Source organism: Moschus berezovskii, chromosome 15 (assembly GCF_049115385.1).
Source record: "Moschus berezovskii isolate FMDL1 chromosome 15, NW_MosBer_1.0, whole genome shotgun sequence".
Classification (NCBI taxonomy): Eukaryota; Metazoa; Chordata; class Mammalia; order Artiodactyla; family Moschidae; genus Moschus; species Moschus berezovskii.
The window spans coordinates 56,931,846-57,076,024 of NC_142474.1; the positions used below are offsets into that span (position 1 = coordinate 56,931,846).

A 144,179-nucleotide genomic window follows, 5' to 3' on the forward strand; every position below is an offset into this window, starting at 1 on the left:
TGAGTGTGACTGTTTATAGCCTCCCAGCCATGCAAGGACAGAAAGCCTAATATTCTAAAATACAGGAATCTGTTGAAGAAGTTAAAATCATTAGAGTAGTACTAAAAAAGATTTCATTGTTGAATCAATGCTTGCTGCAGTTTCCTCTATCTATTGTATCCTTGGAAATATATTAATCACATATAGAGAATATAAGTAGTAGCCTTTGATTTAACCACATCAGATCTTAAGTTAATAAATTCCTTTCTTGCAGCTCACTACACCGGTGCCTTATAGGAATGTAACTTTGTTATGTGTCTAGCACCTGACTCTAGGAAAGTCACCTTAAAAGAATATAAGCCTTTTACTTGCTAACTAACCTATTGTTAGGAGAGAGGGCCATAACTGTTAGCAGGCCCCCTGGCCAGAAGAGGATGTAAACCACCTAAAACTTTTATCACGAGACACACAAAAATAAGCCCTGATCCTAATAAGGGTCAAGACTGCTGACCCCACGCGATTTTGGCGTGACTCTATACCTCCCTTTCTCTGTTTCTTATGCACATAACTTAGGGTATAAAAGCAACACTGGAAAATAAAGTTTTGGGCCTTGCTCACTGAAGCTTGGTCTCCCCGTGTCGTTCTTTCTCTTTTTCCATCCTTTTCTCTATTCTCCTTTTTCTGGTTGAGATCCTTGGAGCGCTGGGCCCTCTGAGTTTACTTATCTGCCTGGGCTTCTAAGACCCACTCGAGGGGGTGCCCTGGTGGGGTGCCTCCAGTGATTCGAGAGGGCGCCTGCGGCCTACGTAAACAGAGCAAGCCCCGTGCTGGGGTTTTATTGGTTTCCAGCGTAAACCAAGGAATCATCAGCCCCTGTCTCTCTCTCTTTCTCTCTCTCTGACGCCGACGCCGTTCATCCCGAGGATACCCTGGGCCATATCGAGGCTGGTCCCCGATACCTTCCCTTGCCTCTTCTAATTTCTGGGGGCTCAACTGTCCCCTGGCTTGTGGCAGCATCGCTCGTCGCTCCTTGCACCATCACGTGGCCTTTACTCCCCACACTCCTCCCTGTGTCTGTGTCTCTTCTCTCGTTATAAGGACACCAGTCATTAAGGGCCCACTCTGCTACCTCAATAACTCAACTACATCAGTAAAGATGCGATTTCTAAATAAGGTCAATATTCACAGGTCTCAAGGGTTAGGTTTCTGTATATCTTTTCCTGGGAAACAACTCAGCCTGTAACAGTGCCCTCTCTTGTTCCAAAGGCTCTGCCTTCCTGCCACAGACTAAGCACTAGGTTACTTCCAGTCTTGCTCCCAACTGTCTTCAGGGATTCCACACTAAGAATGCAGAACTCAAGAACAATGTTAAGTGGGCACCTCTGTGGGATCAGATGATCATCTTTCTTCTCAAAGATGAAGAAAAAGCACCCACTCCTGGCCATCTCCCAGTCCCCTCCCCTGGGTCTTCTGCTTCCCCCTTGCCTTGGGTCCCTAGCTGGTTAGTCCAGCCTACTTTGGAAGCAGGTTTCCAGGGCAGTATAGGGCAACTTTTTTTTTTTGAGGAAAAGCTGCTGAGATGGAGCAATTAGTTAGATGTGGACACCTTGCAATGAATACAAAGTAACTTTTTTAAAGACTAGGATAAAAGTCTTAAAAATACTCTAGTGATCAAGCAATTATGCACGTTTCAAACTGCCTCATGTATAGTCATCCTTGTATTTCCTCACACAAACTCCAAGCAGGAGCTGAACTAGCCTTGAGAAGATGACGAGGAGACTGGGCAAACTTTACCACTAAATGGTATTACCTGGGCAGGTGGAAGAGGGGAGCCACTCTCTTCTTAGGAGTCCTGCGATTCATCATTTGGAGAGAGGCTGGGGGCACAAGTGAAGACCCAACACAACAAAAGTCAAAGCTGTGCCCAATTATTTTAGACATGACACAGTTGTGTTTACCTATTGGAACTGAGGCTTACAGTATTTTGATTATGCTCTTTTGGGGATCACTGAGATGTCTGCTCTAATGTTATGTTGGTCTTAGATGTCTGTGTGTATGTAAAGTGAAGTCACTCAGTCGTGTTCGACTCTTTGCGACCCCATGGACTGTAGCCTACCAGGCTTCTCTGTCTTGGGATTCTCCAGGCAAGAATACTGGAGTGGGTTACCATTTCCTTCTCCAGGGGACCTTCCCGACCCAGGGATCGAACCCGGGTCTCCCGCAATGGAGGCAGATGCTTTAACCTCTGAGCCACCAGGGAAGCCCATGTGTGTATGTAAACTGAACCTAAACTGAACCAAAAGGAAATCAGTGAAACCCAACCTACTCAATCCACATATTTCCAATGACCACCCACCTGCCTCTGGGCGTGTTTTTGACAGACAGGTTCTTTACGAAACCCCCTACTCCCCACAGTGCTCACTGCAAGGACCAGGCACTTCAAATTAGAAGGTGAAAGCAGAGGAAAACACTGGCAAGAAATAAAAACTGCAGATGCTTCAGTACTTCATTCGTTTTTTCTTATTATCTGATGAGACTGAAATTATTTGGAAAGAATGAGTATTTCGAAGTTTTGGAACATAAAGCTAAACAGACCAAAATGGAATTCTGCTGTTTGGCCTCCACCTCTGCAGGCTCTGGTTTACACTGGAGAAATCAGTCAGCTTGAGGGGGGCAAAGGTCAGAGATGATCCTCTCTGAGCTACAGGGGAGACTCATATGCATCCCACCCACTTCCTATTTCACCCTGCAAAGTAGCACAACAGGGAGGCTTGGCAAATGGGCAAGGTAGACCCCCTGTGCCCTCCATGGTGAGGCTCCCTCATGCACCCAGCCCCACACACAGATCAGAAATTCTTGCTAACAGGCATGCAGGAGCCACAATGCCTCTCCTCAGTTTGGTTACTCAGGAAAGGTGGGTTACCTAAGAGATGAGGTAGTCATGGGGCAGGTGCAAGCTCTGCTGACAGCCAGCTCAGGTCCTGAGCCAGGGTTGCTGGCTGCTGGGCCTATGTTCTACCCACACAAAATGCCCTCTTGGTTGGCCAAAAGTCAGACACCATGCCAGCAGGTTCAGACCCTGACCTTAAAGTTGGTAACCCCAAGTTATGAGGGTGTGTGTTTTTACATGCCCAGATGTACTACAGAGAAAAGGCAAAGCACTGCTCTCCCTGCTCAGCCAGGGAACAAGATTGGCTCATATGGTGACAATCACTCAGCCGTTGCCTTCTGGCAGGAGAGCCAGCAATTAGGTGCATGGCAGCCAATGAGGTCTGACTCATCTGCAAGGCCATACCCTGCAGCCACCTGGCTCAAAAACCCTGCTGTGTGCATAGGAGGGAATGCTGGAGTCATATAGATGTCAAATACCAAGAACAGTCTGGGTGAGTGGCCAGATCAAAATGGCCTGTCCTTGCCTCTTCAGTGACTATGTTTGGTACACTAACTCGAGATAAAGACCTCTGGCAAAAAAAATTCTATTAGAGTTCTACCCCCATCCTTAACAAGGGCCCCACTGTATCTCAGGGTTTTAGAATTTCTTCACTCAAAGCTAATTGCAGTCATTTCTCAGGCAGGGAGAAGGATGCCAAAGGAAACAGGACTGGAATCTGGGCAGCAGAATTTCATAGGAATTATACTAATGGAGAATCCATATTTTCAGCAACTGGCCTTATCAAAAGGGTGGCCCTTGGGACACTCTTAACTAACTCTTCTCTGTTCTTTCCTTACTATTTCCTAGTTCTTCAGGGGTTCCGGGAAAGAGACTTAAAAACCTTGTCAAAAGATGGACTGGTGAAAACCCATTGTCTTTTCACACAGTTTTGTATGCTGTCATTTTCTTCATCATCTTCTCTCTGTTTTGAGAGTGCATGTGATCCAAGGAGATTTTGCAACTTATTATCTTGTGCCTTTGTTTATTTAGATTTTTGGAAGGAAGTGGTAATTTTCCTGAGACCCAGAATAATTAAAAAAAAAACAACAAACAAACAAAAAAACTTGACATGTGCTTTTTATCAGTTTGATTTCATTGGGAAAGTTCATTTCTAATTTCTTTTCAATCAATTATGTTCTAATCCTTTGGCAAGATTTTCATAATTTAAGAGTTAAGGGATCTGTCCAAAAGCAAACTGGTTACATATTAATAGTCTAGTTCACAACTGGAACTTTGGTATACTCTGTGATCTTACAATGTATGGTATTTTAAAAAAAGTTCTGTCCACTTTCCATATTATTTTGATTTTTCAAATAGGAATCTATTTACAAAGTTGCTACATTAGTATGCAAGTTTTGCATGGTCCCAGGATACAAGGCCAACAGACAAATATGCATTGTATTTCTGTATACTAGTATGTATGCAAAGTAACTGCAATTTAAACAGGAAAAAACGTGATTTATGACACCATAAAACTGTTTAAAAATAGATATGTATACTGAAACCAGTAAACATTGTCGAGAAAATTAAAGAAGACTCAGATAAATGAAGAGACATATTATATTCATAGATGAAAAATCTTAAAATTATAGATTATACACAATCCTAATAAAATTTTCAGCAAGGTTTTTGGGGTAGAAATTGATAAACTGATTCAAATTCACATCAAAATGCAAAGGACCTAGAATGGCCAAAACAAATTTTAAAAAGAACAAGTTGGAGGACTAAAACTACCTGATTCCAACACTTATATAGCTACAGTAACTAAGACAGTGGTACTAGCATAAGGAATGACATGCAGATTAATTTAACAGAACTATGTCCAAAAGTAGACCCTAATGGTCAACTGATTTTCTGACAAAGAAGTGAAAATAATACAATGAGAAAATTATACCATCTTCACTGAGTGGGACTGTAACAATTGAATGTTTATTTGGAAAACAATGACCCATAATCCTTAACTCACAGCTTAAACAGAAATTTGAAATGGATCACAGACGTAATGACTCTTTGCAACCCCATGGACTATATAGTCCATGGAATTCTCCAGGCCAGAACACTGGAGTGGGTAGCCTTTCCCTTCTCCAGGGGATCATCCCAACCCAGGGATCGAACTCAGGTATCCCGCATTGCGGGCAGATCCTTTACCAGCTGAGCCACAAGGGAAGCCCGAGAATACTGGAGTGGGTAGCCTATCCCTTCGCCAGCGGATCTTCCTGACCCAGGAATCGAACCGGGGTCTCCTGCATTGCAGGCAGATTCTTTACCAACTGAGTTATGAGGGAAGACCTTATAGTAAAGCTAAAACTAGGTTAACACATATCTGTGAAAAGCACTTGCATCTAGAACACAGAAAGAATTCTTTCACCTTGACCTAGTAAGAAAGTAAACAGACACGTCACCAAAAAGATATACAAATGGCCAACTGCACAGGAAAAGATGTCATAAGGGAAACACAAATTAAAACAATAAGATACACCCATCAGAATGGCTAAAATTGAAAAGGCTGACAATACCAAGTACTGGTGAGGATGCGGAGCAAATGGAACTCTCACACATCATCAACAGGCATGTAAAATCGTACCACTCGGAAAATAGTTTAGTGGTTTCTTATAGAGCTAAACATACACTTTCAAGAAATCCCATTCCTAGATATTTACTGATACCTAAGAGAAACAAAGCTAGTGGAGGTGATGGAATTCCAGTTGAGCTATTTCAAGTCTTGAAAGATGATGCTGTGAAAGTGCTGCACTCAATATGCCAGCAGATTTGGAAAACTCAGCAGTGGCCACAGGACTGGAAGAGGTCAGTCTTCATTCCAATCCCCAAGAAAGGCAATGCCAAAGAATGCTCTAACTACCGCACAATTGCACTCATCTCACACGCTAGTAAAGTCATGCTCAAAATTCTCCAAGCCAGGCTTCAGCAGTATGTAAACCGTGAACTCCCAGATGTTCAAGCAGGTTTTAGAAAAGGCAGAGGCACCAGAGATCAAATTGCCAACATCCGCTGGATCATGGAGAAAGCAAAAGAGTTTCAGAAAAACATCTATTTCTACTTCATTGACTATGCCAAAGCCTTTGACTGTGTCGATCACAATAAACTGTGGAACATTCTGAAAGAGATGGGAATCCCAGACCACCTGACCTGCTGCCTCTTGAGAAACCTGTATGCAGGTCAGGAAGCAACAGTTAGAACTGGACATGGAACAACAGACTGGTTCCAAATAGGAAAAGGTGTACGTCAAGGTTGTATATTGTCACCTTGCTTATTTAACTTATATGCAGAGTACATCATGAGGAACGCTGGGCTGGAAGAAGCACAAGCTGGAATCAAGATTGCTGGGAGAAATATCAATAACCTCAGATATGCCGATGACACTACCCTTATGGCAGAAAGTGAAGAGGAACTCAAAAGCCTCTTGATGAAAGTGAAAGAGGAGAGTGAAAAGGTTGGCTTGAAGCTCAACATTCAGAAAACAAGGATCATGGCATCTGGTCCCATCACTTCATGGGAAATAGATGGAAAAACAGTGGAAACAGTGTCAGACTTTGTTTTTTTGGGCTCCAAAATCACTGCAGATGCTGATTGCAGCCATGAAATTAAAAGACGCCTGCTCCTTGAAAGGAAAGTTATGACCAACCTTGATAGTATATTAAAAAGCAGAGACATTACTTTGCCAACAAAGGTCCGTCTAGTCAAGGCTATGGTTTTTCCCGTGGTCATGTATGGATGTGAGAGTTGGACTGTGAAGAAGGCTGATCGCCGAAGAATCGATGCTTTTGAACTGTGGTGTTGGAGAAGACTCGAGAGTCCCTTATACTGCAAGGAGATCCAACCAGTCCATTCTAAAGGAGATCAATCCTGGATGTTCATTGGAGAGACTGATGCTAAAGCTGAAACTGCAATACTTTGGCCACCTCATGCGACGAGTTGACTCACTGGAAAAGACTCTGATGCTGGGAAAGGTTGGGGGCGGGAGAAGGGGACGACGGAGAATGAGATGGCTGGATGGCATCACCGACTCTGTGGACATGAGTTTGAGTGTGCTCCGGGAGTTGGTGATGGACAGGGAGGCCTGGCGTGCTGTGATTCATGGGGTCGCGGAGAGTCGGACACGACTGAGCGACTGAACTGAACTGAACTGAACTGAAGAGAAACAAAAATATATCCACAGAAAGACTTGTATCTAAATATTGTTATTTATTCATAACAGCCCCAAATTGGAAACAATTCAACCCAAATTATCTATCAATAGGTGAATAATGACATAATATGGTAACATAATAAATGACATAAGTGATATATCCATGCTACGAAATATTAAACAATAAAAAATGAACTATGGACACAGGCAACAACATAGCTTTATTTCAAAATATGTGAAGTATGTTCTGTTTTGACTCCATTTATATGAAACTGTAGGAAACACAGATGGATGTGACCAGGGCATGTGGCCTGACTGGGAAGTGGCAAAGGCAACATTTTGGGGTAATGGTAATGCCCTCTGTCTTGCCTTTGGTGGTGGTTATGTGGGTGAATAAATTCACCAAAATTTACCAAACAATATACTTAACATGTGTGCTCTTTGCTGTGTGAAATTTAGCCCTTAATAAAGTTGCCTTAAAAAAATACCAATAGTGAAGTCTCTGCTCAAGCAACATTATCACAGACTTAGTTGCAATCTATGTTTCAAATCACTTAATTTTCTAATCTGAAAAATGAGAACAATTCCGGTCTGGCCCTGTTTTGGGAAATATTACACAGTTGTTCTCATTATTTGTGGATTCCGTGTTTTTCCAAAATCACCTAAGAACTAAATTTTACTTCTAATTCCAAAAACAGTACCTGTGGTGTTTTTTTGTGGTCACTATGGACATGCACATGTGCAGACTAACAAGAAACTTGAGTTGCTCCTAGCTGAGGCCAAAGCAACATTTTTGCTAATTTCAGCTCTGATACTGTAAAAAGATGTCCTTTCCGTGCCACGTTTGTCACATTGTTGTGCTTTTTTGAGATGCTTTTGATGTTGAAAATGGCTCCCAAGCTGAGTGCTGAAGTGCAATCTACTGTTCCTGAGGGCACGAAGGATGGGATGCACCGATCATCCAGAGAAAATGCATGTGTTCATCATTTGAATGCATCAGCTTCATTCGGTCAGGAGACACAGGGCTGTTGACTGTGAGTTCCATGTTAATGAATCGACAATATATATTAAATAAGGTGTCTTTAAACAAACATATATATAATATAAAGTTATTTATTGAGCCAGTGAAGAAAACGTGACTAGAGGCTCACGGAAACCTAACCTGTATTTCCTCTAGGAGCAGTGACTGTGTATCTGCCAGCTCAGTTGGTAACTTCATGAAACAATTACTATGAATAACAAAAATCCACTGTATATATCTTTCTAGTCTGTCTTTCCTTTCTCAGTGAAAAGGCTTTGAGTTTTCACCACCTCAATTACCGCTGTCTGGCTTTTCTCCAAAGTGTAAGTCAATTTTATTGGCTATGTGGTCTGACTGTGTAGGACACGGCAGGTCTCTACTCCATTTGATCTGGAGAGTTCAGCTGTGTGGCGATATTCTTGGCTCTCTTTAATTTTCAAAACTTCCACAGCTTTTTCACAAACTACTGTCACGCTATGCCCACTGATTTCTTCCACCTTTTGTACCTGTTATTTTCTTTAGATACATGGTTCTTTCTTTCCTCAATACTGACAAATACAGAATTTCATTTCTGGAGCCCATCATCCTTCTTGTGAGCGGTGCTGTTTCCAAATCTCTCCCCATGGCATCCGAAGTGTCTGCTTTACCTGTAAGAGCAGAGGCTGAGATGGGCTGCTATCAGTGACAACGCAGGCAAACAGATTTACACTCCTGAATTTAAAAAATTAATGTTGTCAGACAGTTAGTCTCTTATAAACATCTAGCTTTACTTCTATCATAAACTTTTACACAAAAACTCAACTCATGCAATCGCTTCCTGTCAACTTTCCTATACATTAATTTATTATGTTTTTAACAGCTGAAAACTGGAAAATTTTAAAAGCCGAAATTCAATGTTTTCAGTTCTCTTTGGAGACAATTCCACACTCCTCATTCAGAAGCTTCTTATTTGCTATTCTGGATCATTGTTACCCAAATTAGTTCAGTTTTCCTTCTGTTGTTTGGAAAGGGAAAGTAGTTTAACAAAACTAAAGAGAAAGATAATTTTCTTTAAAAAGCCACTTATTTCCTCTAAATAAAAAAAGGCACAGGGAGTTCTCTGTGGCCTACTGTTAGGATTCTGGGCTTTCATTGTTGTGGCTTGGATTCAATCCTTGGTCAGAGCACTAAGATCTTGCAAACTGTGAAGCCTGCTCAAAACAAACAAACAAAATAAACCCCCCTCCCAAAAAAAGGCATCGAAAAAAAAATCTATTGTGAAGATCACAAAACTGTGATCAACCAGAGTGTGCTTAGACCACCATGTGCTTACTGTGTTCTGACTATACAATAAGCCCTATACTTCTATTAATATACCGTGGTAAAGAGGGTAGAAGGATTAGACTGGCCTTATGATGAACCATACTTTTAATGTAAATAAGTATGTGCCCCCTCTGGCCCACCTACCCCTCTCATCCCTGAATATTCTAACAAAACACACACAAACAGCATTCCCCCAGTGGAAGCCCCCCAAAACCTAGAGTAAGTGAGAAGTAACTCGATTCGATTTTTAATTATTCAAAATTGAAAAACAGGGGCATCTACATTCAGCTCACCCATCCACCTTTATAAGACTGTTACTGCACAACATATACAGAAGTGAATCTGAACTCTCACAACACCCTTGGTTCAAACAAGAACATGTTTCTTATACAGGGAGAGGTCTTCAAAGATTAATCTGCAGCTCAGTGTCCAGGTGGTTGTTCACGTGTGACCTCCTTCAGACCCATAGCTGTTTTAAGTTTATGGGACAAACGCATCTACTTGAAATGAGCCATCAAAAATATGAGAATTTCAAGTGCTTTTGGTTATTTTTGAGATTTAAACATTTTCTCTGTTTAGAAAACAGAACAAAACAAAAATACATTCCTCCTGGAAAGTGAAATACTCCCAAAAGTGTGTGACCTAAAGGGAAACACAAGCCTCAGACACAGAAACTTATACACAGAGCAGACTTTGATGTAATCTAAGGCATGTGAAATTTATTCCTGGCTCTTGAAAACCTGCATCAACTATCTCCCACAACCATGTCCTTTAAGAGTTATGTTCCTACTATAATACCATTCTGGGAGAAATATGTATTATTTCTAGCTAGAGTTTAAATCTCAAAATAATAATCCTACCAACTGACTCAATCGTTAGGTGGCATTCACTTGGGTCAAACGGTGTTTGGAAACTCAGGTTGCCCAAGCAGAGGACTCTCCTAAATGGAGTAGCCCGCATGTTTGACATATTGGTTCAGTTCAGTGGCTCAGTCGAGTCTGACTCTTTGCTACCCCATGGACCGCAGCACGCCAGTCTTCCCTGTCCATCACCAACTTCCAGAGCCTACTCAAACTCATGTCCATCATGTCGGTGATGCCACCCAACCATCTCATCGTCTGTTGTCCCCTTTTCCTCCCGCCATCAATCTTTCCCAGCATCAGGGTCTTTTCCAATGAGTTGGTTCTTCGCATCAGGTGGCCAAAGTATTGGAGTTTCAGCTTCAGCATTAGTCCTTCCAATGAATGTTCAGGACTGATTTCCTTTAGGATAGACTGGTTGGATCTCCTTGCTGTCCAAGGGACTCTCAGAGTCTTCTCCAACACCACAGTTCAAAAGCATCAATTCTTTGGCACTCAGCTTTCTTTATAGTCCAACTCTCACATCCGTATGTGACTACTGGAAAAACCATAACCTTGACTAAACAAACCTTTGTAACGTCTCTACTTTTTAATACACTGTCTAGGTTGGTCATAGCTTTTCTTCCAAGGAGCAAACGTCTTTTTATTTCATGGCTGCAGTCACCATCAGCAGTGATTTTGGAGCTCAAAAAAAATAAAGTCTGTCACTATTTCCATTGTTTCCCCATCTATTTGCCATGAAGTGATGGGACCGGATGCCATGATCTTAGTTTTCTGAATGCTGAGTTTTAAGCCAACTTTTTCACTCTCCCCTTTCACTTTCATCAAGAGGCTTTTTAGTTCTTCATCACTTTCTGCCATAAGGGCAGTATCATCTGTGTATTTGAGGTTATTGATATTTCTCTTGGCAATCTTGATTCCAGCTTGTGCTTCATCCAGCCTGGCATTTTGCATGATGTACTCTGCATATAAGTTAAATAAGCAAGGTGACAATACACAGCCTTGACATATTCCTTTTCCTATTTGGAACCAGTCTGTTGTTCCATGTCCAGTTCTGACTGTTGCTTCTTGACCTGCACACAGATTTCTCAGGAGGCAGGTCAGGTGGCCTGGTATTCCTATCTCTTTAATTTCCCACAGCTTTCTGTGATCCACACAATCAAGGGTTTGGCATAGTCAGTAAAGCAAAAGTAGATGTTTTTCTGGAACTCTCTTGCTTTTCCCATGATCCAGCAGATGTTGGCAATTTGATCTTTGGTTCCTCTGCCTTTTCTAAATCCAGCTTGAACATCTGGAAGTTCATGGTTCACGTACTGTTGAAGCCTGGCTTCAGAATTTTGAGCATTACTTTGCTAGCATGTGAGATGAGTGCAATTGTGTGGTAGTTTGAACATACTTTGGAGTTGCCTTTCTTGGGGTCTGCAACAAAAGCTGACCTTTTCCAGTCCTGTCGCCACTGATGAGTTTTCCAGATTTGTTGGCATATTGAGTGCAGCACTTTTACAGCACTGAACAATTCAGAAAATTTATTAAGTTCCTTGAATTCACAATTTTTAAACTCTCTCCATCCACCCAACATTCACTGAACACCAGTAGGGTAGCACTGGGCTTGGCACCTGGAAATTGAACCACCCTAAAATATACAAGCTAGCAGCCTGTATATTTGTGGATAAATATATGATATTATATCATATGATATAATATATTGTGGATAAACAAACCCACTACAGTAAGTTTTCTGCCACAGCAATGCTCAAAATACAGCAATAGACTGGAGGAAGGAGCAATAACTGCCCCCAGGGACAATGAGTGGGTATCACAGAGAAGAAAAACTGGAGTTGCTTGTTTTTACCTTTCATCATTATATCTTCAAAACATGACAATACAGACACAAGCACCAGTCTCCGTGTATCCATGACCTGGCTTAAACGATTAGGAACTCAGCCCCTTCTGGTTCACTGAAACCCCCATATGCTGCCACCCAACCCTTTGTTTTGCTCTGGAAGTCAATCCTCAACATTTTTATCTGTGTTTGAAGACTGACCTGGAAAGGATCTTTGATGAATAACACTAACCTCCCCATCTATTTTTTTGCTTGCGACCCTGCCAGAGTCATATACCCTAATTCTTGCTGGTGACACCAAAACCTGGGCTGGGTTCAGGGCAAATACCTAAGACATTATGGCACCTCTGAGTTGGGTGCAGGACAAGATGGAGCTGATCCAATGAAACCCCATCCTGCCTTATCTGGAATGCTGACTGCATTCTTCTAGCTCTTGGTGCTCTTAAAACTGCTATTTCTTTAGAAGCTTAATGAGCACCTACTGTTTGTATATAATGTGGTTACAGTCCACATTGGACTTCCCTCACAGCTCAGGTGGTAAAGAATCTGGCTTGATTCCTGGGTCGGGAAGATCTGCTGGAGAAAGGATAGGCTACCCACACCAGTATTCTTGGGCTTATCTTGTGGCTCAGCTGGTAAAGAATCTGCCCGCAATGCATGAGACCTGGGTTTGATCCCTGGGTTGGGAAGATCCCCTGGAGAAGGGAAAGGCTACCCACTCTAGTATTCTGGCCTGGAAAATTCCACGGACTGTATAGTCCATGGGGTCACAAAGAGTCAGACACAACTGAATGACTTTCACTCACAGTCCACATTCCCATGTGCCCATTGCAACCTCAGACTGTATGGGTCTTGCCCCGGGGGCTAAGCTGCCCCAGAGTTGGGTCCTGTCACCACCTTGATCTTCCCTGGGTGGGGAGCCTGGTGCATCTGAATGTCTGGGCTATCTACCTCCCATCCCTTCAGAGTTTCCTCTCAACATCCATGCAGTTAGTTACCTAACCCAGAGCATGACCCTGGACTGCCTCTTCAGCACAATCTGTCTGTTCCTTTGAGGCCATCCACCACTCCACTGTCCACCTCCATCATCACCGTTCTGTCCAGGCGCCCATAACATCTCGGGTCTCTGTGCTCTTACCTGGGAAGCTCCATTCCTCTCCTTAATGATGAAAGTCACACCTACCATGCTCCTGCACACATGCATTATCTCACAAGAGTCCATGCCACCAAGACATCATCACCTTCATTTTGCTGATGGGGAAACTGAGGATGGGCACCTCAGCCAAAGTCCCAGAACTAGTGAGCAGAAGGACCCAGACTTGAGCGTAACCGCAAGTCCCAGTGATCCCCGATCTAAAATTCTTATTGCGTCTAATAAACAATATCTACAAATTGGAAACTCCACAGGATTCTCCTTGTGGGATGTTTCTGTTTTCCAATTGGGTTTCATGGTTTCTCTAGTTTTACAGTGGTTTTGGTTAAGGTTTCAGTTTCTTTAAGCCATATTTAAACAAACCATATTTTAAAATGATGAAATTTTAGGTATTTCCATTACAGAGCTCCACAATAACGTAAGGATACAAAGAACCATATAGATACGAACTGAAATGCCACATGGGTCAGTGACTTGATTTCTAAGAACAAAATGGAGGTAACAGCAGAATCAAAAGAAGGAACCTAGGTTTTAATATTAATATAGTGAGACTATATCAAGGGTGATGGTCCTAATTTTCTAAATGGCAAGATGTTATATTAATTTTAGAGTTTTGAGTGCACATTTCAGGATCATTTAGTTCAACCTTCCTCATTTTACAGATGAGGAAACTGAAGCACAGAAGTTAGGCAGGTAACCTGAGCTAAATTCATTCTTTTGCCTCTGGCTGTCCACATAAATAACAGAACCTTACTGTGATTAAGAAGTGACATCATATACTCTATAACCCAAGAGACAGAGAAACACAACTCTTTATCTACCTTTTGGTATCTCAATTTTCCACTTAGGTCACGTTAAATTTGATGTTAAACCAACGCAAAGTTGTAGGCTTAACAGTATTCGACTGTGTCAATCAGGAACATGGGCAATTCAGAGCCAAAACTTTGCTTTTCCAGAACCACAAGGGGCAATGTAAACTGTGGGTACCTGTTTGAAGTCAAGGCTATTTAAGGCTATTCAGAAATTTGGCATGTTCTTCTCCTCTTGGTAACAAGGTTTCTCCTCCTATCTTTGGACCTGTCTTTTCCTAGAAAAACAGAAACAGTTTAATAAGAAATGGGTCAACAGTATTTGCATGGGTCACTAAAATCTATCACCTTACGGATGACATACCTTTAACATTCCATCCCGTTCCCATTTGAAGAGGCCACAATTACTGAAACAGAAAAGATGGGACTGACTCAGTGATGAGGTTACAAGTCCATATACATGAAGATAACAGTGCTCCTTGCACTTTTGGGGAGATCCGCCTCATTTAAGCAGAAGCTCAACTAAGGTGAGATTCATATTCCCGTTTACATTCTACTGCTACTGAAAATACACACGCCAGTGATCTGAGCAATGGTTTTGAAGTCTGTCAAAAGCCAGTCTGTCAAAAGGCAAGGAGAGTGAACTTGGTTTCCAGTGAAGGTCACTGGGATGACTCTCAGATTGAGAAAGCCAGCCTATAGCGACAAGAAGCCCATGGCTTGTTCCTTTCTCCTTTTCTGGAACTCAATGGTTGTGGTAAGAGAGGATTACTCTTCTTTTGGGTTTGAACAATGCTTCCCCATTTTCAGTAGTGAGAACAGGGAAGACAGTGATATCTTGACTTTTCCACTGAAAGGTCACTGTTAAGTTTGGGGCCAAAGCGACACAACAGGAAGAAAATCTTTTCCTGGTCCACAGATTTTTCACTCTCTTTAGTCAAAGGGCCTAGAGACTCATTCTCATTGTTTAACATGGTAGTTGAGTCCAACCCTGAGAAGGCAGGGGGATACTATGGGGAAAGCTTATTTTCTAGCAATTTTACACTGGGGAGAGAGAAACAAATGAAATACAGTGAAGTCATGGGACTGTGGCTCCCAGGAGCCTTGGATCTGAGAGGGTCTTGGGCATAGGGCCACCCCATCAGGCTCATCCTTTCTCCCCATCTTCCTTAGACCCCACTCTGAGCATCAGCGGCAAAGGACTTAGCCCGGAGCCTCTCCATAACCTTCCCCAGCTACAGACCTGTTCAATATCTATTGAGAGAACTTTCAGAGCCTACTACCAGATCAATGATAATAATATTACACACAACTCACTGTTAGACAATTATAACACATGGGCCAACTCCAGCCTGCCACAGCTTTCATGAATTTTTTTTGAACATAGCCATGTCTATTTGAGTATTACCTATGACTGGCACAACAACGTGTTTGAGTAGTGGTGAAAGAGACCACAGGGCTGGCAAAGCCTAATATATTTACCATTTGGCCTTTGACAGAAAAAGTGTGCCCATTTCTGCTCTAGATCAAGAATTGACAAGAGAGACCAGAGAAAGCACAAGTTCTTAACAAAGTAACAGTGCCACCTGGGGGCTGAAAAGCATCATATTCTTTCATTTGAGTTGCACTTACTGCTTATCCTTAATGGTCACACTTCTCTGATACTCTGTTGTTTTACACAAGCTCTTGCTGTTACAATATTTTGGAGAGAAGTCAAGTATCAATATATGAATAGGTACTTTAAACAATTCTAATCTCAATTGTTAAAAAAAAAAATGCACAAACCAGCTCTGACAAGGGGATGAACCAGCATGGGATTTGGGTTCCTCCACCCCCACCCTCATTCCAAATCAGCCGTGGAGAAACCTGACATGAGAGTGAAGTTTGGGCTCCAGGAAATAAACAACAACCCAAATGAAATAAGTGAACAACAACAAAAAGTAGTGAGGATATGCTGGTGAAACATTCTCAGGAAGACTAAAAGTGATTGTGAAATTGCCTCAAATTCCAAAGAATCAACATCATACAACCCACACCACCCAGGCTCCATTTAGTCAACAAACATTTCTGATAACCTAGTGTCAGGCACTATATTTAGTATTGGGGGTATAGTCATGAAAAGGGGAGGATCCCTTCCCTCCAGGAGCAGTTGGGGATACCCAGGAGCTGTAAGAAGGCACAGAACAAGGCTGACCCTCTTGGGGTCAAGGACCGTCCGAAGTTTCTAGGGAACATCATCACCCGGGAATTGCAAAAAGGTTCAGGAAGCCTATGGGACCAAGAACCCCATGAATACTCATACCTGCAGTGCTTCTGGGGGAGTCTGTCAAGGGAGATAGCTCTGTTTCCACAGGGACACTTGAAAAACCTCTTCACACCATCATGCCAGTGGTAGTCATGCTGCTCGCTGACGCAGGTCTCCAGAGGCTTGAAGTGGGTGTAGGCGCACTGCACAGACCCAGCACAAAGATCTGCTCAAGAGGCCTGAAGCAGAGAGGAGCCAGCGGCCACAAAGGCGGCCTGTTCCTCAGAACTTCTGTTCTCTTGTCACTACCAGGCAGTGACTAGTGGAGTGACCATCTTTCAGGTGCAGTGATCCCTGTGATTTCTTGACTTTCCCCCTATTAATACCATTTTTTCTCATGTTTGCCCCAACTTCAGGTGTAAAATTCACAGTAATCTTCTGTGACATCAAGACAATAGCTAGGGAGAAGGAAGAAAAGGACTGGAAATTTCTAAGTAGCTTTAGTTGGTCTACCCTGTATTCACTATAGTCCCTGACTATAAGACTACAGGTTATAGGCATGGGGCCTATTTAGGAAGATGATGAGCTGCATTTTCACTTTCCCTTACAAGGTCTCTGAAAAGGATTATAAGCTTATTACTACTCCTATTTCATAAGCAGTAAAACCAAGAAAGATCTTAATTAATTTAATTTTGATCCTTAAAACGGCTGAACAGAACAAGAAATGGTAGGTGAAGATTGAAACAGAGTCAGGACAATGCTGTGTAATTTCTGGTAACCATACTGAGTCTAGATGAACAACTTTTGGCCTTGGCAGCCTCAAAGAGGGCAGGGTACGGTGGTATGCCAATTGTGTTAGGCAAAATAATCCTTTCAAGATATGCATACCCTGTTCCCTGGAACTCACAAGTATGTTATGTTACTGGCAAAGGGGAATTCAGGTTGCACATGGAATGAAGGTTGCTAATCAGTTGATTTTAAGATTGGGAAATTATTCTGGATTGTCCAGGTGGGCCCAAAGGATTCACAAGAGTCCTCAAGAGTGGGAGAGAGGAAAGGAGGTTGGAGCCATGTGCTGAGAGGACCCCACCTCCCACTGCTGGTTCTGATGATGGAGGAAGGGGCTCCGAGTCAAGGTATGTAGGCAAGCTCTAGAAGCTGGAAAAGGCAAGGACACGGATTCTCCCCTAGAGCTCTAGAAAGGAATGCACCCTACTGACGGCTGGATTTTACCCCAGCAAAACCCACATAAAATTCTGATCTATAGAACTGTTAGATAATGTATCTGTGCTGTTCTGAGCCCCCAGTCGGTGGTCATTTGTTAAGCAGCAACAGGAAAGGAATACACCAGATCTGTCCTAATATGGCCATCTTGTCAGAGGAAAAGCTGTCCTCTAAGGTAAAGGCTTTACTGCTTCCCTAGGGTCTGCACTTTCTCAAAGGAGTAGTTGGTTTAGTGCTGCCCCCCAAACATAAAGGAGAATCTAAGGTTTTAAAAATAAAGTCAGAGAATGCTGTACTTGTAAGCTAAGCCTCTTCTTCCTCTAACACATGCTCACAATGCTGATTAGTCAAGGAGGTATATTCAAAAGGAATGGGAATACCAGGAAACATGTACAGAAAGAACTTTTCCGGGAGACATTTATGTTAGGTCCTGAGCAGAAGGGAACAAAAGTGGTTAATCACATCTGATGCCAAGTCAAATTTTTCAATTAAGGCCCCAGGGACTGGGAACTAAGAATTGAGGACATGTTAAAACTTGAGAAGGGTGGCTTCCCTGGTGGCTCAATGGTAAAGAATCTACCTGCAAGAGATGGGTACAATCCCTGGGCCAGGAAGATCCCACATGCCACAGAGCCACTAAGGCCATGTGCCACGACTATTGAGCCTGTGCTCTAGAGCCCACAAGCCGCAATTACTGAATCCCGTGCTCCCTAAAGCCCATGTTCTGCAACAAGAGAAGCCACTATAATGAGAAGCCCAAACTGTAACTAGAGAGCAGTGCTCCCAATGGCTGCAACTACAGAAAAGCCCATGCAGCAACAAAGATCCAGCACAGCTAAAAACAAACCAAAAAAACTTGAGGAGAGATAACACTGGGGTCCTGCCTAATTAAATGACCCTAAATCCAGGCAGGACTCTGGTCACAAAACACGGCCCCAAACCCCACCAAGTTTCCACACCCTGCAAGGTCACAGAGCCCACAGATAGGCCAGAGGGGAAGCCGTCTCCCACACTCACCGTCTTGCATGTCACGACTCGACATTTTACTTCCCGGGTGTTTCTCATCTTTTCTTCCATTTGTTCTTTTTTTACCAGAGGCTCAAAATAGCGTTCCTGCAGCTCAGCCTCGGCCTGGAGTGACATGATACCCAGAAGACCTTCAACCAAATCTGATATAGACTCAGGCAGTTGTTTAAATCAAATCAGACCTGAAGAAATAAGCTAACTGTATGAACGCATGGGTCAGTGAACTGAGCCAAAAGATGGTAAGTAGAAATAAGCCCTTAATGGACAAATAGAAGGCATGAAAGCATATGGTGACGTGTAAGACATTAAGTACAAATTTAAACTACTGACGTGATTAGCAGTGTCATGAGCTCAAGTGTGCCCCAGAAGGGAAACGTTTCCATTGTTCCAACACAGACTAGTTTATGGGAGGTGGTGGATGCCTCCTCAGTGATGGCACCCCATCTGTTTGATTCTATCCTCCAGACCAAGCACTCGGCAGGAACAATCCCTGCTTGTCTGGAACAATGTGTAGAAGGTGTAAGGGCAGAGAGCTATTCATAACAGAATGTGGTCGCAGTCCAGTCAGCACAGCTGAACAAGGCATGAAGTGCCAGGGAGCTTGGCTCTATAGTCTTTCACAGTCTGCTTGAGCTCCTCTCCTAAGTCTCGAGTCCAGTAGAAAAATATTTAATTGTCTCCTTAGTCCTTTATTAACCAAAAGAAAGGTAGATTATTTGGCATGCTGGCACTAAATAAGGGACATTTAAAAAATCTGCTGTAACGCTTCTTTTGTTATCTCAGTGACCACTACCCCTGCTACTGACAGGGACCACAAACGCTACACCTTTTGCAGTGCATGCAACAGTACCTCATACATCAAAGGATAATTCTGAATGTTCTACAGGGCATCCATGTTGATGGAAAACCTATTATAACTTTGGAACCTAATAGCTTTATTTATATACAACCCTACGACTCTTGTGCACGGTTTTAATATACACTGACTGTTCCTAAAGTGCAACCGGACAAGTCCTATGGTTATGGAGGGAAAAATTTGCTTTGATATCTTGTACAACACAGTTAGTTGATATTTTTATACAATATAAAGTTATTATAAAATATGGGACTGAAACACTTTAATACCAAAGTCAATTTAAATAATGTTGAATGATACTCTTCAAAGAAACAAAGGGAAAGCTAAAATCTATTAGCAATATTCCTGTTCTTCAAAATAAATTCAAACAAGCCAACATAAAATTAATGTCTCAGCTGAGGTTACGGGAACAAATTTTGAGTCCCATAACAGAGCACCCGAGTCAGAGGACAGCTCTGTTACCTGTGACCTTCTGGGCTCTTTCTTACCTCTTTTAAGATCCCTGTGTGCCTCGATTTTGCTTTTAGAATTGTCTGAAATTCCTCAGATTCCAGGTAAGCAAGTTGCTCTCTCCTTTTTTTCTTGGCAGGCTCCAATTCATCCTCAGCTACAGCAGAATGAAAAAATGTGAGCTGTCACAGAGGAACTGCAGAGTCAGTGTGCCTCACCAACTCAGCATCCCCCAGCTGTGTTCCCCGCCATAAGACCCTTCAAAATGAATTTACCTCCCCTGGTACCAATAAAGGGAGGCTCTTAGAAGAAGTGAACTGAGAAGTACAAACTAGAATGGAGGGAGGGGATGGCCGGTTTGATCACTAAATTAGAATCTCTTTTTCACCTTAAAATAAGGGCCAATTATGAAAAGAGGTAATAACAACAAAATTCCTATCTACAAATTGAGGTTAAAGTGACAATTGTCAGCTTCAGTTTTAAAAATGAAAATAGGGCAATTTAAAACAAGGTCTGCTCCTTTAAAGCAAAATACATCTTTATACTAATATATAGGTGCAAAGAGACAATGAGTAATCTCAAGATTTTAAATTGTACATAATTTCATTTTAATTCAATGTGATTATAATAAACAATCAGTTCCAGCTGCAGAAATACTACTGAGGTACTCTCCAGAGGAAAAGTGGGAAAAAAAAAATGACCTTTGATCTCAAGTGCTTCCCTGATAGCTCAGTTGGTAAAGAATCTGCCTGCAATGCAGGAGACCTCAATTTGATTCCTGGGTTGGGAAGATCCACTGGAGAAGGGACAGGCTACCCACTCCAGTACTGGGCTTTCCCTTATGGCTCAGCTGGTAAAGACTGCGCTTGCAATGCGGGAGACCTGGGTTTGACCCCTGGGTTGGGAAGATCTACTGGAGAAGGGAAAGGCTACCCACTCCAGTATTCTGGCCTGGAGAATTCCATGGACTGTATAGTCCATGGGGGCGCAAAGAGTCGGACATGACTGACTGACTTTCGCTTTTAGTCTTTTAGTCTTTCAGGATGATTATGTTTTGGAACATTTCCTCTGTAAGTAGTGTCTCTTTCCCACTGGACAGCTTCCCATTTGGAGTACCTTGAGAAAATGTGCTGTTCTTTTCTACACGTTCCTTCACTTCCAGGACATTCTGGGGTTCCTTTAGCTTCTTAATGCTATTTGGGTCTGTTTTTGCAAGAATCTGGCCTTTTGACCTTAATTTGGTTATAGCAGCTAACTAGGAAAACAGAAAAGAGGGAGATAAAAATCTAAACGATAAGATAGGCGTCTGTAGCTCTGTATCCCTTTCCAGTGATTAATCAGTGAATTTTGGCAGTTCTCAAACATACATTAGCAAAATACATCTTCATTTTACTTAGCATTATTAACACAATCATTAAAACTTCAAAGAAGGGAAGACGGGTCTCTTAAGTTAGCAAACCAAATCTCACCTTATTTTTTAACTTCAGATAGTCTGTAAGCTTTTAGATCCATAAAGGAACCACATAAACATTTTAGAAATTTGTTTCAGAACAGAAAAAAGATAGAATTCCAAGTCTGTCACTTACTAGTTTATAACCTGATTTAATTGTTCAGCTTCAGTTTCTACATTTGTAAAATGAAGATGACAGATGACACCCCTATCTTTTAGGGTTGTAGTTGTAAGGATAAAACGAGATAATGCAAGACAAGCATGTAAATACACAGTAAATAGCATGTATGCACAAATCTCAGACACAGAATAATAGTTAACATAGGTGTGTAACTGCTATTACTATTACTAAAGGTGTGGCTTTGCCTTGCAGCTAGCCTTTGCTCTTCATGTGATTCTAGCTGCTAACTAGAATGGAGAAGACAGGTTCAAGTCGGGGGCTCAGTGACTCAGGAAAAGGAGAGGTTCTGACCACCCCCAACGGCCACTTCAATCAGAGCAATTTAGTTTTTAGCTGTCTACAGACTGGGCTTCTACCTAAGATTTCTTCCATGTTATCTCCTGCAGCCTGACAAGAAATAATGTGGAGACAGTGGCTGGTTTTCTTGAATTAAATGAATGGCATTGTTGATACCAATTATCATTCAAAATTCCTTTGACTCTAATTATCATGATCAATAAACAGGTATGAGGTAACTGTCTCGTCTGGTCACGGGTATATTAAGTTTGAAGCACCAGCTGTGTCTCATAGAATACAGATCCAAGTGGTGAAGAACACAGACTCCAGCTACCTTTTTGGCTTCCGCTAAGGCACTCAGCTTTGGTCTTGGTGGTGGTGACTCATCAAAAAAGAGGACATCATCTCCTTCTGAGATGCCTCTTCCAAGCTTGGGCATCTGCGTGGTTGGGGTTCCTTCCATCTTGGGGAATTTAGCCCCCGTTGGTGGAGATCGACAAGGGGGCTGCTGAGAAGAGGATGGCACAGCTGGGCTCCTGATTTCACTGGAGCTTTGCAGAAAGCTTTATAAAGAAAAAGGCAGTCACAAACTATGCACAAAAGCACAAAACACACAGACTGGAAGACCGCAGGCAGGCCACGAGCTGATAAGCAGTCATCAGTAAAATAATTTTCCATCCTTGGTTATTCAGATTAGCGCACAGTAAAAAAGAACAAATCTCACTAATTCTTCAGTTAACTGAATTTTCACTGAATAAATGCTGTTTCACCAATTTACAACTGATTACTAATTTTATCAATTGGCTTTCTAGTAGGGTCAGTATATGGAGCATCTTCAGCCCTGAAGGTGAGCTGTGGACTATATTTTGAGCCCTCTGATTAGCTGAGATGCTTCAGGAACTCACTGAATCTGTGTATTTTGTTTATTCTACTAGGATGAGGTAACACACACAGTACATTTGGAAGTCATAAAAGAAGGGTGCTATTAACATGATTCACACTGATTATTTTATATATGGGCTTTTTTTCTAGTTTTAAGATGATATTTTATTTTTCTAGTATAGTTGTTTGTCAGGAAGCATCTAACAGGAAGCTTCCTGTGTGCTGTTTTGGATCTGTCAGGAATTCTCTGTTCCTTATTAATTCCTGAATATTCAGGAATTAAGAGGAGAGGCAAGCCTCTGCTGGGGGCTAAGGAATCCAGGCATTTCCTTCGTTAGTTTTTCTATATGGTGATAATTACCCTCTTCCTTTTTATGAACCATATGGTAAAAGTGATTATTTACAACTCTCTCAAGTCTGGAATTTTAATCTTTATCTTTGCTGAGAATAACTACAGTATATATGCCCACAACAAGTTGATTAAAACACCTTTGCTCCATCAGAGCTTTGGTCCCCGTGTCTTGCTTTCTCTCTCTTTTTCAGGCTAATTCTTGGAGCGTAGAGGATCTCTGGGTTCACTTTCCTGCCCGGGCTTCTAAGACCCTCTCGAAAAGGCGCTCTGCGCTTTCACACTATCAAGAGGGCGCCTGAGGCCTTCATGAACAGAGCAAGCCCCGTGTGGGGGCTTTATTGGCTTTCTGTGTAAACCAAGGAATATCAGCCTCTTTCTCTCTCTTTTACTTTCTTATCGGTTGACTCCAGACCACCAGGTTCGGGTCCATTAAAGGACCTCGACAGTTGTTTTACAATGTTGTGTTAGTTTTTGCTGTATAATATATCTCCTCCTTGAATCTCCCTCCCACCCCTTCGTATGTGGCTTCGAGGGCTAAGTGAAAACAACAAAGGTCAGAAATCATTTGTCCTAACGTCTCATTGTAGAGATGAAGAAACTGAGGCCCAAGACCCTACTGCCCATCAAGTGACAGGCTGAGGACTAGTACCAGGTAATCCTGAGCCAGTCTTCTTTTCACTACCATATTATCCTCACTCCTATAAGTTTCAGGCTGAGTTTGCCAACTGCCTACCAGATGCTGCCCAAAGATAAATTATGTTTGGCCAGCAAAACTTTAAACCGTAATGCCTTTAAACTGACAGGTACTTTCCACTCCCCACATGGTCCACACGTGTCCATGTATATACATATACATTCATGTCATCTGTAGGCCCCTGATGAATACTGCTATAGATAGCCTACCAGGACCTCAAACTAACCTGCCTGAGGCCAAATCTGTTCCCCTATTTTTCCAAAGCATCTCTTCTTGACTCTTAATAGACTTCTTTCCCCCCATGGAACCACATACCCTGTAAGAGCCCAGGTCTGGGACAGCAATGGTTCAACACTGGAGTAGAATAGGTAGGTGTGAGTTTAAACTTGGCTCCACTATCTACTAGCTCTCTGGTCTTCAGTTACATTAATCACAAGACAAGGATAATAATACTTCACAGATTATGGTAAGGACCAATGTGACGTGTGTACAGTGTTAAAGCATGGTGGTCAGCGTACACTGGTGCCTGTAGACAGTAGCTTTTACTACCATTCAGATAACTTGAGTTCAAGAGTCTTTGATTCATTTACTTTCCATGCCCATTTCCACTTGATTTTGCCTCTCAAGTGACTCTCCATTCTCGGTGTCTCAATTTTATCATTGACCTGAACAAATGCAGAAGCCATGCACTGGCTCAGACTGTAATTAAAAAACCTAACTGGCAAAACTAAGAAACGTGGCAAACTGGCCACAGTCTACTTTCCTTTTTCACAAAACTGTCTTTGTATGTCATTACTTTCTCTTTTCTACAGTGACATTAATTACTACAGCCTGTAGTACTTGGTCTCAGGATTCACTAGCATCAGTCAGAAATACTTACCTTTAAATGCTTTATAACTTTAAAAGTTATGCTAAAATTATTTTTAAGAAAACTTTCAAAGCTGAAAAGGCGGTCAACCACCTCAAATCCAGCGTCACACTTCTGAAATCTACGAGGACAGCTGCAGAATTCATGATATGAGCAATCTACACAGGGACTATCAAACCTGTGCCTCCTACCGTTTCTGCAGTTCTTCTGATTTCTTCTTCCGCATCTCTAACATATGCTGCTTCTGTTGCTTCAAGAGGGCTGATGCTGAGATGGACTGGAAAGCAGGTTTCGGGCTCCCCATGATCCCTAAAACACAAGCCACAGGCTGAGCAAGTTCTGAGAGGGGGCAGGTCTCAGGTGTGGACACCAGAGCAGGTGCAGGCTGACTGTACCTGATGACCTGGCTTTGGCTAAATGATGTTTCAGGTTTCTGGCTCCAGATGTAGGCAAGTCCATCAAGTCCCTGAATTCCTCAGAACAAGACAAGCTCTTCTGGGGTATTCCTGAAATATATATCAGGTTTAGAGGATTCAATTCAGTCTATTTTCTGTCATGTGTCTTATTCTTTTTTTAAACTCTGCTTTCATAATTTTTTCATTTGTAAATGAAGTAGATGGAATATCAAGAGAAAAGAGAATCCTTAATCTCTAACATCAGACCAGTAGGACTGCAAAGGTAAGACAAATACCTTACTTTGAAAAATGATTAAAATACTATTATCTGAAGGGTCATTTCACACACTATTTCTGGATTGTGCACTACGGGAAAGGGTCCATGCTAGACTTTGACCACTGTTATAAACAGAGCCTCAAGGACAGAGTGGAGGTGGCATTCTCTGGTCTGGACCTGTTTTAGTGAAAGACAGGAAGCTGACAATACTGATTCTAGTGCCAGACACTAAGAGTTAGACCCAGATACATCGAGACGTTTTAAAAACCTAAGACACAGCTAAGATTAATATGCTGTTGCTTAAGATGCTGCCGACTAAGCTTGGCTCTTTTAGTTTAGGAGACATCACTTAGTATAATTTAGAGTTAGGAACTGTTTTCAATCCTGAAGACTACAAATTTAACATGGAGAAAGAAACAAAGTTACCTAGTTTTTGTTGAGCTTCCTGAAGAATCAAGTCTGTGCCCTTAACCACCAGGTTAGTCAAAGTGGTTTGAATCTTCTTTTTAGGAGCAACAGCGGCTGCACTGAAAAGGAAAATGAAAACCACTGAAAGTCAATGCTCTATGAGGCAGAAAAGTAGTTGTTACAAAACGTCAATGTTTCTCAAAGCTCCTTTTAAGTAGACTGTAGTTAATACCATGGTCCTACACGTAACTGATGTGTGCATTATGTCACAGACCTAAGACAGGCAACCTACAAACCTGCTTGAAGGCCATTCTGGAAAAGTAAATTGGCAAAAGATATAAAAATATGAAAACACTTTGACTGAGACTAGGACTTATCAAGAAGTCTAGGATTTACGTAAGACCTATGCAAAAATTTAGGATATTAATGGAAGCTTTGTATTGCTAAAAGTTAGAAATACTATGTTTATCCATAGGGAATTATTTAAGTTATCAGAGCCATGAAAAAGAATACTATGAAGCCACTAAAATTAATGCCGTTAAATGAATATTCCACAAAGAAAAATATTTTTTTCTTTCCCATATTTTTATGGGAAAGAAGAACACTGCAAATTATAGGCATACTATGACTTCATTTTATACTCTTAAAAATTTAAACTCTTAAAATTAAAGGGAAATGTCCCCCCAAACCATATATACCAAAACTAACAGTTATCTAGATGGTGGGGTTATAGATGGTTTTTATTGTCTCCTTTTCACTAAACTGTACATATGTTTTTAAAAAATTTTGCTATGTGGATTGCTTTTTGCTAAAATACAGACATTATTTTAAATCTTAAAAATGTTCTTGATGTTACAAAATAGACAGGAGGTGAGAGTCCTCTAGCCCAGTGTCTCTTGGATTGAGGACCAAATCTGTTTTACTCTTGGACCAAATGTAGCTCCCTTGAGCCAAATCCCTGCCTCAAGTATATTTTACAGAGTCAGGTGACAGGCCATCAATCACCTACTCAGGGACTCTAGGGAGAGGCTGAGATCCCCAGGAGTGCCGGCTTCAGCAGTATCCCCCTCCCCTGTGAGGTTTCTCTGCATATTCATTAAGTTCACTGTGGGTTCCCTGAGATCTACAACCTCACACTCACAGTCACGATGGAAATGATTTCAAGGATGTCAACACTATGGTGAACACTTTCAGTGGCCAATCAGTCCTGACAAAGTTGGACTATTCACATTAGAAGCCAAAGAGGAAGTGTGGGCTCCCTGTTAGAGACCAGGATAGCCAGACTCAGTTTCTCCTCCTTCTAAGTGTTTTCTTCTCTTCCCAGGAATGAAGTAATAACCTTGTCCTGGGGTCTCTTCTCCTCTGCTACAGTTTTAGGAAGCTTGTTATAAAAGATGAAACCAGTACAAACCTTCTAGGACTGGGACAAAAATGTACAACCACTGGGTTTACTTTTTGTTTTTTCCTTTTTGGCCATACAGCACAGCATGCAGAATTTCCCCAAACACGGATGCAACCCATGCCTTCTGCAGTGGAAGCATGGAGTCCTAACCACTGAACCACCAGAGAAGTCCTGGGTTTACTCTTAAATGAAGACCCCAGCCCTCAAAGAAGCTCTGAGAATGTCTTACATTGAGGCTGCATATGAGGCTGAAGAAATGCCTCCATAGTAAAAACCATCCTGACACAGCCGTTCTTTCAGGCTGATGCCTTTGCGAGCAAACTTCTTTGGAATGCGGCCTCCAGAGAAGGTGGACTGCAAGTCAGCTCGCCTGGCGCTAAGCCTCTTGTACTGGGCCTGGATGTGATACTGACAGTACTCACAGTCATTCTGTGAAGAGAAAAGAGCAGCTGTATCAACATTAGGGCAACAGGCCGGGGACAATGTTAATGGACACAATTTTCTCCCAGCCTCACAGAGAGCTATTCTGTGGGCAAAACTCTCCCGGCTAACTACTGAGATTATTCTCTATCCACTGCTAAGAAGCAACTTAGAAGTTTATCCTCTAGGTAAGGGGGTGGAGTGGGGGTGATAAATTGGAAGATTGGGATTCATACTCACACACTATTATATATAAAATACATAACTAATAAGAACCTACCTACTCTATAGTACAGGGAACTCTATTCAGTACTCTGTAATGGCCTATATGGGAAAGGAATCTAAAAAGAGCAGGTGTAAGTATACATATAACTAATTCACTTTGTTGTATACCTGAAGCTAACACAACATTATAAATCAACTATACTCAATAGGAATTAAGAAAAAAAAAGTTAAGGGGACTAAACTCTGAACACACTATTCAGGTACAAGAAAAAGTGGTACTTTTCATTGCCTTTGTCCTTTTTCTACAATGGAAATAAAGTCAGTTTCTAGGATGAACCTTGAAAATATTATGCCAAATGAAAGAAGTCAGACACAAAGGTCCCATGTTGTATGATTCCTTTTATGGCATATATCCACAGAGACAGAAAACAGATATAGGTCATCAGGGAAATGGTTACTTAATTGCTAGGGGGTGTTTTTTTAATGGGGTGATGAAAAGATTTTGAAACCTGAAGCTGGTGGTTGCACAATAAAATACACTAAATATTATTGACGTAAATGGTTAACTGTACATAATGTGAATTTTACCTCAACAGAAGCTAAAAAATAAAACAAAATCAGTTTCCTTTCTGTTTCTCTGGTTGACTCTCAAATGCTACCCTTATAGTGAAAGGAGCAAAGAGAAACTATGAAGTATTATTGAACTGGGTGAAACTTAAGAGATGCTGACAATGGAGGTTTAATGGTCCAGCTCTTGTGATCTGACAGGCACACTTCCCCTGAGACCTCTTTCCAACTGTCTCTTTCCTCCCTATTTCCTGCTCACTAGTTCATCTGTTAGGCAGCAATGAGCGAAATAAAAAGAGATGAAACCAGAACCTATTATCCAGTCCTTTCAAAGAGCTCTAAGAAGTACCACTTCACATCCACTTGGATGGCTATAATCAAAGACAGACAGTAACAAAGTGTTAGAGAAACTAGAACCCTCACATCCTGCTAGGGAGACTGTAAAAGCCACTTGGGAAACCAGTTTGGTAGTTCCTCAAAAACCTAAACACAGATCCAGCAATTTCACTCCAGGTATATAGTTGAGGGAACTGAAATGGACACCCACATAAAAACCTGTATATGCATGTTGACAGCAGCATTATCCATAACAGTCAGACATGAAAACCACCTAAGTATCTATCAACCAAAGGATAAACTGAGTGTAGTCTATCCATACAATGGAGTATTATTCAAATACCAAAAGGAATGAAGTGCTGATAAAAGGCTTTGGAGCATGAACATAGCACAGATGAATCTTAAAAACATTATTCTAAGTCCAAAGAAGCTAGATACAAAAGGCTCTACCTTATACAATTCCACTGTATGAAATGTCTAGAACAGGCAAATCTATAGACAGAAAGTAGATGAATAGTTGCCAGGACTGGAGGAGAAGCGGAATGGAGAATTACTGTTAGAGGGTATGGGTTTTTAGAAGGGGACTGAAAATGTTCTGAAATTACCTGGTGGAGATGATTGCACAACCCTGTGAATACATTAAAAATCACTAGACTGTGCACTTTAAAGCTGAATGGTCTGGTATGTGCATTCTATTTCAGTACAATGTTTATTTACTTTTCAAAAAAGAAAGTTCTAATAAAAGGTAGAATACAGTTATGTACTGGCTAAAATAAGGTTGCAGTGTATTTCATCATTAGAGTTTGATCTTCAGCACTAGAAAGAATTGAGGGCAAATTAAAATTCTGTTTTTCTTATACTTCCCAATCAGCTGGTAATAAAAGATCAGTTTCCTAAGAGGTTAAATCCTTCCCCCGCCCTCAGCTTTTTAAACTGGCCATTATTAACCACACATTCTACTTTCTCACTTTGATGCTTCCTATTATGTACGAAACTCAGTTCCAAATAGGTCATTACAGGTAAAGTGCCTAAAATTTATTCGTATGTTTCTTTCTTTAGCAAAAGCCACCCCAACAAAGCTTAAACCTACCAAATTCACAATCTGTGTACATGGTTCTCCGTTCTTTTTCTTTGCTTTACAGGTTCCCAGGTCAAGAGCTTCCCCCATAATTAAGATCTTTTGAGGATGATCAATAGATAAGCATATCTGTATAAAAAGAGGTAGTGGGAATTAAAAGCAAACAAAGGTATGGCCCCTCACCCGCAAGAATGGATATAGTAACGGTTGGCCTGAGTTAGGCTTATCCTTTTCATCAGTGCCCTGGGATTTGAAGCCAGTGCTCTGTAAAACAGTTGTAGAAATGGGAGAGAGAGGACATTTAGTTCTCTGTTCCCTCCTGCGTCTTTACTATCAGAATCCTAATGCTCAGCCTCCAGTGATGGAGCAGGTTCCCAGTTCTCCCAGCATTCTTTGCAGCTAATGATTGTCATGTGACTCCACTCTGGCCAATGAGACTGAAGTAGGAGTCTGCAGGGAAGGTAGCCAGGAAAGCTTCTGCTTTTCTATAAAAGCAGAGTGAAGAGGCTGGCTGACTTCCTGACTTCAATGGATATGTGATGGCTAGGGTTTCAAAGTCATCTTGTGACCAAGAGGGAAATCTGAGAGACTCATGGACACCAGCCCTGGTATTAGAGCATTACTGGAGAAGGCAATGGCAAGCCACTCCAGTACTCTTGCCTAGAAAATCCCATGGATGGAGAAGCCTGGTAGGCTGCAGTCCATGGGGTCGCTACGAGTCAGACATGACTGAACGACTTCACTTTCCCTTTTCACTTTCACACATTGGAAAAGGAAATGGCAACCCACTCCAGTGTTCTTGCCTGGAGAATCCCAGGGACGGGGGAGCCTGATGGGCTTCCGTCTATGGGGTCACACAGAGTCGGACACGACTGAAGTGACTTAGCAGCAGCAACACTGCCTATGTCTGGATTTTTTATTATCCAAGAAAAACAAAAACCTCAGTGTCTACCATTACAAAGAACTGTAGTGAAGCTTTTCTGTTACTTGTGGCCAAACACCTTCCAAACCAATAAATGAAGATTTGTTGCTATTCTCTCGTGAAAGCAATGAATGCAACAACTCTGTCTCTCACTCCTCCTGATATAATAATGTGTCTACAACAGAAGCAGTAGCCCCTTGTTGATTCCTGTGGAGAAACTGTTATTGTTCACACTGTACCTGTTTGCAGTTTACTAGAGAATCAGTAAGTAGGTAGTAACCCAAATTCTAATGCTGCTTAAGACAGTGAAAAGTCACTTTAAAAACAAAAACTCGTAAGTTGCAGCTTTGATTGTACTAGCAAACGGAACAAACCCTCCTCAACTATAAACCCTTCCTTCCCGATGCTATCAAGGATAATAGGAGATGGAAGGGAACCTGAGCCCAAGTACTGAAAAATAAATTCCAGGAAGCTTGGAATGAATTTGAAAAAATATAATGAAAAAAGTTGTCATAAAATACTCTAGCCTAGTCTGAAATTCAGAATACTGGCAGGTAAGAAATGAATGAAAAAAAGCCAGTAAAATGGAGTAAAAATAATACAAAAGCTTATTACCTGGAGGTAGACCAGCATAAAGGTTTTTGATAGAACTCAGCTAAGTTATAAAGACCACAAAAAAACCCCAAACAAACACATGGAAACAGAGTCTTACCTCCTCTGAACCATCCTTGGGCTTCATGGGGTTTGCATTGAGCAGCCCTATGACAGAACCCTGTTCAGTCTTCCAGAGTTCTTTGTGAACCTCTCCAAACAAGAACAGTGACACACATTGCGTCAGGTCACGAAGATCATTCAGTCGCCAGATGCTAAATGTTTTCCCCTGAAGCAAATCATTTATGGTTATCTTTAATAAATCTTGAACAATGGGTTACAATGTCTTCATATACAGTCCAAGTGTTCTACTGTGGAAAATAGCTAAGCATGACCCAGTATGAATAGGTTATCATTAGAATGTCTGTTAATTATAAATTAATCCTTTCTCAAGAATTTGGTATGCCTCTTCTCATTTTAGAAATGAAGGTGAAGAAAGGCAAACCTCAGAAAGAAACAACTTTCTTGTTAACTTGTTAACTTTGTTTCTTCAACTTGTTATTAGCAGACACAAAGTACTATATAAAATATTCAGACAATAAAGACTAGTACTGTAAAGCATAGGGAACTATATTCAATATCCTATAATAAACCATAATGGAAAAGAACATGAAACATATCGACATATGTATAACTGAATCACTTTGCTGTACACCTAAAACACAACATTGTAGATCAACTACACTTCCATAAAAAATTTACTGATATATATTTAATAAACATTATTTATCATTGTTATTTTAATATTAATAAGGAAGTTTCAGTTCAATGCTTCTATATCTTTCCTTAGGAGAAAAACAGCATCATTTAAAGAAAACTGGTTGTATTTAACTCTGAAACTTTGGAAATACTATGACATATCAAGAAACTCAAAATGCTAGCCACATATAATCTGAACAACTTCCATGTTTATAGAATTTTTAAAAAAGCAATTCACACAATACTGAATCAAGCTATTTCAGAGGCAGCCCAGAGTGGGTATGGCTACAGGTTATAGTGAATTACTGCCTAAACTCCAGTATTATAATTATTCCAAGGATTTATACAATGCCATTCTTAGAGAAGTTCAGATAAATTTCACACCTATTATTTCAATGTCATTATAGCCAGTGGTAATGCAATTATGAACTTAATCAAATGAAAACCAGCTTTGTTCACATTTACTGAGACAGACCAGGGATAGAGCAGGACTCAGAATCTGAACCTCAACCCCTGGTGTCAGAGCTCATAAAAAAATTTAAGTTTGGTCAATATCAAAACTGGAGAATGAAATTAGTTTTGAACAAGATAATCTGAAGTATTTTAGAGACAGCCTTTCAGGTAATCAAAAGACAATTCCTTCATTTTACAGATAAGCAAATGGAGGTCCTTAAAGAAAGAGTAAGGGCCACCTAATGCCACAAAGCTCCTGATAAATAAAGAATGAGGCTTAGAATCCAGCTTTTCTGACTTGGCCACAGAATAATTTTTGTTCTTTCTCAGTCAACTGTGATTTAAAAACTTACCAGATGTTTTATAATATTTGGCAAATGAAATGTACCATCCTGTACTGGCACAGGTCAGCAATATCAGGACTTTGGTGACTGACATCTTACATCTAGTAAGACTCTCCAAACGGTCTTTGAGGACGTTCTCCCCTTCCATAAGGGGGATTAATCAGAGTTGTAGAGCATCCACAGGCATCACCAAACAAGTAAAATGAGTAAGAATGATGTGGACAATAAAAGGCTCAAGAAACCTGTCCAACCAGACCTTTACGTAGGGCCTTCCTTACATATCTCCCACTCTGGTACCAACCAGGTGATGGTGTGGCAATCTGAGAACTTACTAGCAATGACTACAAAATGAAACACTGATGGGCTCTGGGTAACAAATCAAGAACATGAGTCTCCACTGCCAATCTGTGATGAAACAGCTGATAAATAAAATAGCTTACACTGTTAGAACTCTGTGGAGTGATTTTCTTCAATATAACCCCAAACGTCACCCAGTCTATTTCTTCCAGCTTCTCACTTGCCATCTTTTCCTTGAGCTGAGACAGTCTGATAAGTTTTCGGCCGATCATTTTCTTGTTCATTTCTGTGGAGGATACTCGAGGCTTTCTGGGTCAAGACACCAGCGATTGGTAGATTATTACTCTAAGAGATAATCTGGCACTGTAGCAAATTGGTTAGAAGAGATATTATGGACATAAATCTCTAAAGCACCTGTTCTTAGGGAGGCTTAGTACAAGGCACATATTTTTTCAGCAGGTGAAAACTTCCCTGGTTGTTCAGTGGTTAAGACTTTGTGCTTCCAATGCAGGAGGCATGAGTTCCACCATTATTGGGGAACTAAGATCCCCATGCTATACAGCACGGCCTCCTCCCCAAAAGATTATTTTAAAGACCAGGTTTGCTTTTCCACGGATATAGAACTGGGACTTATGTAGAAAGTAAAGACCACAAATTATTTAAGTTCTTTTGAATTCTAATATAACATTCTTTTAAAAATAATCTCTTGATTTTAATATAAAATTATGAATTGTTTAGGTAAATTAGGATATTTCAATTCCATCAATTCTGTGAGATTTTCGTAAGTTTTACTATTTCTAATCAGATTTTTTAAAAGCCAACCTTTTCATATAATTAAAAAAACTGACTCGAACTTCAATTAATACACTGTTGTTTCTAATGACTGGTTAAAACTCATAAAATTTGCAAATTGTTTTTCTCTAGTTGAATATTAAAATCTGTTTCATGTTGGATCATATAACATATTTTAGGATGAGAGCAGTCAGGAGAAAACAAGCTTTTTGACTCTTTCAGAAGTTTTCTAGAATAGAAACTCTAAGGGCTAACTCAACAATAAAGAATATTCAGGACGGAAACACTGACATAAGTGGAGAAATTCTTTCCTTGTTTGATTTCCGAGTTAACAGGTTACTACGAAGCTATGATCCTACAGAGTATCTTCAGGTTCTAAGGTTCAGGAAGAACAATCATGAGAAAGACTCAAAAACTCTGCAACCCCCTAAATTTGTAGGCCCCACAGAAGCTCTGGCTGACTAGTTTCAACTTCATCTACCTCCATTCAGTTCAAATGTATAGCAATACCCGCATTAGCAACATCTGTATTATCTCTAGGGTGTTTCCACTGGGAAAGGCCGTATTATCTCAGGAGGGCCATATTTACCTTAAAAAACAAGCCTGAAGTTCCCTCAGTGAGTTTTTACTATATTCCATTCCTCGAATTCTGTCTCAAATGTAATTAAAAAACTGATTTTAAAATATAATATTTACATTAATTATATTAATATTTACATACATAATTAATACACAATTAATTAAAATATTGATCCCCCCAATTTTGAAGAGTATGGAGTTATTACAATAAAATTCTACTGCATGTCAGGAGTCACTTGTTCTCCCCTGCTCAATAACATATAATTTAAAAGCTTAGCAGTTTTAGTTTAGGTTGACAAGGTTCTAGAGGGGCTGCACTTGGCTACTCAGACAGTACTAAAGGCAATCTGGTTTCAGGGTAAGGATGTCGTCTCTGCCCAAGGCTTCAAGAGCAGTAATAACAGGGGTGCAAAGCAATAGACACAGAAGACTCAGAAATCCAGGTTTTTCCCTGAACTGATCCTGGGATGTATTTCTATTTTTTTCAAATTGGAGGATAACTGTTTTACAATGTTGTGTTAGTTTCTGCTGTACAATGTGAATCAGCTTTAAGTGTATATACATCCTTTCTCTCTTGAGCCTCTCTCCCACCTCCCATTTATATTTTACCTGAATATCTTAATTTCTCCACGTAACAATACAAAAAAGCACAGTTATTTCTATTAACATTAAGAAGATACTACTATCCTAGTTAAACTGTATATTCCTTTAGGTATTTAAAAATAGTCTCTACCACTGTTCCTACTAGTTTCTGGTTAAATACAGTACTTATTTATTGATTTCATTTTTAAGAACATATATCTTTTATTCTCTACACAAACAAGAGAAAACTTTCCTATTCATATGTAAATACACTGAGTCAAATTCAGTGCCAAAGGCCTAGTACGGTCAAGTATAAGAGCTATACGTCTCATGGGACTCGGCAGTACAAACACACTAATTCTGGAAGGCTCAGTCCCTAGGAAGGAGAAGAGGCATCTTGTGGGGACTACGAGCAGAGAGAGGGCTGTCACAATTACTGACCTGAGCCTCAGGCCAGAGAAGGCTTCCACGGAGACATCCTGAGCCATCTCCCCAGAGCTCCTGGGTGTCCCTGAACTCTGATCCCTAGTCATCCCACCAGGCTTGTTCCCAGGAGTTGTTCGGAGTGGTTGGGAGGGTACACTTGTCCTCTTCAAAGGTGAGCACTGGGGCTCTAGAAAATATAAAAACCACACTGATAATTAAACATTTTTTAATTAGAATTGTTTCTTTTTTAATCAACACATGTCAAACCTTGAGAGAATAACGGAAACCCACAGGATCATTTCTATACTACCCCCAAACCTCTGCAGTGTAGTCCAGAACTTCCTGTGTATGGAAATGTTTTATACCACTGCTGTCCATGTGGTGGCCACCAGCCACAGGTGGACACTGACCACCTGAAACTGACCAGTGTGTCTAAGGAAATGAATGCCTAATTTGTAATCTAATTAGCCACAAGTGGCTAGTGGCTGCATCAGTTCTACTCTAAAACACTGTTACTCTGTGCAATGCCATTTCTTGAATATTCACCATATACAGAGAGCACTGTGGTAGATTTCATATGGGAGAAACAGCCCTCCCTCTGAAATCAGTAATTAGTGGAGATTTGTGCACAGGTCAAATTCTACCTGAAAGACATCCAAAGTTAGCTTCCCTTTGTTTTCTTGCTTCAATTCATTTCGTTTTACTTGTGTGTATGTGCATCAGTGGGGATGCGGGGGCGGGAGTGTTAGGGGACCTAGGATACTCTAATATGGTTCTTTTCATATTTTACAAGCATTTGACAATGTTCCTGAGGGTCGGAATGCTTGGGTATTCTCCTTAATAATTCTCTCTCAAATAAGATTGGTATTTACTTTCAAAGTGAACTTGGATCACTGCTCCCAAGGCAGGGGCCAGGGTAACCCTAGAACTTTTTAGAATTGCCAGAAACCATGCCCTTATCTCAATGCCTCAGGACACTCCCTAATAAAATACCTTAGTAATATCAGAAGTCCTAAGGGAATAAACACTATTAATAAGTGGATGCATGGAATATATCATCTGTTGTCAAATAAATATGAACACAAAGAGGCTACAGCCATTCTGTATTGTTGTGTCATGTGCCAATGGCAGTCAAAAGGGCCTTTTTGAACGTGTGATCAATAAAATGCTGCTTACTCTAAGCCAAGTTACCGCCAGGTCATTTTCTCTTAGATCTTCCAAAGAGCAATTGCTCTGGGCAAAAAGACAGTACAACAAAACCAATACACAATCCTTTACATTTTATTTTGTGTGTATATATGTATGTGCTGAAATAGAGTACCACTCTATCTTCCTGGCAAAGATGACTTTTCATAAGAATGAAACCTCTGGCTTCAAATAAAACCTGACCATTTTATTAAAGAGATCACTGTGCCTCAGTCTCACAGCCTGAAGATTAAATCTCTAGCTTTCTAGCATAAGAACTCAACCCAGAGGTTATACTTCACTATAATTCAACTACAGGACTTATAGAACCAAAAAAATTTGAATCCACTAAGCATTTAAATACTTATTCTCTACCCAAGTATTTCCTAAGCACTTTGAGATGTACACAAAGATTATGAAATATAGAATGTGGTTCCCATTTCCAGGAAACTTACTTTTCTCAATGGGCAAGTAAGACAGACCAACACACACCCCCATACATAAGAGTACCAAATATATTGTAAACAGAGCCCAGGCAGTAAGAAACTAGGGGCCATGAGTACTACACCTGCAGGTGAGACCTTTGGTGTCCGAGCCACTCGCTTGGGTTTTGGTAGAGTAGGGATGTCAAGCTCCGCAGCAAAGCATAACGACTCCTGAATTTTCTGAACTTTCTTCTCCTTAAGAGGGGGACGTGGAGATTTATCTACTTGATTAAAAGAAATTAGTAAAGAAAATTTAGAAAGGGGTTCAAAAACTGTTTTTACCAGGAGTAGGATGCAAAAGTAATGTTATGATTTCTTTGTAACAGAAATGCATACTATTAGAATTAGTTTGATTACTTGGGGTTTTACGTGAAAGGGCTGGACTTGAAGGCTGTTTAATTGTCGCTAGTTTCAGCTGTTCTTGTAAGGACTTCATTTGCTCTTGCAACTTCCTTAATTCATCTAGGGGAAAAAAATATATTGATTAAAAAGCCAGAACAGAAGAAATATCATACATAATGGAAGTGCTGAAATGATTTTTGATGTCTACCCATAACCTCCAAAACTTGAGACCCAGAACAGAATCACATACTGAGAACTCACAATTAACTTTTACACTTTAAACATTTCCCCTTAGAGAAGTAAACATGGTATTTTTTCCAGTAAACAAATCTCTAATATCAAAGCTGATTATGAATTTGTACTACTGACAGTTAGATACACGTTCATGGTTGACAAGTTCTTAAGAGTCAAGAAATGATTATGGCCCCTAAGCAAGGATGACATGCAAATTTGTGAAGCTTTCCATATTTAAAACACAAATGTACAGCACAGAGAATAAGCCAATATTCAGTAATAACTTTAAATGGAGTATAATCTATAAAAATGTCAAATCATTATGCTATATACCTCAAACTGATAACACTGTAAATGAACTATATTTCACTTAAAAATATATATGTAAATTAAAAAAATACGTATCAGAGAAGATATCAGGAATAAGAAAATGGCGCTCCTCCCTGGAGAAGGAAATGGCAACATACTCCAGTATTCCTGCCTGGGAAATCCCATGGACATAGGAGCCTGGTGGCCTATAGTCCATGGGATCTCAAAAGAGCTGGACATTATAGCGACTAAACAACAACTTCATAAAACCAACTAATATGTATAAACCTTTTCTAGTTGATGTTTATAAGTATTTGAATCTCCTGTTGGGATTAAAATAGAAATAGAAACTCTGCAGCCAAAATCCACCTGGAATCCTAATCATACAGATTTGGATGAGTGACCTGGGACAAGTCACTTATATGCTCCAATGCTCCTGAAACAATGAACTAAAAAACTTGCCATAATGCTTTTTTATGAGATGATAAAAACAGGAAAAAAATCTGTAACACTAAAAAAAAAAGCAAGCAAGCAAGAAAAAGCCACTCCTAGATGGATCTGTTCAGAAAAGGTCTTCTGCTCAAACAGAATATGTAGTGGCTTTGTAGTCTTATCCCTGGCTCCCTTTGCTAAATCTCAAGGTATTATTTTTCTGTAATAAATGTGAGAAATGTTAGAGCCATTTTGCAAAAGCTCAATTATAGCTGGCTGACCTGATATCAGGGACTGCTGTGCCCTCAAATGCTGGCTTTAAATGCTTGCTCCACTAACTTCTACAATTTTTTTTGCAAAGTCATTTATCTCTACTCCTGACTCAGCAGCTATTTTGAAGAAAGCTGTCAGATGGGTAGTCATCATCTGGTCTATCATAAAGAAATTAGAGAAAGCAAGTGGTTAGGGCACCTTGCAACTCCTGATTAGTTTTCCCTTGACTGGGAGCAGGAGCAGGGACAACCCTCTCTTTAGTTGATTGTGATGTAGGAGCTTCTTCCTCATCTGTTAAGTCTCCCATGTCTCCAAAGAGTGTGGCCAAATTCTCCTTTTGGTTTTCAGCCTTTTCCACTTCTCCCTCATCAGTCTCCTCTGTGTAAGATTCACCATCACCATCAGCGTCAAAGAGCTCATCAAATGAGTCAGGTTCACCATCTTCCTGGGTCAAGGGCTGACTCTCTTCTGAATTACAATCCAAGGCCGATTCATTTTCCTCCAGCAATGCAGTCAGCAGAGACAAATCATCTTCCTCCCCTATGGGAAAAAGAAGAAAAAGGAAATAAAGGAAGCCTATATGTGAAAAACAGCCATTGACAAGCAGAGTTAAAACATTCAACATTCATAATGCAGTTAAAATGACTGCAGATTCACCATTTTGCCTGGTACATGTAACTATTGTTCTTGTTTCTAACTTTCTTCTCCCCAAGTGCTTCTTGGAGGGCACTAGGCTAAGAAAGTAGGGGCCAGTATCTGCTTAGTTATCTCAGTGGGCCAGCCACTGGGCTAGATCTCTTTATCTACACTACTTAAGGTAATGAAGTGACTTCCTGCGTATGAAATTCAATCCACAATGGAATAATTGAAAATCATGCTAAGTATACATTTAGTTCCTTGGTGTATACATTACCCCACTTTTTCATTGTTTGGGCAATTTTTAAAAACTACAGAAAGTTACAAAGCATTACATTAAATGTACTCATATCCCATCAACCAGAATTAGCCATAATTAAGTTTTTATTAGAGAAGGAAAAAGCAACCATGCCAGTATTCTTGCCTGGAGAATCTCATGGACAGAGAAGCCTGGTGGGCTACAGTCCGTAGGGTCGCAGAGAGTCAGACATGACTGAAGTAATTTAACACACATACAACCTTTTATCATGTTTGCTTTTGGCTTTTACGTTAGAAGTTTATTACATCAAATCTTATCCCAACTCCTTACCATAGCCACCAGGTCCCAGTGTAATCACTGTCGTAATTTTGATGTATCATTCAAGCCCATTCTTCATACTTTTAACATAAATACATATTCATTAACATATCTGGCAACTATTTACATAGCATTTACATTGCACTGGGTATTATAAGTCATCTAGAGATTATTTAAAGCGTACAGGATGATACGTGTAGCTTGTATGCAAAAAATATATGCCATTTTAATATCATGGAATTGAGCATCTAGATTTTGGTATCTATGCAGGGTCCTGGGATACATGCCCTGTGGATACCAGGGATGACTGTATTAACTGATTTTATCCTCAGAGCAAAATAGACAGGAAGACACATGTTTGGTGACTTGTCACAGGTGAAACTGTCACGAACAGGAATTTGAACCCAGGCAGTTTCACTTCAGAGTTCACCTTTGACACTGAAATCTGTTGAAGTGGTTTTAGTCTAGCTCTGACAAATTCTTATAATACTTCTAAATTTTGTTCATTTTGCGGGGGTATGTGCAAAATATTTATTAGTAAATAGTGAGAGAGGGATCAGCCCTGGTTCTCTCATGAAAGGATGGACTCAAGGCCAAGAGTGTGGAGCCACTAGGCAGCCTTTCTCACCCAAAGTTCCCAGTGGTGTGGGCACAGCCCTCTTCCAGGGTGTGCTCTCTATAACAGCTTGGAATGGGAGAGAGAGGAAGGCCTCTTGGCTCCATTTTGGGTATGCAGTTATCTCACTTGGAGCCTGGGTAGCCAAGTAGCCTCTTCTCTCTTGCTACACCCTGCAGTCTTGGAGTTATTGCTGACTAAGCAATTCAGAGTAATCATTATGCAATTTCTGACTTTAAGCTTTAGGTTCTTTCATCAGATTCTAGACCCTGAGTTGGCCACTGGCTCATTTCCTTCTGAGGTCAAGGAGCGTAGAGTGGTAGAAAGGGTGTTGGTTTGCTGATCTAGAGGTCTCTATCCTAACCCAGGCTCCTGTGTTGACCTGTTTCATCATGTGATCCTGAACAGGCCCTTAACTTCTCTAGATTTCAGACCCCGTCTTTTCAGTGAGGGAGTGTATCATGTATCCTCAATGTCTGTGCTTTAAATGCCTCTGATTTTATAAAGGAATCAAGCCCAAATTGTGGGGAGGTAGGAATGAGCAAATAAAAGAAACAGATAAATCAAGAATGAAGAAATCCAACTGGCCAATAAATAAACCAACAGTTCTCTACCTCACTAGTAATCCTGGAAATGCAATTAAAATAGCGAGCTACCTTTTAAAATCATCAATCAGATTAGTTACAAAAACTTTGGATGATGTCTCAGATGTTGGTGAGGTGGTAGGGAGAAACTCTTATACATGTGCCAAACAAAACAAAACAAAACAACATAATTGCAGCATAGTTTATAGTGGGAAAAGATTGGAACTAACTCATAGGCCTTTTACTGGAAAATAGATTACTAAAATGTGATTCAATCTTACCATGGATTGTAACTGAAAGAAATACAGCAGTTGAAAGAAATAAACTATATTTTGATTTGGATCAATCTTACATGCAATGTTGAATGAAACCAGGAGAGGAGTAATACGTACAATGTGAAATAATTTATATAAATATTTTAAAGTAACATGGATACCAAAATCCACAGATGCTCAAATTCCTGATATATTAATAAAATGGCATACATATTTTTTGCATACAAGCTATGCATATCCTCCTGTACACTTTAAATAACCTTTAGATGACTTATAATACCCAGTGCAATGTAAATGCTATGTAAATAGTTGCCAGAGCTTAGCAGACTCAAGTTTAGCTTTTTGGAACTTTCTGGAATTTCCCCCCCCCTCCAAATATTCTCAATATGCGAGCAGTTGGTTGAATCTGCAGATGGGCAACCGTCAGATATGGAAGGCCAATTGTATGCATAAGATCTTAGAGCAGTGCCTGGCTCATAGTAAGCATATGCCAACCATCATTATTATGAAAGACAACCAATGTTGTTAGGAACAGAAAGTGCACCTGGTTAAAACAAATAACATTCACTGACTGAAGTGAGATTTCTATTGAACTACTCAGACAATGCTTGAGGGTAAGGTAGCTATTTTCACTATTTTATAAGTGATATAAGTGACAATGAAAGAAAGAAATGGCAACCCACTCCAGCATTCTTGCCTCAGAAATCCCATGGAAAGAGGAGCTTGGCAGACTACAGTCCATGGGCAGCAAAAAGAGCTGAACACGACTTAATGACTAAGAGAGAGAGAGATAAGTAACAGCAAGCTCATGGACAAAAGATTGATTTTTCACGAAACAAAGGGAAATTGAGAAAACTGCCAGGACTCACCATCCATGCTGTCAAGTGAACAGTGGTGATGGAAAACTGAGGGAGTACCAGGTGCCCTGGAGATGGCGGCAATGCAGAACCTTGGCTGTGTGGAATCAATGTAGGAAAAATAACTCTCAATTGTTCTCTCTCACATTACACATCCAACAAATCCAGCATCCTACAAATTGTAGGAGCTTAATGGCAACCCACTCCAGTGTTCTTGCCTGGAGAATCCCAGGGATAGGGGAGCCTGGTGGGCTGCCGTCTATGGGGTCACACAGAGTTGGACACGACTGAAGTGACTTAGCAGCAGCAGCAAGCTCAGAATTAATCCAGGCTCTGGCCATTTCTCACCCCAACCAACCAACTTTCTCTCCCTCCTTGTATGGATGCAGTCCCTGAGAGTTGTTTTGTGTGATACTAGATTACACAATGAGACAAACTGTGAACAAGTATTATGAAGCTCAGAGGAATAGCTGGCATAGCTAAGTAGGGTAACTTTATATTATCCTGTGCACTTTCCTCTTTTCATTTAAAATCATTTTTAAAACTACAAGAAAAAAGTGTAAATTTTCTAGGTTATTGTTTAACTTATAAGTGTTCTATAATATATAGGATCTTGATAAGTTCGATGTCAGGGATTAATTATGGTGCTTTCTTTTCACTTATTCACTAGATATTCCCACCATCCATCATGTGTCTGGCACGGTGCAGTCAACTGGGGAATCTGCAAGACTGTAAGGTTCCTGAGGGTTGGATAGGGGCAAACTGTCTTGGTCATTTCTATAACCAACCTACCTCCTGCCCCCCCTCCATCATCTAGGACCATGTGACAAATGCTAAGGGTTCTTTCTTCAATATATTGCTAAAATCTTCTGTGCTGTGCTCAGCTGCGTCTGACTTCTTGCGACCCCATAGACTAGCCCACCAGGCTCCTCTATCCATGGGATTCTCCACGCAAGAATACTGGAATGGGTTGCCATGACCTTCTCCAGGGGATCTTTCCCACCGAGGGATCAAACCCACGTCTCCAGCATGGGCAGGCGGATTCTGTTACCAATGAGCCATCTGGGAAGACTCTAACCTAAGGAGTCAGGTGGGAAAATCATGAGAGTACTGATGTCTTAAGGACAGCATCTGGGTTTTGGTCCTGGCGGAAGAAGGAAGGGAGTGAAGGTTGAAAGGAGTGTGAGGACGTGGGAGAAACCTCACAGGCATAGGATCACATCCCCTGGGAGCCTTGTTCAGTATCTGGAACTCAGTGTATACCTCACAGCCCCCTACTGGGGAAAGATTAATTACAACACTGTTCTCTGATTGCCAGTACAGACCTCCTGCTCAGTCACTCAGTAGTTTTCAACTCTCAGTTGAAAATCTTCTGCTTCTCCCCAGTTTCATCCGAAAACCTAGTCCAAGTCATCTTCAATCTTTTGCCTGGAATACTGTATTAGACTCTCTGTCCCTCTGAAATGTATCCTCTGTGTAAACACCACAGTAATCTTTTCTTTCCTCAGCAATATCTGCAATCTCTTAAGAACATAAGTCAGATCGCAGTATTCCCTTAATGAAATTCTGATCAGTTTTCCATTGCCCTTAGAACAAAATTTACAACGCCTACTCGCTCTCCTACTTACTTTCACTTCCTCGTGTTTTCTACAACCTCTCCACCCAACCCCAACCCCGCAATAACGCTTCATCCAGATTCGCCTGCTTTGAACTTCGTGAACACGCAAGTGCTTCCAGGCCTCTTTGGAAAGCTCTCCCCTATCTCCTCATTCCTCAGTCTCCGCTTCACTACCAGTTTTCCTAAGCCTTTCCAGGCCACTCTATCTGGCCAGGCCCCTGGAACCCTCCCACCTCATCGCTTTCACGACTTTATCGTACATTCCACTACAGTGTACCAGTTTGTCATCTGTTCCCTGGTGGCTCAGACGGTAAAGCGCCCGCCTACAATGCGGAAGACCAGGGTTCAATCCCTGGGTCGGGACGATCTCCTGGAGAAGAAAATGGCAACCCACTCCAGTATTCTTGACTGAAAATTCCATGGACGGAGAAGCCTGCCAGGCTACAGTCCATGGGGTCTGTAAAGAATCGGACACGACTGAGCGACTTCACTTTCACTTTTTCACCTTCTTTAAACTGGATAACACGAAAGTAGATGTGATGGGAGCCTTGTACCCCTATTAGCAAACCATAAACTTAAGCATAAATTTATAAAAGAGAAAGTCCAAACGGCATGTATTTAGCAAACGTTTTAAATGGTTACCTTTTAAGAGAAAAAAATGGACCCTTACACAGCTTGGACGGCCGAACGCCTCGCACCTCTCGGCGCCTTTCGGAACTACCCGCCATTTCCCGGCTCCGGAACCGTCCACGGCTCCGCACACAAGGCCCTCCCGGCCGTCCGGCCCCGCGTCAGCCCAGAGCTCTGCCCAAGCCTCCTCCGCGTTCGCCTAGTTCCAGTCTCACCCACCTGAGCGCCCCCGAGCTCTGCGCCTCTCGCCCTCGGAGCTCGTTAAACTCTCACACAGAAGTCTTCGGCGGCCCCTCAATACTCTCAAAACCGCTCCTTACCCGGCTCCTCACCCCTTTACTCTGCACAGCCAGACCCGCCAAAATTCCAACTCCTCTCCGCCCCGGCTTCTGACGTCAGACGCACGCCTGCTCGGGCCTGTACTGATTGGCTACTTCAGAGCTCTGGGCGGAAACGACCTCAAGGGCGCGGGGAGAAGGAGACCCTGGCGTTTAGCAATCAGATTGGCTCACGTGACCGGCGCCCTCTTTGTTGGGGGCAGGGGAACTTCCGGTCGGTGAAGTCCTAGGCTTCTCCGGTTAAGTGTTCTAGTGTCGGGAAGTAGTTGTGTCTTTTCGTGGTCGGTTCCTGAAACTTTCCGGGACTGACTGTGTCATCCGATTCTGAGCCTCGTTTTCTCTTCCTGTGAGGTGGAGGGTAATTCTTGATGCCAAGCCTAGACACTGAGGCTCAGACCGCGAAACCCATTGCAAGCTTTCCCCTTGCCCTCACAGATTGCCAGTGGCTGCGTTGCCTGTATACAGATGTGCTTGATTATTTCATTTACTTGATTATTTTACAATCTTGTGTTCAGTTGAGATAATTGGACTAAAAGAAAAGTCGGATCCACTTTTACCTCTGTCTTATCTTGGGGAAGTAATATCATCATCGTCTGTAAAATGAGAAGGAAAGACTAGGTGACATTCTTTAACACAGTAGAAACCACTGTTCTAGAGGAGTCCGTGGTCCTTAGACTTTGGAAATTGCGTCAGAGTTGGGAGTAACTGTTTTATGCTTCTTCCCATCAAAATATCAGCATCTGAAGACAAGAGACTGTATCTTCTTCATGGTCCTGTCTCTTCCTCTCTCTCCTCTTGCTTGTACCTGGCACACACGAAATGTTTACAGAGAGAAGACGTCGAGAGCATTGCCTCCTTAGCAAATCACTTAGCTTTGGAAGGCTCATTTTTTTCCGTCTCTAGAGTGCTGATGAAAGCAATACCTGGGTTAGAGGGTTTCAGGAAGGATCAAATGAGAATTTCCAGTACATTTTTACACACTGGTTATCAGTCATAATCACTTAGTGCCTCTGTTGTGCAAGGGTGAGCAAAGACGTCTCATTTGGATCCAACCAGTCCATTCTAAAGGAGATCAATCCTGGATGTTCATTGGAGGGACTGATGCTGAAGCTGAAACTCCAATACTTTGGCCACCTCATGAGACGAGTTGACTCACTGGAAAAGACTCTGATGCTGGGAAAGGTTGGGGGCGGGAGGAGAAGGGGACGACGGAGAATGAGATGGCTGGATGGCATCACCAACTCTGTGGACATGAGTTTGGGTGTACTCCGGGAGTTGGTGATGGACAGGGAGGCCTGGCGTGCTGTGATTCATGGGGTCGCGGAGAGTCGGACACGACTGAGCGACTGAACTGAACTGAACTGAACTGAACTGAACTGATGTATGCATAAGACAAATTATACATAAAGTGACTAGGGGGAACCAATTTTGCTGAAAAGGAGGTGAAAGAGAAGGTGAGGTGAAAACATTTTTTAAAAAAGCTGATAAGTCAAACTATGTGGCAGATGATGAATGACAAGTCAAGAACTTTATTCTGTAAGTGTTAAAAAGACCATGTTTGAGCAGGTGGGGGAGGAAGGTGAGGCTCAGTGCTTAGGCTCGGGAGTTAAGACAGTGATTTTTAACTGCCACATACTATGCTGCTGCTGCTGCTGCTAAGTCACTTCAGTCGTGTCCGACTCTGTGTGACCCCATAGACGGAAGCCCACCAGGCTCCCCTGTCCCTGGGATTCTCCAGGCAAGAACACTGGAGTGGGTTGCCATTTCCTTCTCCAATGCATGCAAGTGAAAGTGAAGTCGCTCAGTCGTGTCCGACTCCCAGCGACCCCACGGACTGCAGCCTACCAGGCTCCTCCATCCATGGGATTTTCTAGGCAAGAGTACTGGAGTGGCTTGCCATTGCCTTCTCCGACTAACTATGCAACCTTGGCTAAATTAGTTAACTTCTCTGAGCCCCAGCTTACCCACCTGCAAAACAGGGACAGTCATAGTTATTTGGGACAGGGAATTCATGAGAAAAACTTTAAAATATGCAGAGTGTGCTCAGCACATGTAAGTAAGCATTAAATGAGCATTAACTTTTTTATTCTTACTACTTTATCAGGTAATGCTTAGGATGATTAAGCTAACAAAGATAGATGCTCAGGAATTGGATATACCAGAAACTGGAGACCAAGAAGCTCCATAGGAGATTGTGAGAGTCTCAGACTGTGAGAGCTGAAGGGAAGAGAAGAATGGGAAACATGTTATGAAGGAAACATACCTGCTTTGGTAACTGACCAAAGGAAAGTTGTCTTTGGCAGGAAGAAGAGAGGATAATCGCCACATTGGCAATAGCTGGGAGACCAGCAGAATTAGAGAGGCAGAATTTGCTTTGCACAGTGTAGACATGGTGAGTTCAGCCTGAGGTGATGGCGTGGAGACTTCAGCACTACCTTTAGGTTTGTGACCCAAGCCAAGGAGACTTCAGCACTACCTTTAGGTTTTGTGACCCAAGCCAAGGGGACATATCAGGGCTTCAAGTGTAGGTATAGTGAGTGCAGTTGAGTTCTCTAAAGTAGAGATTTTAGAAGCAGAGTATCTTAAAGTATGTTTCTGGGGGTTAACATGCCAGAGGATAGGCCCAGAAGAAAGCAATGCTATTCAAAATCAGATCTTTTGGGAATAATGGCCAATTTCCATAGCACCCCTATCACCTACCTGTAGGCATCTGTTTACATCTGCCTTCATGTCTCATGCTTAATGGTACAGAATTCTCTAGAGTCTTATCCCAAACTTGAATTTGTCCAGCTATCCGAACAAAACTCTTTACTGAAAAAAATATTATTCTTTCTCGGAGGTAACACTCTACTGAGAGATGAACGACCCCTCTGAGAAAGAGGAAAACCCAACCTCTAGATTTCCTAATAGAATATTGTCTCTGTTGCCCAAATAAATGTCTGTTGCTTTTCAAACAATCTAGAGGTTAGTTTAAGCAACAGGGATGTTCTCCATCTCTACTGATGTTTTACAGGAGAAGCTAATAAACTCTAGCCTTGCTGGTTTTTACTAATTCATAAGAACATTCAGCACATTTCTTCCTTGATTTTTGCTGAGTTAACGACAATATATACTTTATGTATGCGGAATAAGTGTTACCCATGATTATGGATCCATATATTTAAAGGACAAAATTGCTACATAAACAGTGAGAGTTCATGAGCCAGTATTTTCTTTTATTATACTTCATATCTTTGTAATTACTTAGCTAGAAAGAAAAGAACACCTATGGTATTCAGTGATGACTAGTATCTTCACACGGAGAAGGCAATGGCACCCCACTCCAGTACTCTTGCCTGGAAAATCCCATGGATGGAGGAGCCTGGTAGACTGCAGTCCATGGGGTCGCTAAGAGTTGGACACGACTGAGTGACTTCATTTTCACTTTTCACTCTCATGTATTGGAGAAGGAAATGGCAACCCACTCCAGTGTTCTTGCCTGGAGAATCCCAGGGATAGGCGAGCCTGGTGGGCTGCCGTCTATGGGGTCGCACAGAGTCGGACACGATTGAAGTGACTTAGCAGCAGCAGCAGCAGCAGCAGTATCTTCACAATGAGAACATAATGTTCCTTCAATAATTTTTAAAATGACAAACTCTGGAAGTCAAAAGATACCAGAGGATATAAAATTATTTCTACTTTTTGCCTTTCATAACAAAGCAGTTTTGGTACCTTTCCTTCTTTCATAGAAACATTTGAATATTGGTTCATATACTTGATTCCTGTTACACTTAAACGCTGCAACTGGCTGTTATGTCAGCTTTATTCAACTGAATTAATGATAGCATAATGAATCTGATATCTCATTAAAACCAATTCCAACTGAGTCCTTTCATTATGGGTCAGATGAAATTGTTAGGCAGTTTTTACCAGAATCTTGATTGTATGATGTACACAATATATTTTATGTGTATTCATATTAAATAATCATATATAGTTCAAAGGTTTTTTCATTTTTAAGAAAATAATATACTTATTTTGTAGAGTAACTTTAGGATTATAGAAAAAATTGAATGGAAAGAACAGACTTCCCACATAGCCCCTTCCACAAACAATTTTATTATTAACATCCTGCCTTAGTATCACACTTTTTGTTACAACTGAAGAGCCAATATTGACACATTATTATTATTAACTGGCCACCTCATGCGACGAGTTGACTCACTGGAAAAGAGCCTGATGCTAGGAGGGATTGGGGGTGGGAGGAGACGGGGAAGACAGAGAATGAGATGGCTGGATGGCATCACCGACTCGATGGACATGAGTTTGAGTGAACTCCGGGAGTTGGTGATGGACAGGGAGGCCTGGCGTGCTGTGATTCATGGGGTCGCAAAGAGTCGGACACGACTGAGTGATTGAACTGAACTGATAGTTACCCTGAATATTCATTGGAAGGACTGATGCTGAAGTTCCAATACTTTGGCCACCTGATGTGAAGAGCTGACTCACTGGAAAAGACCCTGATGCTGGGAAAAATTGAAGGCAGAAGGGAGAGGGGGCAGCAGAGGATAAGATGGTTAGATACCATCACCAACTCGATGGACATGAATTTGAGCAAATTCTGGGAGATAATGGAGGACAGAGAAGCCTGGTGTGCTACAGTCCATGGGGTTGCAAAGAGCCGGACATGACTTAGCAAATGAACAATTATGACAGTTTACATTAAGATTCCCTCTTTATGTTATACATTCGATAGGTTTTGACAGAGGTACCCACCATCAGTACTATCCAGAATAGTTGTATTGCCCTAAACATCATCTGTGCTCTTACTATTCACTCCTTCTTCCACCTAACCCCTGGTAACCACTGATATATATATACATATATATATATATATATATTTTTTTTACTATCCTGTTTGCTTTTTCCAGAGTGTTACCCAGCTTAAAGCATACAATATGTAGTCTTTTCAGATTAGTTTCTTTCACTTGACAATATGCATTTAAGGTTCCTCCATATCTTTTTTGTGGTTAGATACTAGCTTATTTCTTTTTATTAATACCACTGAATAATATTCTATCATATGGATATGATATCCACAGTTTCACTACCCATTTACCTTTTGAAGGACATCTTGGTTGCTTCCAAGTTTTGGCAGTTATGAGTAAAACTATTATGAACATTCAAGTGCAAGTTTTGTGTGGATGTAAGTTTTCAGTTCATCTGGGTAAATAGCAAGGATTGTGTGCTTAGTTTTGCAACAAATTGCTGAACTGTCTTCCATAGTACCATTTGGCAGCAATGAATTCCTGTTGTTCCACATACTCCCCGGGTGAATTTGGCAGTATTGTTTTGAATTTTTATCCATTCTAATAAGTATGTGATGGTATCCTGCTGGAATTTCCAATCCCCTAATGACATATGGGCTTCTCTAATAACATGCGAAGGGTTGACCCATTGGAAAAGACCCTGATGCTGGGAAGGATTGAGGGCAGGAGGAGAAGGGGAAGGCAGAGGACGAGATGGCTGGATGGCATCACCAACTCGATGGACATGAGTTTGAGTAAACTCCAGGAGTTGATGATGGACAGGGAGGCCTGGCGTGCTGCGATTCACGGGGTTGCAAAGAGTCGGACACAACTGAGCTGAACTGAACTGAATGACACGTGGGCTTCCTTGGTGTCTCAGTGGTAAAGAATCTGCTTGCAATGCAGGAGACCTGGGTTCAACCCCTGGATCAGGAAGATCCCCTGGAGAAGGGCACAACAATCCACTCTAGTATTCGAGCCTGGGAAATCCCGTGGACAGAGACGCCTGAGGGGCTACAGTCCATGGGGTCGCAAAGAGTCGGACACAACTAAGCTACTAACACTTTCACTTTCAATGACATAAGATGTTTAGCATCCTTTCAGTATTTGCCAGCTGTACATCTTTGGTGAGGTATGTATTATCTTTCTGCCCTTTAAAAAATTGGACTGTTTCTTTATTGTTGCATTTTAAGAGTTCTTTGGATATTTTCATACCAGTCCTTTTTAGGATATATGTTTTGTAAAGATTTATTCCTGGTCTGTGGCTTGAGTTAGTTTCTGTGAAAGGTGTAAGGCCTGTGTCTAGAATCTTTTTCTTGCATTTGGATATTGTGCCAGCATTTCAGCATTTGTTGAAAATACTATCTTTTCTCCATGGACTTGCTTTTGATTCTTTGTCAAAGACTGGTGGGCTCTCTGGGTCTATTTCTGGGCTCTCTACTCTGTTCCATTCATGTATTTATCTACTCTTTCACCAGTACCACTCTGGTTTCTACTGTAGTTTTATAGTAAGTCTTGAAGTTACTGTCATCCTCCAACTGTTCTCACTCAATACTGTGTTGGCTATTCTGGATCTTTTGCTTTATCAATAGCCACGAAATAATCTTGGATTTTAATCTGAATTACATTGAATCTGTAGATCAGGTTGGGACATTCTTCACAATATTGAGTCTCCCTGTACATGAACATGGAGTATCTCTCCATTTATTTAGTTCTTTATCTTTCATCAGATCTTATACATATTTTACTAGATTTATAACTAAGCATTTCATTTTGGGATATTAATGTAGATGTTAAGAGTGTTTTAATTTCAAGTTCCACTTGTTCACAGTATTAATATTGGTAATATATGTCTCTTCTTAGTTAACATGACTAGAGGTTTATCAGTTTTATTGATTGTTTCAAAGAACCAGCTTTGGTTTCATTGATTTTCTCTATTGATTTCTTGGTTTATATTTCACTGATTTCTGGTCTCATTTTTTCCCCATTATTTTCTTCTGCTTATTTTGTGCTTAACTTGCCATTCTTTTTCTAGTTTTATTTCCAAAAAAGCTTTAATTATTGATGTTAGATCGATCTTTTCCACTTATGAATTCAGTGCTACACATTTCCAGTGCTTTCATTTCATTCCCAAATTTTGATGTTATATTTTATTCCATTTAGTTTAAACTTTTCTTGAGACTTTTTTAGGCATGTATTATTTACAGAGTGTATTTAGTCTCCAAGTGTTTTGAGAGTTTCCAGGTATCTTTCTGTTACTCTTTTCTAGTTTAGTTCCACTGTGGCATGAGGACACACTGTGTATGATTTCTATTGTTTTAAAATTTTTAAGCTGTTTTATGGCTTAGATGTGAGCCTAAGAAGAATGTGTATTCTGTCATATATAGAATGTGAAGTTAGATCTAGTTGACTGATGCTGTTCAATTCAACTGTGTTAATGATTTTTTTGGCCTGTTAGGTCTCTTAATCACTGATAGAAGGATTTTGAAGTCTCCAACTACAGTAGTGGATTCATGTTTTTCCCTTACAGTTTTAGCAGTTTTTGCCTTATGTATTTTGATGCTGTTTTTAGGTACATATATAATAGAGATTGTATGTCTTCTTAGAGAACTGATTCCTTTATCATTTCATAATGGCCCTTTATCCCTGATAATTTTCCTTGAAGTCTTTGTCTGAGATTAATATAGCTACTCCATCTTTCTTTTGATTATATGTTAGCATGCTATATCTTTCTCCATCTTTTCACTTTTAATGTGTATGCGTCTTTATATTCAAAGTGGGTTTCTTGTATACAGCATATAGGTGAGTCTTGTTTTTTAACCACTCTCAAAGTTTCTGTTTTTTTTAACTGGTGTATTTAGACCAATGATGTTTAAATTGATTCTTGGTAATTGGATTAATGTCTATCTCATTTTTACTGTTTTCTATTCATTGCCCCTGTTTTTGGTTTCTCCTGTTATCTTTCAATCTATTTCTGACTTTTCTGGTTTTAATGCCTCATTTAAGTTACTCCATTTTCTCTCTTCTCTTCAGTTCAGGTCAGTCGCTCAGTTGTGTCTGACTCCGCAACCCCAGGGACTGCAGCACGCCAGGCTTCCCTGTCCATCACCAATTCCCAGAGCTTGCTCAAACTCATGTCCATAGAGTCAGTGATGCCATCCAACCATCTCATCCTCTGTTGTCCCCTTCTTCTCTCGCCTTCAATCTTTCCCAGCATCAGGGTCTTTTCCAATGAGTCAGTTCTTCGCATCAGGTGGCCAAAGTATTAGAGTTTCAGCTTCACCATCAGTCCTTCCAATGCATATTCAGGACTGATTTCCTTTAGGATGGACTGGTTGGATCTGCTTGCAGTCCAAGGGACTCTCAAGAGTCTTCTCCAACACCACAGTTTAAAAGCATCAATTCTTCGGCGCTCAGCTTTCTTTATAGTCCAACTCTCACATTCATACATGACTACTAGAAAAACCACAGCCTTGACTAGGCGGACCTTTGTTGGCAAAGTAATGTCTCTGCTTTTTAATATGCTGTCTAGGTTGGCCATAACTTTTCTTCCAAGGAGCAAGCGTCTTGTAATTTCATGGCTGCAATCAGCATCTTCAGTGATTTAGGAGCCCCCAAAATAAAGTCTGTCAGTTTCCATTGTTTCCTCATCTATTTGCCATGAAGTGATGGGACCAGATGCCATGATCTTAGTTTTCTGAATGTTGAGTTTTAAGCCAACTTTTTCATTCTCCTCTTTTACTTTCATCAAGAGGCTCTTTAGTTCTTCTTCACTTTCTGCCATAAGGGTGGTATGATCTGCATATCTGATGTTATTGATATTTCTCCTGGCAATCTTGATTCTAGCTTGTGCTTCTTCCAGCCCAGAGTTTCTCAGGATGTACTCTGCATATAAGTTTAATAAGCAGGGTGACAATATACAGCCTTGACGTACTCCTGTTCCTATTTGGAACCAGTCTGTTGTTCCATGTCCAGTTCTAACTGTTGCTTCCTGATCTGCATACAGATTTCTCAGGAGGCAGGTCAGGTGGTCTGGTATTCCCATCTCTTTCAGAATTTTCCACAGTTTATTGTGATCCACACAGTCAAAGGCTTTGGCATAGTCAGTAAAGCAGAAATAGATGTTTTTCTGGAAGTCTCTTGCTTTTTCGATAATCCAACGGATGTTGGCAATTTGACCTCTGGTTCCTCTGCCTTTTCTAAATCAGGCTTGAACATTTGGATGTTCACAGTTCACATACTGTTGAAGCCTGGCTTCAGAATTTTAAGCATTACTCTGCTAGCCTGTGAGATAAGTGCAATTGTGTAGTAGTTTGAGCATTCTTTGGCATTGCTTTTCTTTGGGATTGGAATGAAAACTGACCTTTTCCAGTGCTGTGGCCACTGCTGAGTTTTCCAAATTTGCTGGAATTCCATATTGAGTGCAGCACTTTCACAGCATCATCTTTCAGGATTTGAAACAGCTCAACTAGAATTCCATCACTTCCACTAGCTTTGTTGGTAGTCATGATTCCTAAGGCCCACTTGACTTCACTCTTTGGACTTCATACAACCCCATGGACAGTTCATGGTATTCTCCAGTCGAAAATACAGGAGTGGGTAGCCTCTCCTTTCTCCAGGGGATCTTCCCAACCCAGGGGTCGAACGTAGGTGTCCTGCATTGCAGGTGAATTCTTTACCAGCTGAGCCACAAGGGACGCCTTCTCTTCTCTTAGTATATCGATTACACTTCTTTTTTAAAACTTTTTTTTTTGCAAGGGGGAGGGTGCCCTAAAGTTTGCAATATACACTGACTACTAATCCAAGTTCACTTTCAAAGAATACTATACCATGTCATGGGTAGGGCGGGAAAATACCTTCTAACAGAGTATCCCCAATTCTTCATACCCTCCCTTAAAATAATGTCATTTATTTCATTTATCCATTAAATAATCACCAAATCCATGTAGCTATTGTTACTCTGAAGAAACCAGTTCAGTTCAGTCGCTCAGTCGTGTCCGACTCTCCGCGACCCCATGAATCACAGCACGCCAGGCCTCCCTGTCCATCACCAACTCCTGGAGTACACTCAAACTCATGTCCACAGAGTCGGTGATGCCATCCAGCCATCTCATTCTCTGTCGTCCCCTTCTCCTCCTGCCCCCAACCTTTCCCAGCATCAGAGTCTTTTCCAGTGAGTCAACTCGTCGCATGAGGTGGCCAAAGTATTGCAGTTTCAGCTTTAGCATCAGTCCCTCCAATGAACATCCAGGATTGATCTCCTTTAGAATGGACTGGTTGGATCTCCTTGCAGTATAAGGGACTCTCAAGAGTCTTCTCCAACACCACAGTTCAAAACCATCGATTCTTTGGCGATCAGCCTTCTTCACAGTCCAACTCTCACATCCATACATGACCACGGGAAAAACCATTGCCTTGACTAGACAGACCTTGGTTGGCAAAGTAATGTCTCTGCTTTTTAATATACTATCAAGGTCAGTCATAACTTTCCTTCCAAGGAGCAAGCGTCTTTTAATTTCATGGCTGCAATCAGCATCTGCAGTGATTTTGGAGCCCAAAAAAATAAAGTCTGACACTGTTTCCACTGTTTTTCCATCTATTTCCCATGAAGTGATGGGACCAGATGCCATGATCTTTGTTTTCTGAATGTTGAGCTTCAAGCCAACCTTTTCACTCTCCTCTTTCACTTTCATCAAGAGGCTTTTGAGTTCCTCTTCACTTTCATTGTCTGTTAATTAAGAATAAGAAAAATAAATGACTTTATCTTCATGTATTCTTTCTCTTGGGGCTTCCTAGGTGGTCAGTGGCAAAGAATCAGCCTGCCAATGCAGGAGACATGGGTTCAATCCCTGGGTTGGGAAGATCCCCTGGATAAGGGAATGGCAATCCACTCTAGTACTCTTGCCTGGGGAATCCCATGGACAGAGGAGCCTGGTGGGCTACAGTCCATAGGGTCACAAAGAGACACAACTTAGTGACTAAAACAACGTTGTCTAATGCTCTTTTTTTTTTCCTTTATGCAGGTCTGAGTTTCTGATCTATATAATTTTCCTTTTCTTTGACGAACTTTTAACATTTCTTGCAAAGCTGGTCTACCGGCAACAGATTCCATCTGTCTACCTCTCCTTCACTTTTGAAGGATGATTTCCAACCACATAGAATTCCAGGTTGGTGGTTTTTCAGTCTCAGCTTTCTTGTTGATTGTATGGTTGATTGTATGGTTGATTGTATGGTTGCTGAAGAGAGGTCTCATATATTTCTTATCCTTGTTCCTCTACAGGTAAGATTTTTTTCCCTTCTGGCTTCTTTCAAAAAAATTTTGTATGCTTTTGAATTTCTGCCTTTTGCACATGATATACTTAGGTGAAGATTTCTGGGGCATTTATCTCAAGTTATGTTCTCTGAGTTTCCTATATCTGTGGTTTGTGCCTGTCATTAATTTTTGAAAATCCTCAGCCATTATTACTTCAGTCATTCCTCTGTCCCCTTCTCTCCTACCTGGTATTCTCATTGTACATTTATTATGCTTTTTGTAACTGTCTCACAGTTCTTGGATATTAATTTCTTTTTCTATGTACTTTTCAGTTTTGGAAGTTTCTTATGACATTTCTTCAAGCTCACTGAGTCTTTCCTCAGCCATGGTCAGTCTTCTGATAAGCCCATCATGGGCATTCTTCATTTCTGTTACAGGATTTTTGATTTCGAGTGTTTCCTTTTGACTTTAAGAGTTTCCATCTCTCTGCTTACATTACCCCTCTGTTCCTGCATATTGTCATTTTCTTCCCTTACAGCCTATAGGATATTAATTGCAGTTGTTTTAAATTCCCATTCTTTTATCATTATGTCTGAGTTTGGTTATGATGCCTTCTCTATCTTTACAAACTGTGTGGGATTTTTGTCTTTTAGTATCCTTTATAATTTTTTGTTGAACACTGAACATGATGTACTAGGTAAGAAAGAACTGTGGTAAACAGGCCTTTAGTTTGAGCTTGTTTATCTGGCGAGGAGTTGGGCTATGGTTATTGTTTGCTGCAGCTGTAAGTGTCATATGCTAAAATTTCCTCTGTTGTCTGTGCTTTTGTCTCTGGGTTTCCTTACAGACTTCTTCTTGGAGAAAGTTGAAGATTGTGCAGTTCTTTCCGTTATAACCCATTGTTATACAGGAGCCCTGTTGAAATGATGGTGAGGTACAGTGGGGAGGGGATGTATTCTATACGTCTATGATCACTCTTTTTTGTGAGACTGTGCCTCTGGGTTGTGACCTTTACAAGTATTTTCCCTCCTCCTTTGGTGAGAAGAAGGCTAGAGGGGGCAGAAGTTGGGTATATCTGTTTTTCCAGGTTTCTTAGGCTCTGATAACTTCCCAGCAAGTTAGGCTCAGGTGAAAGAGTTTCCCTTGAGGGCAGGCCTTCTTAAGAAGAACAGAATGTTCTGGTATCTTTTTGAATGTCTACTTTTCCCCTCCCCATGCTGAAATTATTGGGAATTTTTTTCTAATCTTTACTATGAGAATCTGGTAGGGCTCATGGAAATAAAATTCACAAAAGTTCAGGGGTTCACCCAAGACTTTACTCCCTCTTGAGTTTTTAACTTTTAAGTTCATCCATGTGAGACTTTAGCAATTCTTCAATAATTAGCTTTACGTTTTTCTGCTCAGGTACTTGCTCCTACCGTGGTTTCTGCTTCTGAGACCCTGGTCCTGTAATCAGTGACGCTCTATGCCCGTCTGTCTCCCCAATTTGGAGAGGTTTGCCCTGTGACCTCAGATCTCTGAAAGATTTAAAAAGCATTGATGACTTTAAGTTTGTTCAGTTTTTTTTCTTTTATAAGGATAGGAGTGATGATGTCCAAACTCCTTACATACCAGACCAGATCAAAATTACTTTTACATGTAATATCTGAAGACTAAATTTTGTAAAATTATTACATGTGACATTTTCATTTGCTCATTCATATTTCTTCACAGTTCCTATCTTTCTATTATTTCCATTAAGCCACACAAGGTAAAAGCATGGCCAAAATTCCAATGAGGTGCAGTTAACTGGTAACCTAGAACAAGGCCTTTGAAGATGAAATTAATGGAAGAAGGCATGTGCAGACTTTACAAGTTGTTTACCAAACTGTTTGAGTCCCCCGAAACAATAGCCTTAATTTAACTTCACCATATGAACTTGCCTTCACCTGCAATCCTAATTACCAAGGAAACAATTTGATCCCAGAATAAATAAGCACATTCACACTGTTACTTCACATTGGGATGAGATTAATATTTTTACTTGAGCAAAGCAAAAGGATATTGCCAATAACTTAAGGGTGGAACCATTTGGTTTGTTTTCTATTTAGGATATTATAGAAATTTATCTACTCAAATATAAAATAATAAGGAAAAAATTTTTAAACTAGAAACTATAAATAAGAAATTAAAACTTTAATAGTTATTTTAGAAATGTCTTAAACAAACATTCTCCCTGAGGTGAGGTAGGGGAATCTAAATTACTGTTGAATTTGTGCAATGTGTTCTATTGTTATGAAGCTGTAATTACCTGTTTTTTTTAAAATATATATATATGTACACATATACACACACACACACACATACAAGTCAAGTTTGTCTAGGAGAGATTCTTAGGACAAAGCCAAACAGAGGAGATTTTAAACTTTTCTCTTAAATGTTTTAGTATATAGATACATAAGGACATTAATAACTTCTAAGGGTGGCCCAATATTAGCTCATCTTGGTAAACTAAATTTATAAAGTATGGAAAAGCCCTATCTTTCCATCTTCCTAGAAAGAACAATTTCTAATTCAAACAACACTTATTGGTCTCTATAAAAGAGATTTTGCTTATATTCATGGAATTAACAAGACAGATCTGAGTAAGTATTAAATTTACATGAGGCTGAATACAGAAAACACATCCTGTGAAATTATATAACCATATATGAACAATGTGTAAGACTCATAAGCAAATTTTGCAGTAACTATCTTTGTGATAATGAATATAGAGCCTGATCCGGGAAGAAAATTGATAGCCATTCTTTTTAGAAGTTCATATATTATCTACTCTATAGTAGATAACATGTACCTGCACCACAAGGGAAGGAAAAGGGAACTTTACACTATGGATGGTTACATGAAATCCAGTGAACTTACTGTATCTGCTTTGTGTAGGCCAGTAGTTTTTCACTTGCCCTGATGATCAAGTAAAAGCTCACAGGGCTTATCTGAAAAGAGCCACATCATAACTTTGGTGCTGTGCTTGAAATAAAACTGTAAAATATACACATATACACAACCCCAAATAGATCTGTCTTAAATGGATAAAGAAAGATAAAAATATAATTCATTTAAAAATACTTCAAAGACACTTTTCTCGATTAAATCTGTGCCCACTTCATTTTTCTTGCCTCCTTAGAAGGTTCTAATCAGTGAGGCGTCTTCCATCTTATTACCACCTTTACTCCATCCATGATGTCACACATTCATTACCTTCATGAACAGTTCAGTGCTCACATCAACTAAACATTAAAAACAATGAGCCTATTATCAGAAGAGTGGTATGCTAAAGATTCTATTTTTGCGAGTTATGGAAATGTGCCCCAAATGTCCTTTGCTGCTGCTGCTAAGTCACTTCAGTCGTGTCCAACTCTGTGCGACCCCATAGACGGCAGCCCACCAGGCTCCTCTGTTCCTGGGATTCTGCAGGCAAGAACACTGGAGTGGGTTGCTATTTCCTTCTCCAATGCATGAAAGTGAAAAGTGAAAGTGAAGTTGCTCAATCATGTCCGACTCTTTTCGACCCCATGGACTGTAGCCTACCAGGCTCCTCCGTCCATGGGATTTCCCAGGCAAGAGTACTGGAGTGGGATGCCATTGCCTTCTCCTCTATAGAACATAATGATTTTTCTTTCTCCTAAAATAAAAATAATGAGCTAAAATAATTGCATGAAACAAATGACACAAAAGTACAACTCGTGGAGGAAAAAAAAAGAGATTTACCAACAGCTTGGGGGAGGTAAAAGGTCAACACTTAAATGATACAGTCCGTAACATGAATCAGTAGTGTATCTATGTCGGGCAGAACTTCTCCACATTTGGGGCAAGAATGAATTGGAATATTCTGTTGCTGCTGCAGCCAGTTTCTATCCTCGGCTCCTGGGAAGAAGCATTAAATGAAATGTTAATCCATTCCTTCCATAGTGTAAGCAGTTTTTAATAACAGATGGTTAATTTTAATGTTCAGGTAAACTCTGTAATCAATACCTCGTGGGAAATGAACATAGGTTTTTCAGTCTTTAACTGAAGTAATCTACACACACAGAAAAAAAATCTTCAGAAGCAGTGCCTGCTTCCCTGTGACATTAGGATTTCGCCTCTATTCAAGGTTCTAGGTATATGAAAACATGTGATTTCGGTTCCAGGTATAAAACAATATATGTTCTAGTAAAAACTAGGATATTTGAGAGAAGAAAAGGGATGAGGATGTAACCTAAATGGAAGGAGAGAATGTGGAGAAGACAGCAGGCAGAACACTGAGAGGGATCCAGGAACAGTAGGTACCTTCTTAGAAGCAGAGACAACAATTAGGGGCATTCAGCAGTTGTGTCTGAGCACCTGGGGCTGGGGGAGAGGAATAAAGACATGATGGGGACATCAGGCAAGAAAAGTGGGTGACAGGGGTGGGGTAAAGCGCCATAGTTGGTTTCCTGGGAGGGCAGAGAAAGGCTCAGACTGCTTGGTGCAGACAGGCTCCCCTGATGAGATCAATTCCACATGTGAGAGGAGTTTTAAGAATGAGGAGTTATCCAGGCAAAGGAAGTGAGAAGGGACTAAAGAAAGAGTCCCTCAATTTTGGAGTTGGACTGAGGTTCAAGTCTAAATCAGAAATCAAAACAATATTGTAAAACAAACATCAACAATTAAAAATAAATAAATATATAAAAAAAGAATGCTCGAAACAGGCCTTGACTGTTGGCAGGTCCCATGTGTGAGAACCATACTCCTCGCAGGAAATGATTTGTGGCTCCCAGGACACCTCTTTGATCTGTCCCTGCTGCACTGATGCAAACCATTTTTAGTTTTTTAGCATCTCCGCCCAGGTCTCTAGACTTGTTCAGGTCCCCCCAAATATTTGTTTTTGCAGATGATAGTGGAGGTAATGTTTAACATTATTATCTACTTCTGAGCATATTATCTGAATTGAATAACACAAGAGACTATTATGGATAGTTTGCCTCCAGCAAACTTTAGAAGCAACTTTGAATAGAAATACTGATCACAAGGCATGATTTCTGAAGCAGTGGGCTTGCCAATGGTCTCCTTGTTTTAGATCAGGGGCAGTAAACTTTTCCTGTAAAGGGCAGGAGAATAAGTATTCCAGGCTTTATAGGTCATAAATTTCTGGCACAACTACTCAACTCTGCCATTGTTGCCAGAAAGTAGCCAGACAGTATTTCAACAAGAGGGCATGACTATGTTGCAATAAAACTTTACTTATTCAAACAGCTGACAGATCAGTTTTGGCCTGTAGGCTGCAGTTTGTCAAAATCTGCTCTAGATGACAACCAGCCACTTATCAGGGACTGTTAATTCATCCCTTTAAACTTTATGGTATCTGTTGGCACCTTTCTTTTTGTCCTGAAACCTTGTCTAGGTTTCAGGATGCAGACTTGGGCTGTTGTATCACTCAGCTAACAGTTCCCTTCACCTCCTGGCTCTTCACTGTAAAATAAGCTTAGTCAGTTTTCCTTATTTATGCACCACAGTCATTTCCGCCTTTGCCCTTTTATTTTCATACAGAAGTTATGGCTTCCAGGTGAAGCTTATAGTCACATTTTTCCAAGGCCTTTCTCAAACCTCCTGGCCCTTTGGTGTCATCCTTTCCTCTTATCTCCAGCACTATTGTTTCTGTCCCTTACTTGTTATATTATGAATTCATCTTGTTTCATGCATATCCTGTCTAACTATACCACAGGCCTTAATGGATCTGACCGTGTTTTATGCTCGCCTGTTCCCTCATGCTCAGCCAAGTGCCCTAGGCCAGAGAAGACACTTACATGGCTGCAGAGGACAACCATGATGAAGTAACACTGAGAAGAGTTATACTGTTTAAGGCTGCTTTGTTAGGAAACAAACAAAACATTTTAGGACAATCTCTGTTTGGAATATTGTTACTTATACGACCAAAAACTTATTAGGATAATTATTAATATATTTGTATTTGTGGTGAGTTTTAGATTATAAATATAGGACAAAGAGTGTTTGGTCAGTTTTTTTTTTTCTCCCTATGTGTAAATAGATATTTGCCTTATATAGTTATGAGAAAGAAAAATTTTCCCGAGAAATCTAGGTATAAGAACTGTCCTTTTATTGAACCAAGACAATCTTGGAGGCACTTATAGATAGGAGATATATGGATATTCCTAGGATATTTAAATTCAGGTTAGAGAAAAGGCCTGGCAGTGTACCAGTGGTAGATGCAGCTTTCTCTTCTGATCCTAAAAAATGCCTAAGACTAATATTTAGACTAGTCCCTGTGCTCCTTCTGGGTCCCCCCACCACCACCAGCTGGTGCTAGTAGTAAAGAACCTGCCTGCCAATGTGGGTTCAATCCCTGGGTTGGGAAGATCCCTTGGAGGAGGACATGGCAACCCACTCCAGTATTCTTGCCTGGAATATCCCATGGATTGATGAGCCTGGCCGGCTACAGTCCTTAGGGTTGCAAAGAGTCGGACACAACTGAAGTGACTTAGCATGCACTGTGCTCCTTCTGCATATGCCCCATGAATACTATATGTATCTTTTTGGAATTTTTTTATGTGTATTTTTAACCTGAATCACTACCTCTAATATTTAATCTATTTTTTCCTGTAAAAGGACTTTGGCAGTGGCATCCGCAGAGAAAGGTGGTAGAAGGGATGCTCAGAAAACTTTTGCTACAATTTAACAGTTAACTATACATACTATATAGCTTCTTTGCTGTTGGTAACAACACTGGAAGGGATTCAGACTGATCTAGCATTAAAAAAATTAAGAATCAGTTTTATGTAAAATTTAGATAACATCTTTTTATTTTGATAACATGTAATCAAATCAGATAACATCTGATTCTTCTTAGTGGCATTGCTATTAACCTTTCATCTAGCTATGTCAGTCTTTGATCCTTTGACTATTATATTTTTTCCTATCTAGACTCAAGGATAATAATTCCCTTTCAGTGACATAATTTATTGTAAATGATAGAACATTATTCCTAGAGTATTAAAACCATGCAATAAACACAGTATTATATTTGTATAAGTATTATGATCAATTTCACTCAGGGAATTAAAATCTGGATATAGAACATAGTGACAGGCTTATTACATGTAGTACTGTGTAGTGGCGAAGAGTTAAGATAACCTTGGGCTCCATGTTCAGTTCTGCCCCTTAGAAGCCTTGTGATCCTGGGTTATTGAACCTTGTCTTCTGGAAGATGGTGATACATTATACTGGATGGAATTTTGTGAGGATCAGATGATGTAATTTGTATGAAGGGATCAGCATAGCACCAGCACATACTAAACTCTCAATAAATGGTAACCTTACTATGTGCGTAACACCAGGTATTGGGTGAGGATATCAGCTCTGCAGGGGCTTATTTAATAGAGTAGTTACATGCATATTTAGAACACATAAGTAACTATAAAATAGCAGATAAGTACTGGAACAGAAATAAAGTATTTTGGAAATTCAGGAGGGAAAGGTCACATTCTGTGGGATTCATGGGGGCAGTATTTGAGATGGGTTTTAAAGATGGGCTAAGAGTTCACTGGAAAGAGACTGTAGGAAGAGACAGATGAATAAGGAAGGGCCTCTATATGAAGGATACCACATAAGCAAGTGCACATAGGTGTATAAGTTTAGGACAAGTTCGAGGAACAGGGAATCATTCTGTTGGCTAATATCCATAGGGGAATAGAGTGAGAGAAGGCTCAGAATTTTGGCTATGCCAGATGTTAACTGCCAGTGTGAAGAGTCTGGTCTGGATTCAGGAGGGAATGGATGGAGTTTGGGGTACTCTGGAAATAAGACTGATTTTTGCTGTATTTTTGGTAACTTGACCTGGAATATATAGAATGTAGTGAGACTTTAGTGTATATAGAATGTAGTGAAAATTTCCTTCAAGCATCTTCTTCACAGGATAGCAAACCCAAGGAACCTCTACCACCTGGTATCACACGTGACCCACCTCTTTGAACGAGATAAGCCTGCTGGTCAGCGTCACTAGCTCTCGCCCCATGACGGCTTTGCATTTCCATCAAGGTCTGTCTGCTGGGATAAAAAGCAATGCTATCTGTGAAACCTTGAAATATGACAACATTAAGCAGGCATTCAACAGATGTGTGAGAAAAAAGAGGTAAACTACAAAGCCAAGGTTCACAGAAACCAGAACTTATGAGTAATTTGAGTTTTAAATATCACTGGCACTAGGACACAATGTAGTAAATATGATTTTTTAAAAATCAGGAAATAAATAGAATGTCAATCAATGTGGAATAGGTTGGAAAAAAGTGGCATATTTCTAAAGCAGGACACAACAGAGCAAACAATGAATTAAATCTGCATACACATGCAGATTTATATATATATATAGTTCAAAATCAGTTATATATATAAAACAAGTTGTAGAATAATACCTTTAGTGACAATTTTGTAACCTATGCACCTTGTTCTAAGAAATTAATATTACCTTGTTTTAAGATATTATATAGGTGTGTATATATGCAAAAATACAAAACAGCTGGAGATGCTACACACAAGTTCCAGGCACTGTGGGAGAGGGAGATTGGATTATACTGAGGGGTAGGGAGAAAGGAGACTGCAACTTCATCTACAGTTCTTTTGCTTCTTTTTATAAAAATATACTTGAAGTAAATAAAAGAAATATTAGTAAATGTCAATCCTCAATGGGTACACATTGGCTTCCCTGGTGGCTCAAATGGTAAAGAATCCACCTGCTGTGTTCATGGATCAGAAGAATCAATATAGTGAAAATGAGTATACTACCCAAAGCAATCTATAGATTCAATGCAATCCCTATCAAGCTACCAATGGTATTTTTCAGAGAACTAGAACAAATAATTTCACAATTTGTATGGAAATACAAAAAAACCTCGAATAGCCAAAGCAATCTTGAGAAAGAAGAATGGAACTGGAGGAATCAACCTGCCTGACTTCAGGCTCTACTACAAAGAAACAGTCACCAAGAGAGTATGGTACTGGCACAAAGACAGAAGTATAGATCAATGGAACAAAATAGAAAGCCCAGAGGTAAATCCACACACCTATGGACACCTTATCTTTGACAAGGGAGGCAAGAATATTCAATGGAGAAAAGACAATCTCTTTAATAAGTGGTGCTGGGAAAACTAGTCAACCACTTGTAAACAAATGAAACTAGAACACTTTCTAACACCATACACAAAAATAAACTCAAAATGGATTAAATATCTAAACGTTAAGACCAGAAACTATAAAACTCCTAGAGGAAAACATAGGCAAAACACTCTCTTGACATAAACCACAGCAGGATCCTCTATAACCCACCTCCCAGAATATTGGAAATAAAAGCAAAAATAAATGGGACCTAATTAAAATTAAAAGCTTCTGCACAATAAAGGAAACTATAAGCAAGGTGAAAAGACAGCCTTCAGAATGGGAGAAAATAATAGCAAATGAAGCAATGGACAAAGAATTAACCTCAAAAATATACAAGCAACTCCTGCAGCTCAATTCCAGAAAAATAAATGACCCAATCAAAAAGTGGGCCAAAGAACTAAACAGACATTTCTTCAAAGAAGACATACAGATGGCTAACAAATATATGAAAATATGCTCTACATCACTCATTATCAGAGAAATGCAAATCAAAACCACAATGGGGTACCATTTCACGCCAGTCAGAATGGCTGCTATCCAAAAGTCTACAAGCAATAAATGCTGGAGAGGGTGTGGAGAAAAGGGAACACTCTCACACTGTTGGTGGGAATGCAAACTAGTACAGCCACTGTGGAGAACAGTGTGGAGATTCCTTAAAAAACTGGAAATAGAACTGCCATGCTGCTGCTGCTCCTGCTAAGTCACTTCAGTCGTGTCCGACTCTGTGTGACCCCATAGACGGAAGCTCACCAGGCTCCCCTTTCCCTGGGATTCTCCAGGCAAGAACACTGGAGTGGGTTGCCATTTCCTTCTCCAATGTGTGAAAGTGAAAAGTGAAAGTGAAGTCGCTCAGTCGTATCCGACCCTTAGCGACCCCACGGACTGCAGCCTACCAGGCTCCTCCATCCATGGGATTTTCTAGGCAAGAGTACCAGAGTGGCTTGCCATTGCCTTCTCCGAGAAGAGAATGCCACTGCTGGGCATACACACCAAGGAAACCAGAAATGAAAGAGGCACACGTACCCCAATGTTCATCGCAGCACCAACCTAGATGTCCATCAGCAGACAAATGGATAAGAAAGCTGTGGTACATATATACAATGGAATATTACTCAGCCATTAGAAAGAATACATTTGAATCAGTTCTAATGAGGTGGATGAAACTGGAGCCTATTATACAGAGTGAAGTAAGCCAGAAAGAAAAACACCAATACAGGATACTAACGCATATATATGGAATTTAGAAAGATGGTAACGATAATCCTGTATGCAAGACAGTAAAAGGGACACAAATGTATAGAACAGTCTTTTGGACTCTGTGGGAGAGGGCGAGGGCAGGATGATATGGGAGAATGGCATTGAAACATGTATATTATCATATGTGAAATGGATTGCCAGTCCAGGTTCGATGCATGATACAGGGTGCTTGGGGCCGGTGAACTGGGATGACCCAGAGGGATGGGACGGGGAGGGAGGTGGGAGGGGGGTTCAGTATGGGGAACACATGTACACCCATGGTGGATTCATGTCAATGTATGGCAAAACCAATACAATATTGTAAAATACAAATAAATAAATATAACTGAAGAAAAAAAAAAAGAATCCATCTGCAATGCAGGAGACCCAGGTTCGATCCCTGGGTCAGGAAGATCCTCTCAAGAAAGAAAGGGCAACCCACTCCAGTATTCCTGCCTGGAGAATTCCACGGACAGAGGAGCCTGGTGGGCTACAGTCTATGGGGCTGCAAAGAGTCCAACATGACTGAGCAACTAACATACACACATTGGTATGTGTTATTCTACTCTCTGTATTTTGCTGTTTCTTACTCCTCTATAGCTGTGATTCATGGGGTCGCAAAGAGTTGGACACGACTGAGCGACTGAACTGAACTGAACTCCTCTATATTTTGTTCTCAAAAGGAAATTTTTAAAGCTAGAAGTAATTTTAGCAGTATTATCTTGTAAAACATATTACAGTATTACTTAAAGCATTAGGAATATTTCATCCATGACAATGGTAGGATATGACTGGAACCCACATTATCATGTTTTTACAATTTATCTAGAAGCAGAAACTCAATCAGGTTCCCAGAAGATACTGCCAAGCCTTTTAAAGCAAACCAAGTGTCAGGAACACCGTCAGGCCAGGTGGACTCAAAGAAAGTCTTGTAGCTCAAACAGCTAAAACACTGTGGGTCCCTCTCCCACAACCTGGGTGATCTGTGCTCCAAGTCTTTCCCTCATTTACCTGCCTCCATCTTCGAAAGCATTGTTTTCTTTCAGTAGAACTGCCAGCTGCAATGCCAGCTGCTCCTTTTCTTCATGAATCTTCTCTCTTGCTGCTCTTTCAGCATGAAAATCAGAACAATAAACCTCCATCTGTTAGAGGGGAAAAAAAAGAGAAGTTACTACCCAGACAAATGTGGATTCTCTACAGCCTATCTGCTAATAAGTGGAAGAGGCTGTGCTACATCCTGTGACACGTCTTACAAATATTAATAACAGGTACATGCTCCTGCTAGAAACCAGTGTAATGACCATGACCATGTGAGTGAGCCATCCTGAAAATAGATCTTCAAGTCCATCCTGAGTGCAGCCTCATGAGAGACCCTGCATCAGAATCACCCAGCTAAGCTGCTCCTGGATTCCAGATCCATAGCAACTGAGATAATAAATGCTTGTTGCTTTAGCTGCTTCATTAGGAGAATAATGTTACCTCTAAATAAATAAATATTATGCTATAATATGTAATTTCTTCACTGTTACAAAATTATAAAGTAAAAATGGATGCCTTAATAGTGAACTGAGCATTATTTTAATACCAGTTTTTAACTTTCTATATTTTCAATTAGGTTTTCCATTTCAGATTTAGTGGTTCTAGGATATATTTTTTTATTCATTATTTTTAAAAGTTAATCAAAATCTAAATATTCTAATCACAATTTTATTTGCCAAAAAAAGTATGAGAAAGATCATTTTAAGGGACTTCCTACCATTTGCGAGTGCTCTAACATTTTATGGTTTTCATTGGTAGATCACGGGCTTTTTTTGAGTCAGACATAAATCTGTGTTAGAATCTCATTTCCATCACGTCATTAGGTTTGAGCCAGTAAGAACTAGGCCTTTGTTCTGTAGCCATCTGTATATCCCCAACACTGCTTTTAATTACACAAGCCATGAGGTGGTAGGAAGACTGACTCTCCAGACATCAAAACATTTGTCAGGCCCAATCAAAGGAAATTCCTGAAAAAGCTCAAGTTGAAATTCTATTCCTGGAGAAATAAAACCAAAGCTGTGAAAAGTGAAAGTTGCTAGTCACGTCCGACTCTTTGTGACCCTGTGGACTATACAGTCCATGGAATTCTCAAGGCCAGAATGATGGAGTGGGTAGCCCTTCACTTCTCCAGGGGATCATCCCAACCCAGGGATTGAACCCAGGTCTCCCACATTGCACGTGTATTCTTTACCAGGTAAGACACCAGGGAAACCCCAGACTACTGGAGTGGGTAGCCTATCCCTTCTCCTGCGGATCTTCCCGACCCAGGAATTGAACCAGGGTCTCTTGTATTGCAGGTGGATTCTTTACCAGCTGTGCTACCAGGGAAGCCTATGACTACAGTATCAGGCCCAATCAAAGAAAATACCTAAAAGAGCTCAGGTTGAAATTCTATTCCTATAGAAGTAAAACTAAAGCTGTAAGTCCATTCAACCACTCCTATATTTCATTAGGCCAGCCACTATGGGCAGCAGGTAATGAGTATGTATATAGGGAATAGTAAATTTCTGGTATTGTTACATTGAAAATAATCTGTTTATCAGTTTGGCAAACGTTTAAAAGAGTAATGCAAGGATGTAAGGAAATAGGGGCTTTCAGCTACTTTTGGTGAGCAAAAAATGTTGATTATGCACTTCTGGAAGACAACTTGGAAATAGTTATTTAACTTAAAAACAGTCTAACCCAATGACCCAACCATTCCATTTCTGTATCTTACTAGAGATTCCACAAGTGCACAAAGATATACATACAAGAATGTTCAGTTCAGCATTGTTGATAAAAAGCAAAAATATTGGTACAACCTACATGTCCATTAATAGAGGGCTGGTTAACTATATCAGGGTAATGCACACTTTGGACACCATACAACTATTTTCAGTTCAGTTCAGTTCAGTTCAGTCGCTCAGTCGTGTCCGACTCTCTGCGACCCCATGAATCACAGCACGCCAGGCCTCCCTGTACTTATGGCTGTGAGTAATAACACGGAGAGATATCCAAGATAGATCAGGAATGAAAAAGTAGTACAATATGTATGGCATGATCCTGGTTTTAATTATACAAGCAGTGAGGTGGTAGGAAGACTAGCTCTGCTGCTACTGCTAAGTCACTTCAGTCGTGTCCGACTCTGTGTGACCCCATAGACGGAAGCCCACTAGGCTCCCCCGTCCCTGGGATTCTCCAGGCAAGAACACTGGAGTGGGTTGCCATTTCCTTCTCCAATGTGTGAAAGTAAAAAGTGAAAGTGAAGTCGCTCAGTCGTGTCCGACCCTTAGCGACCCCATGGACTGCAGCCTACCAGGCTCCTCCATCCATGGGATCCTCCAGGCAAGAGTACTGGAGTGGCTTGCCATTGCCTTCTCCGACTAGCTCTACTAGACATCAAAACATTTGATTATTTACAATGAGACAGTATGTACCAGACAAACAATGTACAAGCAGCCCAATGGAACAGTGTAGAATCCAGAAATAGACCTGTGGGTACACTGACATAATACGTGACAAAGAGGGCAACAGAGTCCTTAGGAAAAGACGACCTTTTAAACAAATGGTGCCAAATGAATAGGATATTCATGTAGAAAAAAAAAAATAGGAATCTTTACTGTTCACTGCATATAGAAAAGCTAATTTCAGATATTTTTGTATCTTTGTAAAAGACAAAACCATAAATCTTTTAGAATTCAACACAGGAGAATATATTCATAGCCTTGAGGTAATGAAAGCTTTTAAAGCAGGACACAGAAGTACTATAATCATAAATGAAAAGACTGATAAACTAAACTACATTAAAATTAAGAATTCCATTCATCAAAAGACATGAGGGTGGAAAGGTAAATCACAGAGTGAAGAAATCTGCAAAAAGCACTGGCAAGGGCTTATATCTGGAATATATAAAGAACTCCTATAAAATTAAGAAGCCAGCAAACCAGAAGAAAACTGGGCAAAGACCTGATCAGGCACTTCACAAAAGGAGATCCTTAAAAGGCCAGTAAACATTTCAAAAAGTACACTTTCAAACAAGCAGGGAAATGCAAATTAAATGAGACATCATTATAAACCCACCAGAATGGTTAAAAATTTAAAAAATGATAATACAAGTATGGGTCAAGGTGGATGTAGAGCAATAGGAACTCTCTGCTGACAGGAGTGAAAACCGGTAGGTACATCCACTCTGGAAACCTCTTTGGCATTATCAATGAACACTGAGTAACCTGCCTACTCTAGGAACAAGCAGTTTTGCCCCTAGGTGTGTAGCCAACAGAAATGAGTGCACAGGCGAATAAAGAGACTTGTGTAGGAGTGTCAGAGCAACATTAAACACCAAGCCCCAAGCTGGGAATGATCCAGCTGTCCATCACTGTAGAATGGATAAATTCAATGAGCAGTACACTTAGAAGTGTGGTATGCTTTCCACATGTGATAAACTTTAGTAAAAAGGTTTTTTGAAAATATATTAGCAGAAATAGTGTAAAATAAAAAAAATATATCTTAAGCACCACCACTTTCCTGTTTGAGAATATAATCAAGGTCAGCCTCCCTCAGCTCACGCTTGGGAACGAAGCCTACCTGAGCCCTGAGGACAGCCATGGTCTCCAGGTCCTTCTCCTGCTTGGCAATGGTCTGCTTCATCCCATCCATTTGGAGCTGCTTGGAAGCCAGGGCCTTCTCTGCCAGTTCCAGCTTTCCACTCAGTTCCTGCAGCACCACCTTATCCACTTTTTCTGACTGAAAAAGATAAGCTTATTCTGGACTTGGTTTTGAAATAATTCAACCTATTTTAATAAAATGTAACATGAAGGCTTAAATTAAAAATTTACTAGGTCTTTAGAGTGGAACCATATTCTAGGAAAATTAAATGAAAAACAAAGTATATTTCTAAGAATATAAACTCAAAGACCCCTTCTGATACAAAACTTTCCTGGTCTTTACTTATTCCCGCTTTACTGAGGTAAAACTGACAAAATTGTAAAATTTCTGAAGTGTAAAATGGGACGATCTGATACACATATACACTGTGAAAAGGTTCCCCTGATTGGGTTAATTAACTCATCTATCATCCGATGTATCTATCCATGGTGTTTAAACTATCACACCATGCTGGGGACATTATTATTACTAAGTTAAGTTGCAGTCCAATAAGTCCAGGGTCTCAAGTCCACTGACAGAGGCAAGCTGGCCTTGTAAGAGCTACCAGCAGCAGTCTCACTATACGTGCATTACTAAGTTAAGTTGCAGTCCAATAAGTCCAGGGTCTCAAGTCCACTGACAGAGGCAAGCTGGCCTTGTAAGAGCTACCAGCAGCAGTCTCACTATACGTCCATTACTCATGTAGGAGCCCATACTCGGCTCTCCTGCAAACTCACCCACCATTAGAAACGCTAACAGCTTACTCCGTGACCATAAGGTGTGCACTCCATCTTTGACTACCCGGCACGTTATACATATGTGGCAGGAGTTATGAACACTTAAGACACAAGAAATCAATTACTGATATAAATGGAAAAACAACCTTTGAAACCAGACTTACTTAAGGATTAACACAACTATTTCACATATTTACATAACATACATACATATGTTTACATACATACATAACATAACATACATCACATATTTACATAAAACGTTCCATTCACTACTAGGCTATGAAAGTAATTTTCTTCCCTGTGAGTACCTCTCTCCTTTTTAGTTCCTCAATTGTCTTCAGTGCATTATTGTATTCTTGAAGAAGCCTGTTGTGGGTCAACTGTAGAGTGCCTAGTTTGGACCTATTTAAAAAGAAATTAAAAAGGAAATCTTGGGGAAAATACATCGAAACTTAGTCTTGCCTCCCAACTTTCTCCTGAACACTCAAGTAGCAAAATCTCTTTCACCTTTATAATCCCACCACCTACTAGCATATTCTTACTCTCAAAGAAAATGATTTTTCTTCAAATAAAGATAGACTACAAATAATTTTCATAATTGTTAAAATAAAACTTAAATTTTATCTCTTCAGAAAAGTCTACTAATTCTCCTTCAAATAAACAAAAGACAAAAAATAAATTTATTCTCAAGTCCTGATTCCAACCACATAAAACTGCTCTTCTATCTTCTTTCAGCAATTAGCCATCCAGTCATTGCACACTCACTTTTCATCTTCTGTTTTAGCTTGTTCCATTTTGATTTCTGATCGCATGCTTTCTACTTGGAGCTCTAACTTTTTGTTTTTATAAACCAGCTCTTGTTTTTCATTCAGCTCTGATGGGCTTGCAGAATTTTTCCTTTCAAGGGCCTGACATCTAAGAAAGAGAAAAATTTCATGAGGACAAACAATGCTCCTTTCACATTTCTCAGTGGCTTTTGAACAGATTCTCAGATTATGGAGCAAATACAAAGAATTTCATGATGACATTTTTCAAAAATTTAACAGTACAAAATAAAATATTTTATCCTTCCTGCTTTTTTACTAGAAGTATTTCTGAACCGTTACGACTGAATATAAAAACATACAGATTTTTATAAGAGAAATTTATAGGCTCTGTTAAGTACAAAAAAATATGGTTTCTGATAAAGATTCAGTAGGAGAGAAGGAAGTGCTTTAAGTCCTGTTAAATATCAGACTGAGAATTTCAATGTAACAAGAGCAAAATGAGCCAATGACTGCTGTGTGTAAGGCATTAATGCAAAAAGCATGTTAACATTAGCTTACTTAATACAAAGTTTGAGTTATGATACACAGTTTACAGATGATAAAACTGAGGCACAGAGAGGTTAAATAAATAACTTGTCCAAGGTAATACCTCAAATAAGGGGTAAATCTGTATTTCAACCTGGGTCTGTTTATCCTAAGTCCTTTGCATCAGCTGCTATGCTGTCCGTAATACTGTATAGCCTTGGTCAGTGTAACTCCACAGAAACATACATTTGTATATTGTGCCAGAAATATGCTTGCCAATTAATCTAAGAGAACAACATAAACTTAACTTTTCTAAATTTGGGGCAACTCCTTACATCAAGAGAAACAAGCAGATGCAGAATCCTCTCAGTTTAGATATTAGCCTTCATAACTGATAGAAAATCAAGTTATCCCCCCGCAAATAAATCTCACTCAGGTTCTTCTTGCCCTTTGTAGTTTTCTTTTATGTCTGTTCACATCAATGTTGTCAGCTTACATAAGTCACAGGAAGTCTGGCTCACTGTTTTTTTCCAGGTCCTCATATATGCTTAAAATGCCCCCGAAAAGCAGAATCAGAGTCCCCTGGGTCCATTCCCCCAAGGACTTCATGGTTATATATTAACTGGAACATTGGTGTTTTCTGAATTCATATTTCAATTAGGTGTCTTTTTCTTTCACTCAGTAACACAGTAACAAAACGATGTTTTTGTATATTAACATATTTTGTTAAACAGTACACTTTTTGAAGGGGGGGTAAACATTATCTCTCATTCTTACTTTTCTTGAAGTCTCTTCTTCATTAGCTCAGCTTCACTGAGTTTCGTGTGGGCTTCCTGAAGCTCCTTAAACAGGGTTGTCACCTGAAGGTTCAGTGTTTCCACTTCACTTCCAATCTGTCATCCAGGAAATCCCAAACATGCACTTATTAGAACTTAAATGAACCTTTTTGTGAGGAAACAGCGTGAACCACTCGTGTCTAACTAAGACTGAACTGATTAAACTTTTGGCACTTAATGCCCCAAATATCTTGCATGGGAAGAAAAAAGCTTTGGATACAACTCTGTTTCCTTATAGAGCATTAACTGATCGATTTGGATACTCTCGTGACAATGCCTCTATCATAATCACAATGGAGCCTGACCACACTTCCGGGGATCACAGATCACGGTGCTGTCAAAGCAGAATCTACTTTACCCAGCTGGCAACTCACGCCCACATTCCCTGACTTTGTGTGTTTCTAGTTTACTCAGCTGTTTCCACTGTACTGGCTTCTTCCTGGCAGCTCCAGAAGTTTTGTCAATGAGTTTTACGGTGCCAGGGGAGTCTCAATACTTCTCTATAATTAGTTGTTGATTAGTTTTGGTCTCTTCATCTCAGTTTTTAACAAATTCTCCATTCTCTTGAAAGTAGGGGACTCAGCTCAGAGCGTCACATACAGCAGCAGCTGACATAAGCTTGTTGAATAAGTTAGCTAAAGTGAGTGTTTCATGTAAATGCCTTTCTTGTGGGCTACTGTGGGTCTCACAACTTCCTGCCCTCATCATTTTCCCCTAAGCCTCAGACTGTGTTCGCAGGTTACAAGGCACGTTTCTGAGTTGTCACACAAGTGTATATAAATATGTATGTAAACAAATGTCTTTCTTGTTCAAACTATTATATTTAAATGAGTAATGGGAGAGAACAAAGACCCTTCAATTCTACCTGAAGTTTCTGGATCATATCCTCAAATGATTTCATTATATACTGGACAAAATTCCTTTCTCAATTTGTGGGCTTGTTCACTTAGGAATTCTGGAGAGGAAATCAGTCAAGAAGAGATAAAGGAGTGATTTCCTAGAATCACTGGGATAGGAATACATCTCACTGCAATTTACAGTGAATGAAATTCAGATCAGGATAAGGAAACAGGAGAGAAATAGAAAATATTCAACATGAAAAATTGTTTCTCTATTTCTAAAGCCATACATCACACCACTTGGCTCCTGTGCCCTCACTACCCTCCATCCACTGAGAGTGTGGTAACAGTCTTAGACTCTGAGTACCCACAGTTTTGGTGTCTTTCTCCTCTTCTTTCTCTTGTTCTGTGGGCTCCTCTGTCTGGGTCTCAGTCTCAGAATGATCCTTGGCTTTCTTTTCAAAATCAGAAATTCTAAAAAATTACAGAATATAGAAAAGTTACTTTTTCTTTGGCTTCCAGAGGAATAACAATTGCAGAAGCATTAAAAAGAACATTGTCTAAAATCTGGATACAGGATGAACGTTTTCAAAATCTCTTCATATGCACTGTATTAGCTCTGGTTTTGCTTTCAACCAGATACTTGCTGGAACCGATTTAAGGGATGAATGCACATGGAGGTATAAGATGGATATAATTTATCTTGAACACCGAAAAGCACTGCCTTTTCCCACATCACTGTAATGCACAGAACTGTTTTGTTAATTTGTATTTTTATGTGTGTATGCATGTGTGCTACATGAGAGTGGGTGCCTCTTTATAAGGATTCAGCAGAGAGGGGATCCTTATACTTGTTATAAGAAGATCCATCTTAGTTTATGAGGTCCTAAAACAAATATAGCAACATTCTTATACTGAATCAAAATCATATGAAAACCACCTCAATACAAACGGAATAAAAAGAAACCTGTGATTAAAGATGGTAGGTTAAATATATGCATATAATTTTTCTCCCACCCTGAATGCCACTAAAACGACTTTGAAAGAAAAATGGAAGAACATTCAAAGGAACTGCACCCCGCCTCCACCCCTGCCCAGCAAAAAACAGAAGACGAAAGTTGGTCAAATCTATCAGAAAGCAGAAAAAGATAGCAAGAGTGAAGGGTGAGGAGGCAGGGGGAGGAAGAAAGAGATAAGGAAAGAGAGACAAATGGCAAAGAGGAACACCAAGTTAAGAAAATGAGAGGAATGGTTCAGCAGTCCAATTCAAAATAAGAGGAGTTGCTAGAATGAGAGAACAGAGAAAACTGAGGGTAATTAAGTCAAGATCATTTTTCAAGAACTGAAGGATGAATGAGGCCAAGAGTGTCCAGAACAAATGGATGAAAACAGGCCCCTCACCAAAACACATGTGAGATGTCAGAAAACTTGGGATGGAGCAAAGAACCTTTGGGGGAGAGGACACACAAAAGAAGTTTTATGCCAAAAGATTAAGAATGAAAATGGCAATGAATTTCTCAGCCTTAAAACCAGGAGCCAGAAGACAATGAAGTACTAGTGCTTTCAAAATTTGGCGGGAAAATTATATCCAATATATCAATAGAATTCTTATCTAGCAAAACTATGTGTTAAGTAAAAAGGTAGAAAGAGAGATTTTCACATATGCAGAATTCAGAAAATATCCTCCCCATATATTCTTTCTTAGTAAGTTAGTGGAGATATTTAAAGATAATTAGTGAGTAAGAACACTGGATACACAAAACAAGTGATCCAAAAGAGCAGAGCTAAAGGAATTCCACAAGTGGCCAAAGGGAGATCCCAAGGTAACTGCAGTAGAACAGGACCTAGACAGCAATCAGGCTGACTCTCAAGAAGAGGAAACTATTAGACTACTAACACGTTTGCTTGTCACTGAGATTTCCTCACTGGGGAAGAATATGGTGAAACTAAGAAAATTTTTAAATGTAATTTTGCACAGAGTTTTTCGTTTTTTAAAGTATTAGAAAGGAAAAGTGATCAAGGCATAGAGCAGAGCTCAACAGAGAACTGTGTGTGTGTGCACACATGCGTGCATCTGTTTGCATAAGAATAATAATAAACCCTGAGTAGTGATCTAGCGAAATGTCAATATAATCAGTTTTGGAGTAGGGTGGTGTAGCGTGGGATGGGAATAAGGGTCCAGAAGTGGGTGGGGTGACAATGGTGGGAGTCAAGAGCAGTTAAATTCTCATCCTTCATAGTCGGGAGGTCAATAGATTATGTCTAAGACAGGGGAAATTTTTTTTTGAGTAGTGATTTAATCTTGATCTATGGGAGTAAGTATCAAAAGAACCAGCTAAGTAAGTTGTAAGCCAGGACTTCCCTGGTGGTCCAGTGGTTAAGACTCTGCCTTCCAATGCAGGGGGCATGGAATCGATCCCTGGTTGGGGTACTAAGGTCCCATGTGCTGTGGGGTATAGCCAAAAGTTAAAGAAAAGATCAATAAATATGTTGTAAGTGATTGAGAAGCAGAAGGAAGTGGTGGGGGTGGGGGTGTGTGTTTAGCCAAAGAACTACTACTATTTTTCCATAAAAAGCCTGTGGAGCAACCAATTCTTTAAACTATGTGAATGCAAAACTGATTTTTTAAAAAGAACTTAATGATAATACAAAATAAACAAACAGTATTGGTATCTGTTGCAAACTGCCAAACCTAATTGGTGCACAGGTACCGTCTCTAGAGCTGGTTGGTGCAGGGTGGAAGGATGGGCCTTCATTGTACCACTCACGTATGATGCAGGCTTCCATTCCACATGTGAATTTCAGCTTAATTTTCTAGGGCAAATTTTCATCTTGGGCTGACTTTTTCCTGCCCCCTCTTGTTATCTTGGGCCATACTTCATATGCAATTTCCCTCTCCTTCCTGGCTATCAGTTTACGTTTGTTCAGAAGACACAAATTACACAAAATATGAATCCTGGCAAACAGTGAAAGAAAAACAAGTCTATTATCCCCTCTCCCCACCTATCACCTAAAATTTTTCAATTTCTCTTATTTCTCATGACTAATAAAACAGTTGAAGACTGACTTATGTATTTGAGAAAAACACATGTTAGGTCTTGTAATGTCTTTTCATCATTTCCCGCATAATAAATCAAGTCAGGTGATATATCAGTGATTTTATTTTATTGGTTTCAGTGTGACCTTAGCCAGGAGGTTGTCCTAACATAGACATGAAGAACACTGGTCCTGGCAACTGATCACTGACTTACCAGGTGTTAAAAACTGTGAGAAGTCTGACTCACAAAGTGGAAATTTAATGTTATTGAGAAAGGGCAAGATAGGGAAACACCCATCTCAAAGGCAGGCCTGACTTCCTAGCTACAATCTGAAAAGTTACACCTCCAGACAGAGAGATATCATTATTTTGAAAGCAGGAATTATATATTAGATCATATAAAAGCTCAGGATGTATAATCAGCAAATTCCTAAGTTTACACTTTTATTATTAAAGCTAATCATGTTGTCTGAGGAAGGATGAATTACTAGCTAAACTTGACTTCTTTGAATGCTGTACAGAACTCAGGAGGGTAAATGTGCCAATGAAACAGAAACACACTGATTACTCATCACTATTAAAGGTCTTTTTTCAAAGTGAAACATCTTCCTTTTAAAAAATCAGCTGTACCTGTAATAACTGAGATGTAAAATGAATGCTTTTACTTATTTTTTTTGTGCATCATTACTCAGTTTGGGGACTTATCAAAAAGGCAGGACAAATTCAATTCTCAATTAGAATACATAGTATTAGTCTCCTGGAAATTAACTTCTGAACTCTTCTATTGAGACAGTGGTAGGATATGGGGTTCAGTTCAGTTCAGTTCAGTCACTCAGTCGTGTCCGACTCTCCGCGACCCCATAAGTCACAGCACGCCAGGCCTCCCTGTCCATCACCAACTCCCGGAGTTCACTCAAACTCATGTCCACAGAGTCGGTGATGCCATCCAGCCATCTCATTCTCGGTTGTCCCCTTTTCCTCCTGCCCCCAACCTTTCCCAGCATCAGAGTCTTTTCCAGTGAGTCAACTCGTCGCATGAGGTGGCCAAAGTATTGGAGTTTCAGCTTCAGCATCAGTCCTTCCAATGAACACCCAGGATCGATCTCCCTTAGAATGGACTGGCTGGATATGGGGTAAAGACCTACAATTCATAGCCATCACTCCTTTTCACCTTTGAAGAGAACTGACTATCAAATAAGTCATTGGAAAAACACTGATTTCTTTCAGATAACCCTCATTCTGAATAAATAATTTGTTTTATATTTTAAGAACAGATTTTCTTATACTTAAATTTTTCAGCCGCTTCAGTGAGAAAGTGCTATAGGTTTTAATATTAATAAAACATTCATAATGTCTGAGGGAATTAGGTATGTATATTATATTTATGTATACTTTCGTATGTGCTATATACAGTATATTTATGACTAAGTGTTGCAATCACTGGAACCCTAAAACTGTTCCATTATGCCCCCCTGCCTTATGTGGTTTAGCACTCTGCATTCCTAAGAAGTTCATTCACACATAGAAATTTATTGACTTCACAACTCTATAAGGTAAATAAATTTTATCCCAAAGTGTGTGTGTGTATGTCACATTCTATGAGGTCAGTATTTCTCTCATACCAAAACCAGACAAAGAAACCACAAGAAAACTACAGACCAACATCCCTTAGGAATACACATGCAAAAATCTTTACTAAGAAGACTGGCAATCCAAGTCAGCAACATAAAGCAGATCATATATCATGACCAAGTGTGATTTATCCAGGAATGAAAAGTTAGTTTAACATCAGAAAATCGATCAATATAATACATTAATAGAGGCTTAAAAAAACCCACACAATCATCTTCATAGACTCAGTAGAAGCATTTAAAAAAATGCAAAACCTTGTCATGATAAAGATTGCAACCAGAAATAGAAAAGAGCGTTTCAACTTGACAAAAGCATCTATGAAAAACAAAGCTAACATCAACAATTTAGTGGTGAAAGACTGAAAGCATTCCCCCCAGGATCAGGAACAAGACAAGGATATCTACTTTCTCTACTTTTATTTAATATTGTACTGGAAGTTCTACCCAGGGCAATCATGGAAGCAAAAAAAATAAATAAATAAATAAAAGGAATAGTGGTTGGTAAGGAAGAAGTAATACTATTTCTTTGCAAATGACAAGGTCTTGTATAAAGAAAATACTAAGGAATACACTAAAAAAAATGATTAGTGCTAATAAATGAATTCAGCAAGGTTGCAGGCTACAAGATCAATATATAAAAATCAGTTATATTTCTCTACACTAACAATGGACAGGAAGGATATCAAACCAGTCAATCCTAAAGGAAATCAACCCTGAATATTCACTGGAAGGACTGATGCTGAGCCTTCAGTACTTTGGCCACCTGGTGTCAACACTTTGGAAAAGACCCTGATGCTGGGAAAGTCTGAGGGCAAGAGGAGAAGGGGGTGACAGAAGATGAGGCGGCTGGATGGCATCACTGACTCAGTGGACAGGAGTTTGTACAAACTCAGGGAGACAGTGAAGGACAGAGGCGCCCGGCACGCTGCAGTTCATGGGGCTGCAAAGAGTCAGACACGACTTAGCAACTGAACACCAACACTAACAATGAAAAACCCCAAAACGAAATCAAGAAAATAATTTCATGTATTATAGCACCAAAAAGACTGGAATACATAGGAATTAATTTTGAAAAAGAACTGCAAGACCTATATGCTGAAAACTATAACACATCATTGGAAGAAATGAAGGATGACCTAAGGAAATGGAAAGAAAGCCATATTCACGGATCAGAAGACTTCATATTGTTAAGATGGCAATGTTCCCCCAAATTGAACTCCAGATTCAATGCAATCCCTAACAAAATCCCAGCTCAAAAATAACAAACTTGTTCTAAGAGTTAGATAAAAAAAAACAAGGGACCCACCAAAACAGTCTTTTTAAAAGAAGAACAAAATTGACGGACCTACATTTCAGAATTTCAAATTTTACTACAAAACTAATTAAGACAGTGTATTATCTCCATTAGGACAGCCACTTAGATCAATTGAACAAAACTGAGCATTTAGGAATTAATCTTTACATTTGTTTATGGTCAACTGATTTACATCAGGGGTGTCAGTGAGAAAAAAATTCTTTTCAACAAATGGTGTCAGGACAACTAGGTATCCACATACACATACATCCAAGAATGAAGTTGGACCTTCACCTTACACCATGCACAAAAATGCACTCTCAACATGGATCAGAGACTTAAATGTAAGAGCTAAAACTATAAAACAATTAGGAGAAAACACAGGAGTGAATCTTTGTGGGTTAGGCGGTGGTTTCTTAGCTACAGTACCAAAAGCAGAAGTGACCCAGAAACCAAACAGATAAATTGGACTTGGGCAAAATAAAAAAGAATTTTGTGCTGCAAATGATACCATCAAAGAAATGAAAAGATAATTCACAGAATGGGAGAGAATATTTACAAATCATACACCTCACATCATTCAATAATTAAAAGGCAATCCAAACTTTTTAATGGGCAAAGAAGAAGAGAGTATTCATCACTGGGGAAACAGAATCAAAATCACAATGAGATACCACTTCACATCCACAAGGATGGCCATAATCAAAAACACAAACAACAAGTGTTGGTGTATATGCTGGTGAGAATGTAAAATGGTGCAGCCACTGTGGAAAGCAGTTTGGTTGTTTCTTAAAATATTATACAGAGAGTAACCACGTAACCCAACAATTTAACTCCTAGGTATATACCCAGCGAATTAAAAAACTAAGTCCACACATAAAACTATTCATGAATGTAGACAGCAAATATTATTCATAATAGGCAAAAAGTGGAAACAACCCAAATGTTCATCAAATGATGAACAGATAAACAAATGCTGTCTAGTCACACCATGGAATATTATTCAGCAACAAAAAGGAATGAATATTGATACATGCTACTTTGAAAGCATGAGCTTTGAAAACATTATACTAAATAAAATAAGCCAGTCACAAAAGACCACATGTTGCATCATTCAATTTGTATGAAGAGTCCAGAAAAGGTAAGTCTATGGAGACAGAAAGGTAGATTACCAGGAGGAAAGAGGAATGAGTGCTAACAAGTACTAGGTTTCTTATTTGGGGAAAAAAAATGTTCTAAAATTATAATGTGTTAAAAGCTACACAACTCTGTGAATATTCTAAAAAAAAATTAAAATGTATACTTTAAATGGATGAATTTTATGGCATCTGATTCATATTTCAATAAAGTTTATTTAACTTATATGCAGAGTACATCATGAGAAATTCTGGGCTGGAGGAAGCACAAGCTGGAATCAAGATTGCCAGGAGAAATATCAGTAACTTCAGATATGCGGATGACACCACCCTTATGGCAGAAAGTGAAGAGAAACTAAAAAGCCTCTTGATGAAAGTAAAAGAGGAGAGTGAAAAAGTTGGCTTAAAGCTCAACATTCAGAAAAGTAAGATCATGGCATCCAGTCCCATCACTTCATGGCAAATAGATGGGGAAACAGTGGAAATAGTGGTTGACTTCATATTTTGGGGCTCTAAAATCACTGTAGATGGTGATTGCAGTCATGAAATTAAAAGACGCTTACTCCTTGGAAGGAAAGTTATGACCAAACTAGACAACATATTAAAAAGCAGAGACATTACTTTGCCAGCAAAGGTCTGGCTAGTCAAGGCTATGGTTTTTCCAGCAGTCAAGTATGGATGTGAGAGTTGGACTATAAAAAATGCTGAGCGCCAAAGAGCTGATGCTTTTGAACTGTGGTGTTGAAGAAGACTCTTGAGAGTCCCCTGGACTGCAAGGAGATACAACCAGTCCACCCTAAAGGAGATCAGTACTGGGTGTTCATTGGAAGGACTGATGTTGAAGCTGAAACTCCAACACTTTGGCCACCTCATGCGAAGAGCTGACTCATTGGAAAAGGCCCTGATGCTGGGAAAGATTGAGGGCAGGAGGAGAAGGGGACGACAGAGGATGAGATGGTTGGATGGCATCATCGACTCAATGGACATGGGTTTGGGTGAACTCTGGGAGTTGGTGATGGACAGGGAGGCCTGGCGTGCTGCAGTTCACAGGGTCGCAAAGAGTCGGACACGACTGAGCAACTGAACTGAACTGAACTGAAAGCCACTAAAAAAGCAATGTATGCATTTTCCTCATTGCTTATTTCATACCTTTCTTTGGCTTCCTTGAGGGCAATTTCAAGTCTCTCCACCTTCTGGTTTCCTTCCCTTAGACAATGCAGGAGCTGGCTCACAGTTAATTCCTCAAACTCCACGTAATTCCTGGTACCTTCTGCAGATTTGCTCCTACATCAGGACAGCAGAAAGGTTAAAAGGTTTCATGAGAATACAAAAATGTCGGAGTCTAAGAATATTACTGGAACTAGTTAAAAGGAACTGTTTTCCAGAACATTCTCCAGTTAATTCTCATTTACAGACCAAGTACAGCTGGCCTGGTGATAGCCAGCGCCTGGGTCCTCCACGCTTTCTGGGGAAGGAGTGAGGCTGATGAGTAGGCTCACCTTACTCCGCACATGCTCACTCCCGCCACGTCGTCACAGTGTCCACGGCACCAGAACCCTGGACCCACAGAGGCAGTGGAGCAGAGGGAGTCCCAGTTTTGGAGCCCTGCTTTCCTAGAGGACTCATCTCCAAGAGGACCACAGTCACACACGGGCTGGCTGTGGTGACATGCAGACCACTGGTCTTTCTCCAACTTGACAGAAAACACCACATTCTCAACTTAGGAGAAGAAAAAGTATTTTTGTTTTTGGTTTCTAATAACTAGAGCACAGAAATGTAGGCACTGTTGGTATGTCAAATATATTTCTTGACTTCAAACTCAGATTAAATCAAGAGGCAGTTCAATGATGAAGAAAACCACGGCCATCACTGCAGTAACTAAACATTCTGGAAAGCTACGCTGATGCTAATAGCAGCTATGCCTTCAGGAACCTACCCAAGTTCACATATCTAACAAAGAGCCAGGATTCAGGATTCAATCCCAGTTCCCATCACCAAAGCTCAAACTCCAATCCCGGAGATCATCTCTGACCCCTTAAAATACTTTCAAAGAAGGAAAAGAAGCTGTTATTAAAACACAGCTGTGTGGTTTAAAAGAAGAAGTGGTATTCACACAGCTATACATGAAGAGGAAGTGGCTTAGAAATTTCAAACACGGCTTTCTTCCTTCCCACCACTTTCAGGAAAGTCTTCTGATATTAAAAAGGCAATACGGGGGGCAGGGGTAGTTATTTCTAATTAAAAAACGGAGTAACTTTCATTTCTGCCAACTGCCCTGTTTGGTGAAAGAAATCTAATTCTGATTTTTTGCCTTATACAAGGGCTTGGCAGCATAACTGATGGAAAAAAAAACATTTTTAGAAGTCCATTCATCAAGTTATTGAAAAAAGATATTAAAAGTCTCTGAAGGAAGAGATGCTGAGGGAAATTTCAGGTAAATCTTCTTAAGCAGATTCATACAGTGGTAACCTGCTTACAGGGGATGAGCTAATAGCACACTCTGGGTCACAGCTACTTGTAAGAGACTCAGGTGCCCAGATCCCCTGCCTCCTTAAGGTCCCCCTACAATTTAAGGTGGCTGTCCACTAGGCACAAGTCTACTGAAGATTCCCCAGGTAAGATATCTGGGCACTTTAAAAAAACAGCCACCACCCATAGCAACAACAGTCATTGTTATGGAAGACTAGCCTATATTAGTCACTTTGCCTTATACTCAGGAATGAACAGGGAAGAGAAAAAGGAAACATCGCCCTTATCAGCTGGGCAGCCTGGTACGGGTAAGACTGGACTCGTAAACACATTAGGAAACACGGGTCTCTTAACTGAGAACAAGCTTGTTTTCACTTCTCACCTGATGGAGATGAAACACCTCTATACAGAGTGGTGAGGGGTTAGTTAGCCTGCTGCTGCTAAGTCACTTCAGTCGTGTCCGACTCTGTGTGACCCCATAGACGGAAGCCCACCAGGCTCCCCCGTCCCTGGGATTCTCCAGGCAAGAACACTGGAGTGGGTTGCCATTTCCTTCTCCAATGTGTGAAAGTGAAAAGTAAAAGTGAAGTTGCTCAGTCGTGTCCGACCCCCAGTGACCCCACAGACTGCAGCCCACCAGGCTCCTCCATCCATGGGATTTTCTAGGCAATAGTACTGGAGTGGCTTGCCATTGCCTTCTCCATTAGTTAGCCTACCAAGGCACAAAACATAGTTTTTATTCTTTATCAGTGGGTTGCAACAACAAATATGAATAGCATTCAAACTGAACATTCTTGAAAGGCCCCAGTGTAAATCAGTAAGTGGCTTTTTCAGCCCACCATGTTTGGCCTCTCGGAGGTGAGCCGAAAGTGACAAGACTGCCCAGCATGCCTGGCTGACAGCCTGACTCTGTCTTCACATACGTGTCAACGGAATCAATTCTTGTGGGCCCAGGACGTGTCTTGATTTCTTTTGCTGCCACATCTGCTTCGCCCTCCTGTAAAAGCAGAAATGAGAGAGGTTTAACATAGCATACCTGTAAGACAAATTCTCCAGCAAAAGAGCAAAAGGTGAAAGATCAAGAATTTGGATGACACATAACCCAAGGAATCTACCAAACACAGAAATGTGAGATGCTTCAATTCAGTCACTCAAATGGAATGGAAGTTTATCCTTCCCTCAACCTGCATGCCCGGTCAGGATTATAAATATCCCGACGAAGACGAGAAGGCTGGGCTCCTCGCATTCAGCACAGTCATCCTGAGCCCACACACAGGAAAGCTTATCTCCTCTCTCTCTCTCTCATTGGCAGTTCCCTTCTCTACAAGTTAAGGTCACACACGGCTAATGATAATTCCACATACTTTTCCCACACACTCCTTCAAAATGCAAAAGGTGGGACTTCCCTGGTGGTCCAGTGGTTAAGAATCTACCAGCCAATGCAGGACACGGGTTCAATCCCTGGTCCGGAAAAATTCCACATGTTGCAGAGCAACTGGGCACATGTACCACAACCACTGAGCTCGTGCACCTACGGCTAATGCTCCGCAACAAGAGAAGCCACTGCAATGAGAAGAACAGCTCCCGCTCGCTGCGACCAGAGAAAGTCCATGCACAACCACAAAGACCCAGAGCAGCCAGAAATAAACAAATAAATCTGAAAAAAAAAAAAAAAAAAAGCAAAATGCTAGAACTTGCTTCAGACACTTGGAAAGAAGGCTGTCTTCTGTGGGCAAGGCTCACAGAGCAAAAGGCTGGCTCCCATTTGAAGCTCATCTGCTTCTTGGGCCACTTGGGGAACAGTAGGGGGCTAAGACCACTTCAATGATTTGAAAGACATTTCTAGTCCAGTGAGCTAGTGGAAAAATACGGAGGTGGTTCTAGATAATTCTGTATGCGCACACTGTTCCTAAGTCTTGGGCAGTGTTTTTCTGTTCATAGGAGCAAGGCAAGAAAAACATGTTTACACTAGAAATAACTGTCACTCATCGGTGAGGGAGAACATTATGGTAACCATGCACCCCAAAGAAAGAAGCCTCATTTGGAAACTTCTGATACGCTCCTTGGACTTCCTGAATTTTATCAGTTATTTGCAGAAGGTGAAAGTTCTTTGATGAATGTTTTCATAATCTTTGCTCGTGTGCAGAAAGTGTGCTCTGACACAGCGTACTTCCTGATTAGTATTTTCTCTTGACTTCAGCCCCTCGTCATCTAAAATTTCTGAGAGGCATGGGTGCCAGGGTTATTAAGAGCCATTTTCCACTTCTGTTCATCTTTAGTGCAGCAAATAAATGAGAAAGTAAAGAGAGTCATGCTCTGGTGTTTCAGACATACTCAGTAGTTGAGCTTTTTGCAAGGTGCACTTCAGCCCGCCTCAGCCCTGCTTGTCTACAGGTAGGCTTTTCTCTTCCAGAGACACAGTTAAGCTCTCTTCCTGTATCAGACGTGTGCTCTGACAAAGCTGGACTGACTGTCCAGTGGAGGATTGTACCCTCCTGTGCTTGTCTCCTTCAATCTGTATTCCATTTCTTTTCTAGTAAAAAAGAAGGAGGTTTCCCTTCTAGCAGGACTGCCCACACACCAGCTACCCCCCGACACATGCTTCCCATCAGAACAGGCCAGCCTGTGCTGCCTCGCCCAGTTTGCTTCATTTGGGGCTGGACATAAAAGCCAGTAAGATAATGCTGGCTTCAGAATCTGTTCTCGGCTCTTCCCTAGCAGCTGCTGTTGGAGGGGAGGGAGAAGCCGGGTATTCCCTGGGGCTACAACCAGAGCATCTCTGCTCTTGCTTTTCTCCACTTCTTATTTTTAATATACCTACGTTCCTCATAAGACTTTGTCTGAAAAGAGGGTTCTATGATTAGTAAGTGGCGAGCCTTTTGATTTTACTGCATCTGATCATCATTCTGCTTATCTAAGTGAAATGCTGAACACAGCTTTGAAACCTGGGCTGAACAAGTTTATACCTTTTTGTTTTTTCTTTTTAGGTCAGATAAATTATTCAGGATGTACTGGGGGAAAAAAAGGACTATCTCTTCAGTCATAAAAGGTAATCAGGATTTTCCATTTCAGCTGTGATAGCCACAAGCATGATGTTTTATATTTACGCTGACTACACTGAAATTTCCCCACTGTTTGGCTTTCCCGTGCTGAAAGGAAGTGGTGATATGTCTAGCAGTTGTCCAGGTGAGGTTTTGTAACTTGCTTAAGACAAAACCAAAACCAACACACTTACAGCCATCCTGATTTCAACAAAGGAGTCTTCGGAGGATCCGCCTGAGTTCAGCTTGAGTTGCAATTCAGACACGATGCCCAGCAGATCTGCCTTTTCAGCTTGGAGGCGTGCCACCTGGGTCTTCAGCTGTTCCACTTCTTGTTCCACTTCTGCCTTGGGGACCTTGGGGTCCCCAATGATGTCCTGGAAACAATACGGAGCAAAGTGAACGAATGAATCAAGCCAAGGACTCAGCCATCAAACTCGAGTGCCTCTACACCTACTGGTAAGACCGCTGTGCTTTACAGTAGGGAATTGTAGTTTTTCCTCGGCAATTTATTTTGACATACCATTTAAAATGGAAAAATTTACTTTGTCATGTGCAAATAATAGGAAGTTAAAATAAACTCATGACAAGCAAGCTTTCCTCAACATGCTGAAAGAAATAATCTGATCATTATGAAAATAACCAACCAGACTTTGGCAATGGTTGACTAGTAAACTGCAGCCCCAAATTCCAGAAAATAAGGATAAAGAACTACCACAACTCAACCTCTTTTTTTTTTCTCTTTCTGCCCCCTCTCTCCTCATACTTGTCATTTTTCCTTAGAAGCCAAAGCATCAAGGGCACGACAATACGGTGAAGGCAAAACACAATGAAAGGTCCAAAATCCTCTCAGGCATGTAGGTTGGTTGTTACAATATTCTATGCTGGTGTTTTAAGGTTGCTAAAGGTAAATCTGGTGAGAAATAAGAAAACTGAAAATTCAGAGGTTGGTACCAAGGGTGGAAATTAATTTTGGCCTCTATAAACATTAATTGGCTTCCCTTGATAAACTAATAAACATGGATATTTTCCTAATGTCGAGTACCTATTGTGTTCATCCTGTTGCAATTACCACATATGACAAAGTAATAAAAGAAAGAGCTTGCTGACATGTGCTGTTTTTACTTGGGAGAAGGGAGAACAGACTCTAGTCTGCACTCTGCTAATCAGAGCATGTGTTGCCTTGAACAGATTCCCTTACTGTCTTGGCTTCAGTTTTCTTGGATCAGAAAGACTTGGTACCATGTGGTCTCTGTGGTCTCATCCAGCTGTGACCTTCTTGGCCTCCTGATTTCTTCCCTCATGGCTCTTATGGATATGGCACCACCAGAAATATGTACACTTGAGATTACCAGAGGACTGCAACATTGAAAATTCACCTACACATCTACCCCCGCCTTCCCCCCCCCCCCGGCCAAACACCCTCTGACAGATTTCATAAGGAATGGTAAACAGGCCCAAAGGCTCATAGTAGAACCAAACAATTATCAGAAAAGCATGTGTATGGACCATAAACCAGCTAGTCCATGAAGTGTTAAGAGAGTGAGGGCCAGGTAGTAACTGGCGTGTGGAAGTGCCCCTCATGCCAGTGGAATCACACTCTGCCTTCATCTGGACCCCCCCTTGCTAGGAAACTCTCACAGGCTTTGGGAAAAAGTAACTCATAAAACTGAAGAGTTAGGTCTGCAAGGAAAAGTTCAAAGCTTGTGCAATCTCTCCTGCTAATGATTCAGACCACAGAAATATATATTTAAAGGCATAAAAATGAAAAAAAGGAAAGGTACTGCCTAGCTGGAACCAGGAAGCAAGCAGGGAAGGGGAAGACTATGCCCTGTGAGATACCTTCACATCCACCCTCTTGACCTTCCTGAGGACACTGAGTGGAATGGACTTCTAAAAACCATCTTTCCACAAAGGAAGGAAATAGAGTTTTAAACAAGTGTCTGAGGACCAGCGATATAAGGCCATGACTCTTGAGTCTCAGAAATCAGGTTAATTTTCTTTTTCGCAATTGTGTGGATTTCTTCTTTATCCTTGGGCTTCCCTGGTGGCTCAGACAATAAAGAATCTGCCTGCAATGCAGGAGACCCGTATTTGATTCATGGGTCAGGAAGATCCCCTGGAGAAGGGAATGGCAACCCACTCCAGTATTCTTGGGTGGAGAATTCCATGGAGCCTGGCAGGAGAGAGGAGCTTACAGTGCATGGGGTTGCAAAGAGTCAGATACTACTGAACGACTAACACTTAATTATCCTTGGGAAATTATGGATCTACAAAACACCTTGTGAGGTGACACTTAAAATTTCTCTTCATTTCACTGTTAAGGCTCTGTCCATCATCTTCCTGGATGAAACTCCCAGGGTTTGTTCTCTGGGATCTCAAGCCCAACTAAATTATTTCTGTCTTTCATCACTTTTTGAGCACTTAGCATTGATTAAACCTCGGGAAACAACAATTTCCCTTTTTTTGTGCTTTTATTGTCTTGGAAATGTGCCCAGGCTAATACGTCATTTTATAATATAAAACAAGTCTAATGACCTTTGCCTGGCAATCTGTAGTTAAAAGTCAAAAAGGATTGTTTAGACATATATATACCTATGGTGGCTTCCCAGGTGGCACTAGTGATAAAGAATCTGGCTGTCAATGCAGGAGATGTAAAGGATGTGGATTCAATCCCTGGGGAAGATCCTCTGGAGAAGGAAATAGCAACCCACTCCAGTACTTTTGCCTATAGAATCCCATGGACAGAGGAGCCTGGAGAACTATAGTCCATAGGGTCGCAAAGAGTCGGACAGGACTGAAGTTACTTCAGTTCAATTCAGTCGCTCAGTCGTGTCCGACTCTTTGTGACCCCATGGACTGCTGCACACCAGGCTTCCCTGTCCATCACCAACTCCTGGATCTTGCTCAAACTCATGGCCATCGAGTTGGTGACTTACCAACGCACAAACCTATGGCTGATTCACATTGATGTATGTCAGAAACTAACACAATATTGTAAAGCAATTATCCTTCAATTAAAAGTAATGTCTGTGAAAAGTGAAGTCGATCAGTCCTTTCCGACTCTTTGCGACCGCATGGACTATAGCCTACCAGGCTTCTCTGTCCAGGCAAGAGTACCGAAGTAGACTGCCATTTCCTTCTCCAGGGGATCTTCACGACCCAGGGGTAGAACCCAGGTCTCCCTCATTGCAGGCCGAAGCTTTACCCTCTGAGCAACCAGGTCTGTAATTCAGTGAAATCAGGACAGAATCAGTCATACCTCAGCCTCACCCTGAGGACTGAAAGGCAGATCTCAGTGGAAACTCCCTGCTCCCTTCCCTGTGCTTCACAGAACACGGGGCGACCCTAACGGCTTGAGGGGGTGGGAGAGGGGTGCCTGCAGAAGCAGCAGCATAGACAGGTCAGCGTGAGTGAGTGAGAGGTCCTGAGAGCCTCAGTAAATCAGGAAGATGAGAGGCTAAATTAAAAACAAACAAACACCTCAAAGGGTCCATGGAACAAAAAGAGAGGTGGGGGGCAGGTGGGGGCCTGGGAGGCACAGCTTGTGGAGAAAAAAAATGATGACCAAGGGTTTTGAAGAATCCTTAGTGTCTCTTTGTCCCAAGGACTCATTTCTGAGTCCTGCCTATAGTTTGCTTCAACGGATCCTCTACACTGAAAGAATCTGTCTAGAGCTTCAGCTTCCGATCTCAACTTCTTCCAATACTGGGACCTTTCTGGAAAACCTACAGGACTTTTCATTCACATCTTTGATACCCATTCTCAAGGGTATCAAAGCATATTTCCCAGGTTCTTTGAGTTACTGGAAATGCCTTATATCACACAATAATATTTGTCAAACCATTTTTCAAAAGTGAATGTAAAACACAGTGTGGAATCTATTGCAGATGTAGAGAAAGGACAAGGTCAATAAGTGAAAATTCTGAGCAATAGATTTTAAAAATATAATTCTATATCAAGGATTAAAGACCAACATTTGAATGGTTCCAGGCAGAGGTCTTTCTGTACTATCTGTAATGAATACAAAATATTGATTAATAACCATAACATTCCTTTGACTATAATCAATAAGCTCCAAGTTTGACCCATTTCTTCACCAGAGATTACACATGACCCTTAAAATTGCAACTAATCTTCTCATCACTCTTCTTTTAAGATAATGCAAGCATCCAGCCGGAACTGTGAAAGTTCTGATCTCGAAGTCTAGACAAGTAAGATGCCACTGCAAATATGAACATTATAAAATTACAACTGATCAGTTCACTCACCTCGAATGCCCTTTCAGTTTTCCCTGTTAGTTTTCCGAGTTCTTGCTTCAGTTTTTCATTTTCAAGGCTCAGTGCTGTTAAGCGCTCTCTGGCTTCTTTGCTCTGAGTCTCAAAATAAAGGCGTTCTTCCTTCTGCTTCTCTGTCCAAGCTGAAAGCTCCTCAAATCGCCCTTTCATAGCCTGATTGTTTAGCTTCATGGCTTCTGCATGGGGTTGAGAAGAAGAGTGTCAAAACACCAAGGGACAGGACTTGGGGTCATGAAGAGAACCTCCCCATAGATCACCTCACCACATAGCTCTGAACCTCAAAATGCCAGGGTTGGCCTGGGCTCCAGGGTCAGCTGGAAAGACTACATAGCAAAATGAGTAGTTTCTGCTTTCAAATAGGACTAGGAGGTCTAATGTCACTGACTGCTCTCAAGATTCTCAAGAAAATAAAATTGATTTTATCGATTTATTTTAACAAAATGCCTATTAATAACTAGCTAGACTGAGGTCCATCACTCCTGGATTCCAACACTGGTTCTGCCAAAAGCCATGGCTGGAGATATTAGAATCCTTTCTCTTAAGGTAATATTTAGGACTAACTCTGTAATAATAGCAGTCTTTTTATTTTTCTTTTTAAATTTAGGGCTAAATGTCATTCTGCCATTTCCCAGAGATAAATAATTTTATTCTTACCTGTATCCAAAAGTAAACAATGGGAACAGCTTTAGCCTTGCTGTTGTTTAGTCACTAAGTCGTGTCCAGCTCTTTTGTGACTCCAAGGACTATAGCCCGCCAGGCTTTTCTGTCCATGGGATTCTACAGGCAAGAATACTGGAGTGGGTTGCCATTCCCTTCTCCAGGGGATCGTCCTGACCCAGGGATCAAACCCATGTCTCCTGCATTGGCAGGTGGATTCTTTACCACTGAGCCACCTGGGAAGCAGTTTTAGTCTTACTAAGAGCTAGTCCTGTGCTCCATCTCTCCCCAGGGAACCAGGTGCAGAGAAAGGGATTCACCTACAAGCTGTTACCAAGGGACTGTGCTCCCAAAGGCTGCGGGTGAATGGAGAAACATGGGGCTAGGTGTTGCTTACCTTTCAGCTGATGGTTCTCGATTAGAAGCTCTCTCATCTGCTGCAGAAGCTCATGTGGGGTGAATGTGTCCAGGTTTGGGTGAGCCAGATTGGGGGGTCCATTTCCTGTGGTTTCGTTGGGGCTGTCCCCCTTCTCAGTCAGGCAGCTAAGTGGTTGGTGGGACATGGTAGCAGTTCCTATAGAAAAATCACAAACTGAAAATATAACCATCTCCCTCTGCACTGGGTCCCCAGGAGTCCACAAACCCATGTGCAAGTCCTAAGAAGTATTCTAGAAGGGGCTGACTTTCTTTCCCATTACATTTTGAACAATCTTGATTCTTCTGTTCAAACAAGAAAGATACATCCTTGCTTCAGTCTGTATGTACATGTCTGTGCATAAGGATATATAAAGGGGTACATAGAGGAGGTGGGGGATGGAGGAGAAGAGATGGAAATGGTATCAAGATGGCAAGAAATCCTAACATAAGGTGTTCAAGAGGGTTTCTGTGTATGTATTTGGAGATGTGGGCAAAGTATTATGAAGTTGATTTTTTCCCAGAAAAATGTTTTAAGCTCAAATCTCCATATTTTGGGTGAACTGTATGGTATGTGAATTATATCTCAATAATTAACTGCTACAGTCTTCATATTTTATTTCTTATATTTTTGGCTAAGAGGAAGGGCACTAACATATTTCAGATAATTACTATGTGCTCAATCATCACACTAGAGTGTCAAGTTCTAATCCTCACTAAAACTCAACTAGATGGGTATTTCCTGGGTGATAGAGCTGAATTCACAGAGCTCATCCAAGGTCACTTAACAAAAGGCACAATTGAGCATTAAGGATGATTCTAAAACCCAGCCCTGTCATACAATGAAGGTACCGCTGAATATCTAGGCTTTCATAGTTTACTTCTGCAAATCATGCTAAAAAGACTAAGAAAATCTTGCTCAGTTGTTGCATATTCTGAGACTATTTTAAGCATATAATTTGTAAAGGGGTCACTGTGGCCACAAATAAAATGCAGGGTTAGTTGCTCAGTCGTGTCCGACTCTCTGTGCCCCCAGGGACTGTAGCCTGCCAGGCTCCTCTGTCCATGCGATTCTCCAGGTAAGACTACTGGAGTGTGTATGCCCTTCCCATAAATAAGATAGATGGGTATATCCCAACTGTATTTCTGTATGGCCTACCACACCTCAACAAGCACAGAAATCAAAGACTGTGGGCAAACGTTTTCCACATTTCACAAAGATGACGATGCGTCCTTTCATGAGGCACTGCAGGGTCACTGGAAGCTGAGGGGAGAGAAGTGCTCTCTCATCTAGCACTGTATCATAACCTCTGGGCATGTGCTCCAGATGAGCTCGGAAGGCTGCCCCATTCAACTTACCCAAAGTTCAGATTCTACTTCATCCATCCATCCTGCACTACCAGCAATCTTAAACCAATAACTAAGGCTTCCAGAAGCCTTTTTCTTCCTACTTCTTAGCAATGAATTACTTACAAACAGGTTACTTACTACTAACTAACACTTACATTGTGTCCCAGGAACCGCATCCCTGTCAGTAGCTCCCATACGTGCCAAAGGAACCTGGCACTGCTGGCAGGAGGGCCAAGTACAAACGACTGTTTCTTTAAGAGACTACCAGGGACACTTCGGTTATGGTTTTTGTTAAGTTCCTCAGTGTCAGGGAAGAAGCTGGGGAAAGTACCAGCTATTAGTGCTTGCATGCGAACGCCAACAAACCCTCGGAGGGCAGAGCACTGCTTCCTCCCCACTCTGGCAGGAGGCAATTCCCGGGCTCTCTGGAACCCTCCCAGAACTGGGAGCCTACAGACCTGCTCTGGGTCTAAAGGCACCTATAGCATTAGAGATGGTGCAAGATACCTGTAGGATTAGAGACGGTGCTACTACTGAGGGGAGAGCGGGCCCTGGCACTGGTGGCCTGCTGACTTCTCTAGAGCATCCTTGGAATTCTTTAATGAGGATAGCGATTCTATGAAGTGTTAAACATGGATAAAGCATTCTGAGTCTTTTGAAAGCAGCTGTGTTTTACATATCCTGATTTATTTAGAAAGAGGTACGCTGCCAAAGTGTGCTGTCTCTTGGCATGAGGTGACCAAAAGAGACTGCTTTTGTTTTCCCCAATAAAATTATTTGGGTTATTCTGCATAAAATAATTTGGATGATAATAATTTGGACAAAGCCAGTTTCTGGCTTTCCGTAAAACTCACTTTTTCACAGAACTATGCTGGAGCTGAAATTTCATAAAAATGGGTTGTTACTAAATAAAAAGTGCTCCTATCTATTTAATTGCAGAGAATTCTAAATACCTGACAAAGGCAAAATTCTTGTAACGTTTTATTCACTTGTCAATATTAAATTTCCTCAAATTTTCAAGAATTAGACTATACTTTTCAAAAGTAAAAGGAGACATTTAACAGATTTTTTAAAAAAAAGTATCTAAAGCAGAGGAAAATATTAGGAGGGGAGGGGATGGATGAAGAGAAGGGAGGAGAGAGGTGGGATGGGGAGGGGAAGAGGTACGGTTCCTTTAGATACTTTTCATCCTTGACTTTTTGTTATATCTCAACCAAGACTTGAAACACAACGATAACAGTTAAACCAGTTCTGCTTACCAACTTTCTGGTTGCCCAGGTTTTAATAGGGCATGAGGAAAAAAAAAAAGCAGGGTTATAATAAGGGAGACAATACAAAAATAAACTGGAAGACACTAACCAGATGTGTGACCTTAAGAAGACCTCCTGTGATGATTAACTGACTCGTCAAGGAAAGGATGATCATTATGGTTGCTTTCAGCTCAAAAGAGTTGTAAAAAGTATTCTTAAGGTTCTATCAAGATTACGGTCCAGTTCCCACTGTCCAACACATATATCCCAGTACCCTCATGGCCATGCCGCCCTCTCTCACTAATACAAATGCCTGTCCCAATTATAGTGAATTCGTTGTTATCCAGCATTGCTAGAAAAAAATTATTTGGTTATTTAAACATCATAGCATAAGAAGTTAGCATAAATGCCAAACATAAGCATATAAATACTGTAACCAAACTTTTGCTAAAAGCAAGTCAACTGATTTTTGGTGACTCAAAGTGCATTTTATGATTTTAAAAATTTGGGGGGCCATCATTACAAGCTATCACAATACAGTGTATATGTGAGATGTCTACTGGTAGAATGCCAGTTAGAGAAAGCTGAATTCTCTAAATGTTAAGCATCCCCTTAAACTACTTTCAATTGAGAAAATGCAGATAGGTTATAAATCCTTAAAACCTTGCACACAAACATCCTCAAAGTTTATGGAAACTGGACCTAAGCCATTTACTGCAAGGTTCTGCCTGTTTAGTAACTGAATTTCTCATAAAAACCCAACCAATCTGAATCAGAAATGCATCATTTCTAGGCAGAAGGGTGAATTAATAATTTAGCACAGATATGTCAAGATTTCACCAATGAGGAAGAATGGGAACTACCTGGAAGGTGGAAATCAAAAGCAAAATCTCTAGATTTTATTGCCAGATTTGCTATTTGAATTCCTGATTATAATAATCCTTAATTCCAGAGGTCAAGTAATTATAGCAGTGACTTGGCTTGGTAGGCATGAGCTTGAATTGCATTCCTGAATTAGTCTTAAAAGTGGCCCAGCCCAACTTCTTATTTGATGCAAGAATGTCCTGTTGGTTTCCATGGCAGATGGGCATATAGACCAGGCTTGAATGACTTCAACAACAGAAAAAATAGGCACATGACCTTAGCAGGCAACTGCCCATTCTATTCCAGGATGGCTGTGACTGCCAGAAAGTCATTTTGTATCCAACAAAAAATCTGCCTTATACTGACTTCCACCCACTGAACATTGGACTAGCAAGAATAATACAGAATAAACCCATGCCCTTACCATGGTGTGGCTGATTCTCTGAATTTGCTAAGTACTCACAGGTTCACCCTTCACAGGCAAAAATTAGTTTTAAACAGTGAAAACCTATTTCCTGACCATAGAGAATAGTTGGGTATTGGCAGATTCTGGCGTGGCGTTTCAAGGGGATTGAGTAACATTCCAAGATTGCACCAACAAAATTCATCACAATCCTGGAAAAAGAACTCAAAGTACATATCCTATTAAGGGGCAAAAGAGGCCTTACCTTTTATGCCAGAAATGGTAGTCTGACTTTTGGACATACAGAAAGTGGAAAAAGACTTAGCCTCATCTCCCAGGGCAGGAGCTACAGTTGATGACTCCTATTTCCTCTTCCCGCGAGTCTAATGGGTCACCCAGTCCTGTCACTCCCACTTCCTCTCAATCTCCACCAGCTTAGGTCAGGTCCTTCTTGTCTTATCTGGCCTACAGCAACGTCGTCCTCCACAGAGGAAAGGGCTTTTGTCTGTTCTGTTCACTGCATTGTCTCTAGCACCTACAACATTCCCAGAAACATGTGGGGGTTCAACAAGTAGATGCTGAATGAATTTACATAGCTTCCTCCATGGTCTGACTCATCTCTCCATTGCAGCCCCACTACCTCCATGGTTTCTTCCCCAACACAAGAGCATCCTCCTGCTTTCACCCTTCCCATACAGACAGAGCTCCAGCTCCTGAGCAAAACAAACACGGCCTTTCAGAGTCTGGCCCCCGCTTACCCACCACTACCATCTCCTGTCACCAGCACCACTCATACCTGGGGCACATTAAAGAGTTCACAGTTCCTGGCCTTCTTTTGCTTTTCTATCCTTCCTTGAGAAGCCTAGACTTGCTGTTACCCTGGCAAACGTCTACCGGACAGTTTAACGTCCAGCTCAAATAGATGTCTTATGTAAAAAGACCTACGCTTTCCTCTGAGTACCCAATAGTGCTTTATGCATTCCAGTCGCTTTTGGTTCTTTTATGCCAAGTACTGTATTATCCCATGTCGCTTTTGGTTCTTTTATGCCAAGTACTGTATTATCCCATGTCCGTCAACTTTCCCATCAAACCTAAGTCAAGGTGTTTATTTTATTTTTCCTAGAGACTGGCACACTGAGAGCAGGCTCGCAGTAAACATTTGTTGATATCAAACGAAACTATCAAGTGTTCCGAGGTAAAAGCCTTACACTTGTAAAACACTTTCTGCTCAGTAGGCAACAAATCCAACGTAACTAGTATTATGAGTTTTCCTACAGTTTTTCAATGGCACTCATTTCCAGATTCTTGAACTAGTTATGTTGAAAATTAGTACTATTTTAAAAATATCACTACAAAGGTATCTGGGGGTCATTTCATAACACATATTTCATCACTCACCCCATATATACATATGTCAAAATGAAAAAGAAAACTTAATTTTTTTCTGAGTGAAACAGATTTTATTGTCAAAACACAGTTTAATTTCCCTCTTTTCCTTTGAATTTACTATTCCATAAATTCCAAAGAACATACCAAACACTCCAAGTCTTTATAAAATTCAGAAACAGTCAAGCTTGGAGAAGAGAAGACTCCTGTGCCTCAACCTAAGGTGGGGTATCGCATGGGAAAGTAAAAAAAAATTTTGAGTTCCTTTAAAAAATAAAGTCTTATTTTGTTTTTTTGGTGTTTAGTCAGAGCCCACAGCATAATATGCAACTTGTGGTCGGTTACCAAAAAAGAAAAAAATACTACACCTCGCCAGTCCCCTCCAAACTGGGTCTATCTTGGGGTGGGGGGAGGTGGCCAGGGCTCCCTTGCTCTTCTCTCCTTCAGACAAGGAGCAAGCATGAGAGGTTCTTCTGTTAATAATTGTTCAGGAATTCCCAGGCAAGGATACTGGAGTGGGTTGCATTTCCCTCTCCAGAAACCTGCATCTCCTGCATTGCAGGAGGATTCTTTACTACAGAGCCACCAGGGAAACCCATTAATAGTGCCACTTGCTTAATCAGATCGAGCCTAGGCTTTTGATGTTCAAAGTTTCGGTTTCCCACTTCATCCTTAAGCAGTTCTGTGGCACATAATTTCCAACAACAGTTTTTCTGGTGGAGGAAGGAGCCTAGCTGGAACCTGAGTTACATTTTCTGTTAGTGATGCTTACTGCCTGCTGCTTACACAACAAACAACCCCTCTGGGGTTCTCGCCTCAGCAAATATTCATATTCTCTACGTTTGTGTCTATACCTACACACACACACACACACACACACAAGCTCCCCCAGACACAACGGTTTATGAAGATTCCTTTCAGCTGTTCAGTAATCCCATCGCTTTAGAGAGCGGCCACTGGCTCTTTAGTGTACTGGGTCTTCTCGTGGAGCTAGTTTTTACTTCTTTCGAAGGTGTGTCCTTAACCCTTTCTCTTACAATGGAGGAGCTGGCTGTATAATCATCCCCAATCTGCGGAAGGATGTCACCCTTCAACCACCTTCATGACCTACAGAGGAAGTCACCTGCGGCCAGCCTGGCGGGTAAAAAGGGGGGAAGGGCGCTTTGGGATGGACGCCCCTGCTGCCCTCTGGCACCAGGTCAGGATCGCCAGGGCCTGGAGACCCTCCTAGCGAGCGCCGCCGTCCCACTGGAGGAGACGCCCCACCCCTTGCCACCCACGTCCCTAACCGGCTCCGGGTCGCAGGGAAGGGGGCTTCGGAACAGCTTCCAGGGAGACCCTGCCCGCCCCCCGCCCTGGCTCACCGGCGCCCGGGCTCCGGCCTCCCTCGGGTCACTGCTTCCTCGGCATCATGCCCGCTGGGAGAGGGCTCCGGACCCAGACGCAGACGCCAAGCAGGGGACCGGCCGGGGCGGCGGCGGGGGTTGGGGAGCTTTAGGTGGATTTGCGGCCTCGCGACCCCGCCCAGCGCTGCTCAGCTGACCGCCGCGCCAGCCTCCTCACCCTCCACACCTCCGCCCGGGAATTTCCCAGGCCCCGCCCACTGCCCCGCCCACTGCCCCGCCCCTCGGCAGGCGGCCCCGTAGGCCCCACCCCAGCGCTCCGCCCCTCCGTTTTCCTCCACCCGCCCACATCCTCCCAACCCCAAGGCTCGCCCACGGTCAAGGCCCCGATCCGCGTTAATGCGCACTGCGCCAAGGTGTTAGTGTGACGGCCGTGAAGGACGGGGTTAATTAAAGCAAACTGTTAAGTAAATGAAGTGTGAGCAATCGGTCATCGTCGAAGGAGGTCCTTTTAGAAGTCGAGCCACAGGGGGTCGCTGCATCCCCCAGAAAGAGGGAGATGAACCCTCAGTCTCTTGTTAAAAAGCTTACATTTAGATACAGTTAATTGAGCACGCACTGCTTTCCACCGGATTTTGCCCTTAAAACAAACTTTTCATTAAAAACACAGAGCCAGCAGGATGTTTCTGGGGCTTTTGTTGCCGGGGAACAAGCCAACCGTTGACACTCAGAGGCTTCAAATGCTCCAGACAGGTGGGATTACTGGATTAACCTGGATTGTATCTGAAAAGCAGTGGTACTGATTTACTGAACTAGAGGAGGGTGGATGCCTCTGGTCACGACAGAGTGAAATGGGAGGAAACAAGACATAGAAGGAGGGAGAGCCGCCTTGGTTTGCAAACTAAGCACTTCGAGAAGGGATTAGCAAGGGCGCAGACACAGGCGGCTGAGCCCAAGGTTAGGGTCTCAGCCAAGCCAGTGCGGCCGGTTCTCCCGGTAACAGGCCCCCGGTGTAAGATAAGAAAACAAAATTTAAGGGAGAGAGGGCCTGGGGGCAGGTTTGTGCCAAAGACCAAGAAGGACATCACAAGAGAGAAGTTAATTTATGAATGAAGAGGCTGACGGCGCTTCAATCAGCGGGATACCAAGCACATTGTTGCACATAGAAACTGCTCGCTGGTTAGAAACAAACAACAAAAAAAAACTACCCCCACACACAACCCTAATCCAAATAGGAAAAGGGGAAACGCGCCCTCTCCCGGTATCCTGAAGGATTCAACTCCTCTATTTAGACGGCCTGCTTCAGGCCAGCTCTTCTTACCCGGCCCTTAACACCATCCTGAGATTTGCCCTGCTCAAGGTAGAAAGAAAGTCAAGTCGCTCAGTCGTGTCAGACTCTTTCAGGCCCTGTGGACTGTAGCCTACCAGGCTTCTCCGTACATGGGATTCTCCAATGCGAGAGTGGGTTGACTATTCCCTTCTCCAGGGGATCTTCCTGACCCAGGGATTGAACCCAGGTCTTCCACATTGCAGGCAGATGCTTTACCCTCTGAGCTACTGGGGAAGCCCACTCAAGGTAGAGAGGACAAGCAAATCAGGGCCTGCCCCACACCAGTTCCAGATGGTTCCTCCTGGGCTTGTTAGGAGTGAGTCAACTCTGCTGCCTTACTTCCATTATTTTAAATAGAATCCACCTGCAATGCAGGAATCCCAGGTTTGATCCCTGGGGGAGGAAGATCCCCTGGAGAAGGAAATGTCAACCCACTCCAGTATTCTTGCCAGGAAAATCCCATGGACAGAGGAGCCTGGTGGGCTACTGTCCAAGGGCTCCCAAAGAGTCCACACAACTTGGCAACTAAACCACCAAGGAGAGAGAAAATGAGTATCAGAGAATCTATACTCATTAGAGGGGCAGGGAGGGGATGGGATGGGCGGGGGATGGCTGGCGGGGGTCGGTGTCATACACAAGGCTGCCCCTAGTTGTGGAGTGCAAAGGTTGAGAGTGGATGAGTTTCTGTTAGAGAAACTCATCAGACCCACTTGTTCCGGAAACATTGAGCACTCCCACCACATCATAGTTGTGTGACCCTGGACAAGATACCTAACCTTGCTGTGCTTCATTCTCTTTATCTGTAAAATGGGGCCTCTAATACAGGTACAAAATTCCAAAGATCTGAGAGTTCAATGCCTTCCTGAGTTCTTTTGGTGGCAAAACTGACCCAAACCGATGTAAAGTTATTGTCTATATTTGCACCATTTGATATGATTGTTTCATTGAAGGCACCTTATTTAGTTTGTATGAGACCTCTTTCGGACCGTCTTGGGGAAATTATATTTTGTAAGTTACATGCACCTTATTACCTTGTAAAGTCCAAAAAATTCTGGGTTCAGGAACAGCTTGCGCCAAGGGCTTTAAATAAAGGATTTGGATATACAGAGCTTACTGCCTAATGTCACTGTGAGGATTAAGGGATAATACATGTAAAACACTCAGAACCATGCCTGATCACAATGTGAGTTGCTATTCTTACTGCTGTGGTTAGAACCAACTCTGTTTCTTAGCCTAAGTAGTCCAGAGGGGTGCCTCCTTCTTCTCTCATGCTTCCATGCGTAGATAGAATCTAAGGGCAGCTAAGAAAACTGAAATTATGATATGCTTTCCGCTCTTCACTGATGTGGTTTTGTGGGAGGTGAATGCAAAGCAGTGTGGTAGGCTATTTAGTGAGATACTCATTTGTTTCATGCTTTCGGTGCCCCTCTTTTTTGTTTGGAGAAGGCAGCTAATCACTTTGTTTTTCCTGTCAGGGGGGTATTTGCAAGATTCTTGGAAGATCAACCTTTCTCTTGTCTTTAGAGAAAGCCCAACCCCAGTAAATACATCGTCTACCCCAGGTGTCCTGGAGGGAGAGTGCAGAGAACCCAGGTGGGGTGGGGGCTTTCATGGCAGTTGAGTGGAAGAGTGAGTCCCCTAGAGTGGGAGTTGGGTAGAGGCTGATGGTCTCCTGAGCATCCAAGAGTGACGCCTCAACCTCTACAGTATTAGGACCATAGCCAGCTCTGGGAGTGACACAGCTGTATGAGGCATCTTTTGGACCCTGGAAACTGATCTCACAGCTTCAGCAGGTTCTGGAATCCAGGCTTGTCACTGGAAATAACAGAGTGACCTGCCTTCTCCTTAGTAGAAGCTTTACGGTAGATGGCAAGGGTATCAGCATCAATGGGCTGATCAAGTTAACGTGGGCTGAAGAATAACTGGCCTGAACTCCAGTGGATACCAAAAGCCCTCTTGGATTGTTGCATGACCCCACAAAAGAAGAGCCTCCACTCAAGGCCTCCAAGATGTTCAAGAGTGGATTTTCCTACACTCCTACAGGGCCAGGGCTGGCTGGAGAGAAAGTAAAGATATATTACATTTTAATGCACATCTGATGCTGGGAAAGGTTGGGGTCGGGAGGAGAAGGGGACGACGGAGAATGAGATGGCTGGATGGCATCACCGACTCTGTGGACATGAGTTTGAGTGTACTCCGGGAGTTGGTGATGGACAGGGGGGCCTAGCGTGCTGTGATTCATGGGGTCGCGGAGAGTCGGACACGACTGAGCGACTGAACTGAACTGAACTGACTGAATGCACATCTGAGCTAGTGGTAGAAAAATATACACACTTGGGGACCAGATCAAAAGACTATCTAAATTATGATCTCCCTATACCATGAGTTTGAGTGAACTCCGGGAGTTGGTGATGGACAGGGAGGCCTGGCGTGCTGTGATTCATGGGGTCGCAAAGAGTCGGACACGACTGAGCGACTGAACTGACCTGAACTGATACCATGATTCCATAGATACGAAATGTCTAGAAAGGGGCAGCATAGACACAAAGCAGACTTGTGGTTGCCTGGGGTCTGGGAGTAGCTTTGACTGCAAATGAGCTTGAGGAAATTTTGAAGAGTTGATGGAAATATTCTAAAACTGGGTTGGTGAATGCAAAGATTGGTAATGAGGATTGCACAGCTCTATTAGAATAAACATGATTGAATTGTACACTTACAATGGGTGTACATTTTAAGGCATGTAATCCTAAAGGAAATCAACCCTGAATACTCACTGGAAGGACTGATGCTGAAGCTGAAGCTCCAATACTTTGGCCACTTGATGCAAAAAGCCAACTCATTGAAAAGACCCTGATGCTGGGAAAGATTGAAGGCAGGAGGAGAAGGGGCAACAGAGGATGAGATGGTTGGATGGCATCACTGACTCAATGAACATGAATCTGAGCAGACTCCGTGAGATAGTGAAGGACAGGGAAGCCTGCTGTGCTGCAGTCCATGGGGTCGCAGAGTTGGACACGACTGAGCTACTGAACAATAACAAGTTATACCTTAATACAGCTGCAAAAATAGCACCAAGGGAGTTCTTTGGTGGTCTAGTGACTAGGACTCTGATTTCACTGCTGAGGGCTTGAGTAGTGTCCATGGTTGGGGGAACTAAGATCCCGCAAGCTGTGTGGTATGGCCAAAACCAACCAAACAAACAACCTACCAAAAATAATGTCAGAAATAAATCATCATGCTGTCTGATAAAGTGTATACCCCTTCTGCTGTTGGGCCAGCATTGTAATGGCCATGTCAGTCATCTACTGTGTAACTGAGGTGAGTCTGGGTTTTGTTTGAGCTTTAGTTAGATTCAGTTCACCATTGGCTCCAAACATGCTGAGAATGAGTTCCTCAAAAAGTTCAGCAGAATTACCATGTGACCTAGCAATTCCACTCCTAGGTATACACCCTGAAGAACTGGAAACAGGGACTCAAACAAGTGCATGTAAATGCCTCTAATTGGTTGCTTTCCTCTTACTGATACCTGGCATTGCAGTGTCTCCCAGGATGAGAAGTGAGGCTTCTGTTTGTCAGAGCAGCCTCAGACAAGCATCTGGAGTCCCAGGGCGAATGGCTCTGCTTTTGAAGAGCCAGAGCAAGTGTGTGTGTGTGGGGTCTACACTTCCGTCCTCTCCTTTGCCTCACAAGTCTAAACTTTGAAATAGTCAACTCCCTGGGAAGAAGCTGAGGGTTTACCTTCAGGTGATCTTCAGTCCTCTGTGAACACTGAATAAGAAGACCATGGTTCAGTTCAGTTCAGTTCAGTAGCTCAGTTGTGTCTGACTCTTTGCAACCCCATGGACTGGAGCACGCCAGGCTTCCCTGTCCATCACCAGCTCCCAGTGATGCCATCCAACCATATTTTCCTCTGTTGTCCCCTTTTCCTCCCGTCTTCAATCTTTCCCAGCATGAGGGTCTTTTCCAATGAGTCAGTTCTTCGCATCAGGTGGCCAAAGTATTGGAGTTTCAGCTTCAGCATCAGTCTTTCCAATGAATATTCAGGACTTATTTCCTTTAGGATTGACTGGTTTGATCTCCTTGCAGTCCAAGGGCCTTCATGAGTCTTCTTCAACACTGATGAAGAAGAACATTGATGTTCAAAATGTTCAATGACGAACATTTTAAACTATGTTCATCAACATGATGTACCTTGATGTTCAAAAGCATCAATTCTTTGGCACTCAGCTATCTTTATAGTTCAACTCTCACATCCATACATGGGTACTGGAAAAACCAAAGCTTTGACTAGATGGACCTTTGTTGGCAAAGTAATGTCTTTACTTTTTATTATACTGTCCTTGTCTAACTCAGTGAAACTATGAGCCATGCTGTGTAGGGCCACCCAAGACAGATGGGTCATAGTGGAGAGTTCTGACAAAACACGGTCCACTGGAGAAGGGAATGGCAAACCACTTCAGTATTCTTGTTTTGAGAACCCCATGAACAATCTGAAAAGGCAGAAAGATATGACACTGAAAGATGAACTCCCCAGGTCAGTAGGTGCCCAATACGCTACTGGAGAAGAGTGGAGAAATAACTCCAGAAAGAATGAAGAGACAGAGCCAAAGCGAAAACAGTGTCCGGTTGTGGATGTGACTGGTGATGGTCTGATGCTGCAAAGAACAATATTGCATAGGCACCTGGAATGTTAGGTACATGATTATAGTAATACTACTTATTAATTACTTCCTACTTCTTCTCATCGTGTAAACACAGAAGCTGTCATAGTCCTTGCCATTTGATTTTCCAGCAAATCAAAGCAGAGCACGGAGGAACATTAAATTCTTGTTTCTTCATTTTGCTACAAAGCTGCTAAGAATTCCTGGTGCAAATGTTTTTGTTAAAGTATTAATTACCCATCACAATTCATGGGGGCTTCCTTTGTAGTTCAGTCAGTAAAGAATTGGCCTGCAATGCAGGAGCCTGCCTGCAGAATCCACCTGCAATGCAGGAGGCCCAGGTTCAATTCCTGGGTCAGGAGGACCCCCTGGAGAAGGAAATGGCAACTCACTCCAGTATTCTTGCCTGAGAAATCCCGTGGACAGAGAAGCCTGGTAGACTACAGTTTATGGGGTCACAAGAGTCGGACACAACTTAGCAACTAAACCATTACAGTTGATTTGGGAAAATAATCACTATGAGACCCCACAATTCTTTGTAGTGGCCTGAAAAGCATTCCTGTTTTCTTTGTGTGTCTTAGTGAGAAATGGCCTTGGTATCTCATTTTTTAGACAGTTTTTTGCTTTTGATTAAGTAATTCATCTGTCAGTATTGAAGGACATGATTTTTCTTGTTCTTATCTCCCTTATTTTTTTCCAAAATAAGATGTCTTACTTCTCAGAAGAATTGTATGGTGGGGTGAGGGACACAGACCTGGGTGTCAGCCTATATATTTTATATTATGTTGTATATTGTTGTTATATTCTATATTTATATTATACATTACATATTATATTAATACAATTATGCTATATGTTATATAATATTATGCTTCTGTTTATAGCATATACTGATATATTACACATGTATAAGTATATAGCATATACTTATATATTACATATATATTATATTATATATATATATATACACATATATATTACAGAGGATGAGATAGTTGAATGGCATCACTGACTCAATGGACATGAGTGTGAGCAAGGTCTGAGAGATGGTGAAGGACAGGGAAGCCTGGTGTGTTGCACCATGGGGTTGGGCATGAGTGAGTGACTGAACAACATTATCCTTATAGCATATATTATATTTATGGTATATACTTAGATATTACATATATATGTCATTTTGATTTTATGATTTGAAATACATATGTGTATATATAGAGAGAGTACGTGCGAGAGAGGGAGAAATACTGACTTATTATGAATAATTGGCTCATACAATTATGGAGGCTGCTGTTGATAAGCTGGAGACACATGCAGGCTTGGGTGTGATGGAGAGCTGATACTGTGATTCCAGGCCAAAAACTGGCAGGTTTGAGATCCACGAAGTTGATATTTCAACTTGAATCTAAAGGAAGGAATAAAACCGATGCCCTACTTCAAGGCAGGCAAGCAGGAAGAATTCCTTCTTATTAGGGGGAGAGTCAGCCTCCAGTTCTAGTCAGGCCTTGAATAGATTGGATGGGGCCCACCCACTTTAGAGAGGGCAATATGCTTTTTTTTCAGATCAATTTAAATTTTAAATTGATCCCAAAACTCCTTTATGAAAATACCTAGAATAATGTTTTTCCAAATACCTGACTGAAGAAGGGAAAGGAAGTGGGAGATGGTAGAGCTGAAAGATCATTAGGAATAGGAGACAGAGGGCAAGCTACAGTTTCATTCACACTTGGCGTTGATGGCACAGGTTGTTGTTCCTTGCTGGATTCAATTCTGTCTACCTGCCTGAAAAAATGAGCCAGGGATGTCTGGATGATAGCTCTTTTTTTCTTCATCATAGATGACATGGTAGCACTGGATTGCATGCAGAACACCTGCTCCGACCTTCATGCACCGTTCTATGTTTGTATCCTCTGCCTCAAAAACACAAGCCTTGTTTCTTGTTTTTGGGGTTGCTTGGGATTTTTTTTAATCATGAGATATCAGGAAGGGGCATATTTCCAGTGTAAGTTCAACAACAGCTTAACTGTTGTAAAAGAAAAAAAGATGAGTAGGCAACTTCAGGGAGAAAAGGTTAATTATGATTCTATAATCTTGTCCCCATAAATGTATGGACTATCACTGTGGCTGCCTTTTTATCCCTGTACTTCAGCACTTTTGGTTGTTATCTCTATGTATATGGAACCCATTTATATGAGATTTCAGGAATGAATTGTCCTGTATGTGGGAATGCTTAAAGAGTACTTACAAAAAATTTTCTCCTGATTCTTTTCTCTGCACTATGGAAAATGTTTTTAGAGCTGAAAGTGAAAAAGGAGAGTGAAAAAGTTAGCTTAAAGCTCAACATTCAGAAAACTAAGATCACGGCATCTAGTCCCATCACTTCATGGGAAATAGATGGGGAAATAGTGGAAACAGTGTCAGACTTTTTTTTGGGCTCCAAAATCACTGAAGATGGTGATAGAAGTCATGAAATTAAAAGAAATTAAAAAGCAGAGACATTACTTTGCCAACAAAGGTCCGTCTAGTCAAGGCTGTGGTTTTTCCAGTGGTCATGTATGGATGTGAGAGTTGGACTGTGAAGAAAGCTGAGCGCCGAAGAATCGATGCTTTTGAACTGTGGTGTTGGAGAAGACTCATGAGAGTCCCTTGGACTGCAAGGAGATACAACAATTCCATCCTAAATGAGATCAGTCCTGGGTGTTCACTGGAAGAACGGATGCTAAAGCTGAAACTGCAATACTTTGGCCACCTCATGCGAAGAGTTGACTCATTGGAAAAGACTCTGATGCTGGGAGGGATTGGGGACAGGAGGAGAAGGGGACTACAGAAGATGAGATGGGTGGATGGCATTGCTGACTCGATGCATATGAGTTTGGGTGGACTCCGGGAGTTGGTGATGGACAGGGAGGCCTGGTGTGCTGCGATTCATGGGGTCGCAAAGAGTCGGACACAACTGAGCGACTGAACTGAACTGAACAATATAGTGCAGTGATATATATGTATTTTTTGGTCACAATCCATTTCTAATAGAACAAACAGTACTTTCACTTTTTCTTGCTTGTTCACATGGCATGCTGTTGTTGTTCAGTCTCCAAGTCGTGTCCAACTCTTTGCGACCCCATGGACTGCAGCACGCTAGGCTGCCCTGTCCCTCACCATCTCTCAGAGTTTGCTCAAGTTCATGTCCATTGAACTGGTGATGCCATCCAACCATCTCATCCTCTGTCACCCTCTTCTCCTTCTGCCTTCAATCTTTCCCAGCATCAGAGTCTTTTCCAATGAGTTGGCTCTTCACATCAGGTGGCCAAAGTACTGGAGCTTCAGCTTCCGCATCAGTCCTTCCAATAAATATTCAGGATTGAGTTCCTTTAGGACAGACTGGTTTGATTTCCTTGCTGTCCAGAGGACTCTCAAGAATCTTCTCCAGAACCACAGTTTGAAAGCATCAAGATTTCGGCACTCAGCCTTCTTTACGGCACTCAGCTATCACATCTGTACATTACTACTGGAAAGATCATAGCCTTGACTATACAGACCATTGTTGGCAAATTGATGTCTTTTCTTTTTTTTGAATAAACAAGTTTATTTGTAAATTTAGTCAACATACATAATTGACCTAAAGACTTCAATAGAAGGATAAATTTTAAAACCACTTGGAAAGCCATCTCTATGAAGTGATTTTCCCAGAACCTACGTCACATGAACACCATTTTAACTGGTAGAGGTTCCATAAGCTGAAGCTGTGTCCCTCCCCCACAGCAAGTTTACCCTAACAGTTATTATAATACAAACCCCACAAGGAAAAAAAGTTTGGTATTGTTCCCCCTTGGTAGAGAAAAGTTCAACCTAGTTATGAGACCAATCACAACACAAAGGAAAGCTGCACTACCTACTATATTAGTAACAGATGATTACTGTTGGTGTGAATAACTTGTATTATAGTCTGCTGCTGCTAAGTCACTTCAGTCGTGTCCGACTCTGTGTGACCCCATAGACAGCAGCCCATCAGGCTCTCCCGTCCCTGGGATTCTCCAGGCAAGAACACTGGAGTGGGTTGCCATTTCCTTCTCCAATGTGTGAAAGTAAAAAGGGAAAGTGAAGTCGCTCAGTCATGTCTGACTCGTAGCGACCGCATGGACTGCAGCCTACCAGGCTCCTCCGTCCATGGGATTTTCCAGGCAAGAGTACTGGAGTGGCTTGCCGTTGCCTTCTCCGGTATTATAGTCTAGAGCCCTTATAAATAAATCCCCCGCCCCGTTAGTGTTTGCATTATCAGCTCGATGGTTAGTTTAACATGTGGTAGAATGAGAACTTATGCAAGGCGTAAGGCACAAAGCATTTTATTACGTAAACAAGTGCTGTCTACTCAGGAGAAACCAATCGGACTCTAAATTACACACACCTTAAAGACAACACTCCCCACCACATGTCAATGTAAAACATTTAATTTAAAAATGTTGACACTACAATATATAAAATAGCTATTGTAAATGCACATAGTGTATTCTATAGCTGCCAGGTTTACTTTTTTTTTTTTTAAGGAAACTAAGTTACACTGTGGTTAAGACTTGCATCTTCACCCTTGAAAAAGCCCACATTCTATCACAGTGATGTATGGTCAGACTTAACAACCCCAATTGTTAAACACTTGGATCAAGTCATAATCAGTTTTATTGCAAAAGGACCCTGTACACATTTATCAGTTCTAGTACTTTAATCGGAGAAGGCAATGGCAAGCCACTCCAGTACTCTTGCCTAGAAAATCCCATGGATGGAGGAGCCAAGTAGGCTGCAGTCCGTGGGGTTGCTAAGGGTCGGATAGGACTGAGTGACTTCACTTTCACTTTTCACTTTCACACATTGGAGAAGGAAATGGCAACCCACTTCAGTGTTCTTGCCTGGAGACTCCCAGGGACAGGGGAGCCTGGTGGGCTTCCGTCTATGGGGTCACACAGAGTCGGACACGACTGAAGTGACTTAGCAGTAGCAGTAGCAGCAGTACCTTAATAGCTACCCATCAAGTCATTAACATACAGAAACATGCATCATGAGAAGCAAGAAATATTACCCATCCCTTCTGCATATTAGCAGCTTGTCACTCCTGAGCAACAGTGCTCACATCACTGAGGTCTGTGAACAGTCACTTTTCACATTCATCCTGAGTGAAAGATGGAATGACTTAAGTACAAATGCAACATATTATAAACAATTTCTTACAAAAAAACTCACAAATTAAACTGAAGTATTTTACAGAATTTACTGCTGCTGCTAAGTCGCTCCAGTCCTGTCCAACTCTGTGCGACCCCATAGATGGCAGCCCACCAGGCTCCCCCGTCCCTGGGATTCTCCAGGTAAAAACACTGGAGTGGGTTGCCATTTCCTTCTCCAATGCATGAAAGTGAAAAGTGAAAGTGAAGTCGCTCAGTCGTGTCCGACCCTTAGCGACTCCATGGACTGCAGCCTACCAGGCTCCTCTGTCCGTGGGAGTTCCCAGTCAAGAGTACTGGAGGGGGATGCCATTGCCTTTTCTGACAGAATTTACTACAAAATACCATAAAAACTGCCTTCACTTAAGGTCTCTCTCCCTGTATCCGGCGAGCCAACTGGATGTCTTTGGGCATGATGGTGACTCTCTTAGCGTGGATGGCACACAGATTAGTATCTTCAAACAAACCCACCAGGTACGCTTCACTAGCCTCCTGCAGCGCGCCTATGGCAGCACTCTGGAACCTCAAATTGGTTTTGAAATCCTGGGTGATCTCCCTCACCAACCTCTGGAAAGGCAGTTTCTGGATCAGAAGCTCGGTGGATTTCTGGTAACGATGGATTTCTCGAAGCTCAACAGTCCCGGGCCTGTAGCGATGAGGGTTTTTCACCCCACCGGTAGAGGGGGCGCTTTTCCTGGCCGCTTTGGTGGCCAGCTGCTTGCGGGGCGCTTTCCCACCTGTTGACTTACCAGCAGTCTGCTTGGTTCCGGCCATTTTCTTTCACCAAGTGCCGAAGTTTTAGACCGCTTCGCTGCTGCCCAAAGAGCCGCAGTAGCTGAAACACGGGAAGAACTCCTTCCAACGAACGACCAAACTGTTCTCCAAATTGATGTCTTTGCTTTTTAATACACTGTCTAGGTTTTTCATAGCTTTCCTTCCAAGAAGCAGTCTCTTTCTAATTTCAAGCCTGCAGTCACACTCTGCAATGATTTTAGAGCCCAAGAAGAGGAAATTTGTCACTCCTTCCACCTTTTCCTCTTCTATTTGCCTTGAAGTGATGGGGCTAAATGCCATGATCTTAGGTTTCTTTAATATTGAGTTTTAAGCTTTTTCACTCTCATCAAGAGGCTCTTTAGTTCTTCCTTGCTTTCTGCCATTAGAGTGTATCATCTCATATCTGAGGTCATTGATGTTTCTCCCAGCATGCTATTATTTTTACATTAATTCAAAAAGACCCTTAAAGATTTCATGCATTCATTCTTAAGCCTCCCTTCCTTTGGAGCATGCTGACCCTTGACTAGATTGTGGAAATGAATATTGCATAAATGGTCATAGTATTTCCTTTGACCTGAATTTGGCCTTTTCATCTTTCTATTAAACAAAACAGTATACTTAGAGCAGTGGTGAATGGCCAAACAAATTGAGTTTCCCATCCATAAAAATCTATGTGGTGGTTTTTGTAAAGAGTTACATGATTCTCTACTTAATCTTATCTTCATTGACTCCCCAAATGCTATTTCTGAAAGATTATAAATCTCATATTCTCTTTTCAAAACCATTTCCTTTTCATACACTTAAAAAATCTCTGGCTTCTAAACAGTCTATTATATATTAACTGATAAGTAAAACGGCAGCTGCATAATTCACACAAGCAAATTTGCCCTTGGGAATAAAAAAAGAGGTTTATTTTGGCTAAAGTGAAAGTGTTAGTCTCTCTGTCATATCCAACTCTTTGTGACTCCATGGACTGTAGCCCCTAGCTTCCCCTGTCCATGGAATTCTCCAGGCAAGAATACTGGAGTGGGTATTCCTTTCTCCAGGGTATCTTCCCAACCTAGGGATTGTCAGCTAAAAAAAAAATGTACAACTTGAGAGTTGTGAGTTAAGTTTTATTTGGGGCAAAATGAGGACTGCTGCCCAGGAGATAGCTCTGAGAGACTGCTCCAAAGTGGCAATGGGGGAAAGTCAATATACAAGGTTTTGGTGAAGAGGGAGTTCAATGCCATGAAGCACTCATTTTGCAAAAGGTTTTTGTTAGTCATGAGTATCTGATGTCACCATGAAGGGATTTAGTGCTTCTCTAGATATGAGGAGATGCAAGGATTGAGATCATAAAATCTGTTCCTAAAAGCATCCAACTATCTAAAGACCTGTTCCACCAGATTCCCTGGAGCACAGAGTGCCTTACACCACCCAGAACTCCCTCAGGGATTGTTGATGGGCCACAGCTATAGCAGCATGGAATTCAGTCTCCATAGAGGCAGATTCAGTTCAGTCACTCAGTCGTGTCCGACTCTTTGCGACCCCATGAATCACAGCACGTCAGGCCTCCCTGTCCATCACCAACTCCCGGAGTTCACTCAAACTCATGTCCATCGAGTTGGTGATGCCATCCAGCCACCTCATTCTCTGTCGTCCCCGTCTCCTCCCGCCCCCAATCACTCCCAGTATCAGAGTCTTCTCCAGTGAGTCAACTCGTCGCATGAGGTGGCCAAAGTATTGGAGTTTCAGCTTTAGCATCAGTCTTTCCAATGAACACCCAGGATTGATCTCCTTTAGAATGGACTGGTTGGATCTCCTTGCAGTCCAAGGGACTCTCAAGAGTCTTCTCCAGCACCACAATTTAAAAGCATCAATTCTTTGGTGATCAGTTTTTTTTTTTTTAGTTTATTAAGGTTTTTATTTAATCAAAGAATGTTGCTTGAAGTGCATAACACATTTTTCCCACAGCAACAATGTTAAAATGTTAAAACACATGAAGATCAGACTGGAAAAGTTTATTCAACTCAAATGTGACTGAGCTATAATACTAACACTCGGCCTCAATAAATACTCGTAGTATAAGAGAATAAGTGAGTGGATGAATCAGTATTAAGGACCAGGATGTTCTCTAGATCATGAACTCTCAGAGGAAGGAACTGGTCTTACATATTCATGTTTGTATCCCCAACACTCCGCCACACAGTTGGTGATTAGCAGATGTTTTGTTGTTGTTTTTTTATTTATTTATTTTTTTATTTTACAATATTATATTGGTTGGTTTTGCCATACATTGACATGAATTCGCCCCAGGTGTACATGAGTTCCCCCTCCTGAACCCCCCTCTCACCTCCCTCCTCCCTTTATCCTCCCTCTGGGTCATCCCCGCACACCAGCCCGAGTATCCTGTAACATGCATTGACCCTGAACTGCTGATTCGTTTCACATATGACAACATACATGTTTCAATGTCATTCTCTCAAATCATCCCACCCTCACCCTCTCCCACAAAGTCCCAAAGACTGTTCTATACATCTGTGTCTCTTTTGCTGTCTCGTATACAGGGTTATATTTCCATCTTTCTAAATTCCATACATATGTGTTAGTATACTGTATTGGTGCGTTTCTTTCTGTCTTACTTCACTCTGTATAATAGGCTCCAGTTTCATCCACCTCATTAGAACTGATTCAAATGGATTCTTTTTAATGACTGAGTAATACTCCATTGTGTATATGTACTAAAGCTTTCTTATCCATTCATCTGCAGATGGACATCTAGGTTGCTTCCATGTCCTGGCTATTATAAACAGTGCTGCAATGAACATTGGAGTACATGTGTCTCTTTCAATTCTGGTTTCCTCGGTGTGTATGCCCAGAAGTGCAATTGCTGGATCACATGGCAGTTCTATTTCCAATTTTTTGAGGAATCTCCACACTGTTCTCCATAGTGGCTGTACTAGTTTGCATTCCCACCAACAGTGTAAGAGGGTTCCCTTCTCTCCACACCCTCTCCAGCATTTATTGCATGTAGACTTTTGGATAGCAGCCATTCTGACTGGTGTGAAATGGTATCTCATTGTGGTTTTGATTTGCATTTCTCTGATTATGAGGGATGTTGAGCATTTTTTCATGTGTTTGTTAGCCATCTTTATGTCTTCTTTGGAGAAATGTCTGTTTAGTTCTTTGGCCCATTTTTTGATTGGGTCATTTATTTTTCTGGAATTGAGCTGCAGGAGCTGCTTGTATAATTTGGAGATTAATCCTTTATCAGTTGCTTCATTTGCTATTATTTTCTCCCATTCTGAAGTCTGTCTTTTCACCTTACTTATAGTTTCCTTTGCTGTGCAGAAGCTTTTGATTTTAATTAGGTCCCATTTGTTTATTTTTGCTTTTATTTACAATATTCTGGGAGGTGGGTCTTGGAGGATCCTGCTGTGATTTATGTCAGAGAGTGTTTTGCCTACGTTCTCCTCTAGGAGTTTTATAGTTTCTGGTCTTACCTTTAGCTCTCTAATCCATTTTGAGTTTATTTTGGTGTATGGTGTTAGGAAGTGTTCTAGTTTCATTCTTTTACAAGTGGCTGACCAATTTTCCCAGCACCACTTGTTAAAGAGACTGTCTTTTCTCCATTGTACATTCTTACCTCCTTTGTCAAAGATAAGGTGTCCATAGGTGCGTGAATTTATCTCTGGGCTTTCTATTTTGTTCCATTGATCTATATTTCTGTCTTTATGCCAGTATCATACTGTCTTGATGACTGTGGCTTTGTAGTAGAGCCTGAACTCTGGCAGGTTAATTTCCCCAGTTCCAGTCTTCTTCCTCAAGATTGCTTTGGCTATTCGAGGTTTTTTGTATTTCCATATAAATTGTGAGATTATTTGTTCTAGTTCTGTGAAAAATATTGTTGGTAGCTTGATAGGGATTGCATTGAATGTATAAATTACTTTGGGTAGTATACTCATTTTTACAATATTTATTCTTCCAATCCACGAACACGGTATATTTCTCCATCTATTAGTGTCTTCTTTGATTACTTTCACTAGTGTTTTATAGTTTTCTATGTACAATACTTTTGTTTCCTTAGGTAGATATATTCCTAAGTATTTAATTCTTTTCGTTGCAACAGTGAATGGAATAGTTTCCTTAATTTCTCTTTCTATTTTCTCATTATTAGTGTATAGGAATGCAAGGGATTTCTGTGTGTTGATTTTATATCCTGCAACTTTACTGTAATCATTGATTAGCTCTAGTAGTTTTCTGGTAGAGTCTTTAGGGTTTTCTGTGTAGAGGATCATGTCATCAGCGAACAGTGAAAGTTTTACTTCTTCTTTTCTAATTTGGCTTCCTTTTATGTCTTTTTCTGCTCTGATTGCTGTGGCCAAAACTTCCAGAACTATGTTGAAGAGTAGTGGTGAGAGTGGGCACCCTTGTCTTGTTCCTGACTTTAGGGGAAATGCTTTCAGTTTTTCACCATTGAGGATAATGTTTGCTGTGGGTTTGTCATATATAGCTTTTATTATGTTGAGGTATGTCCCTTCTATTCCCACTTTCTGGAGGGTTTTTATCATAAATGGATGTTGAATTTTGTCGAAGGCTTTCTCTGCATCTATTGAGATAATCATACGATTTTTATTTTTCAGTTTGTTAATGTGGTGTATTACGTTGATTGATTTGCGTATATTGAAGAATCCTTGCATTCCTGGGATAAAGCCCACTTGGTCATGATGTATGATCTTCTTAATGTGTTGTTGGATTCTGATTGCTAGAATTTTGTTAAGGATTTTTGCATCTATGTTCATCAGTGATATTGGCCTGTAGTTTTCTTTTTTTGTGGGGTCTTTACCAGGTTTTGGGATTAGGGTGATGGTGGCCTCATAGAATGAGTTTGGAAGTTTCCCATCCTCAGCAATTTTCTGGAAGAGTTTGAGTAGAATAGGTGTTAGCTCTTCTCTAAATTTTTGGTAGAATTCAGCTGTGAAGCCGTCTGGACCTGGGCTTTTGTTAGCTGGGAGATTTTTGATTACAGCTTCAATTTCCGTGCTTGTGATGGGTCTGTTCAGATTTTCTATTTCTTCCTGGTTCAGTTTTGGAAAGTTGTACTTTTCTAGGAATTTGTCCATTTCTTCCAGGTTATTCATTTTATTGCCATATAATTGCTGATCAGTTCAGTTCAGTTCAGTTCAGTCGTTCAGTCGTGTCCGACTCTCCGCGACCCCATGAATCACAGCATGCCAGGCCTCCCTGTCCATCACCAACTCCCGGAGTACACTCAAACTCATGTCCACAGAGTCGGTGATGCCATCCAGCCATCTCATTCTCCGTCGTCCCCTTCTCCTCCCGCCCCCAACCTTTCCCAGCATCAGAGTCTTTTCCAGTGAGTCAACTCGCTGCATGAGGTGGCCAAAGTATTGCAGTTTCAGCTTTAGCATCAGTCCCTCCAATGAACACCCAGGATTGATCTTCTTTAGAATGGACTGGTTGGATCTCCTTGCAGTATAAGGGACTCTCAAGAGTCTTCTCCAACACCACAGTTCAAAAGCATCGATTCTTCGGCGATCAGCTTTCTTCACAGTCCAACTCTCACATCCATACATGACCACGGGAAAAACCATAGCCTTGACTAGACAGACCTTGGTTGGCAAAGTAATGTCTCTGCTTTTTAATATACTATCAAGGTTGGTCATAACTTTCCTTCCAAGGAGCAAGCGTCTTTTAATTTCATGGCTGCAATCAGCATCTGCAGTGATTTTGGAGCCCCCCAAAATAAAGTCTGACACTGTTTCCACTGTTTTTCCATCCATTTCCCATGAAGTGATGGGACCAGATGCCATGATCTTTGTTTTCTGAATGTTGAGCTTCAAGCCAACCTTTTCACTCTCCTCTTTCACTTTCATCAAGAGGCTTTTGAGTTCCTCTTCACTTTCTGCCATAAGGGTAGTGTCATCTGCATATCTGAGGTTATTGATATTTCTCCCAGCAATCTTGATTCCAGCTTGTGCTTCTTCCAGCCCAGCGTTCCTCATGATGTACTCTGCATATAAGTTAAATAAGCAAGGTGACAATATACAACCTTGACATACACCTTTTCCTATTTGGAACCAGTCTGTTGTTCCATGTCCAGTTCTGACAGTTGCTTCCTGACCTGCATACAGGTTTCTCAAGAGGCAGGTCAGGTGGTCTGGGATTCCCATCTCTTTCAGAATGTTCCACAGTTTATTGTGATCCACACAGTCAAAGGCTTTGGCATAGTCAATGAAGCAGAAATAGATGTTTTTCTGAAACTCTCTTGCTTTCTCCATGATCCAGCGGATGTTGGCAATTTGATCTCTGGTGCCTCTGCTTTTTCTAAAACCTGCTTGAACATCTGGGAGTTCACGGTTTACATACTGCTGAAGTCTGGCTTGGAGAATTTTGAGCATGACTTTACTAGCGTGTGAGATGAGTGCAATTGTGCGGTAGTTAGAGCATTCTTTGGCATTGCCTTTCTTTGGGATTGGAATGAAGACTGACCTCTTCCAGTCCTGTGGCCACTGCTGAGTTTTCCAAATCTGCTGGCATATTGAGTGCAGCACTTTCACAGCATCATCTTTCAAGATTTGAAATAGCTCAACTGGAATTCCATCACCTCCACTAGCTTTGTTCGTAGTGATGCTTTCTAAGGCCCACTTGACTTCACATTTCAAGATGTCTGGCTCTAGGTGAGTGATCACGTTATTGTGACTATCTTGGTCGTGAATAATTGCTGATAGTATTCTCTAATAATCCTTTGTATTTCTGTGTTGTCAGTTGTGATCTCTCCATTTTCATTTCTAATTTTATTGATTTGGTTCTTCTCCCTTTGTTTCTTGATGAGTCTGGCTAGTGGTTTGTCAGTTTTATTTACCTTCTCAACGAACCAGCTTTTGGCTTTGTTGATTTTTGCTATGGTCTCTTTTGTTTCTTTTGCATTTATCTCTGCCCTAATTTTTATGATTTCTTTCCTTCTACTGACCCTGGGGTTCTTCATTTCTTCCTTTTCTAGTTGCTTTAGATGTAGAGTTAGGTTATTTAGTTGACTTTTTTCTTGTTTCTTGAGGTGTGCCTGTATTGCTATGAACTTCCCACTTAGCACTGCTTTTACAGTGTCCCAGAGGTTTTGGGTTGTTGTTTTTTTCATTTTCATTCATTTCTATGCATATTTTGATGTCTCTTTTGATTTCTTCTATGATTTGTTCATTATTCAGCAGCGTGTTGTTCAGTCTCCATATGTTGGCATTTTTAATAGTTTTTCTCCCGTAATTGAGATCTAATCTTACTGCATGTGATCAGAAAAGATGCTTGGAATGATTTCAATTTTTTTGAATTTACCTAGGCTAGATTTATGACCCAGGATGTGATCTATCCTGGAAAAGGTTCCGTGTGCGCTTGAGAAAAAGGTGAAATTCATTGTTTTGGGGTGAAATGTCCTATAGATATCTATTAGGTCTAACTGGTCTATTGTATCATTTAAAGATTGTGTTTCCTTGTTAATTTTCTGTTTATTTGATCTATCCTTAGATGTAAGTGGGGTGTTAAAATCTCCCACTATTATTGTGTTATTGTTAATTTCCCCTTTCATACTTGTTAGTAATTGTCTTACATATTGCGGTGCTCCTATGTTGGGTGCATAAATATTTATAATTGTTATATCTTCATCTTGGGTTGATCCTTTGATCATTATGTAGTTTCCTTCTTTGTCTCTTTTCACAGCCTTTGTTTTAAAGTCTATTTTATCTGATATGAGTATTGCTACACCTGCTTTCTTTTGGTCTCTATTTGCATGGAATATCTTTTTCCAGCCCTTCACTTTCAGTCTGTATGCATCCCTCGTTTTGAGGTGGGTCTCTTGTAGACAACATATATGGGGGTTTTGTTTTCGTATCCATTCAGCCAGCCTTTGTCTTTTGGTTGGGGCATTCAACCCATTTACGTTTAAGGTAATTTTTGATAAGTACGATCTCGTAGCCATTTTCTTTATTGCTTTGGGTTCAAGTTTATACACTCTTTCTGTGTTTCCTGTCTAGAGAAGATCCTTTAGCATTTGTTGGAGAGCTGGTTTGGTGATGCTGAATTCTCTCAGCTTTTGCTTGTCTGTAAAGCTTTTGATTTATCCTTCATATTTGAATGAGATCCTTCCTGGGTACAGTAATCTGGGCTGTAGGGTATTTTCTTTCATCACTTTAAGTATGTCTTGCCATTCCCTTCTGGCCTGAAGAGTTTCTGTTGAAAGATCAGCTGTTATCCTTACGAGAATCCCCTTATGTGTTATTTGCTGCTTTTCCCTTGCTGCTTTTGATATTTGTTCTTTGTGTTTGATCTTTGTTAATTTGATTAATATGTGTCTTGGAGTAGTTCGCCTTGGGTTTATCCTGTTGGGGACTCTCTGGGTTTCTTGGACTTGGGTGATTATTTCTTTCCCTATTTTAGGGAAGTTTTCAACTATTATCTCCTCAAGTATTCTCTCATGGTCTTTCTTTTTGTCTTCTTCTTCTGGGACTCCGATGATTCGAATGTTGGAGCGTTTAACATTGTCCCAGAGGTCTCTAATATTGTCCTCATTTCTTTTAATTTGTTTTTCTTTTTTCCTCTCTGTTTCATTTATTTCTACAATTCTATCTTCTAGCTCGCTTATCCTGTCTTCTGCCTCTGTTATTCTACTGTTTGTTCCCTCCAGAGTGTTTCTGATCTCATCTATTGCATTATTCATTGTATATTGACTCTTTTTTATTTCTTCTAAGTCCTTATTAAATCTTTCTTCCATCTTCTCAATCCTTTTCTCCAGGTTATTTATCTGTAACTCCATTTTGCTTTCAATATTTTGAATCATTTTCACCATCAAAATTCGAAATTCTTTATCAGGTAGATTCCCTATGTCTTCTTCTTTCGTTTGTGTTGGTGGGAAATTATCTTGTTCCTTTACTTGCTGGGTATTTCTCTGCCTCTTCATCTTGCTTATATTGCTTTGCTTGGGGTGGCCTTTCCCTCTTCTTGCAGTTTGTGGAGTTCTCTTTATTATGTCGTTTCTTCCCTGTGTGTTCGGTTGGACGGGTGACTTGTCCGGGTTCCCTGGTTAGGGAAGCATGTGTCGGTGTTCTGGTGGGTGGAGCTGGAGTTCTTCTCTCTCCTTTAGAAGACAATGGGCTGCTTTTCTGGGTGCCTGATGTCCTCTGCCAGTATTCAGAAGTTGTTTTGTGGGCTTTACTCCGCATTCAAATGTTCTTTTGATGAATTTGTGGGGGAGAGAGTGGTCTCGCCGTCTTATCCCTCCGCCATCTTGTTCCTTCCTCCCCAAAACACTGGATTCTTATATTACACTTGGTCGTGGAGTATCTCTTCCCAGCTGCTCCAGCAAGGCGCAGCCGCTGTACCTTACCTTGGACGAGGGGTATCTCCTCAAGGCCGCCCCTCCTGCTTTGAATGTGGAGCAGCTCCTCTCGGCCCTCCGGTGCCCAAGCAGCCACCGCCTCTTGGACGTGGAACAGCTCCTCTTGGCCACCGCCCTAACCTTGGGCGCGGGGCAGCTCCTCTCAGCCACGATTCTGCACGTGGTCGGTTGCGCCAGAGCCGGGCGTCTCCCGCGTCTGCGCCGCCGGAGCCGGGCGTCTCCCGCGTCTGCGCCGCCGGAGCCGGGCGTCTCTCGCGTCTGATTAGTAGATGTTAACTGGATAATCCAAGAGCTATTTTCTTTTCCTCTGAGTGTAAACTGGATGTTCATAATTTTGTGTTTGTCCTAACCTATTATTAAGGAATGTATTTTTGTAAGATAAAATCTTGAACCTTGTGCAAATATAAAATAGACATGTGTTAAAGATGCTTTAACTCAATTATTGAGGAAACTAGAGAACTGTAAAAAGCCAGTTTAAGAAGATTCTGAAGATAAGACACAAATAATGGCAATCAGGAGTACTGAAATAAATTTAACAGATGAAAAAATGGGCAAAAAGTCGCAGGGAAGTTATTAATTGCATCTTCACCAGCAAAAAACATTAGCATTACTAAGCAGTTGATTACAAGTAAGGAAGTGGTAAAATTACTCAGAGGGAGTGCAAGTTACAAATCATGACCAACAGGGGACTAGACCACACCAAGCATTTCATAGGTCACCTCTAATATTTTTCCTTTTGTCATTTCAAAGTCTTCCACAACTTTTCCTTGCAGTCTCCTCTCCTTGTAATAAGGATAACTCCAAAGGTTATTTTTAATCACACACACACACACGCACAGAGACTGGTTTTCTTAGGTTTGGCCTGATTGTCTGTATAGGGGAAGCGAGGGCAGGAATCAGCAAAAGACAGCCTTGTCAGCAAACAAGGTCTGACTCTCCAAACCTCCTGCAAGTTAGGAATGGTTTTCACACTTTTAAACAGTTGAAAAAAACACCAAAAGATGAATAATTTGCTGTGACATAAAAATTATATGCAAATCAAATTTCAGTCTCCATAGCTAAAAATCTACTGGAATATAGCTACCTTCGTTCAGCGACATGTCTGTTGCTGCTTTCTGGACACACTTGCAGAATTGAGAAACGTCACAGAGAACATGTGTATGGTTCACAAAACAAGACCAGGATGGGGTGAAGCAACTGAGGAACATCCCTCGGCACACGATTTAAGAGGGCACCAAAAACTAAGGGATGAAGAAATGAATGAATGATACTTTGACGCATATTTTTTAAAAATCAAAAGAATACCCCCCCCCCCCCCCCCCGCAAACTGACCAAAATAATCAAAATTTTAAATGAAGACAGGATCAGTAATGTTGATGTCTTCCCTTTTCTCCCTTTAGCCTCAGGCTCCAATATGGTGTGGCAAGGAATTGCTGCATTTCACCGCACCCTGATCCTGGCCCTGTTGCAAAGCTTAAAATATTTACTACCGGCCTTTCATAGAAAAGTTTGTGATCAAGAGTGTTAACCAACCATATAAGCTTCCTTGAGTTTGCTTTTCAGACTTAACTACTAAGCGTTAAGCCCACAAAATAAACTTCTGATTGGGAAACACTGTAAGGAATCTTGGACTGGAATCTTAAATGCTGCTATTATTTGCTACCCTGAGGCTAAGAAATCAAGTTCCCAAACCTCTCTCCACCAGATTTTTTCTGCAGTACCTATAAATTTGATGACATCCACTCTTTCTGAGGTCCTCAAAATTGACTAAGTTTCCTAGTTTGCCAGTAAATAATATTTTCTTATCATTTGTAGGCCTGGGATTCTGAAAGGCAATTTTCCTAGGTGGGCTTAACAGGTATTGGCCCCAATGTAAAATCAACCTTCTTTTTCCATAAAAATGACCTGTCATAGCTGATTAAAAGGGTTTCTCAAATCACAAATTCCAGGCAGTTTGTCCAATTGTATTCTGATATAAAGGCAGATAGATTCTTATTGAATGTATGCAAGTAACTACATTATCATAAAAAGCAATGAGACCATGAAATTGTCTGAATTTGGGAGAGCAAGTGAGAATCAAATACCATATCAAAATGTTTTGTTTTAGCTCACAAAAGCAGTCTACTAAGCTGTATGGGTTATAGATTGCTTAAGAAGAGAAAGGGCTTCTTCATCTAACCAAAAAATGAAACAACACAGCATCAACAATATTCCCAACAAGGGGGCTCCTGAACAATATTGCAGAAAAGTAGTCATCCTAACGTCTCCCCCTCACTCCAATTAGGCCTGTGTCATTAACGTCTGCTTTGCTGGCTCTTCATCAGTCCGCTCCTGGGACTAAAAAGAGTTCTGGAAGTTCGACTCTATTTACTGGTAAGGTCTGAAAGTTAACTAAGTGGGCAAGAGTTTGGTTTAGAGATGCCAGCAGTTTGAAGTGCCTGTTATGGGCTTTCCCCACTAGTTTCTGAGACTGTCCTTATTTGTTAGGACACAGACTCTGGGCTGTAACTTATAACAGAGTCCTCAGGCACGCATCGGATTACAAGCTATAGATGATGGATAGATAGGTATGCATGCATGCTCAGTTGCTGAGTCGTGTCCGACTCTTTGAGACTCTGTGGGCTATAGCCTGCCAGGCCCCTCTGTCCATGGAATTTCCCAGGCAAGAATAGTGGAGTGGGTTGCCGTTTCCTACTCTTGGGGATTTTCCCAATCCGAGTCTTTGGGTTCTTTACCACTTGGGAAGCCGTATAGATAGAAAGAAATTGGTAGGTAGATGGAGATAATTTCAAAGACTCAGCGGCTGTGATTCATTTATTACCGTGGCTGATAACATCAGAATGAAAGGAAGGAAAACTCTCTCCTGGGGTACGGGGCACACATATTTCATAAGTTTTGGTCTGATTTCCCCCGAGAGTAAAAACCTGTTAGGCGCAGCAAGGGCACTGGCAAACCTCTAGGGACACTCAGCAAGATTTAAAGCTCTGGGGCTTCCCTGGAGGCTCAGTGGTGAAGAATCCAACTGCCAGTGCAGGAGATGCGGGTTCCATCCCTGATTTGGGGAGCAGCAACTAATGCCGCGCAGCAACTAAGCTCGTGCACCACCACGACTGACGACCCCGGGCCCTGGAGACTGCGCGCCACCACAGGAGAGGCCGCTGCGAGAGGGGCCCGCGGACCTCAGCCAGAGAGGAGCCTCTGCTCGCCGCACCCGGAGAACACCCGCACAGCCACGAGACGCCGCTCAGCCAAACGTAAATAAACAACGTTTTCAACAGTCAGTTTCTCAAAGAAACATACAAGCTCTGAAAGGCATCTGTGTTTGTCTTTCCGAACCCATTCTAGACAAGAGCGAACATCTCGTCTGATATGACGGCTCTTCCCATCCAAGTCTCAAAATAGGAACATCTCAAATGAACCTCATTATTTTTAGCATCTCTCTATCGATAAGATGAAAAGCCAAATCACTGAGGTTTTTCCAGTAACCTTTTCCAAATTGAAAGACACATTTAGCTGTAAAGAACAACCTGATATTTTTTCTAAATTTAGTGTTTTAATTTTGGGAGAGCAACTCCGAAAGAATTGGCAGAGTATATGTGGATGCTTAATTAAGGTAGGATCATGGGTTACTGAGCAACAATACTTGGTTACTTATTTAATCAAAATGACAATAAAAGATTTTAAAAGTAAATATATAAGGTAACATGAATGTAAAGAACCTTAGTCCTTTCAAAAGTGAGAAGACTGTTCTTTTTTCTTTCTTAAATAAACAAAATTATTCTGATAAGCCACAGAATCTCGACTATGTAGGCAGATAACACAAAAGTTACAGAATGAGCTTTCGTATTATAATTGAAGGTTATTAATCAGTGAACCATTCTAAAGGAGATCAATCCTGGGTGTTCATTGGAAGGACTGATGCTGAAACTCCAATACTTTGGCCACCTCATGCGAAGAGTTGACTCACTGGAAAAGACTCTGATGCTAGGAAGGATTGGGGGTGGGAGGAGAAGGGGACGACAGAGAATGAGATGGCTGGATGGCATCACCGACTCGATGGACATGAGTTTGAGTGAACTCCGGGAGTTGGTGATGGACAGGGAGGCCTGGTGTGCTGTGATTCATGGGGTTGCAAAGACCTGGACACTACTGAGCGACTGAACTGAACTGAATCAGTGAACCAAGGAAGTAATCCATTAAAATGGAGTCATCTTTGCTAAAATTTAACATATTTTATAGCCTCATTTCAAACTCAGGTGTTATAAAACCAGAGAAAATAAAATTTACTTTCCAAGTTTTCTCCATTATACTGTTTCATATTCTAGAATAAACTGACACTTTTCTTAAAGACCATATTAATCCATTTGGGCTTGATGGGAGAAATTTTCACATACAGAGGTATAGGGAAGTCATTCTGGCTCATATGTGATTTGGCTTGAACTTCACACTAACTCAAACAGCCTGTTTTATGGCCCATATCTGCTTTAACCATTAAAGAAAAGAATGCAGTTAAAAATCATAATGAACTTATTGTGGTTCAGATATTCAAAACGTAACCAGGTGGCCATTGTGGATGTGGTTTCAGACGTATTCTTGCATCAGTGAGAACTTGAATTCTGTGAACTGTATCAGTCTCAAGGACACCGTTAGCCATTCTCAAAACAATACCTGCTAGCATCTGGCAGCTGCAGTCTTACCGTCTCGATGTCTCCCCTTGTAACTAGGCAACCATTTTGGACCCTTGCTTAACACCTACCCTTGTGCCTATGTGCTAAGTCGCTTCGGTCACGTCTCACTCTTTGTGGCCCCATGGACTGTAGTCCACCAGGCTCCTCTGTCCACGGGATTCCCCGGGCAAGAATACTGGAGGGGGTTGCATGACCTCCTCCAGGGGATCTTCCCCACCCAGAGATGGAACTCTTATCACCGGTGGATTCTTTGCTGCGGAACCAGCGGGGAAGCCAACAAGCACACTTACTTCCTGCGAGCTCCAATCCTAATTCTTTTTTTTTCCAATCATAATTCTTAACAAGCAGTTTATGCAATTCTGTGGGTTTTGCCTTTAAAAGCCTCCCCCATTTTGCGGTCCAGAAAAACGCAATTCAGATCTTCTTGAGTCAGTGTCTTCCAGGCCATGGTCCTCAGTTTAGCTCAAATGACACTCTGCTCTATCCCTGTTATAGGCTGGTTTACTGATTCCATCTGTCAGCCAGCTGCTATAACAGAATACCGCACAGCGGGCAACTTAAACAGTAAACATTTATTTCTCACAGTTCTGCAGGCCAGGAGGTCCAAGATCAAGGTCCTGCAGACTCAGTGTCTGGTGGGAGCCCCGCTTCTTGGTTCATGGATGTCTGAGTCTTACTGTGTCCTCTTAGGATTGGAAGCTGGTAAGAGGGTTCTCTGGGGTCTGTTTTGTAAGAACACCAGTCTCATTCATGAGGGCTCTGCTCTTCTGACCTAAGCACCTCCAAAAAGTTCCACCTCCTAATACCAACATACTGGGGATTAGGTTCAACATATGAATTTTTAAGAGGACACAAACATTCAGCAATGACAGAGCCCTAAAGCTCATTTCAGGGATGCACGAAGTAAAACTATTTTCGTAACAATATTAAAATGTTTTTTGCCTTTCTCATTCTCATTTCACTTTGTCACAAGTGAACAGTACAGGTGCTATGGAATGTGTAATATTACAACAGATTACATGCAAAAGGAGACATGAGACTCCAGCTTTTTTCTGGTAAGCCAGGAATTTAAGAGATTTCAGAAACACAATACCATTTTCATATTTTTGGCTTTCAGTTCAGTTCAGTTCAGTCGCTCAGTCGTGTCCGACTCTCCGCGACCCCATGAATCACAGCACGCCAGGCCTCCCTGTCTATCACCAACTCCAGGAGTTCACTCAAACTCATGTCCACAGAGTCGGTGATGCCATCCAGCCATCTCATTCTCTGTCGTCCCCTTCTCCTCCTGCCCCCAATCCTTCCCAGCATCAGAGTCTTTTCCAGAGAGTCAACTCGTCGCATGAGGTGGCCAAAGTATTGCAGTTTCAGCTTTAGCATCAGTCCTTCCAATGAACACCCAGGATTGATCTCCCCTAGAATGGACTGGTTGGATCTCCTTGCAGTTCAAGAGTCTTCTCCAACATCACAATTCAAAAGCATCAATTCTTCAGCGATCAGCTTTCTTCACAATCCAACTCTCACAGCCATACATGACCACTGGAAAAACCATAGCCTTGACTAGACAGACCTTTGTTGGCAAAGTAATGTCTCTGCTTTTTAATATGCTTTCTAGGTTGGTCATAACTTTCCTTCCAAGGAGTAAGTGTCTTTTAATTTCATGGCTGCAATCAGCATCCACAGTGATTTTGGAGCCCAAAAAATAAAGTCTGACACTGTTTCCATTGTTTTCCCATCTATTTCCCATGAAGTGATGGGACCAGATGCCATGATCTTTGTTTTCTGAATGTTGAGCTTCAAGCAAACCACTCTCCTCTTTCACTTTCATCAAGAGGCTTTTGAGTTCCTCTTCACTTTCTGCCATAAGGGTGGTGTCATCTGCATATCTGAGGTTATTGATATTTTTCCCGGCAATCTTGATTCCAGCTTGTGCTTCTTCCAGCCCAGCGTTCCTCATGATGTACTCTGCATAGAAGTTAAATAAGCAGGGTGACAATATACAGCCTTGACGTACTCCTTTTCCTATTTGGAACCAGTCTGTTGTTCCGTGTCCAGTTCTGACTGTTGCTTCCTGACCTGCATACAGGTTTCTCAAGAGGCAGGTGAGGTGGTCTGGTATTCCCATCTCTTTCAGAATTTTCCACAGTTTATTGTGATCCAGACAGTCAAAGGCTTTTGAAGCAGAAATAGATGTTTTTCTGGAACTCTCTTGCTTTCTCCATGATCCAGCAGATGTTGGCAATTTGATCTCTGGTTCCTCTGCCTTTTCTAAAACCTATTTGAACATCTGGAAGTTCATGGTTCACATATTGCTGAAGCCTGGCTTGGAGAATTTTGAGCATGACTTTACTAGCTTGTGAGATGAGTGCAATTGTGCAGTAGTTTGAGCATTCTTTGGCATTGCTTTTCTTTGGGATTGGAATGAAGACTGACCTTTTCCAGTCCTGTGGCCACTGCTGAGTTTTCCAAATTTGCTGGCATATAGAGGCAGATAGCAAATGCCTTTGTTGTTCAGTTGTTGGCAATGCTCTTGGTAAGTGCCAATTTGTAGTTGACAGGATTAAACCTGGGTCTCCTGCATTGCAGGCAGATTCTTTCTTTACTGTCTGAACCAACAACAAAGTCCTAAGATGACTTAGTTGGCAGTCTTCATTGAAAATTTTGCAGATGATATACCCCTTTACTGTGTTAGCAGAAAAAAAAAGAAAAGAAAACCATTAGTATCAAGAAAGTCATTTGTTTGTAAAAGCTCTGCTTTATCTAATGTATTTTGTTCTTAGGGTCTAAAAGGCAGTTGTCTTCTTGTCTTCTACTTAAACAGAAACACACAGCATCATTCCCATGTTAGCATTTAGCCTTCCAGTTGTTGCTTAGAGTCATTCTAAGTGCTTTGTTGTGATGCGTGCAAAAACTTCAACCCACCAAAACGGGCTTGGAATCATTGCTGCTAGCAGAGCAGGTTTAATTTTTTGTTTATTATCTGTTTGACGCTTCCGGGACTGCTATCATTTCTGTTGTCTAGTTTCCAGGCAACCCTCACCTTCCTCACCCCCCAACCTACTTTTTCTGTCTCCTGCATGTACTTGGCAGCCCATTTGCCAAGGAACAAAGGCTGTGCTTCCTCTCCTCCTTGTCTCCCTAAACATCAGGTTGATACAGTGAAATCATACTCTTTGCTCTGTTGTTTAGAAAGGAAATCCGGTTCCCAAGTCCAGGATTTCCTGAGGAAACAGCACACAGGTATGAGGAGTGGCCTTGTGATATAGTCAAATCCCATATGCCCTGGTGGGTGCCCCACAGACTGGATAACAATTATATTACAGAGACTCTCCCACAGGAGTGAAAGTTCTGAGCCCCATGTCAGGCCCTCCAGCCTGTGGGTCTAGGACTGGGAAGGGCCTTTGGAACATTGAGCTTTGAAGGCTGGCAGAACTTGACTGCAGGAGTTCCACAAGATGGGGGAAATAGGGGCACACATTCTCCTGTGCACCAGGACCTAAGGAAAAAGCAGTGATTTTATAGGAGCTTTGAGCAGACCTACCTGCTGGTTTGGAGGGTCCCCTGAGGAGGTGGAGGATAGCTGTGGCCCACCTTGGGTTCATAGACACCTGTGGTGGGCATGTCAGGGAGCATTCATCTGCTTGAGTTCTCCTGGAGGCTGACTTTTTGACATCAAGACCTGGCTCCTACTGACAGCCTGTAAGCTCCAGTGCTGGGATGTTTCAGACCAAACAGAAAACTGGGCAGGGACAGCCCCACGCATCAGCAGATAGGCTGCTTAAAGGCTCCCTGAGCCTACAGTTGCTTCTAGATGTATTCCTTGACATGGCCTTGTCCACCAGAGGGTCAAGACCCAGCTCCACCAGTGGGCAGGCACCAGTCACTTCCACCAGGAAGCCCTCTCTTCTGAAGCTATTTCAAAAATTCCATAGGAAGGAACACTTCTAAACTCATTCTATGAGGCCATCACCACCCTAACACCAAAACCAGACAAAGATATCACAAAAAAATAAAATTATAGGCCAATATTACTGAGGAATATAGATGCAAAAATCCTCAACAAAATACTAGCAAACTGACTCCAACAAGACATTAAAATATAATACACCATGATCAAGTGTGATTTATCCCAGTGATGCAAGGATTGTTCCACATTGGCAAATCAACTGACATGATGCACCACATTAACAAATTGAAGAATAAAAATTATATGGTCATTTCAATAGATGAAGAAAAAGTTTTAGATAAAATTCAAGATCGATTTACAATAAAAAAACCCTTCACAATCAATGTGATATACCATATTAACATATTAAAGAATAAGAACCATCTCAATAAATGCAGAAAAAGCTTTCAACAAAATTCAACAACCATATATGATAAAACCTCTCCAGAAAGTGGGCACAGAGGGAATATACCTCAATATAATAAAGGCCATATTTGAAAAATTTACAACTAACATCATACTCAATGGTGAAAAGCTAAAAGCATTTCCTCTAAGATCAGGAACAAGACAAGGATGTCCACTCTGGTCACTTTTATTCGACATAGTTTTGGAAGTCTTATCCATAGCAATCAGAGAAGAAAAAGAAATAAAAGGAATTCAAATTGGAAAGGAAAAGGTAAAACTGTCACTGTTTGTAGATGACATGATTCTATACATAGGAAATCCTAAAGACACTACTGGAAAACTACTAGAGCTCATCAGTGAATTAAGTAAAGTTACTAGATGCAAAATTAATACATAAAAATCAGTTTCATTTCTATACACTAACAATGAAATATCAGAAAGAGAAATTAAGGAAAAAAATCCCTTTTACCACTGCATCAAAAAGCATAAAATATCTATGAAAAAGACTTAACTGGCTATTGTAAATAGTGTTGAAATGAACACTGGGGTACATGTGTCTTTTTGAATTATGATTTTCTTAAGGTATATTCCCAGTAATAGAATTGCTGGGTGATATGGTAATTTCATTTCTAGTTTTTAAAGGAATCTCCATACTGTTCTCCATAGTGGCTGTATAAATTTACATTCCCACCAACAGTGCAAGAGGGTTCCCTTTACTCCACATCATCTCCAGCATTTATTGTTTGTAGAATTTTTATTTTTTTTTATTTTTATTTTTTTTTAATTTTATTTTTTTTTTATTTTTTTATTTTTTTTATTTCTAAAAAAGAATTTTATTAAAAAAGCACAAATGCAAAGAAATGAACAGAGGAAAATTTATGCGTCGAACCTGGACTGGTCACTTATGATAATATACATGCTACAAGGCATTTAGAACAGTCTTTGGGACTCTGTGGGAGAGGGTGAAGGTGGAATGATTGGAGAGAATGGAATTGTAGAATTTTTATTGACGGTTGTTCAACAAAATGACTATCTCATGTGGTGTGAGATGGTCTCTCGTTGTAGTTTTGATTTGCATTTCTCTATAATGAGTGATGTTGGGCATCTTTTCATGTGTTTTTCTGCCATCTGTAATGTCTTCCTTGAAGAGATGTCTGTTTAGGTCTTTTGCCCATTTTTTGATTAGGTTGTTTGTTTTTCTGAGATTGAGCTGCATGCACTACTTGCATATTTTGAAGATTAATTCTTTATCAGCTGCTTTGTTTGCAATTATTTTCTCCCATTCTGAGGGTTTTTTCATCTTATTAATAGTTTCCTTTGCTGTGCAAAAGCTTTTAAGTTTATTAGGTCCCATTTGTTTATTTTTTATTCCCACTACTCTAGGAGGTGGGATCCTTTTGAACTGTGGTGTTGGAGAAGACTCTTGAGAGTCCCTTGGACTGCAAGGAGATCCAACCAGTCCATTCTAAAGGAAATCAGTCCTGAATATTCACTGGAAGGACTGATGTTGAAGCTGAAACTCCAATACTTTGGCCACCTCATGCGACGAGTTGACTCACTGGAAAAGACTCTGATGCTGGGATGGATTGGGGGCGGGAGGAGAAGGGGACGACAGAGAATGAGATGGCTAGATGACATCACCGACTCGATGGAGGTGAGTTTGAGTGAACTCCGGGAGCTGGTGATGGACAGGGAGGCCTGGTGTGCTGTCATTCATGGGGTAACAAAGAGTTGGACATGACTGAGCGACTGAACTGAACTGAACTGAGGAGGTGGGTCAGAAGTTGTGGTGCATATATACAATGGAATATTCAGTTCAGTTCAGTTCAGTTCAGTTGCTCAGTCGTGTCTGACTCTCCACGACCCCATGAATCACAGCACACCAGGCCTCCCTGTCCATCACCAACTCCTGGAGTTCACTCAAACTCATGTCCACAGAGTCGGTGATGCCATCCAGCCATCTCATTCTCTGTCGTCCCCTTCTCCTCCCACCCCCAGTCCTTCCCAGCATCAGAGTCTTTTCCAGTGAGTCAACTCGTCGCATGAGGTGGCCAAAGTATTGCAGTTTCAGCTTTAGCATCAGTCCTTCCAATGAACACCCAGGATTGATCTCCTTTAAATGGACTGGTTGGATCTCCTTGCAGTACAAGGGATTCTCAAGAGTCTTCTCCAACACCACAGTTCAAAAGCATCGATTCTTCGGCGATCAGCTTTCTTCACAGTCCAACTCTCACATCCATACATGACCACGGGAAAAACCACAGCCTTGACTAGACGGACCTTTGTTGGCAAGGTAATGTCTCTGCTTTTTATTACTCAGCCATAAAAAGGAACAACAGTGAGTCAGTTGAACTGAGGTGGATGAACCTAGAGCCTGTTGTACAGAGTGAAGTAAGTCAGAAAGAGAAAAACAAAAATCATATATTAAGCCATATATATGGAATTTAGAAAAATAGAACTGATGAACCTAATTGCAGGACAGGAATAGAGATGCAGATGTAGATAATGCACTTGAGGACACAGTGGAGGAAGGAGAGGGTGGGATGAATTGAGAGAGTAGCATTGACATATATACACTACTGTGTGCAAAATAGATAGCTAGTTCGAAGATGCTCTATAACACAGAGAGCCCAGCCTGGCACCAACACAACTTTGTAAAGCAATTATCCTCCAACTAAAAAATTAATAAAAAAAAAAAAGAGAGAAAGACTATCCAAGGAAGTAAAAGGCTTTTTTTCTGAAAACTGTGAGATGCTGATGAAATAATTTGAAGATGAAACAAATAGATGCAAAAATATAGTGTGTCCTTGGATTGGAAGAATCAGTATTGTTTGAATGACCATATTATCCAAGGCAAACTACAGATTCGATGCAATCCCTATAAAGTTACCAATGACATTTTTCACCCAACTAGAACAAAAATTTTAAAATTTGTATGGAAACACAAAAGGTCCTGAATAGTCAAAACAACCTTGAGAAAGAAGAATTGAGCTGAGGAAATTACACTCTGTGACTTCAGATTATAATGCAAGGCTACATTCATAAAAACAGTATGGTACCAGCAGGAAAACTGACACATAAATCAATGGAACAGGACTGAAAGCCCAGAAATAAACCTACACCCTTATGGTCAATTAATCTATGACAAAGGAGACAAGAAAATACAATTGAGAAAAGACAGTCTCTTCAGTAAGTGGTGCTGGGAAAACTGAACAGGGACATGAGAAAGGATGAAACTAGAACATCCTCTAATACCACGTGTGTGCTATGTGCTCAGTCGCTTCAGTCATGTCTGACTCTTTGTGACCGTGTGGACTATAGCCCACCATCCAAGAATAAACTCAAAATGACTTAAAGACATATATGTAAGACTCGATATTATTAAACTCCTAATGGAAAACATAGGCATAATACTCTTTGACATAAATTAAAGCAATATTTTTTTGGATGTCTCTGAGAGTAATGGAAATAAAAACAAAAATAAACAAATGAGACCTAATTAAACTTCAAAGCTCTTGCACAGCAAAGGAAGCCATAAATAAAATGAAAAGACAACCTATAGACTGGCAGAAAATATTTGCAAATGATGCTACTGACAAGGGATTAATTTCCAAAATATACAAACAGCTCATACAGCTAATAAAAAAAAGTCCAATAAAAAAAATAGGCAGAAGACCTAAATAGATATTTCTCCAAAGACGACATACAAAGGGCCAACATGAAAAGATGTTCAATATTGCTCATTATTGGAGAAATGCAAATCAAAACTACAATGAGATATCATCTCACACAAGTCAGAATGGCCATCATTAAGAGGTCTATAAACCATAAATGCTTGAGCAGGTGTGGAGAAAAAGGAACTCTATTGTTGGTGGGAATGTAAGCTGCTGCAGCCACTATGGAGAATACTATGGTGTTTCCTTAAAATAATAGAGTTACCATATGATCCTGCAAACCCCCTCCTTGGCATATATCTGGACAAAATTATAATTCAAAAAGATACATGTACCTTAGCCAAGCCATGGAAACAACCTAAATACCCATTGACAGATAAATGGATAAATAAGATCTGGTCTATAAACACAATGAAATATTACTCAGTCATAAAAAGAATGAAATAATGCTACTTGCAGCAACATAGATGGACCTAGGGATCATCACTCATCTTTAGTGACAGTGAAGTAAGTCACACAGAGTGAAGTAAGTCACACAGAGAAAAACAAATATCATAGGCTATCACTTACATGTGGAATCTAAAAAACTGATACAAATGAACTTATTTGCAAGAAATAGACTCTGACAGAGAAAATGAACTTCTGGGTTAGCATAGGGGATAGTGGCGGAGGGAAGAGATAGAGTTTGGGATTAATATTAATATATACACATTTGCTGTGCTTAGTTGTTCAGTTGTGTCTGACTCTTTGTGACCCTTTGGACTATAGCCCGCCAGGCTCCTCTGTCCATGGGCTTTTCCAGGCAAGAATACTGGAGTAGGTTGTCATTTTCCTCCTCCAGGGGATCTTACTGACCCAGGGTTCCAACCTGCATCTCCTGTGTCTCCTACACGACAGGTGGACTCTTCACCTGCCAAATCATCAGAGAAATCCAATATATACACACTACTATAACCTCATGCGAAGAGTTGACTCACTGGAAAAGACTCTGATGCTGGGAGGGATTGGGGGTGGGAAGAGATGGGGATGACAGAGAATGAGATGGCTGGATGGCATCACCGACTCGATGGAGGTGGGTCTGAGTGAACTCCGGGAGTTGGTGATGGACAGGGAGGCCTGGCGCACTGTGATTCATGGGGTCGCAAAGAGTCGGACACGAATGAGAGACTGAACTGAACTGAACTGATATATAAAATAGGTAAACAAGAAGGATCTAAGGTATAGCACAGAGAACTACACTCACAATATCTTGTAATAACCTATAATGAAAAAGTCTGGAAAAGAATATCTGTAAATCTGTATCTATACATCTCAATCACTTTTCTGTACACCTGAAACTACCACAATGTTGCAAATTAGCTATTAGTAAAAAACCCACAGGGAACCAAAACACACACTTTCTATACGAGAATGGCATTGAAACATGTATATTATCATATGTGAAATGAATCGCCAGTCCAGGTTCAACGCATGATACAGTATGCTCGGGGCTGGTGTACTGGGATGAACCAGAGGGATGGGATGGGGAGGGAGGTGGGAGGAGGGTTCAAGATGGGGAACACATGTACACCCGGGGCAGATTCATGTCAATGTATGGCAAAACCAATACAATAATGTAAAGTAATTGGCCTCCAATTAAAATAAATAAATTTTAAAAAATTAAACAAAACAAAACTATATATATATATATGTGCATAAAATAAGAATATGATCTCCGAGTCTGTATCCTTGAAAGAAAATGTAAACATGCCTGCTTACCCACATTTTCGCTAATACCTGTTATGAAGCAGCTTTCTAAAATTTATTGTAAAGTGTTATTTTGTGTCACTACCAGTCCTTTCTAAAGGAGATCAATCCTGGGTGTTCATTGGAAGGACTGATGCTAAAGCTGACACTCCAGTACTTTGGCCACCTCATGCAACGAGTTGACTCACTGGAAAAGACTCTGATGCTGGGAGGGATTGGGGGTGGGAGGAGACGGGGACGACAGAAAATGAGATGGCTGGATGGCATCACCGACTCTGTGGACATGAGTTTGAGTGAACTCCGGGAGTTGGTGATGGACAGGGAGGCCTGGTGTGCTGTGATTCATGGGGTCGCAGAGAGTTGGACATGACTGAACGACTGAACTGAACTGAACTGAATCTGATCACATATTTTTTTAATCCATTAGTGTTGTCCCTACCTTCAAATACCTGTTCATACTCTCTGTTCCCTATTCTCTTGGATTTTCCAGATTTTTTTTTCCTCATTAATATAAAAGAACTCCTTAAACAGGAGTCATTTCTGGTATAGAAAGGATTTATGTGTGTCAAAGATTTCTAATTTATTTTCAAAAGTTACTCTCTCCTTTTTTTCATAAACACTGAAACACTATTTTTAGCTGACAGTATCTTTCAAGTAAAGACTACCCTCCACAGCCTCTCTTGCAGCTCAGTGTGGCTGTGGAACTTAAATTTGGGAAGGTTACTTATGGGCTGAATTGTGTGTCTGTGGTTTTCTGGAGTTGGTAGTTGTGTTTCCTTGCAGCCACATTTGGCCATGAGTAAATGAGCCTTCTAGCTGGAGTTGGTGGGGTTGCCATACCAAACCTGGATGGTCAACTTAATGTTTAATTTTATATGAGCAAGAAACATACTAATTTGTTGCATTCATTATTATCTTGAGCATTTTCCGTCACTCGTAAATGAATATTATTTCAAGGAACTGAGGTGGTTACACATCTGTAGTTTATAAGTAAATATTGTAGAGGAGTATCAGAAATTATACGTGGATTGTTACCTTGCCAGCCATGAATTAATCAAGGTTTTGTGTTGTTTAGTCGTGTCTGACTCTTTGGTGACCCCATGGACTGTGGCCTGCCAGGTTCCTCTGCCCATGGGATTTCCCAGGCAAGAATACTGGAGTAGGTTGCCATTTCCCTCTCCAGGGGATCAAACTTGTGTCTCTTGCTTGGCAGGAGGGTTCTTTTTTAACATTCACTTTTAGTACTTTGATTACAGTGTTTAATATGTCTTTCTATTTTTCTCTTTATTGGATTTGAGAGTGGGAAGTGGGCCTCTGAGCTAAACTAGGAGAGCTCTTTCACTGAGTATGCAATGTGTCCAGATTCACATCACAGTGCAACATCTGTGCCGCTTGAGATGCGATCAGAGAAAATACAAGAGAAAAGCAAAATAAACATGTTGCTCTCAATGCTGACATGAGCATTTCCTTAAAGGAAGTGAACAGGAAAATATAGGTATAAGTTAGAACAGGCAGTCCAAAAACAGTCTTTTAAATGAGGTAACCTAAACTATGTGGAAAGTTCATTTAAAATATTGAACTCTTTAAGACACGGTTGTGTGCGCCTCTGTGTAGCAGGTTTCCTTTCTTGAAGGGTGATGCCTTTCTTATGAATTTCTTCTTTCTCCTTTTTCAGAAACCCCAGGTGCAAGCACAAGACTCACAGGAAGGTTCCTGGGGACTGACCAGGTGCTTTTCTCCACTGCTGAGTCACCCAGGCGCTGGGCCAGAAACCACTGTGCCTGTGGAAATGGCTGGGTTCTCAACTCCTGTTGAGGGAGGAAGGGGGAAGGCAGGCATGATGAAAATCTTCTTCAAATCACTTGCTTAAGGAATACATTTAAAATTCAAATAAAAATAAATTGGAGATCTTACATAAACATGTAGGACTGTATATCAAGTTTATGTCACTTTAAAATATCTGAAGATGTGTACAGATCTATGAATCTACTTTTATAAAAACTATTGCTTTGACTGTCATGGTTGGCATTATTCTTAAGCCACTATCATCTTAGATTTTTAGCTTTCTTCACTTTTAACAGCTCAACACATCTTCCAAGTAGTCCTTGGAATACTTTTTCTGGTTTGATTATTTAGGTGACGTGTATGACCCCTTTCAACTCTGAAACTCTCTGATATGGATCCATTGGGTTGCATCATATCTGAGGAAGCCAAGGTCATCCAACGACTTTACTCAGACCAGGTCCTCTTCCCTTGTCTTTGGTTCTAAAACTGGCTGGTCATTTTGAAAATGCCAGTTAGACAAATGCCTCAAGATTCCTGCCCAGCTAATGCAGAGCCAGCCATTATTAATAAAAGAAATGATATTGTTTTGTTTTACTCAACAGTATTAACTTAGCAAACATTTATTGAACACCTATTCTGGGCAAGACATTAAGGAATATACAAAATTATAATAAATGATCTTGACCTTAAGAACCTTAAGGAAAATATGACAGCTTAAGGAAAATATTCACCAATCATCACAAATTAAGACATAATATAGTAATGCAATAAGAGAAGAGAAGGAACTATTTTCATAAACATATTCTAAGGGATGGAACATTTGGACATTTACAGGTGGCTCAAATTTCAAAAGTACCTGGTATCTCTGATTGAAGTGCTTTAGCTGACAGATAAAACCTTCAGTCAGAGGTACCAGCAAAAAGTAGTTTTGAGGTAAGGATAAGAATTTTCAAAACATATTTTTCTTCAGATTTTATAGAAGTGCATTTATCTGTTAACAGTGAAGTGCTTATCTAAGCAAACATTTCATGAAAGAATTAATCAGGATCAGCAAACTCATATCCTTCAGTCTCAACACAGATCTGAATCATTGTAATTTAAATTATTTAAGTAACTCCTGTTATGAAGCACCACTGAAGATAAAAAGGATAAAACTTCATAAATGGTTATTGGATGATCTTTACAGTAATAAGCAAACTAAGCATTCTATAAAGTCTTGTCCTACACACACACACACAAAAGGCAACAATTAAGTGACAGCTCAATTCAGTTCAGTTGCTCAGTCGTGTCCGTTGTGACCCCATGGACTGCAGCACACCAGGCCTCCCTGTCCATCACCATTGGCATGCTGCAGTCCATGGGGTCACAAAGAGTCAGACATGACTGAGCGACTGAACTGAACTGTTACTTAATTGTTGCCTCTTGTGTGTGTGTGTAGGACAGGACTTCATAGAATACTTAGTTTGCTTATTACTGTAAAGATCATCCAATAACCATTTATGAAGTTTTATCTTTTTTATCTTCAGTGGTGCTTCTCAAACTACCCACGGTGAAGGTCTATTACTTTTTGTAAAATGTAATAAAAATACCCTGGCAATGTCATTTTGTGACAAAATTTTCCAAATCTGTAACTCCCAGTTACCTCACAATTAGATGCCGACTAGTGCATACTGTCTTAATACTATTTAAATGGCTACACTAAGTAATGAGTTGATACAAGAAAAATGAAAAGATATTGTAACCATCATAGATGTAAGAATGTCATGGAGAGGACTAGGTTTACATATGGGACCAAGAGGAAAATTGGTTCCTAAGGCACAATTGCTAAAGAGAGATGAGAATGGGGAGAAATAGTGAAGACAGGTGACATGTTAAAACTAGGCCTTGTAGGAAGGGGAGAATTTGAAAAGAAACAGCACAGTAGGTGAAGGAAGTGAAGCAATGCCATATGTTGGTGGGAAGCGTGGTGTCTGGGCTACAATAGTCATTTTCCACCAGAAGCTTTAGAAATCAAGGACCTCTAAGTGATATTATGACATAAAAAACTATTCAGAACCACAGTTTCTGAGCTTTGGCTCAAGTTACTGCTTCCTTCACAGACCTCACAGCCCTGCCTTCAGGATCCCCCATGTTTGCACGCAGATGAAGGAGTGTTTACTTCACCCTCAGCTCCCTCCTACACAATCTCACATTTGGAAAATAAAGACAAACCAACAAAGAAACTAGCCCAAACTTCTAAATTATTGTCTATTCAATTCTAAAAGTTATCCAATGCTTATAGTATGAAATTTTGTTCTAAAAAAGTATATTTAAAAAAATGGGTGTAAAACAACAAAAGCTCTTTGTCTTCAAAATACAAAAGGAATTACAATTAAATACTCTTCAGTAAATCTGGAAAACATTCCCACTGTTGACCAGGAACTATAAAGTGTCTTAGTTAGACCCATGGCTTCTTCTTACCACCAAGTGGCAGCAAAAGCCAGGTGATGACATAGATATTCTGAAGGGAGATTTTCCACAATATACTTCTTTTTTTGTGTGACATATGTAGAGATAAACATCTATGTGTTCTGCTTCCCAATCATTTTATTTTTAATTTTTTAAAAAACTTTTTATTTTGTATCAGGTATTCCCTCCTGGCTCAGATGATAAAGAATATACCTGCAGTGTGGGAAACCTGGCTTCGATTCCTGGGTCAGGAAGATCCCTTTGAGAAAGGAAAGGCTACCCACTCCAGTATTCTTGCCTGGAGAATTCCATGGACAGAGGAGCCTACAGTCTATGGGGTCACAAAGAGTTGGACTTGACTGAGCAACTAACACTTTCACTTTCATAGCTGATTAACAAACAATGTTGTGATAGTTTCAGGTGAATAGCGAAGGGACTCAGTCATACATATACAGGTATCCATTCTCTCTCAAACTCCCCTCCCATCCAGGTTGCCACGTAACATTGAGCAGAGTTCCCTGTGCTATACAGTAGGTCCTTTTTGGTTATCTATTTTAAATATAGCAGTGTGTACACGTCCATCCCAAACTCTCCACCATATATTCTTAAAGGAACTGATGTGAGATTGGATTTTAAACTTCCACATTAAGAATAGAGGATTGGAAGTAAGAGGGAGAGAGAGAATGGAGCAGAGAGATCTGAACAAAATATCTGCTTTACCACTCATCTTTAGGAATGCCAATTTTGATAACACTTAAATGTTGAAACCACTGCCTCTGAACACCGTCACTAAAACATGCTAATAGTCATTTCTGTGAGGCAGAACTCCCATTTTGCCTATATTTTTTATGCCATTACCCTTGAACCTTGCAGGATGTTACCTTCCGGTCTGAGTGTCCTCTCTAACCAGGACCTACTCCTTCCTTCAGTGTCTGAACTTAATGTCACTGCTCCCTTTACCACTCTTCCTATCACTTTTGGCGACTCTGGCCCAAGTGTTCATGGGCAAGTCAGCTGGTTCCCTCTCTCTAAATGCACACCACCCATCACTCAGGTTCCTTTTAATTTCCTTCAGCTGAATCAGCATAATTTTCATCTCTCATGTCAACAGAGTGAGTGTTTTCTTGATTTTTTTTCTGAACAAACATCTCATGCTCTTTAAAATTAAATCGCATTTCTTGAGCTAAAACTTTCCTGTTTAAGAACTCTACTTAGTACTCTATAGTAACTTCTATGGGTAAAGAATTTGAAAAAGAATGGATATATGTATATGTATAACTGAATCATTTTGCTATACACCTGAAACTAACACAATATTATAAGTCAACTATATACTCCAACATAAAATTAAAGAAATTTAAAAAATGTTTTATGAAAAAAATGTCCATATCATACACATCAGGGTCACCAAGAAGCCATTGTCTTATTTCAGAAATAGCTTCTCTGTAAATAGTCTTTAAGAAAAACCCCTTATATTATTGAACAAAATTTATTTAACAAAAGGACAGATGTGCATGAGATGCTGATTTGAGAGCAATCATATTGTGAAGACAGTTGTAGTTTTGTAATTAAAATCTAGAACTCAGACTTTAAATTATTCAAAGTCAAGATATAGCCAGTAACCTTTTATGCTGGGGAGTATTGTCACCACCACCACTACCAGCATCATCACCAACTTTCTGACTGTTTTATCACAACAGTTGTAAGCATGTCATATTTATATGTTCATTTATTTATCTCAGAATGATAATAGGTAGGTGCTGTTATTGTAACCAAAGAACTTTTACTTTGGCAGCCCTTTACATTTCTATCAAGTAAAAACACTACAGTGAATAGAAAACCAGATACTCCTTTCATATTTTTCCAGATTTCAAAAAGATTGTAGAGCAGTAGCTCTTTAAATCTGGGGGAGAGGGTCACAAAAACTATCTAAGGTTACTAGAGATCCATATTTCAAAAGAGTTTACATGCGAATATAAACACAAAAGTTTATGAAAACTAATTTCATGTAGTTCACAAAACTCCTGAGACAGAGCAATGGATTTAGGTTAAATGTTATAAAATATTTTAAAGAAAGAAATAGGGAATTATTTATTTAGGATTTATCTTGTATTTCTCAGCCTCTTGTCCAAGAATTGATATTGTCAATGGACTTCTTATCTGTCACAAATAGCTGCTTCTGACATTGGTTTGTACTTACAACTAAGGTCTTTGATATTGACTTCTGAGTTTGTACTCTGTGCTCACACTTACATCCCCAGGCTAGAAGTTCTAATTCACAGTTAGGGACATGACCAACAACTCATCATATATTCCCCTTTTTGTTCATTTCAAGGGATTCTGGATATATGCAGTCAATTTATGCACCATAGAATTTACAGAATATGGGATTCTAGTGGTAAAATGATTAGGAATTAGTTAGCATATATGTGACTTGAGGCAGGCGGATTAACAAATGATATCCCAAAACATCATGTCTTGATTCCATGATAAACATCTGTCTAATGTGCAAATTGATAGGTAAACAGCCAATGCTAAAAGCTTTAATTTTTTGTTTACACACTGAATCTTTTTCACCTTTTCTCATTTACTCAAATATTTTTCAGAATGGGAAACTAATCTTTACAAAAGAAGAAAAGTTAATTGAAAAACACTCTCAGATTTTTTTCTTAAAATTCATTACACTGAGTCCTCATCAGCAGGTGTTTCAAAGAAACTGAGAGCAACATAATACACAATATCTTGCTTAGTTGAAACCAAATGCTTATTGGAGATCACTGGTTTACAGAATACCCTATCCAATTTCATCACAAGGCCCCCTTGCTCCTTCAAGGCTCTCCACGGCAGGTTAACGGCATCTGTTATGCACCTTCTTAACCCGCAATAACCTCTGTGCCTCAGCTTGGTTTAATGCCACGGAGGCATTCAGCCATAATAACAGGGGAAAGGAGCAAGGAGAAGAGGACATAAAGGTAAAAGGAGGGGTAGACACACGAAGGAGGAAAGAAGTGCAGAGAGCCCAAAGGAATGAAGACGTGCGAAAAAGACAAAGTTATTTCTCACACTACGTGCTTTCTTATATCAATCCTTTCTCCATTTGGCAGGGTTAATTAATTAAATAATTTATGGTAGTTGAGATGTAATAAGATGATATATGACAGATGTGAAAGGGAGTGATGGCTACCCCTCCACACAATACGGCAGGCAGGCTTCTGATGCAGGATGTCAAGCAGTTATGAGCTCTGCTGACTTTCACTTGCTGTATTTCTCCCTTCTTTTATTCTTTCCTTATTTGTTGAGCAAGTCCTGTGTTCTTAGCATGGATATATGATAATTAGAAAGCAGATGAAAACACTTATCTCGTGGAACAGATGTTTCTGGTGATGAAATATTATTGACAGTTAAAATACAAACTCTGACAGATGGTGAAAACTTTATGGAGAAAAAAAATAGAGCAGGGAAAGAAAGATTGAAAGTTTGGGGAAGGGTAGAGATTGCTCGGAGAAGGCAATGGCAAGCCACTCCAGTACTCTTGCCTAGAAAATCCCATGGATGGAGGAGCCTGGTAGGCTGCAGTCCGTGGGATTGCTAAGGGTCGGACACGACTGAAGTGACTTAGCAGCAGCAGCAGCATAGATTGCTATCTTACAATATATCATAAAATAATCAGAATACACTCTATCAATAAAGTAAAATTTAAGCTCAGCTCTAAGGGAGGCACTGGAATAAGCCATCAGGACATCTAGGAACAGAGCCACAAGCCAAGAGGCAGTGAGTGCAAAGGCCCTGTGGTAGAACCATCCAAATTGTTTTTGAGGAAAACTAGAGCAAGTATGTTTGAACAGCATGGGCTGGAGAAGAGTACTAGTGGGTGAGCAAATATCATCAACTGGACTGATTGCTTTAAAACCCAATGCAAGCCAATTTATGGTTATCCTCTAAGGTGTGTGGCTTATAAGATGGATTCCCAGGTGGCTCGGCGGTAAAGAACCCGCCTGCCAAGGTAGGAGATGCAGGTTCGATCCCCTGGTTTGAGAAGATTCCCTGGGGGAGGAAATGGCAACCCACTCCAGTATTCTTGCCTCGGAAATCCCATGGACAGAGGAGCCTGGTGGGCCATAGTCCATGGAGTTGCAAAGAGTCGGACATGACTGAGTGACTGAGCTCACACACAAAGAGAATAGTGAAGAAGCTGCAGATTAACGAAAATATATGAACCCACACAGACTGACTAAATTGCAATAAGCGAAACAGAACTTCGGATGGGTCCTAGGTTCAAGATTGTTGTTCACTAACTGTATAATTATTAACTAAACCACTGATGTCTAAACTATACTTGTTGACAGACTTGAGCTGTTGGTTCTGGGGTTTGGGGCTGAGTTGAGGTTTATACAAAGTTGGAAAGGAAGTTTCAGAGCATAAGATCCAACGAGGTCAATAAACAGCATCCCAGGGACAAAAACAGCTAAACCGGGCTGTGGTGACAACTGAAGTACCAATATGAAAGTGAAAGTTTGGGACTTCCCTGGCAGTCCAGTGGTTAAGACTAGGTTTCCACTTTAGGGTACGCAGTTTCTGTCCCTGGTCGGGGGATTAACATCTCACATGCCTCACAGTGTGGCCAAAATATTTAAAAAAGGAAAGAAAATGGAGTTTCAAAGATGAAGTATCAGGACACATTTTTGGTTAACGCAGACCAGAGTTTCAAGGCTGAGGATTGGTTGATGGTAGGACACAAAAGCAGAGATGGATTGCCTGTGTTTCATCAGTTGTTGGAGCAAAGCAGCAAGAAATTTCACACATTTTCTGAGATCTTAACAATGTTAGGAGGAGTTTGTAAAAGAAACTAAGCCATTTTGAAAAACTTGATTTCACTGTACTTCAGTTTCAGTGAAACTGAAAAAGTCCCTTCCAGCTACAAATTTACTAAACTACACTAAATTCTTGGAGTAA

General features: G+C 41.0%; 3 protein-coding genes across 12 annotated transcripts; all 3 read right to left on the reverse strand.

Annotated features, from left to right (window-relative positions):
- Positions 1-6,606: 6,606 nt before the first annotated feature.
- On the reverse strand, positions 6,607-45,770 carry MCM10 (minichromosome maintenance 10 replication initiation factor). 5 transcript variants are annotated; one of them, XM_055428572.2, is made up of 21 exons: positions 44,676-45,769; positions 42,221-42,305; positions 38,862-39,203; positions 37,431-37,535; positions 37,157-37,297; positions 35,419-35,590; positions 33,168-33,333; positions 31,293-31,460; positions 29,671-29,787; positions 27,262-27,461; positions 25,649-25,749; positions 24,946-25,056; positions 24,742-24,859; positions 22,089-22,317; positions 20,964-21,102; positions 19,886-20,004; positions 18,533-18,646; positions 16,349-16,494; positions 14,411-14,453; positions 14,225-14,324; positions 6,607-8,741 (listed from the first exon to the last, which is right to left on the reverse strand). In XM_055428572.2, the coding sequence occupies exons 2-20, from the start codon at positions 42,225-42,227 to the stop codon at positions 14,241-14,243; spliced, it is 2,622 nt and encodes an 873-aa protein (XP_055284547.2). In that variant the 5' UTR covers positions 42,228-42,305; positions 44,676-45,769; the 3' UTR covers positions 6,607-8,741; positions 14,225-14,240. The 5 variants fall into 5 exon arrangements, with proteins under 5 accessions (XP_055284547.2, XP_055284551.2, XP_055284543.2 ...); XM_055428576.2 differs by having other exon boundaries at positions 6,607-8,726; positions 37,157-37,294; positions 44,676-45,768; XM_055428568.2 differs by having other exon boundaries at positions 6,607-8,726; positions 44,676-45,768.
- A 12,218-nt stretch (positions 45,771-57,988) lies between these two features.
- On the reverse strand, positions 57,989-99,410 carry OPTN (optineurin). 6 transcript variants are annotated; one of them, XM_088844121.1, is made up of 15 exons: positions 99,202-99,409; positions 92,568-92,744; positions 91,487-91,689; positions 87,410-87,592; positions 85,014-85,171; positions 82,855-82,989; positions 74,979-75,081; positions 73,710-73,825; positions 72,406-72,555; positions 71,949-72,042; positions 70,841-70,999; positions 67,250-67,380; positions 63,813-63,895; positions 59,582-59,737; positions 57,989-58,806 (listed from the first exon to the last, which is right to left on the reverse strand). In XM_088844121.1, the coding sequence occupies exons 2-14, from the start codon at positions 92,731-92,733 to the stop codon at positions 59,613-59,615; spliced, it is 1,806 nt and encodes a 601-aa protein (XP_088700247.1). In that variant the 5' UTR covers positions 92,734-92,744; positions 99,202-99,409; the 3' UTR covers positions 57,989-58,806; positions 59,582-59,612. The 6 variants fall into 6 exon arrangements, with proteins under 6 accessions (XP_088700247.1, XP_088700246.1, XP_055284571.1 ...); XM_088844120.1 differs by having other exon boundaries at positions 57,989-59,495; XM_055428596.2 differs by lacking the exon at positions 57,989-58,806 and having other exon boundaries at positions 59,558-59,737; positions 63,813-63,892; positions 99,202-99,410.
- Positions 99,411-110,738: 11,328 nt separating this feature from the next.
- LOC129555295 (histone H3.3A-like) lies at positions 110,739-111,149 on the reverse strand. The gene has a single exon (XM_055424525.2). The coding sequence runs from the start codon at positions 111,147-111,149 to the stop codon at positions 110,739-110,741; it is 411 nt and encodes a 136-aa protein (XP_055280500.1).
- Between the last annotated feature and the right edge of the window lie 33,030 nt (positions 111,150-144,179).

Coding starts and splice junctions, on each gene's coding strand:
- MCM10 (XM_055428572.2), bottom strand. Junction 18,647..19,885: donor ACACAGGGATCTTAAAAGAG/GTAAGAAAGAGC, acceptor ATGTCACTCCAG/GCCGAGGCTGAGCTGCAGGA. Junction 16,495..18,532: donor GAGTCGTGACATGCAAGACG/GTGAGTGTGGGA, acceptor GGGTCTGTGCAG/TGCGCCTACACCCACTTCAA.
- OPTN (XM_088844121.1), bottom strand. CDS start 92,733: ATGTCCCACCAACCACTTAGCTGCCTGACTGAGAAGGGGGACAGCCCC. Junction 82,990..85,013: donor CCTCCGAGAGGCCAAACATG/GTGGGCTGAAAA, acceptor GTCCTGATGTAG/GAGCAAATCTGCAGAAGGTA. Junction 72,556..73,709: donor AAGAAGAGACTTCAAGAAAA/GTAAGAATGAGA, acceptor TCTCTTTCTTAG/ATGTCAGGCCCTTGAAAGGA.
- LOC129555295 (XM_055424525.2), bottom strand. CDS start 111,149: ATGGCCGGAACCAAGCAGACTGCTGGTAAGTCAACAGGTGGGAAAGCG.